Here is a 144,179-nt window from a genome sequence, read left to right on the forward strand (position 1 = left end):
TGGACGCCAGCGAAGGGGGGCGGGGGCCTGGCAAACTGGATTGCGTAACCGAGTCGAATGGTCCAGTGCTGACCGCGTGACAGGTTGGGCAGAGAAAGCCACGCCTCTAAACTCCATGCTAGGGGCACCAAGGGGACGAGTATTTTGGACGTACCCAGCCGGGATTCACAGCGGGGTGAAGCAGGTAGTGTGGCGTTGGGAGGCAAGGGTACGTCCTGAGGCTTTGGTGCTGAGAAAAAACTCAAACCCCGGCAGGGGGCGGATTCGTGACTGAGGAGGATGTCTGATGTTGGCGTCCTCTGGACTCGTCTGAACCGGCCAGCTGGGGAACAGTCGTGGGGCTGATGGCGGAGGTACCGCGTTCAGGAAGCCGGGACTGTTGAGATCTGGAAGCAAAGTGCCATAAGAACAGCATTTGTGGGCCAGGTGAGCCAGAGACAAAGAAAATAGCTCTATTTTTGAGAATGTGTGTACCGCAGCCCCCGCTAGGGAAAAAACACAGGATTCTCATCCCGGCCCCAAATTTAGCATTTTGATACACTACAGCACTAACTGATAAAAATTTTGCTTGTTTCTAGAGAAGCTATAATAAAATGAAAATTTTAATTGAAAAAGTTAATAGCATCGCTATTTGACTACTTAACTACTCCCTAGCACTGATCACAGTAAATGTTTAGCAAATAAACCAGTGAAGGTATTTGCTCCCTGTTATTCTCTGCTTTACCACAAAACTCCATGCTGATAAGTTTACAGTAGGCAAATTTCTAAATGTTTTGTTTGTATTTATTTTACAGCATGTTCAATGAGGAAAATCTGTCTCAGTGTCACAGACCCAACCCAACTCGCAATGCTGCAGCTGTATAAATTCCAAGGTCTCTTTTCCAGCTCTATGAATACAGAACTGACATGGCAATTTGCACATTATTTGATGTGATTGTGAATAATATGTGTTGGTCCCTTGCTGAGCTGTATTTTGTTGAGCGCCCAGCTCTTTGAGGCCAGGGTCATCCTGGAACATCTGCAGAGATTGCTCCTCGACCCAGGGGGCAGGCATTTTGGGCAACTGATGTTCCCTGCTCTATGAAGTCACAACATCCTTCTTCAAACAGAGACTGTGATTATAATGCTTATCTTCAGTCTCTTCATCTTTAGCAGAGAGTAATTAACAGCTAGCAAGAAGAGTCTGTCTTATGCTAAACTGTAATTACAAGTCCCATTACTCCAAAGGGGCGTTTAAAGTAATTAGCATTTCTCATACAGTGGTCTGAAAAGTAAGATGAGAGCATTTCATTCAATATGATGCCATTACATTCTCAAGATTTACACCAAGCACCAAGAATTTATGGAGGGATTTACTTGATGTTAACCAATTTTTATCCAAACTGAAATAAGTACCACTTCTAGATAAGAGAATGAGAAATAGAATTATACTCTTCTCATTAATATTGTGCATCACATCTTAAGTCTACTAAAAGGCTTTAACTTTTGGGTACCCATTTTGTCAGAGAGGATGCAACCAAACTACGGTACAAGAGCACAAAGGACAACACTTATTTTTGTAATGTCATTCAGTTTTTCAAAGCTTGGTAATCTTATGAAGGCACTGGCAATGCTTGCTAATTTGCTAAAATCTTGAAGGGGTATATGCTTTGGTTTGAAGGAAATCAAACCATCTTCAAAATGTTGGATAATGCATAAACCATCCAAGACATCCAGTAATGACCTTAATCTGCAATGATACAAACTGTGAAATTTCAGTGTCTGAAATTTCCCTTTGTAAGTGTTATGAAGGGGTTCATTAATGATTAATAAACTATTTACAAATGCATTATAAATCATTGATATGCAGTTATAACATCATGCATAACAGGGTGACTTTCATTCAATACCTGCCAAACAGTGAGCTATTTTACCTCATGTTATAAACGCTTAATAACACATATCAACACTTGTAAACTATGAAAATGTACCATAATGTAAAGCAGAAACATATGAGGAATTTATTAAAGAGTTAGAAACCTATGTACATACAGTTCTGTATGGTTTAATTGTCACCAGGTTTTATTCTCTGATATATACTGTTAATGAGCATGAAGACCTGAAAAGTGTTTTTGTTGAGGAATTTCTGTGGCAAGGAAAGTGGCAGCAGAAGTACTAGGCAGTACTTTAATGAATATAAACACAATGTGTAATGCAGCAAAATTACACAATCCCTTCTTTAATCTCACTATAATATTCTATTTTTGCTTCATTGTGACATACATTTTGAATTAAGGCATTTATGTTGCTGATTAATACAAGTATATATTAGTGTATTCATTGAGCATATCTAACATCTAAGTAATGCTTATTGTTTGGCATATATTGCATGAAATCCACCCTATTTATTCATGCCGTAATAACTGCATATCAATGATTTATTATGTATTTGTAAATTATTTAAGACATATTTTCTGAATATGTACTAATAAACAGAGTGTGTATTATTTGTTGTTTAAAAAAATCTTTAGTGGGCCCAGAGACTAAAAATAATAATTTTCCACACATAAATACCTAGATTTATACTCATTCACAAAACCGTTGATATTCGTATTCTGTAACTGAGGTACACTCATACCAGCCAGACCAAGGGCAAGACAATGCACTGACTTCACCACTAATGTATGATATGGTTCTCTCTGTTTACTTAGCTGTGGTATTATTTCCTTAATTTGTATTCTGCATGAGCCTATGTCCTTGCTTAAGTCATCATTTCACTCCCTTAATTGCATCTAAGTGCAATCACTTTTGAACGCAGATGGCAAACATCAGCATACAGCCGTGGTTCAGTCTGTATATTCCAATTGCTTCACGGTTGAAAGAGAGATCACATGGGACAGACTGATGTGCACATCTCTGTGCCATCTTCAGCTTGATGCTTTAAGACTGCGAATTGAAATAAGAAAATAAAATAAAATATAAAATCATGTGCCTATGCAAGCTGGGACACTCCTTTGACTGGCACATATCGAGGTATCTTTCAGCATTCTTGACGATGAGTTGCTACTGAATTGGCATTCTTTGTGAGCGCTTTTTGTTCCAGGCTTACTATGGCGAAAATGGTGGGTGTTTGCCATCTGTGTGGACAGAAACACCTGCTGTGCTATTTAGATTACAGAGGAACTTCTCCATTGCATTCATTTGTAAATGTCAGTTATGAATGAAATGTAGTTTAAGCTTTAATTTCTGCCTGTGATTGCCTTGTTCTCTTTGTTGGGAGAATCACAATGCACAATGGTTGTGGCAGGAAAACCTCATTCAATAAAAACATGCACAATATGTTTTAGTTCAGATATTTCTGAATAATAAAGAATTTATTAAAATACAGTATATGTTGATGAAATATTAAGGTAAGTGCACAAGCATGACACAAATGGGTAATGTAAGAACGAAGGTCGTTATTGAACACATGCTGAAAAAGTGTATAGGAAGGCAGAACACATTCATATGCTGTAGAAACACAATGATAAAAGCCTTGCATGATGATCTGTGCCGTTCTTCGTGATTCAGTACAATTCGTTCAGAGCGCTCGCTCACTGAATCATTTGGAGTGGTTTCTCACACAGTAAAATGGTATCAGGATATTTACGAACACAGATCAAACAGCACTGGATGAAGTGTAAATTTCCCTACAATGAACTGAAACAAAAGGCTGCCATTTTGAGAGGTAACATTGAGAAACTTCAGCTAATGTGTGTCATGTCATAAGGGGCTCGTGCATTTTCTCAATCATTTTCCATGTAAAAATTCACTAAATGGATGTCTTTTGACATCTGCACCACGTTTCACTGTATTTTTAGCATCTCTCATGTGAGCGCTGCATTTTTAGATATCGTGTCACCACAACGTTAGTCTACGTGTATATTTTCGTTAGGCTGCATGTATATTTTCCTTAAATGCTCCAACTCAGTGTGCCTAATGTTAATTTGATTGCTTGTGTGACGTGAGCAAATAAAAAGGTTTTTGTCTACCTGATGTAGATTCATTTGAATGTGGGTGCGGTTCGGATTGTGGTCTTTATGTTAAAGGAATATTCTGGGATCAATACAAGTTAAACTAGATGAATAGCTTAACTTAACGAACAACTAGTGACCTAACTCATAATGTGTACCTGAGCCTGGAAACCCCAGAGCTTAAATAACTAGTGACCAGGCATTTCCTTTGCCTTTTGGAGGCCCGTCTCATAAACCACTTGGAGGCCCCCTGTCCCATGTTGTTATGATGCGCTAAGCTATAGATGAAGTCTTTGGCTGTTGCACCTTTTGTTTTTTGTCGTTGTATTTTTTTGTTTTTTTGCAGCGCAACAGATGAATGTCAGTTTTAATTGAGAATCTAAAACAGGAAAAGTTTAACCCCTAATCTTTAACCCCCTTGAGTATATTTATAAGTAGAAAACAAGCATCATTGTATAAGGTGGTACTCGTGATCTACTGGTCACTGGTCTACTAATTTAAATAATATTTTGTTTCTAAGCAAATGTATAACACCTTTCCCACTTTTATACACAGTAATAGCATATTTCTCCTTATCTTCACCATTATTGCCATCCATATATGTCTTTGGTTTTGAAATAAGAAAAATTTCAAAAGAGAAGCAGAGACCTATGAGCTTGTGCCATATAGAGTTGTATGTCTGAACTGGTCATTTCAACATGAAAAAAGAATTTGGGCAATGATATGAGGGTACAGTTAATGTCCAACTGTTCTATTCTCTATTCTACCAATTGTCCATTCTGCGCTGCAAAAGTGAAACTCATTCACTGCACATTTTATCAAAAAGTTTTTTTTTTGTGTGTGTGTGTGGGGGTGGGGGGGTGGGAGGGGGTTCTCCATCCTTAATAGGGATCCTCCATCCTTAATCCAAACACATTAGAAACAGCACAATCACTATTTGAAATAGTAATTTTTAAAATCTAGACAGGCCCCATTTCCAGCAGCTATCACTCCAACACCTTATCCTTGAGTAATCATGCTAAATTGCTAATTTGGTATTAGAAAATCACTTACCATTATATCAAACACAGTTGAAAGCTATTTGGTTCATTAAATTAAGCTTAACATTGTCTTTGTGTTTGTTTTTGAGTTGCCACAGTTTGCAATTGACTGAAATGTCTTAAGGTCAATGTTAGGTCAAAAATGTCTAAAAAGAAACAACTTTCTCTAGAAACCTTTTTTGAGGAATGAAGGTTAATGCTTGAAATTGCCAAAAAACTGAAGATTTTATACAAAGGTGTACACTACAGTCTTCAAAGACAAATGACAACTGGCTCTAGCAAGGACAGAAAGAGATGTGGAAGGCCAGATGTACAACTAAACAAGAGGACAAGTACATCAGAGTCTCTAGTTTGAGAAATAGACGCCTCACATGTCCTCAGCTGGCAGCTTAATTGAATTCTACCCACTCAACACCAGTCTCATGTACAACAGTAAAGAGAAGACTCAGGGGTGCAGGCCTTATGGGAAGAATCCCAAAGAAAAAGCCACTTTTGAAACAGAAAAGCAAAAAGAAAAGGTTAGAGTGGGCAAAGAAACAGACATTGGACTACAGATAATTAGAAAAGAGAGTTATGGATCTGAACCCCATTGAGCTTAGGCAGTCACATCTATGGCAAGTGCTACAGGAAGCGTGGGGTGAAATGTCACCTGAGTATCTGGACAAACTGACATCTAGAATGTATCTGCAAAGTATCTGCAAAGAAGGATCTGCAAAGCTGTCATTTCTGCACGAGGAGGATTTTTTGATGAGAACTCTTTGAAGTAGTTTAAGTTTACATTTTTTTCAAATGTAATAGTAAATGTTCTTGTTATTAATGTCCTGACTATACATTGTGATCAGTTGAATGCCACTTTGGTGAAATAAAGTACCAATTTCTTTACCAAAGGGCAAAATCTGTACATTATTCAAAACTTTTGGCCGCCAGTGTATTTCTCACTGCTGAGTAAGACATGACAGATTAATGATATATGATAACCCAGTATTATACCCTGAGAGTGGTCATATGGCAAACCACCACTTTTACAATGTAAATGAACACAAAATGCACAGAGCATGTTTATTTAGAAGAAATAATTAGTAGATGTCATGATGCTCTGTTAGAGGTGTAATTCTTTATAGCATATCTATGCATTTATGTCTATTTTTATCCACTCTCCATGTGACATTTGCAAATGAGGAGCTAAACACATGTGCAACATAAAATATGCAAGAGGCCAAAATTACAGAGCTCCTTGAGCACTAAGTGTCCTGATACAAAACAGAGATGTATGCATCATGCAACAAAACAATTTCATATCTATATCTGTTCATGTGACAAAATGATCTGTATCTGTACAGAATTTAACCGGATGAGGCAGGTCTTAAATCGGAAGTTCTTCAAAACGAAATGAAATTTTTGAATGTTGCTCTTGCATTTATAGTTTCTATGAATAAACAATTTCGTATCTGTATCATAATAATAATTATTATTAATATACAACAATTATTAAATATTTTTTTATTTTATAATTTTTTTTCATACCAGATAAAGCTGAATTTGTAGGCTACATTAACTTTGGATTATGTTGTTAACTGTGGTTTCTCCTGGTATTTCAGATATTAATATCTGCATGAAACCGAATTTATTCATATAGAGGTGTCTAATGCTGACACAATGATGGCACTATCACCATGACTTTTCTCAGCCTGGATGAGATGGGCTTGTGATATTGGAATGAGTAATGGTGGTTTGTGGCCAGAACATTTGTCACCCATGCTTGTTCATCGTATACAGGTTGAGGCTTATATTACGCACTACATGTCATTAATCTCTGTGCAAACAACAATTGCATACTGCTGAGATTCTGGCAGCTGCTCCTTCCATTTACATTAATGTTGTGAGTCATAATGAATATCACTGAAAAACCCTGGACCTCCTATAATTAAATAATACATGTACCCATATATATGTGTGCTTAAATATATTTTAACATATATGTTGTACATATAGTCACATTATATGGGAATATGTATGAGCAATATATGTACACAATTCTGATGAAATATATACTGTAATATATATCCATAAATGTAAATATATATTCATATAGTCTATATTGTGTATACATACATTTGAACATATATGCACTATTTTAACATTACAATTTTTCATCAGAAGCACATCTATATATAATGAAGTCTATTATTTTACATTACAATATATATTGTCAAATATTTCCCAATATATGAAAAGCGGCAACTCCTTATGTATTACTCAGAATATTGTAATATATTATTAACACAATGTATTATTCCTTATAATTATGAATATACTGAAAATTATTTCATATGATATTTATAAATGTACATTTTTTTAGCTCATTGAGTGGGTGATTTTTCTGCTTTACAAAGAGAATAAAGTACTATGGGGAGCTTATGGGTGCTTTCCTACACATGCAACAGGTTCTCACTCCCAAGTAGTCAAATACTGATGCTCTTACAAGAGCACTGCGCATCACTATAGATGCCAAAAGCACCCTTTAACACCAGTATTGCGACATGGCTGGTAATCTCACTGCTTTCAATGAGAGACATTTCGCGTCAATAGACTGTTGTAAAGGGCATCCGAATTTTATCATCATTATATTATGGGGTTCAATATTGTCATTATGGCATGATATGTTGGGGTATAATTTTTATTACCCTTGAATTCCTCAACAGTGGTTAGTGTTTAATCAGCCAAAAAATAAAAAATCACAGTGGTTCATGTTCGATCCGTTGTTTTCTGTTTACATTGAGCACTGCTGACGTGATCTGTTTTGTTCCAGATGTATTCCATGTCTTCCCGGAGCTATACGATTTATTTGTGTGAAGTGCAGACTCTATTCTTAGTCCTCATTTAAAGATCATGGTTCCTGTCCACCGTAGCATATTCCACACTTATGTCAAAAAATGCTACCTCAATAAGTGTTATGACGTAGTTTGACGTCACTGTTGTAAAATGCCAATGTCTCATGACCGATTGTGACATGCTAAAGTTCTGAATTTCTTTTAAATATGATGTGACTGCTTTAACGGAGAGGGAGATTTTCAGCTATCAAAACCTTAAGTTTCACTTAATTCATCACACAAAGCTGTTGTATTGATTGGAATTCTATGGAATACTTTTTAAGAATTCTCATATTTGGAATAAATTATTGTATCTGTACTTTTAAATGCTTGTTTCAGCATTTATATTGTTGAGATATAACAATATATTTTTTTGTAACGTAACGTAAAATTATTATGACTGTACATGCATATGCCTGTTTTGTCTTTGATATAGTTGAAAAGTGGTTAGGTTTAAGGGGTTTTGGTTAGGTGATCTTAAATATCGATATGACAGTATAATATAACTGCAATACTTTGGTTTATTAGTGTTAAATACATTATGCGATAATATCTGAATATTGACAGTGACACCTATAAGACTGCCTTGGGCTTAGTGATGTGTATGTCTCTTGCACAAGTGGCAGTATCTGACGCTTGGGACTGAGAACATGTATCAATGCAATCAATGCTTTGTTTTCATTTTCTTTGTTAGAAGGCTATACCTTAATTGACTCTCTACAGTATTTTATCCATCTTTGATTTGCTGAGCAGAAATCTTTTTGAATATCTCTGTATGCCATTGTACAATGACCTGACAGGCCAAAAGCGAGCCTTTAAACAGTTCATCCAATTTGCTACATGACAGTCTAATGACAATCAATCGACAAGCCTGCTATTCACTTCAGTAGCTGACTTTTGATGGTCAAACAGTAACGAGTGAGTGCTGGTAGAACATGATTAGATGCTTGCAATGTGTCAGATGCTGCTAGAGATAATAGGAGAGGTCTGTCTCTCTTGTAAGTCTCATTACTGTCTTTAGTTACATCTCCTGGTAAGATTAGTTTTACTGCTAAAGCCGGACAGACACGGACATTAATTTTACTATCTTCCTGACATTGCTAACATTATAAAATCTTTAAACAAATTCCAGAAATCACATATTTTATTGTTTGCCTTTAGTGTTTTTACTATAATCTGAAATACATAAATAAAAAGCTACAAAATAGTCCTGCATAATACAGTATTTTTATCATGCATCTTATCGGTGATGTGGCTCAAATGCTGTCCAAGTTTGTGTAAAAGCCATGGAATTGGCATCAATTTCATTCACACTGGTAGAGAATTAGATCTGCCAGTGGCTTGGTGGGCTGTCCAAAAGAAAGAAAAAAAACAAACACAAAAAACAGTCTCTACATAACAGCCACTCGAGCAGGTCATGTCAAAAGAGCTCTTGCCAAAGAGGATTCTCAGAGCAAATGGATTCTTCAAATGCATACGGCTATTGTCATCTCATGACCTCTTTGACCCGTCACACTATCCCTCGGTTTTTGGCATTAATATGTGAACATCAACACTGCAAGCCAAGACACTCGGGCCTCGTTCCACTGTGGGCCCAATGGACATATGGAAGGGGCAGTTTTAGACAGTTTTGTCAACACTGGGGAGTGAGTGGCCTTCAGAACCATACGCTGCCATACTCAGGCAAAGATATCTGGGACAAGAGGTTTCACCGGTGCTTTCATTACTTTTGAGAGAGAAGTGTGTGTGTGAGAAGCTTCATGAAAGTAGAATATTAAAGTGATGTCTATTCATAGTTTTACTAAATGTAGAGACCTAGAAGAGATAGGATTTGTGTTAGTCTGAGACTTAGAAGGACCAGGATTTGCCATTGAGCCATGCCCCCTCTTTCCAAAACTCCACACTCAAATGACATGCACACACACACAGACCCACTAAAGCCTGTTGTGTTGGAGCATATGGAGGGCGATGGGTCCCCGCATTTCGGCGTCGGACCCTGAGTGTTTTGGAGGAGCAGGACACTGTATACCTACAAATTAAATTAGTAAAAATAGCTGCAAGAAGCAATACTAGGTTCAAGCCAATTATTGGCAGCATGAGCAGCGTAAGCAGCATCGTGACACATTTTAAGTTCTGATGAATGCTGTAGGAGTTAAAGATAAAACAACAAACATCTACAGCCACATTTCTCAAAATACACTACTGTTCTATTTGCATGTACTAGTTGCACATAAAAATCTCTATTATCGGGAGAACAAAAGTACTTGCTCTTTTTACGATTAGTACATTGATAAAGAGCATTTACTCAAGGTTGTACAGAGGGTGTTAAGTGCAACATTGCACACTATACATTGTTTTGTGTATCCTCAAGCACTTTGTAGTATTTTTTGGAAAGAATTGGAATAGTCAGTTTTTACATCCATAGAGTTATAAGCACTACATTTATAGACATCCATGCAATATTTAGTTTAATCCAATTTAAACAAATAAAATGTTGCAGAAGAAGAAAAAGAACACTAATAATTACAATAAGTAAAATTACAAATACAGTTGTAAAAATACAGTTGTGCATTGTTCATGTTAGTTCATAATACATGATTAACTCATGTTAACATATACAACTTTTAGTTTTATAAAATTTATTAATTTATGCTGAAATTAACATTAACCAAGATTATTATGTGCTGAATAATTATTTTTAATTGTTAGTTCATGTTAACTAATGCAGTAAACTAACATTAATTAATGAAAACCTATTGTTAAGTGTGACCTCTAAAAAAATACAAAATAAATTGTTTGTCTGTTTGTTTGTTTGTTTGTTTTTTGACAGAAATGTCCAGACTGAAGTCAATTACAGAACAATCAATCAATCAATCAATCCTCTTATAAAGGAGTAGTTAATGACATAAAATTGTTCAACTATCTTTGGTCCCAAAGATGATAAAACAGAGATTCAACAAAAGTTCAAATGTTTCAGTCAAATTTAAGTGCAAATACATTTTAAAACTGTCAGGCATAGGTTTTTTGACAGAAGCTTACAGTTGTTTATGATCCTTGGCTCATGAAATATTATCACTGAGGAGTGTAACAGCTAGTCGGCCATGGTGTTTGACAGCACTAATCTGACAGCTTCTTTTGAAGGTGGGTCAACAATGTGCCTACAAACTGTGCTACTGAAAAAGACTGACCAGGAGGCTCTCCTTAATACTTGATTATTTTCTCTTTTCCATTGGTTTGCAGAGGACAGAGAAAAATTAAATGACCCTTCAGAGAGTGCAATGTTGTCATTTGAAATGGATTTCACAATTGTGAAATTCTGCACTCGCATCACTCTGCATTTCAATGAAATATGTACCAGAGCAAAACAAATGCAAGACGATGCTCCGATGTAGGTGTCATGGTGATTCATAATCTGGTTATGAAAAACAGAGATTAGACATGTATCACTTTCCAGCCTGATAGGACCCTAAATCATTTGATGCATGTATAATATGCATCAAGCTTATTTTCTTTTGCTTTTGGGTGAAATATAAAAAAATTTAATCAATAAGACATTAATTCAATAGGACAAACATTGTATTTGTTGTGCAATGTTTATGTGTATTTATGGAGTACAGATATGCCACCTGTCCACTAAAGCTTCACAGAAGGGCACTAATATACATGATCTGTTTTCAGGCTTTTTTTACTTGTCTTAGTCAGCAGAACTTCCAGGTCACAAGATCATGAATAGCTCTAAAGTCTTCCACCATCAATAAAACTATGCTGTTTTGGAAGTGTTCGTGTGTTCACCACTGTCGCGGATTCGTCGTGTAATTTGAAAAGGCTACACCTTCAGTGACAAGATAGACAATTGTGTAATATGAACGGTACCACAATCCGACGTCTTTGAAAGTCGTGTAGTGTGTAGGAGCCATAAAATGACATTGTAAAGTCTTGTAAACAGTATTCAGTCAGATTTAATTCATTGAAATTATGCATTGCATATAGCGAAGCCAAAATACAACGTCTGCGTATGTGGACGCAGGGTCGAACAAGGATAATCATCACTTGAATAAACAACCCATGGAGTATCTGTAGTGTATACACATTAAATGTAATTTTACTCAAGAACTTTGAGATATGAGGACCCCTCCAACACAGATAAGCATGAAATTCCACATCAGTCAAAAATGCCAATCCCTTTAATATCTTTAGATGTCACACCCAAGAGCTATTTTTACAAGGTTGAATAAAATGAGATATTCAGTACTTGTCCAATAACTGCATGGTTGTGAGGAGGAAAACATGCCTTGAGTGTTAATGTAAATTGAGCAGTCGTGACACATACAAAGGTGATTACCTGACTTGCTTGAATGTTTAAGTGTGTTATGTGATTTGCGTTTTATTATTGTTTAACAAGTTAAACTTATATGGCTTTATTTGTAACATTATGATGATGACGACCACAAAAATGCAGTGTTTTTTTTTTTTGTAGATGGCTATGACAATAAATGTGCATTCAATTGTAAAGTACATTTATTTTATCACAAAAATTAATGTTTTATGTTGCCAGGTTTTATGTGCTGGGACTTCTAAGCAGCTATATTTCCTGATCTCAGTCTATTTACCATTGACAGAAAACAACTCATTACAAGACAAATAAATCCAGTTGATATAGACATGTAACTCGTGCTCCAATTAATACTAGAAAACTTCCTCCTAACTGTCACTGCCACAAGATGTCAAATTTGCTTAAGAAATGTCCATAAGAGTTTGTTCCTCTGTAACTACACAACGCTTTAGGTTTTACCAGCTACTGGGGAACAATTATGCTAAGTTTGAGGGACAAAATAACTTAGAAAATGGGATTTCAGCTATTTCTTTTTTCACCTTGGCAATTGCCCACTACACACCTCTTGTATGGCTCTCTCCTCCTTTTGTAAAAGCCCCAATTATTGAGCTGACTTTGCTCCCACCTGCTGCAAAATGTCCCTGAGTTTCTATTATCAGGCAGTAATAATGCTGACAGGCTCAAATTTGTGTGATGGCAGCTGATGCAAAAATGGAAGATGAAGCACGGCCACTTTGCATATTCTGCATACTTTAGCAAGCTTTCAAAATAAGTGCCCTTTATTTTATTTAATCCTGATCATGCTAATTTTGTTGCTAGCTGAGCACCTCAAGTTTATTGCTTGTGTTCAGTACTGTGCCAGTGAAGATGAGGGACTTCTTCCTCTGACAGAGAAAAGTCATTTGGAAATATTTGACAGTTTAATGGAATTGTGTGCAGTGTGCGCTGAGAGAGACACCAATCGTGCCCTGAGATAAGCAGAGAAAACCCAAGGGTATTACTGTAGCAGCCACTCCTCTGCCTGTTCCCTGCCTGATGCAACCTGAAGCTTAGGACTCAGACAGATCTTGACCATGCAAATAACAGAGATAGAAAATGCAGTTGAACTCATCTCAAACAGGCTGACATTTCATAAAGTTGGTGCAGAGTTCATTTTAAAGGTTTGGGTGAGAACAGAACCAATGACGTGAAGTAGTTTGAGTCATATTTTTGATAGGTAATAGCTGATGAGCTTTTCGAGAGTATTGGTACGAAAAGCAAACCAAGTAGAATAACTTTACAAACTACATTAATTTATGTGGCTGTGAGCTGCTTCGAAGGTGAAAGTGAAGGTAACATATTTGGAGGCACAACAGTGTCCTACAAGTAATCCTAGAGTGTGACAGGGCGGAGGGCGGGGCCGGGTCGTGATTATACACACCCGGTCCTTTCTCAGGCTAATTAAGCCTCCGAGAGGGATAAAGGCTGATTGCGGATGGTGGTGCGACGAGAGAGAGATCGTTTACAGACATGTCCGTCGTGTGTGTGTGTTTGTCTTTTGTTTAAGTTAATCATTAAAATATTGATAATATCGCCGGGCCAGTACTCGCCTCCTCTTTTCCATTAAACTGCTTTACACTGGTGCCAAAACCCGGGAAGGAGGAGGCGAGAACCGGGACCGTGTATAATCAGGACCCGGCCCTGCCCTCCGCCCTGTCACAAAGAGACACAAGCGAGGGAAGCCAAATATTCATCTGGTGAATGTCCGCTCATTCACAAACCTGGCTAAATGAATCCATCCCAGACAGCGTGTTACATCTGCCGGGCTTCCGGCTGTTCAGAGCGGATGCAGAATCCTTGGGGAAAACGTGAGGTGGTGGAACATGCATTTATGTCAACGAAAGTTCGTGTACAGATGTATCAGTATTGAAGAAGATGTGCTGTCCTAATTTGGAAGCGTTTTTCAACATTTATTCTGATGAGAGTATGCATCCCCCCACAAGCATGCGTGAACGCAGCATTGCAACAACTGGCTCATCACATCACAGACATGGAGCAACAACACCCAGACTCTCTTTTCATTATTCTGGGAGATTTTAATAAAGCTAACCTCACCCGTGAACTACCGAAATACAAACAACACATCACATCCCCCACCAGAGAAAGAAATGTACTGGACCCACTGCTACGCCACTTTAAGGGATGCATATCGCTCTGTCCTAAGTGCAGCTTTAGGACTCTGATCACTGTCTGGTTCAGCTTCTCCCGACATACAAGCAGAAACTAAAATCAGCTAAACCTGTAGTAAGGACTGTAAGGAGATGGACTATTGAAGCAAAGCTGGAAGTACAAGCCTGCGGAGACTGCACTGACAGGAGTGTTTTTGAAGCTGCAGCCACAGACCTGGACGAGCTTACATATACTGTGACATCATATATCAGATTCTGTGAGATTATGTGCATCTCTACTAGGATATTTTTATCATTTAATAATGATAAACCATGGTTTACAGGAAAACTCAGACAGCTTTGTCATGCCAAACAGGATGCTTACATAAGTGGGTATAAAATACTGTACAACCAGGCCAGAAACACACTGACTAAGGAAATCAGAGTGGCTAAAAGAAGCAACTGTGAAAAGCTAAAAGACCAGTTTTCAGACAATGATCCTGCATCTGTGTGGAAAGGCCTGAAAAACATTACCAAGTATAAGACACCTCCCCCTCGCTCTGTAGAGAATCAACAAATTGCTGATGAACTGAATGTGTTTTACTGCAGGTTTGAAAAATCCAGTCTCACACCCATACCCCGCTCTGATCTTCACTTCACACACACACCAACACCCCCTGAAACCCCCCTCCTCCTTCCCCTTCAGCTACTCAACCTGCACTTATTGTCTGCGAGGAGGATGTGTGCTGCGTCTTTCGGAAACAAAAGACTAGGAAAGCTTCAGGCCCAGACGGTGTCTCACCTGCCTGTCTGAAAGTCAGCGCTGACCTATTTGTGGACTTCAGATCACATTTATAATTACATTGATATAATTGGCTGCATGTTCTTTTTAACGCTAGTGGGCATATCTTAGGAAATAGTATTTGATGACTTGCCTCATTGTAAACATTATACCAAAATGAAAATAGTAATTCCATCCATCCATCCATCCATCGTCAACCGCTTATCCTGTGTACAGGGTCGCGGGGAAAATAGTAATTGTTAAATAAAAAAAAAAAACAGTAAATATTTGTTTAATTAAACTGTCATCTCATTAATACGTACATTCTGTTGATCCCAAACCCTGTGGCTTATAGTGACTTATAGTTGACTCACATTAATCATGGATAGGATCTAGGAAGAGTATTTAACAATAATAAGTATTTAAACAGAAATTATACACTTTAAGCAGGTTTTTGCAGGTTTATACACTTTTTTCCATTCCAATAAATTGACTGAGATGCTGTAAGCCTACAGTGTTTGAAAAAGGTTGCACATTACATTTCCAACACATGCATGAATTAGGAAATAGGAGAAATAGGAATAACCTTTTAAATAGCCTTTAAAGAGGACAGTTGATAAAGAGCCCATTTTTGAGTACAGTAAAGGGCAGAGGCATACAGAGACATTTAGCCAGTGAGACAAAAGAGGACGCACATCTTGAATTTAAGAAATCTGGACACAAACTACTGTCCACTTGTAATTATTTTCTTTCTTTTTTGTTTATTTTACAAATGCATCATATATTATCTAGCACTCGAATTACCCCTAAAATAATTTTTTGGTTTAACACACGGAACACTAATTATCAATGATGAGTGCAGAAACTGCACAAGTTTTATTATTATTTTAGAATGATAGAACAATTATTATTACACTGTTACTGTACATCATATTGTTCATATTAGTCTTATTGCTAAGTTTGTGAATTGTAGTTAATATGCAATATTGTGGCACGGGGAGAGAGAGGAGGGTTACGGGCAGCTGCCCAACACTGGCATGTGTTTGTCTTTTTGTTTAAATGTATTATTAATATATTATTTATATTGTTAAGCATGTTATCACCTCCTCCTTTCCATTGAACTGTGTTACACTGGTGCCGCAACCTGGGAAGGAGGATGTATGTGTCGTAGTATCCTTGCCACTACCATCCACCCCAACGGAGCAGCCACAGCCATCCTCCGGGGGACGGACAAGCCTGGCCGCCTGAAAGCAGAGGAATGGCTGCTGACCGCGAGTGGGGAGGGGCTCCTGGCCAACCGCCTGGAGCGGGAGGACCACTGCCAGGGGCGGGGAGACACCTTACGTCTACCGAAAATGCGGCGGGGCTTTCTGTCCACCAGGGGCCGGAGGACTGCCTCCAATCTACCCGGGCAGGCATGGCTGTCATCCACTAGACTAGAGGGTGGAGGAGTGGCCGAGGACAAGGCTACGGCATATTGGAGAACCGGCGAGTAAATCGTTTTTCTCTCTCTCTTTCTCTCTCTCTCCTGCTGCCGCTCCGAGTTGGCCTTTCCCTCTCTTTTTAAAAATGATTATTGTGTTTTGGTTGGTAGTATCACTGTTACAGTTTGTAAATACTGCGTTTTTTTTATTATTATTGTTGTTTTTTTCCCTCCCCTTGTCCCCTCCCAGATCCAGGAAGTTGGAGATGACCTGCCGGCAGATGTAAAGGTGAGAGGGGTTTACGTCATGCCAGGGGCTCCCTGGCCTGAGAGAACAAGGGAGGAATGTGGCAGGGCGGTGGGCAGGGTCGGGCCGTGATTCCGCACACCCGGCCCCTAACTAGGCTGATAAAGCCCGAGAAGGATAAAGGCAACCAGAGACAGCAGTGCAACAATGAGAGAGTTACGTGCAACTGCCCGACACCGGCATGTGTTTGTCTTTTTGTTTACGTTTATTATTAAAATAATATTTAATTGTTAAGCCAGTTCTCGCTGCCTCCTTTCCATTGAACTGTGTTACAAATATATCTAACATGAACTCATCCCAATGTCCTGCCCAGGCTGTAATACACAACTTCAGCTAGCCAAGTATCCATACAGGCAATAAGATGGACAGGAACTTCCCCTCTAGTGAGAAATTAGATATTTTAGGTGATACCATATGTCAAATGGGCAGTAGCGACTCGTCAGAGGTGGCAATGGAGGCTTAGCCTCCATATAAATGTATCCAAAATGAATGCTTGGCCATGGGTAAAATAAAAGCAATTCCTAGGTGTCCCTTATCTTTTTTGTTGTTGTCATGTATTGATGGTGTGGAGTAAATGATAATAAACTGTAATTGCAGTCTGACACCTAACTCAGCATATTAGTCTCTATTGAAACTTGGCTGAGGTGCAGCTTTCAGTCTAATTAAAACTTTGACCATTTGTTTTTTAATTACTTTAGCAAACAGAGACAAACATTTGGGATCAGTCCTGGATTTTAAATTATTTTGGGGTAAATTAACAAAACCCAACTATAAGCATAATCAACAAGAATTTGGTAGCAAAGTTTTCCTCTATGATTAATTATGCATTTCTTTCTCTAAATATTTCCCATCATGTCGGCTCATTAGTGGTGATACCACCCACAGAGTTTCCTCCCTATGTTGCTAGCACATTTATTTTAAATAAATTCATATTCACTCCTTAACACTGGGTTTTAATAGCTCAGCAAGATCGGTCAACCGCATTTAGAATTTAGAGCCCAAGGCAATGGCCTTGTCTGAACTGTGGGTGTTAAATTGTGCTGTCTTGTGAAATCACAAACATTATAGCCTTATGCTGAGAGGCAGAAGGGGTGATTTGGAAGACTAATGCTTGTGTCAAAAGAGCTTTTGTTATTGCCATTGCTCAGTATTATTATTGATGTACCCTGCACAACCTCCATTGGGTTCTAGAAAAAGGGTGCCGGTGGGCTGTCTAATGATTGCAGCTCTACATGGACAGTACTGCAGAGATAAAGATATGTGTGATACCAAGATAGGTGATGATTTCTGTGACCCAGTACCAATCAACCAAGGCACAGTGGTGACAATTTACAGCAACCAACACTTTCAAGTTCGTTGGCTATGTTCACACTGCATAGTGGAAACTGGAAAAAAAAATAATAATTTGGCCAACATGTGACAACGATCAGAATGTTTTTCTTAGCAGTTTCACCAACGTAAAAAATTCTGATCTTAGTATGTATAGTATGATTTGGGTCACTTTCTATGTGTTCATAGATCCAAAATAATGTACAGGCTGATCCAGGGGTGTAAAGTAATGAATTACAAATTCTCACGTTACTGTAATTAAGTATTGTCTTCCCAGGCATTGTACTTTTTATGTAGTTTTAAAATTGTATACAATTACTTTTTCTTGAGTACACAAGTGCTGTAACTACTTTTGCTGCGCTATTTTCCCACCGCCTGCATTCGCTACTTCCCTGTCCTGGTTTAATTTGTATCTATCAGCGTGATTGGCTAGGGAGAGTCTCGTGACTCCCGTCAAATCAAATCACACGTAAAAATAGCAGCTGTAGATCGCCGCTAACTGTTATGGATCTGGCGGATGCCTCAAACACATTTCAACAGCTGAACATCACGGCCGCACATGAAATGGATTTTTGCTGGGAAAAAGGCCAATTGCTTAACTGTGTCAAGTGAGTTTAACTTGCTCAAGCCAGATATCAGCATTAATCCTGCCTCTACTTTTAAGGAACATATTGAGGTAAATTTCATATTTTCATTTCGGTTTACTAGATTCTGTGTGTCTATAATGTAGCCTGTAATTTAACTATCTATCACTGAGATTATTGTGTTGATGTAAGAGATTAAGGCAATGTTATCAATAGGGTTGGGCAATTAAACAATCTTGATGTTTATCATGACTTCAGAATTGAAATATTAGGTGTGGGTGAGATAAAGATCAATATTTAAATCCATTTTTGCTAGAAATTCTTCTCCTTGCCCAAGAATCACCAAAAACAATAGAAGAAGAAAGTGAAAGTTAAAGTGGAGATTGACTGAGCAGAGAGGAGAATGTATAGTAACAATTGACTTAAATATTGATCTGTTTCTCACCCAACCTATCATATCTCTTCTGAAGACAAGGATTAAACCACTTGAGACACATGGATTAGGCTACTTTTATGCTGATTTATGGGGGGGGGGGTTGCATTCCTTGCATTTTTTTTTACATGTTTTATGCGCAACAATAACTCTCTCAGTCAGCATTAAGGAAAATGTAGACCCTACACATAAATTTATTTTAGTGTAATTGTTTCATACATTATGATATTGAAAATATCTTTTTCATCTTTTCATTTCTGTAATCACGTTGCCCTTTTATTAATTTTTTTTTTTAAATCAGATTCATGTAATGTTTACAGTATCATAGATATGTGATGTATTTTATTCACAAACACCTATAAAATACCTATATTGTTTATTCTTTCTGGCAAACAGTCATAAAAGGGAATGTATATTATGGTATGTGTACATTTTTAAGAAGTAACAGTACTTTTACTTGAGTATTATTTTTCCGTACTCTTTCCACCCCTGAGCTGATCTGATTCATGGCTGTGAACCAAGTTTTGATTTAAATGTGCTTCATCACTAAGCAAGGCCCGATTACTGATGAAATTATTATTTTTGTGGGTAACGGTTGGTACATTCATATATTTAGGCCTAAATGTGTGCATGCAGGTCTATTTTGGACAGTGATTTGATCTCACAAATGAAAGATACAGATCACTGAATTGGAAGTCAAAACAAAAATTGGAGCTGTAATGTACCCATTGTCTTACCTATGTCATAGATAATCAGAATGCATTTATATGCTATACTACAGCCTATGTTTATATGTGTTTGTTCATTATTTGGTTTGCTATATGGAAAATCAATTTAAATAATATAAACAATATGGTTTATAAGTAATTAATACTGCTAAATGAAGCTGCCTTTTTATTTGTTCTCTTTTTTAATGCCCTAATCTGTATCCTCCTTGTGTTTGTATCTGATCTCCTAACAATACTGAACTTGTTGCCATAGAAACATAATTTTCATCTCTCACACAGACCATGCAATATAACTTCACAAACTGCACCCACATTCAGTCTCACAATGACACAGGATATGAATTCATGTACCTAACAATTCTTACATAATGGTACTCTCACCTAACAGTGGTAAAGATTTACTACTCAGAGAGAGAGAGAGAGAGAGAGAGAGAGAGAGAGAGAGTGTGAGTGAGTGAGTGAGTGAGTGAGTGAGTGAGTGAGTGAGTGAGTGAGTGAGTGAGTGAGTGAGTGAGTGCGTGATTGAGTGAGTGAGAGAAAGCCCAACATTGTTTTTTTTTTTGTTTGTTCTTTTCTCCCATTTTCTCCCCAATTTGGAATGCCCGATTCCCAAACGCGCTCTAAGTCCTCTTGATCGCGTAGTGACTCGGAGGCGGAGGATGAATCTCAGTTGCCTCCGTGTCTGAGACTGTCAATCTGCACAACTTATCACGTGGCTTGTTGAGAGCGTTACAGAAGAGACCTAGCGCATGTGGAGGCTTCACACTATACGTGGGAGCACAACTCACCACACGACCCACCGAGTAGGGCTGTCAAATTAAAATTAGAATTTCTAATATTCGTTGAATGAAAAAAAAAATGCACATTCGAATGAAAAAACTGTGCATTAGAATTTTAGGTGTGTTAGGAGGCGTGCAAGACATGATGATGACACGGTTTGTTTTTGTTAGCCTATCCAGCTAAATCCATTAAATGCGGGCACGGCTGCGTTGATAATTTGAAAAATGCTAATAAAGAGAGTGAAGACTCGGGGTTGGAGAGGATCTTACTTACACCAAAACATCTTAAAAGTGCTGTGTGTCGCTTCTTCGGTTTCTGGAGTTGACAAAACCAGCATCATTTGTAAGTTGTGTAAGAAACCGCTGCTATATCACTCCACAACATCTAATTTGAGAACACACATGCAGTCTTCTCATCCCGAAGAGTTTTCTCAAGAATGTCATGATGAGGGGCCATTATTAAAACAGTCCAGGGTATTACTGGCACATCAGTCAGAGCTGAGCATGTGTTTTTGACAAACAATATGTAGCGACCACGAATAGGGTAACTCAACGTGACTACCCACCCTAGAAACCGGGCCAATTGGTTGCTAATGGAGCCTGACTGGAGACACTCAGCACATCATCAACAAACATCAACTAACTAGAAACCAGTCTGGATCGATCTATATCCCCTGGTCTCACTCTACATGACTCAGAAATCAAATACCTGCTGTACACAGATGGCCTGATACTGTTGGCTCCTATTGAACAGGGTCTACAACAGAACCTTGAACTGCTAGAGAAATACTGTCAGACCTGAGCTCTGACAATAAACCTCAATAAAACCTCAAAAAAATCATGACCTTCTAGAAAAGATCCAGATCCCAGGGAATGTAATGAATATTCACATTAGGAAATAACACACACTTATCACACTACAATTATCTCGGAGTAAAAATAATTTCCACTGGAAACCTTAACCCTTTAGTGAATGAACAGGGAGATAAAGCTTGCAGGTCCTTCTATGCCATAAAAATACAATATCCTATTAGAATTTGGTTGAAAACATTTGAATCAGTGACTGAGCCAATTGCCCTGTATGGCAGTGAGGTGTGGGGTCCACTGACAATTCAAAATCAAGAATTCACCAAATGGGAAAAACATCCAATTGAGACCCTGCATGCAGAATTCTGTTAAAATATTCTACAAGTGCACCGGAACATAACAAATAATGCATGCAGGGCAGAATTTGGCAAATATCCACTAATTCTAAAAATACTCAAATGGGCAATCGAATTCTGGAATCATCTAAAACTCAGTGACCCCCACTCATAACATTATAAAGCCCTGCAATACCAAGAGCTGAGCATAGAAACCAATCCCCCCTCTCAGCTGGTCCGGAGCTTCAGTCCTCATGCTTCACCAATATCTACTAACCCTCATCACACTGGAGACCTGGAGCAGAATAATGCTGCTAAACTAATCAGATACAGACAAATTACAGCACAAATAAAACATAATTATATCATACATAAACATATATAATTATTGGAAAGCTCAAACACAACAACAGAGTAAATGCATTGCTATCAGGCCCTAAAAAGTGAATTCACCATGGCGGACTATCTGTACACAGTGACAGATAAAAAAATCACTTTGTCACCTTGACAAGGGACAGACTCAGTGGACACAACCTCGCTATAGAAACAGGCAGACACAGGAAAACATGGCTGCCACAAGAAGAAAGGGTGTGTCCACACTGTGATCAAAACAAAATCAAGAAAGAGCTGCATTTTCTAACAGAATGCACAAAATACACAGCCATTCGGGAACTTTTTTACCACAAAATTATACATATTCACAGCACATTTGACCATTTAACAAACAATAAAAACCTGCCCATCTTATTAGGTGAATACAAGGACTGCTGTGTGATAGCAGCACAATAAGTCTGTCTGCCACAGAATGAGAGACAGTGAGTGAAATGAGCAGAGTCTGTATCTCCAATAATTTAGTAATATTTTACTAATAATAATAATTATTTAATAATTTACACTTTTAGGAGTTTATTTAGCGTGTTCCATGTGCAGCAGTAAATGGCCGTGCTTAATAAATAAGAGTGTAGTCACATGGGTGGGAAAAAAACAGTCACAACAACCCACTACTCAACAGACCAGCCCACTACCTGACTGGCCCAATGGGAAAAGTCCCAGTGCTCCGAATGGCCAGTCCCAGCCACACAATCAGAAATACAATGGCATCAGCACTAGAGTGCTGATGCATCTGAAATATTTTCGTTTTTTAAAGCTGGAAGCTTGAAGGAGATATATCGGTTTCGAGTTTCATTCTATTACTTTACATATTTCAGCTCCCTGATAAGCTCTCAATAATAGACAATCTTTAAGAAGAACTATAGAATTATTCACTATATGGCCAAAAGTATGTGGACAGCCCTTCTAATTAACATGTTTGGCTTTGCACTATATTTTTAGTGAAGACAAATCTTAGTGCTATGGCATACAATGACATTTTAGAGAATTCTGCACTTTCAGTTTTGTGGCAAAAGTTTGGACAGGCCACTTTGTTGTTCCAGCATGAAAATGTTCCTGTGCACAAAACGAGGTCAATAAAGAAATGATTTGCTGAGCCTTATCAAAGTCCTTTTCAAAGCAAGCCACTCAGCCATCATCTTTGGAACACTCCCGGGCAGCTATTATCTATGGATGCTAGAGGCATAAAAGTACAGCTCCTATCTACTTGAATGGGGAAAGACAGAAATCTCCAAAGCAGCTGTTCAAAATTTCATTTGAAGAACATATTTCAAATCAGCCCTATTATCTGAAAACAATATTCTCATAAATTGTGTTTATTCATTTGGGCTGCAACTAACGATATTTTTGATAATAATCTATTAATTTCTTAACAAACAATTATTTGTCTATCTCCCGTCCTCTGCCCTGCCACAATGACATTCACTGAATTAAAGGGGAAAAAATACTTTTCATTAAGTTTAATTCAGTAAAGAAACTCACTGTTATCAAGTGATTTTGTCTTGTTTTCCATTTAAAATTGTCTAAAAATCATAAAAAAAGATGCATTCACCTGAGAAGCAACATTGCTTTAAGAGAATGTATCTTAAATATACAGTAAGTGTATTTTGTATATAAGTGTATTTTTCATTTGGTTATACTTCTGCGAGTGCAGTAAAGACAAAATATAATTATATTCAAGACCTATTCTTTAAAAGCATATCAAAATATCTTATTTGCTGCTTCTCAGGTGAATGCATCTTAGATATTTTAAAATATTTGTATTTTTAATATAATATTCAACATTCTCAGATAACAATTTTTTCTTCTGCAGTATAGCTGCTAAAGAAAATGTATGTTGTTTTAAAGGAGTTTTAGATATTTATATTGGAAAACAAGCCAAAACAAATCATATAAAACATAGTTTGTTGCTGTGTATAATGGGGCAAAGACTACCCTCTCTCACCTTTCACAAAAAAAAAAAAAAACTCTCTCATATTAATAAAGCTGCATTTTGCCAATTTTCTAAGAAATGCACAGTGACATATATTATGATTCAATAAGTCGAGCATGTGCGCTCGAGGGACGAGCGTTACCGTGACAGAGTGTGCATCAGCCAGGTGCAGTTTCAATCTCTCCCCCTTAGATCGGGACATTCACGCAACTCATAGAAGAGACACTGACCACACAGAGAAATGTCAGTTTTAGAGTTTGTAGTTATTTGCATGATTTGCTTCCGTATTATTTGAACCTTTATAAAGCTTTAACTAATTAAATATAACTGCATTAAAGATGTAAAGCCAGGGGGTGTTTCCGGCTCTGCTTATTCCACAACGACAGTGCTTCTCTACTCTCTTGTGTGTGGTGTGGGTGTGATGTTTTGGTGTCCACATACTCTTGCCCACAAATACGTGAACATGTGTGCACTGCCCACAGTATATCAGGGTTTTGCACTATAAAGAAGTGAATAAAGAATGCCAATTCAATTTCTGAATTTTGACTGAATTTGAATTGAGGAAGCAAAAAGGATGTAGAATTGTAATTAGTATTTTTAATTTAAGGAAGTAGAATTAAAATTGAATGAAATTCAAAGATGTTTATAAGAGTGTTTTAAGTTCATTTTTTAATAATAAATTAGATTTTTCAGTAGAACGTGAAACATGTTATCATATTGTCATATGCATAACAAATTGAGTTTTTCCAGAAACATTCCACTGTAAAAAATAAAAAAATTCTGAGATCAATTAAGCAATGCTGAAAAACATTGAAGGATTTACTTGATTATTGTTGTTTTTTGGCTTAGCAACCTCAATAAATGCAAGTAATGCATCTTCTATCACAACATACTTATTAGAACTAACAAGCACAGCAGCAAGATTAATGCATTTATTTCAGTTCAGATTGGCCTATACACAACGTTTATGTGGTTCAGTCCCATTTAACCTATTCCCAGCATGCACTGGGGCATGAATAATAGTATGGTTGCATTGTTTGGCCATTTGCATTCTTTTCTTTACATTGCTGATGTTGATTTTGTTTTCATCATATGCAACTTGTTGTTTTGTGATGTCAGGATGACTTTGTTTTTCTAGTCAAATTTTCAATTTGTTGATTGTTAACTTTGTTGTGTTTTATGTGACAAGTGTTGAGGTCTGTTCATTTTAAAATTTAAAACAGCACCATTATAAATTAAAGCAGTTCTTGAATATCAAACTCCTCACAGCAACTTGTTGGGCAACTCAGTTAGAAAAACATTACATTCAATGCAGACTTGTTGGCCACCTTTTAATTAGAATAGCAGCATGGGGAAATTTGGTGCCCCGATCAGGTTTGCGAAGTTTACCGGTAATAACGAAGCATCGCAATACAAAAAAAATAGATAAAACTGTACAATATCATCTTGTTGCTAATTTTGGTACCATATTACAGTATGCAGTCATTAGCAAAATGATATGAGATGTGATCATTTTGAGATGACGTCAATGACAATTTGAATATACACCTCCGGATATGGCCATGTGATCATTAAACAGCAGAAGGATGTAATTTAATGAAATAATATACAGTCACATGCTACAGAATGAAAAAGAGGTGACGCTCTGCTCTATCATGGGATTCCCACACACACACAAACACACACTTGTTTTATATCATTGTGGGGACTATCCATAGATTTCCATGCATTTTATGGATTTTATACAGATCTCCTTAGCCTTACTCCTAAACCTAACCCTCACAGAAAACTTTTTGCATTTTTACATTTTTAAAAGAACATCGTTTTGTATGTTTAATAAGCCATTTCCCTCATGGGGACCGCTGGCTGGGCCCCACAAGGTAGGTGATCTCAGGTTTCACTCTCCTTGTGGGGACATTTGGTTGTTTAAAAATGTACACACATATACACACATCCACACACACACAGGAGCACGCATGCGCACACACTCACACAGACGAACCACACACTGCTGGTGCTTAATTTTCATGCAGTGTGTTTATAATATAAACAGCTGTTAACACTTAAATGAACTCCTCGAGAACAACTCAGAGATTTAAGCTCGAGAGTCGCAACAGGAGTATCCCAGCATTAATGGGAAGCTTGATATAACGAACCTGTCAAAAACAGGAAGCCCCATTGTTGCCAACTTAGCGACTTTATCGCTATTTTTAGCGACTTTTCAGACCCCTTTAGCGGCATTTTTCCAAAAAGCGACTAGCAACAAATCTAGCAACTTTTTGGACAAACCTTAGCAACTTTCCAAATTCCAAATATCGCCAGTACTGCAAGCGTGAGGTCTTACTTCCCCGCTGCGTCTGCTCTGTTCAGTGAGCGGTTGAGAGGAGCAGCACATTCCGTTGACTGCACGCCAGCGGACATAGACATGAATGAGCTGCGCATGTGCACGCTGTGTTAGCAGGAACCAATCAGTGATCACATAGCAGCTGCCTTCTCCTTTGTTTTAATTCAAAACGTTTAATTTGACCGTTTTTTCTTGGCATGCGCTTATATTCACTACTAATCAGAGTTTTAATTCATTCCGGTTCGGTTTCTGAACTCTCCGACTTCAGATCGTATATTTACAGACTCTATACATTTTACTTATCCAAACACAACAATAAACCTTCTTCAAACTCATAAACATGTAACGTTAGCTAAGTTCCGTTCCGTTCCGTTGTCTAACAGAAAATATGTAACTGAGAACCGTTTTACTGGACATTCGGCTATATACTTATATAAAAACAGTATGAGCACGGTTTAGGGGAGATAACCGTTATTATATACTGAAGTAGGCTACATTACCGACAAATTAGGCAGAATGCAAATACGACGCGATGACGTCATTAATATGCTAATGACGCATGACGTCATCTGGCGACATTTAGCTACTTTTCGAGCAGGCTTTAGCTACTTTCCATTGAAAATAGTTGGCAACACTGGGAAGCACTCAAAGTATGTCAAAATAAAAGTCACGCTAACATGAAAGCTCTTTTCAAATGGATGCATGAAATTAAAGACAGAAAAATATAACTACTGTATAAAAATTTAAAATTTAAAAAGTAGCAATAATACTCATAATAACAATTATGTAATTTTAAATGGCTGTATTATTATTACTGTTATTATTATTATTATTATTATTATTATAATTATCTGTAAGCAATATCACAAATGCAAGCAGCCTTGTGCCACAGGTAATCAGATTTTTTTTATTATTAATGTTTTCATTAATACTGTGAAACTCTGTTGTGCAGCATTTTATTTTACCAAAAATAAAATAGCAATTTTTGGTAATATATATATATATATATATATATATATATATATATATATATATATATATATATATATATATATATATATATATATATATTATTATTATTATTATTATTATTATTATTAAAACTGTATGCACAACATTTGATAATAACATTTAATTAAAACATTTAACATGGAATCGAGAAAAAATTAACCAGAAAAAGGAAAATTTATTTCTGTAAGACTTTATGCAGTTCTTTTAATCATAATTTTCTTTTTATGTGTTGATAATAGTATCAATTTAGTATCGATACCAGGTACCAGGGCTGGCATCATACCGAAGCTAAAGGTTTGGTATCGGAGCAACCCTTGCCCTGATAAGATGTTTCCAGACAAAAGCGAAAAGGCCTCTAAGTGATGTGGTCCTCTTCTCATGCATAGTAATGGATCTAAGCTCTGGCTCACTAGGCTTGATTTCTTTATCTGCCTGCCTAATTATCAAGGCATGAGAAAGGTCATTTTGCCACTAAATGATCTGCTATGCATTTGATTGCCTAGACTTTTTAGTGATTGAGCATTGGATAACCTTGGCATTCAGAAATACAGGCACGGATGCAGAAGGGGTGCCTCTTAATTCACACTTTTAATTCAAAGAATATCTTTTTTATATCTACAACTGCATATTCTTGCTTTGGTGCATCTTCTCAGTGTATTCCGGTGTATTTCTATAATACTGTATAACTGAGGCCTCAAAATTATGATCTCCCGCATATTATTTCCTGTTGTGTCAGACTAAAATCCTTATAGTCTCCATATCCTGGTCTCTATGACTCCAAGGTTACGTTGCAGATTGGATTGCGCCTGATATATATGTATATATATATATATATATATATATATATATATATATATATATTGGATTAGCCTGATTGGATTACGCCTGATATATATATATATATATATATATATATATATATATATATATATATATATATATATATATATATATACTGTTTTTTGAAACAAGTTACAGGTGAGTAACTGCTTGCTCTGTGCTGCTGTTTCCTATTTGTAAACAAGTGGAGGTCATTTCATAAGACACAAAATTGCTAGAATCAAGGCCCTGCAGTAAAATACGCTCAGATCTCCTCGCAATTCCAGTAAGTCTGAACGACAAAGGTTGGGACTGTTGATTAACAATTCAAATCAACCAAATTTCATGATGTCTGACAAGAGTTATCCTGTGCTAAAGGGCAAGATTAGAGCTGTCTGCATAAAGCAAACTAATCATGAATAATTTGACACCAAAAATGACTTTTACGTTTTTTTATTGCCATGCTGTCATATTTCTTCTCATGTCAGACATGCAAATGTTGCCCTGCTGTGGCTTAATTAGCTCCTCAGTCACACAATTGTTTGCTGATCACACGCTAGTGGAGTTTTCTGTGGAGAAAAAAAGACCCCAAAGGGGTTTAACAGATAATATGTGTTGATATCACTGTGGACATTAGCATCTATTTTTCATCACCCCAAATTATGCATAGAACCCAGTCCTTTCAATATTATATCAACATTCTTCTTGTGGTTTTAGGATAAAGAAGTGGTTGTTCATTGCCATTGCTTCACAATTCTTAGTCAGTGCTATTATCAAGCTCTTTAGTCACAGATTCTGGAATCCTAAAGTTTGATGAAACTCATCATATTCTTCACATTCTAAAATCAGACTTATGCTAGGACTGTTCTATTCTGCACCAAGGACAGATTCTCTAAGGTTATGAACAGTTTGTCACCACTCTTGCAACAAAACACATTGTCTGTTGATAACCGATTCAATAACACTGGCATCACCACACGGAGTCACGAAAATAATCACGTTTTCAAATGGATTCCAGAAAACTCCCCCTGTCTTCCATTGGTTGTACAAACTAGTTAAGCTTATGTTCCTGCATTGGGCTGGACAGGCCGTTCAAACAAACAAAGGAATATTTTGATAGCGCCACAGTGTTACTCTTTTAGATTAAATCAACCACACACTGCTTACTTAGTTGACGCTGTATTTTAAACTAAGAAAGGAGAATTTTTTAATCCCAAACTGTGGCAGGGCGGAGGGCTGGGCGGGGCCGGGTCGTGTCCGTAAACGATCTCTCTCTCCCACACGATACTCTGCAGTCGACCTTCAAATCTCATATGCTTGATTAGCCTAATACGGGACCGGGTGTGTATGATCACGACCCGGCCCCGCCCTCCGCCCTGCCACATTAACATATTACACACATCAGCTTTTACATATAAAAATAAATCAAATAACATCAACTGGGGGGCAACTGAACTTTTTTTATTTGAATTTGGATGACTTTATCAAGAACTTTGGACATTCACTCCAAATAAAATACACAAAATATGTCAATATGTATACTGTCAGAAAAACATACCAAATGATATCTTTAGGGGTACAAAAGCGTGTGACCCTCATAGGTACACCCAGTGTATCTTCATTACACCTTATGGTACCAATATGTACCATTTAGGGACAGATAAGACTTTTTAGGTACTTATACTGAATGTACCATTTGCACATTTGCATTTTTTTTCTGTTAGTGTATGTAATGAAATCATCATTATATACAGTAATGTGCAAAAGCACATTAGATTTTGGACAAAAAAAACAATTGTCTTAAGATTTTATATCTTCTGCTTTAGTGTGTGAATGGGAAATACCAATTTTCGATTTCCAAAACTTTCTTGTAAACAGAACAGAATAAAAGTAGAACAAGGAGCCCTGCATCAGATGGTATGACCCTCACAGAGCCTGGATCTCAACATCATTCAGTCATTCTGGGATTACATGAAGAGATAGAAGTGATTGAGTCTAAATACATAGATGTGGCAAGTTCTCCAAAATGCTTGAAACACCCTACGTCAATGCCAACAACCTTGAAAACTGTGCGCAAGTGTACAGATGAGATTTGGTGATGTTTTAAAGACACACTGTAGTCACACCAAATATTAATGATTAATATTAAAGGTGTTTGTAACCTGAACTTTGTTTAAAATTAATTGATAAATGTAAATTATTCATGGCATTGCTTTTTAGAACATCCTTTCAATACAAAATTTTTCACAACTTCCTAAAACTTTTGTACAGTTTTTTTTTTGTTTCAAGATATGCCTGTCCACTTTAAATGTAAAAGGTCTTTGTGCCTTTGATTGATTTACATTTTGCTTATTCCTATGGATATCCCAATACCGGTGTACCAACGATACCAATACCTTATGCTCGTAAAAATGCTGATATAAAAAATAAACATCATTTGACGTATGAACGTCATTCCGTCAGCATTCAGAGCACAGATTAAGATCTCATTATGTCCAAGAGTGATTATTAAACCTCACAGGCTGCGCTTTAATTAGATAAATACATAGTTTGAATGTGCTGCAAGCTATGAATGTTTGTAGCCGGTGTTGTGCTCATACCTCCTTGGCCCATTCACAGAAAACACCATTATGAGCAACGCTCTGTTTGTAGCAGATGATAGCGAGCATTGCGCTAATTCACTTTAGCATGAGGCACGACTACATATTTATTTAATTAAATAGCAGCTTTTTGCAGCTTATCAATCACTTTAGGTCATGTAGCCTCCTGCTTTACTGGAAGTGAGAAGCTATCACGAGAAACGGAAAGGGCTTCAATAAAAGCTCCATTTAAATGGAAAAAGTTTAAAACATCACTACTGCATAGTTTTGTACTATTCATTGGAATACTACAACTACTACTAATAATAATACATCAAAAGTAACTGTATTATATTCAAGCAATATCTCAGATCTTTTATGCTGTTATGCAGCACTTTACTTGACAAAAATAACTCCAATGTTTTATTTTGGATTGTGTAGTGAGGTTCTGTATTAGAGGGCATCTCATTTGAAAATTAATTGTTCTATTTACATTTGATAAAAGTTTTAATGAATTAATTTTGACAATAACATTTAAATAAACTGTTGATGTGAATTTTTTACAAAAAATTGTTATCGTTCTGGCTATTAATGAAAAGAATCAGTTCTCATATGGTGTCTGGACATCCCTACTTATTCCAGCAACCTCAAACTTTTGTCCTGAAGGGCAACCTGACACTGTATTTTTATCTGGTCTAAAGGTATTACACATGGTTCAAGAGCTGTGCTAATTCCCTAAATCAGGTGCATAAGGGGCATTCAGAATGGAACAAAAATGCTTTCTTAGAATATATTGAAGGGCAGAAATTGGGTGCCTTTTAATTAAAGAACTTAGAAAAGGGTAAATAAAAATTGAATATCTTGCGTTCAGATTCCCTGTCTTCTTGGAAATTAGATTTTCATTCTGTGTTTTTCAGGGTTTGTCTGAGAGAACACTTCATACCACTCTTTAATTTAGTCTTGTGTTTCAGGTGGTTTGAGTGAGAGGTGGCTGTAAATTGCATTTGCATTTATTAGTTTCATCCCTTGTCTCTGCATTTCCATTAAGTTAATATGAGTACGTGTGTGTGTATGTGTTTGTGAATTTCCTATTTTGGTGAAAATGGATTTGGGCTCCATTAGCTGATTAGCCGTAAAATTACATTATCTCTCAAAATGTGAACTTAATGCCTGTCGTTTGAAGATGGATTACCCTTTGCGGAGAGACCCTCTCCCCGTCAATCACTTCCATCAAGGCTTGTGGTCTAATATATATATAGTATATGAATGATTTATAAACTACAGATATACCACGTGTAACAACACCTACACAGGATCGGTACATCCGAATATCACACCTGCAGGACAGGTACAGGATGGTGACAACAACTGCTCGAGTTACACCAGGAATGCACAATCACTCCATCAGTGCTCAGACTGTCCGACAATAGGCTGAGAGAGGTTGGACTGAGGGCTTGTAGGCCTGTTGTTTGGCAGGTCCTTACAAGATATCACCAGCAACAATGTTGCCTATGGGCACAAACCCACCTTCACTGGACCAGACAGGACTGGAAAAAGTGCTCTTTGAGCATTACATCGAGGCCTGTACTCTGGAGCGGGATTGATTTGGAGGTGGAGGGTCCGTCATGGTCTGGGGCGGTGTGTCACAGCATCATCGGACTGAGCTTGTTGTCATTGCAGACAATGACTGTATGTTACATGGAAGACGTCCTCCTCCCTTATGTGGTACCCTTCCTGCAGGCTCATTCTGACATGACCCTCCAGCATGACAATGCCACCAGCTATACTGCTCATTCTTTGCGTGATTTCCTGCAAGACAGAAATGTCAGTGTTCTGCCATGTCTAACGAAGAGCCTGGATCTCAATCTCATTGAGCACGTCTGGGACCTGTTGGATCAGAGGGTGAGGGCTAGGGCCATTCCCCCCCAGATATGTCCGGGAACTTGCAAGTGCCTTGTGTGGGGTAACATCTCACAGCAAGAACTGGCAAATCTGGTGCAGTCCATGGTTGGTGGCTACATCAGATACAGACTGTCACTTTTGATTTTTCCTTTGTTCAGGGACACATTATTCCATTTCTGATAATCACATGTCTGTGAAACTTGTTCAGTTTATGTCTAAGTTGTTGAATCGTTTTATGTTCATACAAATATTTACATAAGATAAGTTTGCTGAAAATAAAAGCAGTTCAAAGTGAGAGGATGTTAATTTTTTTGCTGAGATTATTTATAATGTTCTTCCATTTTAGAGCAAAAATACTAAAGCTAGAATAGTGCAAGACATAATAACAATATAATGCACTCACCTATTGCAGTAAAGATGCAGTATTATGGATACTGAACTCCAAGAAACTGCCACATTTTTATAAATGTTTATGTATGACAGAGGCTAAATGCACCCTACTAGTAATCCTGAAAGTCATATTTCAAGGTTGTGCGAGCCATTCAACCATGATTCATTTGGTTGAAGTCTAGCTCTGATACTTGAGATAAGGGTGTTTTTATTTTTTAATACTAAATAAATTTGAAATTGATATCTGCATTTTATACAATGGTCTCAGCTAATGAACCATGTTAGGGAACAGTTTTTTTATAAAAATGCCTTTATTATGAATATATTATTTCACTTCATATTGTAACTTTCATCTTACTGTAATTTCCATCAGACAGTCTAAACAAGCTATTTTAATTTGATCCATCCAACAAGAATGTAAAGTCTTTAAACATCTAATTACAGTGTTCAGTAAAAGAATTAAGTGATAAAGTACATTCTATACATTTCTTTTTCTGTTTTTACACAAAACTAAACTAATTTTATGGAAAATATAATTTCAAGTTTACTTTATATGTTGTTTGATATTTTACAGATCCCAGATTACAAATAATATATATATATATATATATATATATATATATATATATATATATATATATATATGAATTTGTTGCCTTGTTAAGCATTTTGCTTGGCAGTTTAACATTGTGACCTTTTGCTGAGGACAGGTTAAGTTACATGTGCTTCTAATTATAGAGCATGCAGTTTACAAATTATTTTATATATATATATATATATATAAGTAATGAATGCCCCGAGTATACACATTTCCTTTAGATTTAACTTTTTATGTCCCTTATTTCATGAATCAGTACTAGATTATTTTAGCTCAATACTTCATGTGATTTGAGTCGAGGCCCAATCACAATGTTTATGTGTGTAGAAAATGTTTTTCCTCTGTAGATCTTTCCTCAGGTGTGTGAGAAAACTAATCACACAGAGGTGTTGTGATTTCATTATGCACAGTATAATGTGCCGGCTGGGAACCCTCTGGATAATCAATGAAAACCTGATGTAAAAAATGAGTTTGCCCTGTCGTGTTGATCTATTGTCATGTATAGAGGATCTGTAGGGAAAAGAAAGACAGAAAAAGAAAATGTCTCTGCAAGGTGTTGACATAAAAGAGAATGTCACATTTACATTTCACATTAGTAAAGTGGTTGGGGTAATTCTTTTCTCCAACTGTTTATCCCCAAAGATTACAAGTGGAATCGAAGAAACCTTGGATCAGTGTCACAACAATAGAATAAACAGCTGTCTGTAAACTGGAAAGGTGGTGCTTGTGTATTGCGCCATATTGTTTGTCTCGGTAATATTTCAAGGTCTGAATTTCAATGATTAATTGTTCATGGAATTTCTTTTTACCATTTATTCATATAAGGTTAGCATCATAAAACTAACCTGCACTGTGGCCTAACTTATGTAACACACACTGTAATCACTAAACCCACACATATTGTTTTTAAAATTTGACCCTTGACTTGTATTTTGGTTGACATGAAATGAAACCTGAATTCATCAGTAAGGGTATATTGCCTCTGCTAGTCCGTGAATTGTGATAAAAAAGTGCTTTGAAAATGTTTGTACTGGAAATTGTCCACACCTCCTTTTATTGAACCAAGGGTGTTGTGGCTTGGAGTCAGAAGAGTCTTAGTTTAAGGAAATTTTTCATGTGGCAGGGAGCAATCTGCTCACAGTCAAGTAGACATTAATTCCTTTCAATCTTGACACTCAATTTATTCTGAAATGTCCCTGCCGATATGCTTGGTCCTCAAAAATTGTGCCGGTGAATTACACAGTGAAGAAAGAATGGACGAAAGAAAAAAGGTAATCATACATGGCTGTGAGTGGGCAGTCTAGTATTATGAAAAGTGTTCCATCTACCCCAAGGATATTAGTCAATAAAGGGATGTAAGCCAATGGAATAAACCAATAAACACAAAAGAGCTAGAATAATTAGGTCTTTTAGATCTGCTTTGGATTTTGAAGACTGTTTTTTTCTATGCCTGCTTAAATGAATGGTGAAATTCATGAATTTCTTTAAAAAGAGCAAAACTGTCAAGTTTATCTAGTCTCCCCAGCCACATGCCTCAAACTGTCCTTAAATTGCTTAAGCCCATCATTCCATACACTCATTAATCAAATGTATTAGAATACATGTGTACACCCAAAAATGCTATGGTGAATGGAATACATTAATTGTAATGTTTATCAGCTCAATTGATGCACAAAAGTTTCATCATTAATTCTGGTGGGTGGGAAAATGAATGATGGGACTGACATTCGAGGAGAAGAAACCGAACTGAACCATTATAATGAAGATATTAACCTCTCCAACCACCCCAAAAGATGCAGGCATTGAATCTGATCTATCCATCAAAATTACATGCAAATTAGGCACCGTTGGGCCACATGTGACTTTACTTTGAGGTCAAAGGCTGGCACTGGTGTCACCATCATCAAAGTCTATCATAGTGCCCTTGTATAGACAGTCATTGCTGTATACTGAAGCTATTCAAGGGTTATTGTTTTGCATTGAGTAGCCTACAGTTCACCATATTAGGTGTAGTACCATTTTCAAGGGCTCAGGCTAGTGTGAAAGGTGCAAAGTGATAGACCTTGTGTGCAGACAAGGTCTGCAAGCTGCTGTCACATACTGTATCTTAGGCCCAGAGTTAAGTATTGCTGATGCTGAATGTCTACAAAAATATCTTTGTCTACTTGAGGGCTTGAGATGGTTTAAGAGGAATTATGATGTGGCAACAGAGACCCCTATTGGAGAAGAGAAATCCTCCATTCATGAGAGGACCTGCCAGAATGCTCATTCAATGGCTCAAACTAAATAATGATTAGCAACATTAGTGACCAATTTGCATTATGCCTGGCTTGTAAACAAATTGAAACAAGTGCAAATATATGCCTGCATAGAAAATTTCACAAAAAGTATTCATATCTGGTTGTTGATACATTGTAGTAAGGTACGGAGAGTTATGTAAAATAAATCAATAAATAAGTACATAAAATAGAGTCAAAGGTATATTCTGCCTAATCGTTTATCTTGTATGTCAATATGTAAAAAGTATTGTGACATTCTTGAAACGTTTTTGATGATAAAGACAACTGCCCTATTTGATTAGAAACAGGCATCAAAACAGAACAAGAGCAGCAATCATGAATAGCATTACTACTGTTTCTAGTTATTTAGCGGGCCAAAGTGACTGAAGCAAATTTTGACAACAGGTACAATCCCTCTGGAGCAGGTTACTTTGCTCAAGGCACAATGGTATTGGCTAACGTGTTGCCCTGTCTGGACAAACAACCTTTGGGCCTCCAAAGGATTTAAAGGCTCATGCATTGTGAAAGCCCTGATATTTAAACACAGAGCCATTTTCCGTCATCAAAAAACGTGTGGAAAATTACAGTGCACAAGCGTCATTTGACTGACCTGCCATAATCACACTTGAACAGCATGCAAAGCTGGTACATGTTTAGCCAAAAGAAGGCTATTTTATATCGTTTTTTATTACCAGTTCAATAAAGGGATTAAATAGCATTACTAAGGTTCTGAAAACAGATACTTATAATAAAACTTGGTTATTCAAAAGCATCAAGGAGTATAGTCAGTAAATCAACAGTCCAGAAACCAAAGTAATAAAAGTGAAGGTCCAGACTGGAAGATCACATTAAATCTGTCTTGGAAACATCAACTGTATATTTTTTTAAATGACAAGTGCCTTTAAGCATTTCCACCACAACAGTGTTCATCATTCAAAATCATTCAAAAGTTAATGCATTGATATGGAATTTGAGAGGTGTGTGATGGTAAGAAAATAAAGAATTATTAAGGTAAATAATCAATTTATGCTGCATTTCTAATCAAACTGCAATATTGTCAAATTGTGCAAAAACTGTCCAAATATTTATTTTTGTGTATTTAGAATACATAAAATTATAGCTATGAAATAAAACAAGTTCTTTTTTTCACTGCATTCCAAAAAATTTATTTTGAAAAATAATAAAACAAATTATATATATATATACACACACACACACACATACGTTTTATTATTAAACATTTTATTTTATTCCAAAAATGTCATTTCCATTTCCCTAATTTCCACCACAGCATGCTGTAAAGAACAATTCTTCATTTGAGTTTTGTGGTGGAAATGTGTTACAATCTGAAAAATAAAAATAAAATGGCATTATTCTTTCCACTGTTGGACATTGTTAGTATAAAAATTATATAACATTTTGAGATTATTTAGTGTTTTAAGAGGGTTTATTTAAAAATCCACATGACCAAAATGGCCATAGTTAAAGAAACACAGATAGACAAAATTAAACAATATAGAGAACAGTTATTTTCATATGCCTCTGTGGGAGAACAGTCTTAAAGTAAGATTTTGTCTTTGACAAAACCCAAATGATGTTAAAGATTAAAAAGTGCTCCACATGTTTTTGTTTGTTTGTTTTGTTTTTCACATATGAAAAAACATTCACACATAATAATTTTAACATTATCATGCTACACAATTACTGGTGCAGAAGAAATCAAAGCACAAAGTATTCATATATATATATATATATATTACAACTTCATTAATGGCAAATTATCCATCATTGTAGGTAAAAAAAAATTGGGTCAGTCAGTCTGGCTTTATTATAAAGCATCTACCCTGACTTTTCCCTTAAAATGGTCTCCATTCTACACTGAACTTCAGTCGCACAGTCCATCATGTTTCCAAGGTCCAAGCTGACCTGCATGCTAGCCTGGAGTCATTGACATCCCTGTGTGCATCTGCGCAGACTCTCAAACGATTGCAAGAAAGAGTGGTGTGCTTTGTCCTCCTCCACTGAAAATGGTCCTTCCTCGTCCACCTCCTCTGCAATCTTGCTGCAGCTGTACTGGGTCTTTTTCCGGAAGATGGATCGAGCCTTCTCATAGTCAAGGACCCTGGGTGACCCCACCAGCTTAGGGAATTCCTCCATAGCCAAAGCCATCCGGTGACTGGGAAAAGCATTCAAGTGGCTTATCTCCATTCCATGTGTGGTCATTCCAGAGAGGCTATAGGTTTGGTTGAGAGAGAAAAGATTCTTCAAATTTCAATAGTGAAAATTAATTCATGTAAAATCTTAGACGTTACTCGTCCTCGCGTACGTACACAAAGTTCTATGCCAAGAGAGTCAGTCCTCAACGCTTTGAAAGTCCAGACTGTGATGTAGATGTATCATGTAGATGTAGATAGTGGAGAGATGCTCTTCAGCCTGTTTGCTGCTCTTGTTCAGTATCTGCCTTGAGTGTTTTAAACCTACAGCCACTGTGAGGCCTTATATAGGCCTTTTCATCCCACTCACTCCTCTCACAGTGTCTGATTTCCACACGCCTCCTTCCTAACAGAACTGTCACACTTCCGACTTCCATTCTTATCCTCCGGAATCACCCCTACTACTGTCTGGAACCATCGCAAATGGAGTGTGCGGCAGGGAGGAGGGAGAGGGACAGCGCTAAGGATCTGGCAACAAAGATAGATCATGTGCATCTATCAGAGAAAATCTACAAAAAGACAAGAAGTATTCATTTCAACCAACTATCAAAGAATAGGTTTTTGGAAGCACTGGAATGCACAGTTACTAAAAAGGCTTACTGTATGTGTTGGTTGGGCATACACTGTTCCTGGCTGCAGGGTAAAAACAGAGGCAAGAGAGAGGGGCATGGGGAAGCTGATAAACAGATATGGATGTCTTAGATGTTTAGCCTAAGCTAAATTATGTTAATATCCAATGAGGTTTATAATAATAATAATAATAATAATAATAATAATAATAATAATAATAATATACTGTCAGAACCCTTCATTTTTTTTACATTTTATGTTGCAGGCTTATGTACAAATGCTTCAAATTATATATTTTTTTCACATCAATCTACACTCCATACCCCATGATGACAGAGTGGCCTCCATAATTCTTAAATGGAAGAAGTTTGGAACAACCAGGACTCTTCATAGAGCTGGCCGCCAAGCCAATCTGGTCAATCGGGGGAGAAGGGCATTGTAAGAGAGGTGACCAAGAAAACCAATGGTCACTCTAGTTGAGCTCCAGAGATCATGTGTGGAGTTGGGAGAAACTTGCAGAAGGAGAACCATCACTGCAACCCTCCAATGATCTGGGCTTTATGGCAGAGTGGCCAGACAGAAGCATCTCCTCAGTGCAAGACACATGAAAACCCGCTTGGAATAAAAAATTTACCTTTTTTTTTTTGTTGTTTTTTAAAGCACCTAAAGGACTCTCAGACTGTGAGAAACAAGAGTCTCTGTTATGATGAAACAAAGATTAAACTGTTTGGCCTCAATTCCATGCGTCATGTTTGGAGGAAACCAGGCACCGCTTGTCACATGTGCAATACCATCCCAAAGATGAAGCATGGTGGTGGTAGCATCATGATGTGGGGGGTGTTATTCAGAGGCAGGAACTGGGGGACAGGTCAGGGTTGAAGGAAAGTTGAACACAGCAAAATATAGAGATATCCTTAATGAAAACCTGGTCCAGAGTGCTCAGGACTTGGACTTGGCCGAAAGTCACCTTCCAACAGGACAACGACCTTAAGCACACAGCCAATCCAACGCAAGTGTAGCTTAGGGACAACTCTGTGAATGACCTTGAGTAGTCCATCCAGAACCCGGACTAGAACCCAATCGAACATCTCTGGAGAGAACTGAAAATGTTCACTGACAGTCCCCATCCAACCTGACAGAGCTTAAGAGGATCTGCAGAGAAGAATGGCAGAAAATCCCCAAATCCAGGTGTGCAAAGCTTGTCACATTATACCCAAAAAAGACTTGAGGCTGTAATCACCGCCAAAGGTGCTTCAACTAAGTACTGAGTTAAGGGTCTGAATACTTGCCTGATTTTTAATTTTTTAATTTACAACATTATTAACAATATGGTTTTTGCTTTGCCATTATGAGGTAGGTTGATGTATATAAAAAAAATAAAAAAATAAACTAATTTGAAGCATTGTAGCAAAAGGCTGCAACAACAAAATGTGAAAAAAATTAAGGTGTCTGAATGCACTTTATATATACAGTATGCACTACTGTCTTGTGTAAATCTTGTCTTATTGAGTTTTATTTATTGTTTAAAATGTACTTTTGTAGCTGTTCTAATTCAATGCCATGCAGATAGCTTATCCTATTATATGTTTGCTCAAATGTATGTTAAATGTTTTAGTCCAATGGCCTGCAATTCAAAATAAATGACAATAAACATGACTGAAATAATAAAAACAATGATCTATTGTTCAAAATGAAAAATAAACACTATTTGGACACTTTGGTTTTCAAACATTGTGGAACAGTTAATGTTAGTGATGAAAAGTTAATGTGACCTGTATTAAGTAATTGCAAAAAGTTAGTTCTTATCTAATCTAGCATAATTTGTTTGCAGATGGCACATGGATTGATTGTTATCTAATGCAATGATATTTATACAAAGTATTACTCTGCGTATTTTGCTGATAAGATACAATTTGCAACAAGCAAAAATGTAACAGCTTAAATTATCATCATTGCTGTGCACACTTACCAAATGTGTCCCACTAGAAAAAAGCTTGGCAAATCAAACCACATCACTGTTCAAAGAATGGGAGTCACTAATAACTAATTTGACTGCGGAGGATGGTGCGGGAGAGAGAGATCGTTTACGGACAGTGTCGTAAACGATCTCTCTCACCCGCACCATCCTCCGCAGTTGGCCTTTATCCCTCTCAGAGGCTTGATTAGCCTGATAAGGGACCAGGTGTGTAGAATCACGACCCGGCCCCGCCCTCCGCCCTGCCAGACTGGGTCATTAAGGTTTTACAGGAGACAGAAACTTTGCATTATAACAAAAAGGGCATGTGTTCCATGCAAACATTCTTTACCATGTACGTCCAATGAATAAAAATCATTGTGACTCTCAAACTTCAACTCTAAAAGTTCCCACTTCCATCACCATTTTACCAAAACACAATGTATTGAGCACAGCTATACATCAATGTATGTCAAAAATGCATTAAACATAAGAGGCAGAGAATTTTTTTTTTTTTATATAATTGGTTTTATTTGAAACGGATATGAAGATCCTCCTACATTACTGTACATACTCAAGTGCTGCTGTAGTTGCCTTTAGTCTGCTGTTGCTGGCTTTAGACTGGCATCTTGTAAAAGTTATTCACAGTGAAACCTGAAAATATGACACCATTATTTAGGAACACTAAGAATACTACAGTGTTGTTTTGGAGAAAATAGTGCATTATCACTGAACATAACACTGGAACTGCAGCCTAAGCTTTACATTTCAAATAAATTATTGTCTGATATAAGTTTGCTTTCCATCACCAACTGTACCAGCATTACAAAGTTAATGACTTTCCACAACAGTGTTAGTGCAATATCACCACATCCTTTTTAAAGATGCTTTACGGTTAGAATGTTGTGCCATATAAGAATTAGTTTTTAAACAACTCCACTGAAAGAAAATGAAAAACATGGACCAATATTATAAGTGTCCTATTTTGTAAATGACCATTTGCTAATTTTAATGATTGTACTGTAGGAATCCTCTACAATTTGAGAACATGTTTCACATTATTTGTGTTCATTTGGTGACTTTTGAAATGGAGCTATAAATTCATTTTCAAAATAACCAAAACACTGTATTTATCTACAGTTACAGTATGATACAAACAACAGAGATTTCGACGAATTCTGCAAATCTGCAGCAGTGCTTAGTTAACAGAGCTAATAAGAACTGTTTGTCAGCAAAGGCTGTTCAAGTAAATCATGTTTTGGTTAGCTACGACTCTTAAAAATTCAATACACCACTCTAGTGTGGAAAATGCAACCCTTTATTCAAACCATCTCATTGGAGAGATTGGCCCCTGACAACTAAAGGGAGTATTTATGATTTTTTTAATGTTGGTCCCTTGTTTCATTTTACACCACACCATCCCTCTGTCTGTCCATTAGTCTTCCTCTAACCTTGCTTCTGTTTCTTCAGATAGCGTGCACGCTGGGACAACCCCATGCTCATAACATACTTGTTGAGCAGTTTTGCAGGAAGCAGAGCAGTAGTCACCCAACCCTGCAGCAACAACATAATAATTACAGACTTGTTAGACTGTCAGAATCCAGAAGATAAAAACAACCTAAAAATCTGCTTTAGTACTATAGTTCTCCAACATGGTCCTTTTTAACCACAAATTTAGGACTAAATAGGTAGTAAGGGTGAGCACTGACATGGAGTTAGCCCTCCCTTTTCTGCTATAACAGCTTCCACTCTTGGTTTCCATTAGATATTGGAATACAGCTTTGCTACCATTGAGACACAACAGCACCAATGAAGTTAGCTACTGATGCTGGGCAATAAGGCATAGCTCACAGCTTTCAAATTTATCCCAATGTGTTCAAGTCTGGGCTTTGTGCAGGCCAGCCAAATTCCTCCACCTCACTTTGTGCACTAAGGGCTGTTTGTCTAAGGAGACTGCATGGCTGTACAGTCAGTTTTATGTACCTGTTAGAAATAGGTGTAGTGTACTTTAAGAGGTTCTCACCATGATGGCATGAGGGAGGTAACCGTTGGTCTGAGTCTGCAGCCCTACAGTGCTCAGCTGGGCTCTTACATAGCGTTCTGGAGTGGGAATGTCAAGAGAGGCCCTCTTGATCTTGCTCAGTTTGGTCATCACAAAAAATGGTAGCACACTCTACAAGATATAAAAGTAAGCATTTAAACCAGTATAAATCTGGTTTAACAGAATACATCATCAGCCTAAACCTGGAGCACTCAATTTTAAATGGATATGACTTTCAAATAATGTTTTGTATAATTAATGTCACTTCAGACAGCAACAATATAATACAGTGAGGCCTGAATCTTGTTTTGGCCCTCTAGAAGCATCCCGTTTTAAACTACTCTTTCTTTCACTCACCTGTGTGATAATCCCTTTGCTTTTGTACTCAGCATCAAGTCCACAAGAAAAGAAGTCCACAAATGCCTAGGGGAGTGAAAATAATCATGTAATGTGTTGCATTCAACATGCTGAAAGTAACACACCTGCATTAAAAAAAAGACTCTTCAAAAGACCCAAAACATCAGCATTAGAAAAGTTTAGTAATACAATTACTAAAGTAGTGCTGACTAACCTCAACTAATAAAGCTCAAAAATACTGCTAAATGCAATTAAGAAATTCCCTGAGGAAACATTCCGTAGCCAATATTATGGAAAAGAGAGGTGGAAAGAGATGCGACTTGCCTTTGTGGAAGAATAGAGGGTAAGGAGAGGAACTGGGTACATGCTACTAGCCGAAGCAATATTCAAGATCACTCCTTTAGACCTAGAAAGTGTTAAGTCAACATTTATGTTCAAACTGTTGTACTACAACAAGTAATCATGTCTAATAAAGACAATTTTGCTTAAAATGTCCCAGGTATTTGTTCCATTTACACTTTACTCATTTGACAGCCCAGAATTATCCCTTCTAACTCATGGGTACCTGTTAATGGATTCTTGCATGGCCCTGTTGCTATGGCAACTGGTGCCCATGACAGTACATACTGTTGCATTGTACTACTGTGCAGCAGACTCTAGTGGCATAAAGGGGACAAGCAACTGTCTGAACTAAAGGCACTTTCAGTATGGCTTTTTCCCCAAAATTAAGCAAATTCAAAACATTGATATTAATTAAGAAAATCTATTATTGTAAATCTTCCCTAAATGTTTTCCTTTAATTCTGTGATAAATCCTTCTGTGCATGTGAATTTTTGCTTGACACCGTCAGCCTCCGCAGCAAGAAATAATTAATCGCTTATCATCAATATGCAGTTCTAATTGCTAGGGTGATAGATCAAAGGAACAAAATATATAAAAGTTTAACATTTGTTCATGAGTACTAAAATTATTTCACAATACCTCATTCTGGTACATTTTGAACTTACCTATCTACCATCCTGGGCAATACCAGCCGTGTCATCTATGAAAAGAGATGATCTGGTAAGAGTGCGTATGTTTACACATGATCAGATCTGAGGAACAACTCAAATACTTTTGCAGCATTTATAGATAAATTAAGAACATGGGACTATGAAATTTAACATATTACAAAGATTTTTTTTACTAATGTTACAAATGCAAAACAGTGTACACTATAGAAGTTGGAAAAACCTGGTCCATGTCTTTTGCGCCAAAAGAATAACACACTTTGGATCCAGAGGGTGGCAGCATTAACTTAAACTTTCAGGCTGCATAGAGGCGCAGTGGCAGCAAGCTTCACACACATTTTGTGTACAAAGAAAGTGTTTATACTTGGGAAGAGTTTTATATATAATATATGTAAATGTATACGTGTTTCATATATTTATTTTAATTTGTTAAAAGGGTCATTTAATAAAAATGATAATTTCCCTTGATCTTTGAGAATTTATTGTACTATAAAATCCTACTCCAAAATTCTCCCCAGAGAAGAATTTACCATTTATTGAAAGCTAGCTGCAAAAATGCAGTGTTCTGAACTTCTGACATCAGATGAACATATTCGAACACATTACATTTACACATAAGCAATGCTTTGCAAAAAGGCTACTACTGAATGAGCAAATACAGTGACAAATCTGAATCCAATTTCACATGAGATGAGGGCATTTACTGTAAATAGGAGTCTTAAGGGCACAATACCAAAAAAGGCCCATTAAATTCTAAGCATTACAAACATCTTCACATTTCAGATAAAACTATGTGTGTAGGGTATATTTTGTTGACATTTGTGGTCTATGGCTGCTCATGATGATGGTGTACAGTATAGTCTGTATCATCTCTATGTACACTGTATATCAAATACACACGAAAACAACCAGACTTTAAAATTTGAGTAAAGAGCAGAAATACCACTGACCTGACAAACTGATGTAATATTGATGTTGATCATGTTGTTGATGAACTGCAATCACAAAATTCAAGAGATTAAAAACCAAAATTGACAATTGTGAAATGACACTTCTATCTTTACAGCATAACACACAGATCACAAAAGTAGTACACAAAGTAGTAAACAACGTAGTAAACAAACTCACACTGTCAACATTAGGAATATTGAGAAAGAACTCTGGGTAGGAATAAGACACTCCAACATTGTTAACTGCAGGTGAAAGACAAAAAAGAATAAAACAATTATTTAATAGGAAGTTCATTGAAAAAAATCAAAGCAAAGAGATCAAGAAACACAAGTACTTCTACTTCCCCACAGCTGCAAAACACCTAAAATACCTACAAATATTAATATACCTAAAACTCCTATTTCAAGGCCAGCCAGTCCAGACTCAATCTTAGGGTAGATGTCCAGGGATCCAAAGTCTGCAGAAATTGTTTTGGTCTCTATATTATACTTGCTTTCTGGGGGAAAAAAGGAAAAGAAAACATCCATTTACTAACTCACTCTACTAGACACTGTCATGCTTAACTGAAAGAAATGAGCAGGTGCAGATGTGCTGGTAAAGACATGATATAACTTGGCATATTGGAAAACACAAGGATTACTGTTAACTGTCACTTTTGCATTTTGTTTGCTTTCTGTATAAAATAAATGTAGTTTGTTGTATAGGGCTGTCAATTCATGAAACAAATGTAATCAAATTACTGACAGGATAGATATATTAATTAACTTAGAAGAAAAATCACAGAAAACAATATTTGGTAACACTATTGTGGCAGACAAGTAAAATACTGAACAGACATTACAGAAAGTGACTATAGAAATCAATTGTCACTGTTTGTTTTATTCATTGAACATAAGCCTGTCAGTCGCCTTCAGTCCTCGGAAATCCACTTTCCAATCAGGTTTGTCAAATCGGTCTCGGGTAGATAGAAGGGCTTTTAAAATTTTCAAAATCTTGCATTGTTATTATTTTATTATTATTGTTGCTCCATATACACATGCATCAGACAGAGATCTTTGGCTGTTGTACCATATCTACGTTTTCTCAGTATCTTCCGCCAAGAGTATAGCAGTTTTTATAACATATCTCGAGACTACTGCATTCAGTTTAATTTTTCTATGCTGTGTTTTTCTGTTTTGAGCACTCAAACGCTTACTGTGTGAACATCTCCTCAGGCCCGAAACATACTCAAACATTGCGTATGCAAGTACGTGAATGCTGGTGCTTCTAGCAATGAAAGCTTGACATTTTTGCCTTCCGAAATGCATCAGGCTGCAAATCACATTACAACGCAAGTACATGTTACATTCTCAGGGGTGCTACAGCATGCATTAGTGTTGTCTTCTAGTAATCTTGCTGAGCAAGTTAAAGCCGATATGTTAATAACAAGCTATGGTAGCTACCTGAATAACAACACATCTAGATTAATGGGACAAGCATTTGAAGTGAACTATATCACCCCCTTGACTACTGAGGTTTGTTAACACCAGAGCACACAAGAGCATGCATTATGTATGTTCACTGAGACCAATGCAATGTGTTGGCCAAAGATTTGCACCTGTATTTTCGATTGTATACTTGCGTGAAGTATGTTTCTGGCCTTAGCCTACTTGCTATTTGCTGCCTGCTCTCGGTTTGTGTGATTTAGCAAGACAGTGAACATGATAAATTTGTAAAAACAATTCTTGAATTATTATATTTAATAAATTTAAAAAAAAATGACCTTATTTAAAATAAACTAAACAGAGTCATATGTACAAAACACATTTGCCAAAATTCTCCAATTCCATCTGATGAAAAGTGCCAGTTTTCAGTTGAGGTTACTGGGCTGATTTCCTCCATTCACTGCTCACTCTCTCTCATGCCAGCCATAACATCTCCAGGATCCACCTACATCTGTGAAGTCGCGCTTTGCTGCAGCAGCAAGGCAGCTCAATTGGCAGAGTCCCTGCCTTTCAACACAGCACTAAAAATAACCCAGCTCATTAACATCCACATTAATTTAGCAGAGGGAGACACTCGCTGCCTCACTATTCATACACACGCACGCACGCCCGCACGCATGAATAGGTACCCCACAAGTCCTCTGCACAAGCACACACAAATGCACATTTGCCAGCACATGGGTGTACACATGTGCGTGCGTGCATGCTCTTAAACATGCCATACTCCTTAGATCATTAGTTAGCCAACCAAAAGACTGGGGGGAAAAAATGAATGAGTGCTGCTCCATTCATTCATTCAATGATGTTATACTTGCACAACCTGCCTTTGCTTTGCTTGTGCAGTGACAGTGGTACAATAGAACCCAATCACACATTCAACAGGGTTTATAAATATTTGTAAAATTAGATTTATGAAATGTAAGCGGTCTTTTAACAGCGTTAAAACATACATAAAACAACAGTTAATAATATTGTATATTTAAGCAATGGGAAAAGTGAGCGTATAGAAAAGAACAGATAAATATCAAGTAGGACAGTATTTTACCATTTTGATATGGCCTTATTGGCACTAGCAAATAATTATGGTAAAAGTGTGAGAGAGAAAAAAATATGAATAGTAAACATTTTGTGTTTTAGCGAACTTTTCCTTAACATTTGCAACAAATATTAATTACAAGCACTTCTGTTTACATCTCATATGCTGTAATTAAATTGTGTAATTTATATGTTAATTTAATATCGGCCATAGAAAAACCCATAACAGCCGGTCCATAGAGTGCATTGAAGGTGGAAGAGGAAACCTACCGATAGCTTTAGACACTTCATCCAGCTTTTCTTGAGTACGGCTAATGAGAACAATAGCGAAACCTTGTCGAGCAAGCTGTAAAGAATAAAAAATTTAAAAAATCAACATTTAAACTGAATTCACATGATCAGATCAAAACTACAATAAACTAGCCGTAACCCTCCAAGTATCCTTTCTATCTGTATTACTCTGCAAAGAAAAAGCTTAAGTATATTTAAAAGAATGGCATCATTACAGATTCTGATATAATTTTAACTCAAAATAGTATACAATATCAGCATTCATAAAGGCCATCAAACAGTAGCAATGAGAAGCAAAAGGATGGTAAATGCTTGCCAGTTTGTATGAGGCAAACATCTGAGAGCGGAGTCCTCCCTGAACTCTTACTGAGACCTCTACTTTGATGACTCATAGTGATTTCTGTGAAGAGAGGGGAAAAAAACACAAATAAAACCTGAGGAATCTTACCTCCTCCGCATAGGCTTTTCCGATTCCATCGGTGGCCCCAGTCACAACTACAGAGAAAAAGACAAGAGTCAGATGGAAGTTACTGAGGGAAGGACATAAATTACAAGCACATTGGTTATTGATTAACGTCTATTGTAATAGAATGTCTTTATGAAAATTTGGACCATGTTGTTCGTGGGTGGATGATCTCTGGGTCCCTGGAACTAATTGAAATTAAAGTGTTTAGATCTCTGGAAAAGCAACCACAAATGGACGCATGAACATCTGCAGTTAAGCAAAATGGCTAGATATATACGAACAACTGTAGCACACATCTTATCTCTGGTAGGTGACAAACATTTTTAGTAAGTTTGCCAACTAATAGTAAGTTTCATAGGTGGAGTTTAGCTGGCTTGTTAAGTCAGAGTATTTATTTACGGACTCTAAAAGTGACAATAGATTGCCCCTATTATAATGAATGGAGCTGTGCAAGTCATTTACATTTAGTCATTAAGCAGAAGCTTAAATCCAAAGCGACTTTCAAATGAGGAATATAGCCTAAGTATCTTCACTATCGCACTGCCAAGATCTCAGAGTAGCTGGAGTAGAAAAAAAGCTTGCACAGAAGGAAACACACAAATACATTTTTTTGCAAGTCAAGCGCTTACAGCAGGGGTGGGGAACGTCAGGCCTCAGGGCCATATAAGACCCATGAGACCGTTTTAACCAGCCCACGAGGCCATTTGAGAAATAATTTGAAAAGCAAAAGAATGGCCTTGATTCAATAAACTGCAAAAAAAAAACAAATAAATACTAAAATACTCAAATGGCCCTTAAATGGGAAAAAGTTTCCCCATCCCAGGCTTACAGCTTCATTGGTTATATTAGGAGAGATCCAATATTCCAGACCTTTCCGCTGACAAATAATTGTTAGCATCTCAACTATGATACACTTCCATCGCCTCTCTTGCATAGACGCTCAGTATCAGCAACACGTCTACTCTGGATAAATCACTTCAGATAAACGTTTGATGGTCTTTGAGAAAATTTGTTGACTCAAGTCTTATTAAAAGGATCTAGTAATGACACCTCATTGTTTATTTTTGTTGTTCTCTTTTACTGTAGCTAGACTCTAAAAGTCGCTAGTCATTTTATTTTGACAGTTCTGGCTTATAAAAATGCCTCTACTGGAAATGCTGCAGGGAAAGACATACGCAGTAGCATTCTAATTCCTTTATTATGGTTTACATCCTTGAAATGGTCTATATTGTTATCTTCATTTTTTTTTTTTTTAGAAAAAATATTTCAATTTGTCAAATACCTGAAAAAACACTTGCCCTCTTCATCTGGTACACCACTTCTACATTTAGTTATTTATAATTTTATTTTTTATTCATTTTGTTTTCTCAGGTCAAGCATTCGTGCAATTTGTCCAAAAAAATTCAGTAATTAATAATTTTAATAATTTCAACAACAGTCATCTGAACACCAGTCCAGTTGTCCTTTATTATTACAAATAATGTATAATGTTAAAAAAACGGAACTGAATTCAGAATTTGTATATTTTGTCAGAAAGTCAACATTTTTGAATAATAACCCTATTAATGCATAATGAAAATCACAATATTTAAAAGCAATACAACCCAGGTACTGTAAAAACCCCTCCTATCCTATTGGGGCATTTCACTGAGGGTGCCAATCAAAAGTACCATGACGACAAAAGACCAAAATGACGTTAAACCACCAAGTCATTTAATTTATCCCACCAACTGTACACAATAACCAGATACAGCATCCTAAATGTAACTGCACCTTCTCTCTCCCATCTCAATACCAACTGAGAGAACCAAAAAGAAAGGTTTTATGATCTGGAGAAGCATTTAGTGACTTTTTTGAATAAGATGTGCAAGGTGACAATTGTGAAGCACACCTTGGACATTTATTTTTAGTAACAGGCAGGCTGGCAGAAGGTAGTAGAAGTGTTATTCTTTTACCTTCCCAAGCTACATTTGAAAATATTAAATGCTGGAGTCTGGTCAACTGAGAAATTATCTTATAAGAGTGAAGATGCCCCCTCACAGCGCTCACTGATGCTGCTACCGCTAAATATTTAGAGGGCTAAAAAAAGAACAGGAGATTAAAAATACCAGGCAGGCACTGCATCCTCGTCTGGAACAGCTGCAGCACTTGAATACAAACGAGCATCAGCTTCCCCCGGCATCACATGCACTGCACTCCTCCTCCTCCTCTCTGGGCTAACAGGCCAGGTTGTACATGCAATCGTGCATCCACACAGAGCTCCATGCATCAGATGCAGCATTTACTGCAGCAGCATGTCACACAATACAGTTTAGTAAATTAATAAGGACAACTGGCAAGAATGAGGATGTGATAATGGTGGTAACACCATCTACAAAGCTTGCCACTTACAGCCTATAGATCTCTGTTGTTTATGTGTCGAATCAGATGCTCTTAGTGTAGGCAGAGTGTAAATAAAACTGCTATGTAGATGCATATTTAAATGATTCAAGTCAATTTTATTTTCGGACTTGTCTGGATTTCTCTGCCAACACTACAAGTTTCTCTTTCTCAAACCTAGTAAACTTTGAGAAAAACAAAAGTGCCATCCCTCACTGCCCTTGGATGTTCCCATGTTTGCTGTGTTATGTAATAGCACACTCCTCTCCGTCCGCATACCAGGATCCTCCCTCCTCATTGGATGCTGCAGTAGAGGATTCAAAGAGTCTCCTGGGCCCCCACTCCCAGTAACATGCTTCTATAAATAGCAGGGGAGCCACGTGCCTCTCTCGATGGCTTTATTTGCTTCACATCAGCAGCACTGTTCAAAAGGACGGTTTTAAAATCAGCTGCTCTAAAAATAGAGCTAGATGCATTTATTCTTCCCTGAGGCAAGATATTTTCAGAAAGGGGTAGAGAACTGTGAATACAATGAAGTCTATGAAGTGACGCCACTTTACACCAGTGTTTTTCACACATGTCTTTGCATCACAAATAATGTCTATGAGAGTACAAAGCAACAAGAAATATTTAAAAACTGTCCAAATTTGTGAAGAGATATTTAACAATTTCTTTTAACTAAATATTACCTTATCGTTTCAGAGTATCAGAGACCCCAGTTATTGATCTCTTTTAAATTCACCAAGAATCCGCTAAGACACATACATAAGATAAAACGAATCGGTTACCTAACGTAACCTCGGTTCTCTCTAGATGAGGGAACGAGTATTGCGTAAGCTAGCTTACGCTACGGGAAAGATTCATCTTTTCTGAGATATTGAAGCCAAAAAATTATCCTTAATTTTGTATCCATTGTCAACGCAGTGCAGCAGCTGCATACCTTGAGCGGGCTAGCTAGCGAGCTCATTGGTTGCTCTGCGGCAACTGCTGCAGCCTATAGACGAACTTGAGTGAACTCGCGTCCAATGAGAGGCGCCCGCGCCGTCACTGTATCAAAGCCCGCCAGAATGGGCGTGGCTAGAGTGCATATAAGCGTAAGTTCGTGAGGCTGGAACCCTGGAATTCTTTGAATGAAGCGAAAGTCGCCGTGGCGCGAAGCACGGCCGGCTACGCAATACTGTTCCTCATCTAGAGAGAACCGAGGTTACGTTAGGTAACCGATTCGTTCTCTTACGAGAGGTTCTCTCAGTATTGCGTAAGCTAGCTTACGCTTACGGGAACCCATTGTCAACGCCGTCGCGCTCAAGCATCCACTGCATGAGCCCGGGGAGCCCTTGTGAGTGGGGGAATAATATTTGGCCGGCAAGAGTGCGGGCCAGTGTGTGTGTAATACATAAGCACATAGTGGGAAGGGAAAGACAGAGCGGTGGTGCCGGTCTGTGTGGAATGTGTCCCGTCAGTGCAGCTCACCAGGGGAGCTGTAGCATATTAAACCGCTAGTAGTTTTGCCTCCAGGGCGGGCACTTGCAGATTGTAAAATCTGACAAAGGTGGAGGGGGAAGCCCAGCCCACTGCCACACATATGTCGTGAATGGAAATCCCGCTGGACCATCCCCACGAGGAGGCCATGCCTCTAGTGGAGTGAGCCCTAATGCCTAACGGGCATGGTAGGTCTTTGACGCCGCACGCGGCAGCAATAGCGTCCACTATCCATCTAGACAGTGTCTGTTTCGAGGCGCAAAACCTTTGGTGCGCCCTCGAGCAAACGAAAAGCTGCTCAGAGCGTCTGAAAGAGGCGGAGAGCGCAGTATACAATCTCAGTGCTCTGACTGGGCAAAGGAGATTGGCGTCGCGTTCGCTATCGGATGCTGGCAGCGCCGATAGGGAAATGATTTGTGCTCTGAAAGTACCACCGATCATCTTGGGGACATAGCCGTGTCAAGGCTTTAAAATGACCTTGGAGTCACTTGGTCCAAACTCAAGACACGCAGCGCTGACAGACAGCGCGTGAAGGTCTCCCACACGTTTAACTGATGACAGGGCAGTTAGAAAAACGGTTTTGAGTGAAAGGTATTTCAAATCCACGGATTGAAGCGGTTCGAAAGGGGGGGCTTTCATAGCTTCGAGAACTACAGAAAGATCCCAGATAGGAACCGATGGGGGCGGGGGGTTCATCCTTCTAGCTCCCCTGAGGAAGCGGATGACCAGCTCATTTTTTCCCAGTGACTGGCCGTGCAGGGGTTCAGCGAACGCCGCGACGGCCGCCACGTACACTTTGAGCATGGATGGGGATCTGCCCTTATCCAGCAGCTCTTGTAAAAACACGAGCAGCGACGACACCCCACATGTCCGTGGGTCCAGGTCTCTGTCGGTGCACCATTTTGAAAACACAGACCATTTGGACGCATAGAGTCTTCTCATGGTAGGGGCTCTAGCGTGTATGATAGTGTTTATTACTCCTTCTGGCAAAGCGACGGGTAGTCGTTGATCACCCACGCGTGCAGCGCCCAGCGCTCTGGGTGGGGATGCCAGATCGTGCCGCGAGCTTGAGAGAGGAGATCTGCTCTCACTGGAGTCAGATGGAAGAGGTTCCTGGATCTGACACCGCCCTGACGGTTTAGATAGGATACCACAGATCTGTTGTCCGAACGGACCAGGACGTGGTGACCCTGAATGACCGGGAGAAAGCGCGCAAGCGCGTACTCGACCGCTATCATTTCCAGACAATTTATGTGAAGGAGCTTTTCCTGAACTGACCATAGGCCAAAAACCGGAGAGCCCTCGCTGACCGCGCCACAACCCGTGTTGGACACGTCTGTCGAGATGACTTTTCGGCGAGATACAGCTCCCATCGTCACTCCCCGCTGATACCATTCGGCCACTGCCCAGGGCTGCAGAGCTGAGATACAGGTCTGAGTCACTCTGATCGGCTGGCGGCCCGTGGCCCAAGCCCGGCGAGACGCGCGGGTGTTTAGCCAATGCTGAAGCGGGCTCATGCACAGTAAACCCAGCTGAAATACTGCTGCGGCTGAGGCCATGTAACCTAGCAGTCTCTGAAATTTTTTCAGAGGCGTGAGGCTGTTCATCTGAAAGGACGCGGCTATTCGCTGAACACGGCGTCGTGGCTGTGTAGATAAGCGAGCCGTCATCGCCATGGAGTCTAGTTCTATTCCAAGGAAGGAAATTGCCTGACTAGGCTGTAGTGAGCTCTTGGTCCAATTGACTGCAGACCCAAACTGTTCAGATGACTGAGGAGAACTGTCCTGTGAGACAGAAGCTCCGTATGTGACTGTGCCAAAATCAGCCAATCGTCCAAATAGTTCAGAATTCGCAAGCCCTGACTCCGCAGGGAGTGCGGCGCCGCATCCATGCACTTCGTGAAAGTACGGGGTGCTAAAGACAGGCCGAACGGAAGGACGGTGTATTGATAAACCTGGCCGTCGAAGGGGAATCTCAAGAATGGCCTGTGAGGGGGATTTATCTGAATCTGAAAGTAGGCATCTTTCAGATCGAGAGAAATAAACCAGTCCCCCTGGCGCACATGCGCGAGGAGCTTCCTGATTGTAAGCATTTTGAGCGGTCTTTTTGCGAGCACCTTGTTCAAAACCCTGAGATCTAATATTGGTCTGAGGCCGCCGTCTTTCTTGGGGACAAGAAAATAACGGCTGTAAAATCCCGACTCGCTCAGAGAAGGTGGCACTCTCTCTATGGCCCTTTTGCACAGAAGGTTTGCTATTTCTGAACGAAGCATGCAGGCTGCTTCCGTGTTCACAGTATTTTCGAGCCGCGCTCTGAAGCGGGGAGGGCGGCGATCGAACTGTAGCAAATAGCCCTGTTTTATTGTGCTTAACACCCATTTGGATATCCCTGGGATAGCTTTCCACGCTTTGAAGCGTAACGCTAGAGGATGAATGGCCAAGTCGCCCTGATTGCCGCACACAGCGAGCTGAACAGAATGTGTGAGCGCGCTTACTGTGCTTATGCATGAATGCTCGCAGACAGCAGGGACAGGCTGTTCTGTGAGTGACTTCCGATTGAGGTGAATGGGGAAAGAGTCACATCTGTTAAGTGATGCGTGAGCATAGTCACGGGCATGGGACTTACATACAGAGAGGTGTTTGCTGGCCGTGTGACAGAGCGGGCAGAGAAGGGCGCGACGCACGGACTCGTGGGCGCGTTTATTGACTCTAACACTCGAGCTGGCTGTGCCCGCTTTATGTGAGCGGGCTCTGATAGGGACACGGGAAGTGTAATGCTTGTGTGGGGTGAACACTGGATTGTGGGCACATTTTCTACACATAAGGCATGTTTGCTTTTTACAAGATTTCTTTGGGTCGCCATGAAAACGGCATTTGAGTGCAGGCAAGCGGGCAGTATCACCGGCTTGTTGGCTGCTGAATCCACCACTGCAGTAGCCTGAGAGAAGGGGACTGACAGGGGGCGAAGCTTTGACGGTGGTCCGGCCGCGGCAGGACTGAGCCGTCGTTTCCTCAACAAAGCTAGGAGGACTTCGGTTGCTCAGGTTTCAGCGCAATCTGAGGCCGAGGCCCGCGGGGGGGCGGCAGTCTGCGGCGGCTGTCTGAGCGCGATCTAGGGCGGCCGCCCTGTCGACGCTGAGAAGTCTGGCTTTGCTGAGCTGGGCGCTGTGAAGAGGCTCGTGCAGGAGGCTGGTCACGTGGACGGACTGCAGAGGAGCTAGCGCGACGAGGCAGGAAGAGATTCATGGCTTGGGTGGCTTTCTGGACTTCCGAGAAACGGTCAACAATGCCACTCACCACGGAACCGAAGAGACCGGACGGAGACAGCGGCGCGTTGAGGAACGTGGAGCGTTCAGCTTCTCCCATGTCGGCTAGCATTAGCCCTAGGTGTCTCTCGGTCACAGTCAGCGTGGCCATGCACTTCCCTAGGGCTTGAGCTTGGTGGCGCGAAAGGCGAGATCCGTCGCGCTCCTTAGGTCGACGGCCTGTGTGAGGAAGCGCGTTAGTTCTTCTTCGACTCCGGCGCGGGTCCTGCTGGATTCCTGGGCCGAGGAGGAGGCTTGGGAGCCTGACCACTCCTCGCTGTCCGAAGCCATGATGGAACAGCAGCCCTTATCCTCCACCTCGTCATCCGAGATGGCAGCAGTCGCGGCCGCTCGGCGGCAACTCGCTGGCGTCCTGGGGCGGGGAGGGTGAAAGCGAGGCTCGAGGGAGAGGCTCCGGTGAGGTAGTCGCTTCTAACACCGGTTCCGGCAGCCTTTGGGAGCGGCGCTTCTTTCTGCGCGGCGAAACGAAAGGCGACGCGGCGGCTTCGGTCTTGAGTGCTTCGAGTCGAGCCCGCAGGGTCGACATCGGAAGCTCCTCGCAGAGGTCGCATCCGCCGTCAGCGAGGGCGAGCTCTGCATGTTCCAGTACCAGGCAGAGAGCGCAGATGAGGTGGCGGTCTCCGGCGCTGAGAGGGGCACGGCATCTTTAAAAAGACGCTCGTTGCTCTTTTTGTGAAGTTCGCTGAGGAACTAGCATGCTCTAAAAAGTATACATCGCCGGATGGCGTAGCTCGCAGGATGGCTGAAGGTGGCGAAGATGGCTGGCTTCTTCGAGCGCTGTCCAAGCTTGCTAGATGCCCCTCGAACGGCGACGCGGCTTCTGCAGTTCAGAGATGTGAAGAGCTTCGCTAAATAGATGAAAATCAGGGTTCCAGCCTACGAACTTACGCTTATATGCACTCTAGCCACGGCCATTCTGGAGGGCTTTGATACAGTGATGGCGCGGGCGCCTCTCATTGGACGCGAGTTCACTCAAGTTCGTCTATAGGCTGCAGCAGTTGCCGCAGAGCAACCAATGAGCTCGCTAGCTAGCCCGCTCAAGGTATGCAGCTGCTGCACTGCGTTGACAATGGATACAAAATTAAGGATAATTTTTTGGCTTCAATATCTCAAAAAAGATTAATCTTTCCCGTAGCGTAAGCTAGCTTACGCAATACGAGAGAACCTCTCATAAGAGAACAGATTTTTTTTCTCTCTCCCTCTCTCTTCCAAATACAAGTTGTACATTTTTACCTAAAACTTTTTTGCATGGCAAACTTTTAAAATCGCCCCTCTGTGATGCTTTCTGCAACGTTTGTCATGTGGAGGGCAACGCCCTCCGTAAAATGCACTTTACATGAAAATCTGAAAATCAAAATTGTTATTACAAGGCTAAATGTCATCTTTTCTGATAAACGTCATGCTCAGCTGTTTAAATCTGTAGTAAAATGATAGCCTACCATAGATCTGCTTTGTATTTATAATTCTTCAACATTCTACTGAAGTCAGTAGAATTGTAGTCATGCATGTTTTAATGAAGGAGAATGTTAGGATGTTATTGAAACTCACTATTATAATTAGACTATTATTGTTGTCTTTTTGGATGAAAAATCATGCTCATACTGAAGGAAAACTATAGATCTGCTTTGTTCTTTTAATGCTTAAACACTATAGTCTCTTGGTAGATTTTGGTTGCAAACCACTCAAAATGACTCATAGCACATAAGAATATCATTTGTCGCCACCTAGAAATATCCCAGAAGGGGTCACTGAACTAATTAGTTAAATGACATTTTAACACATTTGTGACACAGAAACAAGCCACACCAAAATACCCTTTATTTCTGCAGCCAATTCTGCACAAGTGTGAAGTTAATTTGCTATATTTTAATCACTAAAATTGGAGCTTATTCTTTAAAAAATATATATATATATATCCCCGGACGTTTTTTTTTTACCTCATTATACAGCATTACTACGTGACTTTTTTTGCATAGCTGAATTACAAACATTAGCTACAAGTAAACACGCTACCGAGATAGACAGGAAACATGCATTTTATTCAAAGCCTGTGAAGGACACGGTCCAAAAGGCTGTTTAATAAGTAAATATATAAAATGCACGTGCAGCTCCAGCGCGTTATTGAATGGCACTGCTCTGTTTACACACTCGCTTACACATATACATATATATATATATATATATTTTTTTTTTTTTATTATTATTTTTTTTTTCAGCGTGAGTGCTACTCACGAACAACATCTCAGATGTTCACTTATAATATGCATTTTGAATGGCACCCGTGGTGCATTTTTTACCAGAATCTGAATTACTGTGAACTTGCCTACAAACAGACACATACAGGACTTCAGAGTGTCAAAATAAAAGTGTGAGGGTTTAAAAGTTAAAGGTGTCACGGAGAAAGAGATATGAACTCATTAGCAGGGTTTATTGAACAGATGATTGAAACAGTGATGTAAACATTGTGAGTAAATCCAGTTGAGCAGAGTGGCAAACCTGTCTGGATGAGTAATATCCAGACAGGGTATAGAGACGATGAACAGATGAAATAGATAACTCACAACAGTTTTATAATACTTGCAGGCAATAATGAAGACACAGGTATGCTTGACATAGTAGAAAGACAAAGAACAGACAAAGTATGTGTTAAAGCAGGGTATAAATGTAGTCCTTGATTACCCACTAATGATATACAGAGTCAGTTATTGCTGACGGCAGTGAGTAAGAGAGAGAGAGAGAGAGAGAGAGAGAGAGAGAGAGAGAGAGAGACTGAGACTGGTGGATCTGTGATGCACGATTGAGATATATTACTATATATTTCTATTATCATTTGTTTACAAATTATAATAATATTTAAGCTGAATGATTCCAATAATAACTGTGTGAATGAAAAGTGAGCTGATTTCTTACAACTAAATTGAACAAAAAAAAAGAGATCTGAATCCTTTAAATTCCAGATACAAGATGGGGGAAAAAAACGGCTTCTTTTCTACTAATGACTTAGACTGGAATTACTGTAAATTTTGCTGCTACATTACCCAGTATACTAGTAAACAAAGTATTTCTTAATAAGCTATACATCTATATTGAAAGTGTAGTTAGAGGTTTGTGTTTCTTTCTTAAAACATATTAAAGAGTACTCCCAATTAGTTCCACACAATAATGTAATGAGCTTCTAAACTGATTATGCAAAAAACAACAACACTGGTATCGGATCGGGATCAGTCAATACTAAGATTTCCGATATCAGAAGAGAAAAAGTGGTATCGGTGCATCCCTAAGGAAAAATACAGAGGATGGTTATGTCACCATCTAAGCTCATTTTAACCAGTCACAGTTGGTTATACAAAAAGAAACGTTTTCACCTGCTAAAAGGAAACATTAAGCAGCCGACTTCACAGGCATCGGAGAAGGATCACACTCAGGCAGGTGTCATGAAATGTAGACGAGAATTAGAAATCCTGACTAAATAAGAAAAAATTACTCCCTAACAAAGGTTCAGGTTACACAGTAGGTCATAGGCTCTCTTCTCTTGCTAATCTTTTTACTTGAAAAGCAGAGCAGGAAAAAAAAAAAAAATCAATCTAGAACAAAAACTCAACAAAACAACGTCCAAAATATCAATACACATTCTATCCAGCAAATTCTAATCTGGTCAATATGTTGCAATTAATGTTGTAATTTGAAGTACAGTACAGTGCAATTGATGATTTGATGGTAGCATTTTAAATATTTTCTGTTATACAGTGCATTCAGAAAGTATTCAGACCCCTTCATTTTTTTCACATTTAGTTACATTCCAACCTTATGCTAAAATGCATAAAAACAAAAATTCACATCAATCTACACTCCACACCCCATAATGACAAAGCAATATCCAGATTTTTGATAACCTTGTAAATTTATTAAAAAGAAAAAAAAAAACACTGAAAGATCACATTCAGGCCCTTTGCTATAACACTTGAAATTTTGCAGGTCCATCCCATTTCTCTGGATCATCTTTGAGATGTTTCTACACTTTGACTTGAGTCCACCTGTGGCAAATTTAATTGATTGGACATAATTTGGAAAGGCTCACACCTGTCTATATAAGGTCTCACAGCTGAAAATGCATATCAGAGCAAAACCCAAGCCATGAGGTCAAAGGAACCACCTGCACAGCTCAGAGACAAGATTGTGTTGAGGCACAGATCTGGAGAAGGCTACAAAAACAATTTGTCCATAATTCTTAAACGGTAGAAGTTTGGAACAACCAGGATTCTTCCTAGAGCTGGCCGCCTGGCCAAACTGTGCAATCGGGGGGAGAAGGGCCTTGTTAAGACTGGTGACCAAGAACCCGATGTTCACTCTGGTTGAGCTCCAGAGATCATGTGTGGAGATGGGAGAAACTTGCAGAAGGACAACCATCACTGCAACACTCCACCGACCTGGGCTTTCTGGCAGAGTGGCCAGATGGAAGCCTCTACTCAAGGCAAGACACATGAAAGCCTGCTTGCAACATGTCATTGATGATAGCATAAAACATTGTGTATCCAACGTGATCAAGAGAATTCTTCTGAATAATTTCTACGTAAAGTTTGGTTCTAGCAAACGTACATTTGCTTACATTTGCATAGACACAGAGACGTATAGTTGCAATCAAAATTATTCAACCCCCATTGCAAATCAGGTTTCTTGTCAATTTACAGACTTTCTGAACAAATCAAGCAAAAGTAATTGAAATAGCTCAACACAATGAATGCTTCAAGTGGTTTCCCCAAATTCAACTGAAAATGCAACTTACAATGACTTCTCCAGTCTCAAACTTATTCAACCCCTTCATGGCAAGCATAATTAGTACTTAGTAGAGCAACCTTTTGCTGTTATGACCTGCTGCAAACGAGATGCATAGCCAGAAACCAGTTCTGGCAGCTTTCCTGAGGAATCTTAGCCCATTCATGAGCAATAAGCATGAGGCCTCCAGTTCAGTAATATTCTTGGGTTTGCATGCTGCAACCACCTTCTTCAAATCCCACCAGAGATTTTATATGGGGTTCAAGTCAGGTGACTGTGATGGCCACTGTAGCATCTTCCAGGACCTTCTGCAACCAAGCCTAGGTGGAATTTGAGGAATGCTTGGGATCATTGTCCTGTTGGAAGGTCCAATGACACCCAAGCTTCAGCTTCATCACAGACGCATGACGTTTTCTCCTAGGATTTCCTACATCTTGCCTTCCATATGCTGCAGGTTTCCAGTGCCAGAGGATGCAAAGCAGCCCCAGAGCATCACCGAGCCACCACCATGCGTGACTGTGGGCAGAGTGTTTTTTTCAGCATATGCTTCATTCCTCTTCCTCCAGACACACCACGAATCCATCGTGCCGAAAAGTTCCAGTTTTGTTTCATAGCTCCACAGAACAGAATCCCAAAACTTATGTGGCTTATTTATATGATTTTGAGCATATTGGAGCCAACTTTTGGGTCAGTAGTGGTGTATGATTTGGGGTTCTGGCATGGAAACCTTCTGCGTTTAGTACGTGCCTAACTGTGCTCACTGAAACCTCAGTGTCTGTTGCCACAAAGTCTTGCTGCAGGTCTTTTGAGGGTTTTCCACAACCTGCCTTCTCAGAAATCTGGTTGCAGCCATAGATAGCTTCCTTTTTCTGCCCCATCCAGGTAGTGTAACCACTGTTCCCTTAACTTTGAACTTGTGAACTATAATTCCAACGGTGTCTCTAGTAACATTAAGAACCTTCGCTATCTTTTTGTATCCTGTTCCTTGTTTGTGAAGGGCGATGATCTTCTTTTTTGGACCATTCTTTTGACTTTTTTTGCCATATTTCTAACATGCAGTCAAACGTGACACTCAACAAATCCCTAGCCAGTTCAGATTTTTCATGTGTTCCAGCTTAAGCACACAATTAATGAAGCCCTTGATTATTTGCATCAGGTGTGCTTGAGACAATACCTGTTTTTCATATTTGTGCTGTTGTGGGGGATTCTATTCTGGGGGTTGAATTATTTTGAGACTGGAGAGGTTACATAAGTTGCATTTTCAGTTGAATTTGGGGAAACCATTTGAAGCATTCATTGTGTTGAGCTATTTCAATTGGTTTTGTTTGATTTGTTCATTGCAAACAGCTGAAAGTCTGTACATTTTGAAAATAAACATGATTTGCAATAGGGGTTGAATAATTTTGATCGCAACGGTACAATATTGACAGCATCTTAAATGCAATAATTTTTCCATATTAACACCTTTAGAAATACACAAATGTTCACATACTGTATACCCGATGTGAAGTATGAAAGGATGAACCGTGATTTCCGGCAGGGCCGGTGAACCAATTAGGCAACATAGACAAGTGCCTAGGGTGGCATCGCTTCAGTGGCGCCGATCTACAAAGCCCATTTTTTGCAAGTGTCCAATCTGTGTCAAACAAAATGTACCTTGTGTGTTCCTATAACACATTGCCAAAGGTGCCAAATGGGGTAGGACCAGCACTGATTTCCGGTGCCGTATTCAACTCGTTTCAAATGATTATATCACTTTAACTAACTTAATAATGTTAAAATTAATACAAATTCTGCAAATGTTGAAACATTAAGCAATTTATTTTTATTTAGTTTGCCATGGGACAAAGTTTTCAGAATACACTCACCTAAAGGATTATTAGGAACACCATACTAATACTGTGTTTGACCCCCTTTCGCCTTCAGAACTGCCTTAATTCTACGTGGCATTGATTCAACAAGGTGCTGAAAGCATTCTTTAGAAATGTTGGCCCATATTGACAGGATAGCATCTTGCAGTTGATGGAGATTTGTGGGATGCACATCCAGGGGATGAAGCTCCCGTTCCACCACATCCCAAAGATGCTCTATTGGGTTGAGATCTGGTGACTGTGGGGGCCATTTTAGTACAGTGAACTCATTGTCATGTTCAAGAAACCAATTTGAAATGATTCGAGCTTTGTGACATGGTGCATTATCCTGCTGGAAGTAGCCATCAGAGGATGGGTACATGGTGGCCATAAAGGGATGGACATGGTCAGAAACAATGCTCAGGTAGGCCGTGGCATTTAAACAATGCCCAATTGGCACTAAGGGGCCTAAAGTGAGCCAAGAAATCATCTCCCACACCATTACACCACCACCAGCAGCCTGCACAGTAGTAACAAGGCATGATGGATCCATGTTCTCATTCTGTTTACGCCAAATTCTGACTCTACCATCTGAATGTCTCAACAGAAATCGAGACTCATCAGACCAGGCAACATTTTTCCAGTCTTCAACTGTCCAATTTTGGTGAGCTCTTGCAAATTGTAGCCTCTTTTTCCTATTTGTAGTGGAGATGAGTGGTACCCGGTGGGGTCTTCTGCTGTTGTAGCCCATCCGCCTCAAGGTTGTGCGTGTTGTGGCTTCACAAATGCTTTGCTGCATACCTCGGTTGTAACGAGTTGTTATTTCAGTCAAAGTTGCTCTTCTATCAGCTTGAATCAGTTGGCCCATTCTCCTCTGACCTCTAGCATCAACAAGGCATTTTCGCCCACAGGACTGCCGCATACTGGATGTTTTTCCCTTTTCACACCATTCATTGTAAACCCTAGAAATGGTTGTGTGTGAAAATCCCAGTAACTGAGCAGATTGTGAAATACTCAGACCGGCCCGTCTGGCACCAACAACCATGCCACGCTCAAAATTGCTTAAATCACCTTTCTTTCCCATTCTGACATTCAGTTTGGAGTTCAGGAGATTGTCTTGACCAGGACCACACCCCTAAATGCATTGAAGCAACTGCCATGTGATTGGTTGATTAGATAATTGCATTAATGAGAAATTGAACAGGTGTTCCTAATAATCCTTTAGGTAAGTGTATATTATATATAAACAATCAAAAAAAATTGAATACATTTTATTTGTTTGTTATAATCCAAGACTTCAGGTAGCTCTGTGAGGAATAGACCCAAATTCAAGACTTTTATTCAAATATCTCAATTTCCATCTGCCATAGCGCCCGCAAAATCCTCAACCTGCTTTTCATAATTCAAAAATTGCCACCTGAAGCAACAGTGATTTTGAATGCTAATTGGCTCTCACGTGTCTCGTGAACAATGGTGACATGCTGTGATCAGTTATGTATTCATTTGAATGAGATATTACAGCACAGTTACGGAGTGCATCAGGAGAGTTTCAGTACTTAACTTAAATTCCACTCTCAACCTCACACCAAGCTACTGTACTGTATGCTGTCAGGGAGCACATATCATTCAGCACATTGTCGTTTGGACTATTCTACTTAATTTTGCAATTTTTCTGTATCAATTTTGTGAGTAAATGTACCTGCCTGTTATGTTTTTTTATATGATTAAGAAATGGTTATGGTTATGTTTAGGGGTAAACAAACTTATTTCACATTGTCATTATGGGGTATCGTTTGTAGAATTTTGAAGAAAATAATGAATTTAATCCATTTTGGAATAAGGCTGTAACATAACAAAATATGGAAAAAGTGAAGCCCTGTGAATACTTTCCGGATGCACTGAATAAATATAAATATATATATATACACACACCAGCTTTTGATACTTAGGACCATTGAGGGACTCATCCACAACAATTACACAAGGTGCAAACATTCACTGATGCTCAAGAAGGCAAAAAACTACTATAAGCATATTATACTTTATGTAGATTCTTAAGGGCAGTACTTAATAAAAAAAATATTTGTATACATTTTGAAAGGGGTGTGAAAACATATGAGACAAAACGGGAATGGAAATGTGTGCATTCAACTATACAGTGTATATATATATTAAAGACCTAATTAATGAGCTATCAGTTGTCTTTTCTTTGGCTTTCTATCTTGCTTTTGAACAACACAAATCAAATCAACAATTCTGTGATGTGGCAACTAAAACAGCCATTTGGCTCCTAAATGTTTCAGTTAAGGAACCAACGGCTCCCTAGTCATTTTGTTAGTCTGTATCCCTGCCCCACCACACACACACAATCACAGTGACGTTACCGTATAGCAGTCCAATGTGAGTGTGTCCTGTAGCGTAGAAGCAGGATACCCACAGGGTAAATTTATTTTTTATTGAAATTTATTTTTATTGATTCATACAGATAACAAAGTAAAGCAAAACATACTGTTTATACACAGAATCAACATTTAACACCCACTATTACCCCTCCCCAATCCCCAACCCCATATTGAACCTCAACAAACATCCCTATGGTCACATATTAAAAAATATATATAATAATTATATATATATAATTATATATATATATATATATATATATAAAACAAATGACACACATTTAAAACTATGTTTCTCTCTCCACTGCTGGGAGACCCCAAAAAAAGCCAAATAGCTGCCCAATTTCCTACTGAATGAATCCCAGATCCACAGCATTCTACATGACACCTCCTCGAAAGCCACCACCCTCCCCATCTTCGTGCACAACTCCCGAAACGAGGACACTGCAGCCAACTTCCATTCCCTTAAAACAATCGGTCTGCAGATGATAACACTGGTAAGGACACAATTTTTTATGCCTTTATCCCCTATATTAATGACCGCGCCCATCGCCTAAAACACAAAGTATGGGGCAAAATGAAATATTAGAGGCCAAATGAACCATCAACCATAATTCTTGGATCTTAACATACCACCAAAAAACATGGGTTGTGTCTCCATCTTCTGATTGGCCTTGCCAGCAGGTGGGTGTGTCTTTAAAACCAAGCCTATACAATCTAGAGGGGGTCCAGCAGAATCAATGTAAAATCTTGAATTGCACAAGGCACACCCTTGCATTTCTAGATACAGACTTTTTTTATTTTTTTAGAATCCTAGCCCACACAACCTCCAATACCAAGTTTAAATCTTTCTCACATAATCTCTTGATAAAAGTTAAAGCTCCGTCTCCCGGACTCTGAATTAGTGGGGGGGTAATACGCTGATGCCTTAGGACCTTTTCCAAAAGCAGTAATCACCACTCCCAGAGTATCTGCCGCTTTAGGGGGGTGTATGCTACTACCAAAAATAGTACAGAGCAGGCGGCACAGCTGTAAATACCTAAAGAATTGAGATCTAGGAATCCCAAAATGTTCAAAGATCTCAACATTCCACTCTCATATAGGTCACAGAGTGTATTAACCTCCCTCACAATCCACTCTGAACAGCATAAAGGGGATTTATTAATACATCATTTATGGTTCAGCCATATGCTAGAGGCAACATTTAAATACATGTCTGAATTAAACACTCTGGACACTTTTGTCCATACAGAGTGCAAATGTGAGATGTAAATGCTGGTAGTGTTGTCAAGGTACCAAAATTTCAGTAGTCGGTACCAATACCATTGAAATTCCACGGTACTCGATACCATTTTCGGTACCAAAGCAAAAACAGGTTACTAAACAACACTCTTTTAATAACAGTTTTAGTTAACAAAACATTAGCAGCAGAACTCAGAAATATGTCGTTGAGCAACACTTTAATTTAAATATATTATTTTTGAATTATAATAAAACTGTACAATGTATGCTTAAAGTATTTTTGAACACTTATATAAGATTTGCTTCAACTTTTGCAACTTTTACTTAAAAGTTTTTACCAAGTACAAAAAACAAAACTAAAACAAGCATACAATAGAATAAAAAACAATTTCCAAACCAATGTGCAAAGTGCTCTCATATGAATAAAGCTGCATATTGCCATTTTTCTTCACGATAAGAAATGCACAGTGACATATATTATGATTAAATAAGTCGCGAGCAATCGCGCTCTAATCAAGCTGCATTAAGCATCCGCGCTCTAGGGATGAGCGTCCCTCTCTCAGCCGGGTGCAGTTTCAATCTCTCCCCCTTAGATTGGGACATTCACGCAACTCATAGAAGAGGCACTGACCACACAGAGAAATACCAGTTCCTGAGTTTAAAGTTATTAACATGACCTGCTTAAATTTGAATAAAGCTATGACACATAAAATATAACTGCTTTTGTAACGCTGGGATGTTTCCTTTAAAGAGCTCTGGCTCCGCTTATTCCACAACGAGAGTGCTTCTGAATGTACTTTTTTTTTTTTTTTTTATAATTCGCTAATACTTTGGGATCTACATAAAATTAAGCTATGAAAGTTTAGAGTGCATCTGGACTGTGATCTGTGTAATTCTCCTCGGTCAGGCGTGAACTGCAATGCTGCTCTCGTGTGTCATTAGTTTAATATGATTTCATTTTACGTTAAATGAAATCAAACGACTATTCAACAATGAACATTTTTCTCATCATTTGTTTTATTTTCGACGTTGTCGATAATGTCGGCTAATCATTTCAGCCCTAATGCAAATGATAATATGCTTTTAAACTAATCTGCTTTGGTTGCTTGAATTAATCCGTGTGTCTTGTCTTTCAGGTGCTTTATTAAGTTTGATGTGTTTCCTCATTTTGTCAGAAAACAGAGAAAGCAGCGTTTACAAATAGGTTTTTGCTGATCTATGATGTTTCCCTTTTCATCAGCCTCAAATACAAAGAATTTCCAAACCTGGCTTTTTCCACTTTTCTTTTAGACAAGATTCAGTTGAGACTCCGCAGCAGCTTTGCTTGTCGCCATATTTTGCTTGTTGTGAGAGTTCAAAAGTTCCCGAAACTGCATGAGTACCGGGTAGACCCAGTACCGACTTGGTAGCGGAGTACCGGTATTTTTACAACACTAAATGCGGGTGTAACGTTACTTCTCCGATTAGTTTGATAGTAAGGCTTTGCAGAAGCGATCAAAGAGCCAAATGTCTGAGAAAGAATGCATAATAATGAAACAAATTCTTGGGTAGGCCTAGCCCACCTTTGTCAATTGGCCTATGCAATTTACTGAAATGTAATCTGGGACGTTTACCATTCCAAATGAAGGATTGCTCTATGTTATTAAATTTCTTGAAATAAGAGAGTGGGGCATCTATAGGGACAGACTGTAGCAGGTAGTTGAATTTTGGAATACAATTCATTAATAACATTAACCTTCTCATAGTTAAATGTAATTAATCCCATCTGCCCACATAACTCTAAAACTTTTTATTAAAGGGTCAAAATTAACTAATCACTCAAATTTGCTTGGAAAAAAATACCCAAATACTTAATGCCCTGTTTGGGCCAATGGAAGACGGATTGAAAAGCCATTACCGGGCAGTACGCAGTCAGAGCCAAAGCTTCGGATTTAGACCAATTAACTCTGTATCTCGAGAACTTAGAAGAGGAATTAATAATTCTGTGGAGACAAGGCATAGATCTAGTAAAGCCGGAGAAAAATAATAAAATATATTCTGCATCAAGCAAAAGCTTATGCACCAGACCTCTTGCAACCTCCCCTGGAAAATCATCCTCCTTTCTTATCATGACTGCTAAAGGTTGCCGGGTGCCCCTATCCAGAGTCAAATAATTTTAAATTAATCAATTTGTTTGTACCGCCACTACCGGGTGTCAATAAAGTAACTTAATCCAACTAATAAAAGTATTCCCAAACCCGTACATTTCCAAATTCCATTCTACCATATCAAACGCATTTAAGGTGTCAAGTGAGATGGCAGCGACCGGAGTCTGATCATTTCGCCACTGACCACATGATATTGATGTATCATGTGGTCAATGAACAGTCATGATATGACTGTTATCAGAAGAGCCATGGCCCTGAATAAACCCCACCTGATCTAAATGTATAAGAGAAGTCATAACTTTACTTAATCAGTTAGCCAACATTTTTTACAATATTTTTATTTTCTCCCCAATTTGGAATTCCCAATGCGCTCTAAGTCCTCGTGGTGACGTAGTGACTCGCCTCAATCCGGGTGGCGGAGGATGAATCTCAGTTGCATTTTCAAAGTATTTTTTCAACAATAAATGACCATTTTAATGGAACTGGTGAGTATTGACTTGTACTCTTAAAGTGATAGTAATTCTACAATCACCTGCAAACGTTTATGATTTTCTTTCTACCATGAACCTCAAAAGGAGATGTTATAGGGATAATGTATGGGTAAACAATTAGTGACAGTGCATGGTGACTGGAAATAACATTCTGCCTAACATCTTTAGTGTTCCACCGAATAGAGAAATTCAGGAAGGCTTGGGGTGAGTAATGACAGAAATAAAATTTTTGGGTGAACTGCCCTTCAACTACCTGTTAAAGTCTTTGTTAAAGGTATCTGCCAAGAACAACAACATAAATGTAAGTCAGCACATGAGTGCATCACGTCTTGCTGAGAAAGTGACTAGAGCAGAAGACCATAATTAGGCTTTATAACTTAAAAATAATTCCAACTGAATAAAACTAGTGTTAAGAATTTAACTCTATTTAAATTCATCCCCATGAGATTTAGGTAAGCTTGTTGTAAAGGTTCAGATGTTTTAGTAATTGTTTCTGCCAGAGCCCTTCTAAAGCCCCCATTATACACACACACACACACACGAAAGACGAACATGAATAACCCATCAATAATGATTCTAAGGTCGTTGTAAGCTATTCTTCCACCAATGTGCATAAATATGGGTCCGGCGTTGCAGGTTCATGGATGCACAAAAACAGCACCTCTGCTGAAAAAAATCCTAGGGGAAACACTGAAACCCATGAGTTTTTTTCCCATAAAACACAAAAGAAAAGGCCTCGGCACACCTCAAAGGAGCCTGCAAGACGACTCAATTATTTAAAATAAGTTATATTAAAAGTAATCAAACTTAATTAGAATGCAACAAAAAGCTAAACACTTCTGGAACTGTTAAATTAATTGTGATTTAATATTTTTATCTATTGACACTCCTAGTTTCCAGGGGGAGGGAGCCTTTAGATTTTTTTCTTGGACAGTTGGGCACCTTGAAGTCAAAATGGTTGAACATGACTATTATACATGTTTGGAACAACACGAGCAAGGAAAATTCTGACAGAATTGTTTTTGTGTGTGTGAATTATTCCTTTAATTAGAACAAATCACTTTCAAAAGCATGTCATTTTTTATTAAATTTATTTCTGGATGCCTTTAAAACACACATTCTCTTATTTTCATAAATTATTTATGAATATTAATAAAGCTTTATAAAAACATGCATAAAGTGCATAATTTCATTCATAATCAACTTATTGAGTTGACATTTAATATATGGCCATGGTCTGGAAGCAAAACTAGACAGCTAGTTACCTACGCTGTTCCATTATAACTATTTCTCCTCCATTGCACTCTGAAGTACTAGTTACAAATAGACAAAAAAAAAAAAAGTTTTCAGACGACTCTTAAAGGGATAGTTCACCCAAGAATGAACATTTATTCACTCATTTACTCAACTTCATGCCATATCAGATGTGTTTGACTTTCTTTCTTCAGCAGAACACAAACAAAGAACTTTTAGAAAAATATTTTAGCTCTGTTGGTCCATTCTATGCAAGTGGATGGTGACCAAAACTTTGAAGGTCCAAAATGGAAATAAAGGCAGCATAAAAGTAATCAATAAGACTCCATAAATTGAAATTATATCTTCAAAGTGATATGATTGGTGTGGGTTAGAAACAAATCAATATTTAAGTCCTTTTCTTTACTGTAAATCTGAGTAAATCTGTAAATTTTCATTTTTGGGTTAACTATTCCTTTAATCTATTATATACATTATCTAACACCATCTATGATTTACTGTATATGGAGGATAACTAATCCTGCCATTTAACATTTGTGTAACTTTTTAACTTACAACTTGCAAGAATGAAGCCATTTGATTAGATATCAGCTGAGATCAAAATCAGAGCAATGCATGTTGTTAAGAGGCGACAGTATGATGAACTTTTGAAACTCCACGTATGATAAGCCAATGATCAAACGTCTGCACATGTCTACACTAAAGCAAAAAATATTGGGTGTGAAGGCACTGAGCCCATTGGATAAGATACCTCCAGATCACCATGAATTTCATCCTTTTGTCTAACTGAACATGTCAATCATGACATCCTAAACCTTCTGAATATACCCAGAGCATTTTCTTTTACTCCACAGTGACCCAATGACCCTCTGACAGTTTTTGCAAATGTTAGTGAACACCACATTAAGTGCTGCTCACTTTACAGATTGCATGTTGTTCTGTAATCCTGTGCTGCCATTAAACTATTAGACCACCACTAAAACGAATAGCCAGTAATCTCACCTGATGGAATGAGGTGGCCTAGCAAGTTCATTCATTAGTCATACTCGACTCTACAGTGTTGTATTAAAGCTTTGTCATGGTTTAAAATTGTCATATAGCATTTGTTTGTCTTTAAGAAAAGGGTGGTTCGAGCTTAGCTCAATGTTTATTTATTTATTTATTTTTAAACTCGTGACTTCCACTGATAAGAGTAATGAATGGAGCACAATCCTTTGAACTGTTACAATGATAGCTGGCTGCTGGATTGTCTTGTCTGCATGATGAAGGTGTTCAATACAGTTCTGGGAGCATCTGTCAATTTAGTGTATACCTACCGGCCCATTTCCCGAGTTTGGATGCCCTGATCAAATTCCCATTGCCCAGAATCCACACACGAATCCTATTGAGCAGACCGAACAGCGTGCACACAGACACCCAGGCCACAGTGACAGCACCTATCCAGTACAGCAGCTCGTGCAACGACTCCATGATAATATGAGCAATGCCCCAAAGTGTCTTAAGCACGTAACTTTTGTTTGACAGCTTCAAAGAAATATTTGATACAGTACACCTAGCAACCCGCGGTGCAACACGCTGTCAGTTGATTACCGTGAAAAATTCAAGCGCATCCTCTTCCGCATTAGTGACGTACTGCTACGACTGTGTGCAGAATACGCGTCCTGATTGGATAGAAGTTATGTTCGTTAAAATCGGGTCATGGCGCGTTCCCGCCCACATTCTCGTGCGCCTCCATAATCGAGAATCAGAAAAGAAATAAAGAAGATTCAAGTTGTAAGTCAACTATTGTTGAGGTACCGGAGTATTTACAGACATGTGGACGGCTACAATGTTTTGCTTTAAGATTGGGATACGAAATGTATTTATATTAAACTGGATATATAGGTAGGCTATGCAAAGGGTCGGTTTAAATGCTGTACGTGAATTCCCGTGAAGACAAATTTAACGTGTCAGGAAGTCAGTTATTGTTTTTCAGGAACATGTATACAAATAAATAAGTGAAAGACACAACTTAATCTATGCAATTATGAAGCATCAATACAAAAGTTTTTTTTTTAGCTTAAAATGCTGTCATGACATTTTTATAAATAGCATTTTATTTATGTATTATTGTATCCTAAAATCCACAAAAAAATATCAGTGTCTTTTAATTAATATTATGCTGCAGCTGCAAACATCTGAGGGGAATCTTGTCCTGCACTGGTGGATGTCAAGCTATCTTCTGTTGTCTACTAAAGCTGCAATATCACACCATATTATATTTAAATATAGTTATGAATACATGTCATACACCATTGATCGCTCACAAACATAAACATCATTAAACCACCAACACACACATTTAAACAGATGATTGAGTACAACACCAAGTTAAGAAAGAGACTGAAGAAAAAAACAGGCTGTCATAACAAAAAGAAACAAGGTAAAACTTGCATGATTTTGCAGTGGCAAAAAAAACAAACATAAATAATAAGTTCTCATAAGTTTAAGTTTCAAACCGCATTAAATAGGTGCTCAAAATGAATGGTTAATGAAAAAACCCAAAACAGTTCATATGTTTTACAGCTGATGTATGATAGCATGAAACTGATGACATTTTTCATGCAAATATTATATCTAAACTATATAAAATAATATCTTTTGAAACTCTCAACAATTCTTTATCATTTTGTGATGCTCCAGCTCAAACAATATGATAATATGATATGCACTGGAATCTTGTTCATTGAAAGCAATTGTGTTCAATAGCAACATATATTTGATCAAATGTAACACACATACCTTACTGTTACTTAACTGCTTGTGATTTGTCATGTTTCTTTTTTGCCTTGTTTTTTTCTTCATGTTGTTTTTATTTGCTCAAACGTATTATCTAAATTAATATGTTTTATCTTTTGTTTTGTTTTTACAGAATGCCTCATACAAAACAGATTCAATGTAAGTTCAAAGTATACACTATTTTCAATACATCCACCATCGCAATAAGATGTATTCTTCATTTGTCCAATTAGTTTGTGGGCTAGCCTACAGTATTACTCATTAATCAGCACATTAAAGTGTATAATATAAAGAGCAAAAATATGCTTATTTAGAAAACTATGATGAGTGAGCAGGTTATGGTTGAATGTGAAAAATTATAAATCTATAATTTAGATGTTGGGACCAGCAAGAGACATGGAAATAGTCAGACTTTTTATACATAAAGAAAACATAATTTAATTGTGCATCCTTTAAAGTCAACACACACACACACACACACACATTGATCTCTTAATGGGGGCATACCATAGACTTCTATTGTTTTTAAACCCAATTATTACAAACTAACCCAAATATTTAATTATTATTGTGTATTTAATTTTTTTTGCATATTTAGAAAAACGTTGTTTACTTAATTTCTAAACACGTTAACCTTTTTTTTTTGGTAACCCACAAATATGTTTTGTCAGATTAATTTCTCTTAGGGATATTTTCCTGCATTTGTATGATTTGGTTAGAAACACATCTTTTTACAGACATAAAGACATATCTTTAAATCTGATAAGATTCTTTATATTGAGAACACAACAAATATGTTTCAGTAGTCTGAATATTTATAACTATTATATTGTATTTTATTTATCTTTTGGACAGTTTTATGTCCATCATATTGTTGTTGTTTCTGACACATTCTTGACAAGATTTTAACTATGTAAATTCATTTGGTAGACCACCAATTTAACCTTCAAGTCAAATAAAATTATATCTCTTTTCTAAACATGATGTTATTAGCAACTGACAGAATCTAATTTCAATCAAGGCATGTTTCCACATTTTTATACATTTTAGAATTGCTTGATTAAACTGGTTTTAGTAGCCTATATGAACAGGATTTTTTAAATTGTTTGAACTTCAAACCAGCATGCACTTTAAAATGGGGTAACATGCAATTGATGTTTTTGCCATAACCTATTATTGTATAGTCAGGTTGCTTTAGTCACTTTAAATAATCATTTTGACTTGAATCAAACCATATATTTTAGATGTTACCACACAAAGCACAAGTTTTAGGTTACCTGCCAAAACATGTGTTACTGTGAGGCGAGGAAAGATGATTTGGTTAGATAATGTTTTACTGATCATTTTAGATCATTAGTTGTAGATAGATCTCTTTTGAAAAGAAGATATATTGGTAAAATGCCATTTCAAAAAGCTCATGTCACTTCACTATACAACAATTGACAAAGACCTGTATTATTTGTACTCTGGTAACAAACATGAAATCTATTAAATGGGAGACAGAAATGACTGGTGTGTGTGCTCACCCCCTTGCTCCTTTTTATTTTTGTTTTTTTTTGTTTGTTTTTTGTCATCGTAGTTTTTAAATTATCAAATCATAAATGGTATGATATGCAATAGGTTAATGTAGTATATTCTTCTAGATTTTTTTTATAATGTCTATGAAAGTAAGGGTCAGATTTAGGAGTTGGAGACAGCTTACCTGGGCACAATTGAATTGACATATCTAAAGCAGAAACATTTTGTAATTGAACAAAAATATGATGTAATAATATGTAATTTAAGACATATTTTAACCCACTATTCTGTTTCACATTTAGGATATTTCAAAAAAAATAAATAATGTGGCACTTGAGAAACAACGCAGGCAGTAGTGGCCACATCTCAGCCGTGAGTATTATTTTTGGCAGTTGTGTTCCAGACTCATTATTCAGAAATGTTTTTATTCTTGAAAATACATAATTTAAAGACGCTTGACTTATTGTAATGTAAAGTTATAATATCTCAATGTACCACGATGTCTAATATGGACATGTCAGAACAAAGAAAAAAATTTATTGCATAAGGACATAACTTTAAATAAGAAACTCGCCTCATATCACGTCTTCCCCTAAAAGAGTAACAAAATGTGCATCCAAGAAATTTCATTTTGTGGATTCATATCTTTATAAATAAATCTGTAACAATGCAATCTGAATAAATCTTAAGCACTTTAAGGCAAATTAATATTTTATAAATGTGTTGCACTGTGTGTTTTTCTAATCCACAAGAAAACTAGTAAACAAAACAATTGGCATGCACAGTATGTGTTCTTCATTGTGTGTAAAAAAAGGTTATCCCTTATTTGGCTATCAAAGATATGAACACATTTTATGACATTTTATCATTTTTAAGAAAATATGGTTTGAGTAAATCATGCAGTGAGTATTGTTCTTAAAAGTAATTCTATTGGTTTTCACTTTAATGATTAATTTAGGTGATGTAGACTGCTGAAACAATTTGTTCAATAAATTGTTATCAAAATAATAATTTGTTTAAATAATTAAATAAATTAGGTTATACCAACCAACTTGATTGTAAGGGTTAGATCAAGAAGAAATAGATCCTTAAGGGAAAATAGCATATTACCACTTTTTACAGTGTACAACCACAGTAACATTTGTGCCACAACACAACGTTACTTCATAAGTAATGAAACTACAAAGTTAAACAATTTATTAAGCATTGCAACATGTTAGAGACTTTCTTGGCTGACTATAAGTTACATCAACCTAAGGCTATAACAATGTTTGAGTGCAAGTACGTTCTACATGCATAGACTAAAATCAATAACAGCTGGAAATGAAATTAATCATTAAAATCAATACATAACAGTAAAAACTGCACCTAGAAAATGTTCATGTAATTTTTGCAACAAAAAGTCAGGTTTAATTGAAACTGATTTGCATCCACTTTCCTTCTGAAGAGAATCTGAAAATGAATAGACCGCAGTTTAAATGCAACTTTCATCTAATAAATGAATTAGTCAAATTAATTATAAATCAGAAGAAAAAAATCACAAATAAAACCATTCTTTAAGGTATAATGTGTATATTTGTAAAATGTGCTGCTAAAGACAGTAAATATGTACATGCCAAGACATCCATCAATGCTTCCTATACATGTTCAATTAATATATACACAGTATAAAGTATATCTTAGTTTGTGGCATGATTGAAAAATGTACTTTGCAGATTTTATAATCATATTTTAATGATCTAACAGTATAGTCAATGACAGTAGGCATGGGTACATAGACATCTGAGTTTTAAATTGAAATAATTTAAAATAATTACAAAATAATCATTCAAAATACTTTTTTATTTATTATAAAATACTTTTTAAATGTATAACTTTATGAGAAATAAGGTTTGCTCTGCTCAGTATTACAACCAGAGTTTCATCTTGAGACCTAACATGGTGTGTTCACCAAAACAAAGTCAGTTTCACCGCAGTGATTTTTCACCATATTGCAGAATTAAAGAGAACGATAACACTTACTTGTCATTGAAAACGTTTATTTTCTAATTGATGGGTTAATACAAATTGAAAACCACTGTTTATACACATACTTTAGAGCGGTTTTTAAATTAGAGTATAAACTCATAATTAATAGAGTCAGGGGAAAGGAATAAATATCAAGTTTTGGCATAAACATAAAAAATGACAAGTAAGATCAGTACAGATCAGTAAATCTGAAATAAAAAAATATTTGCAATCAGCGCATCTAATTACAATCTACAGTAAGATAAGAAAAGAAGAAAAAAGGAATCCAGAATGCGTCCAGTATATAAAACATCAGTTACATGATAATAAGCATTTCCAAAAATAAAAATGTCATTCACGTGCATGGCATCTGTCATATTTTCTCCTGATTCTCTCGGATTCCCATTCCTCTTTCTCTGTCTGCTTTCTCTCTGCACTTTGTATTAGCTCAGACCCAGTGGCTGGAATAACCTGCACACAAATCAACATGTTGTTATGCGTTAATTAACTTAAATTCTAAAAGACAAAAATTATTTACTTTACCTAGACAACTCAAATTACTTTAATGTGTTATATCTGCTTGATTAGTGACTGAAATGGAACAAGAATGTGAAAAGACCTAAACATAAGATGACAGCAAACTAGACTGGAAAAACTAAAATAATTGATTTGTTTGGGAATTGATGCTGACTGATAAAAATTAAGTGTAGTTAAAACATTGTCAACACCAACACATACAAATACACACTTATGACTCACGCACTTATGAAGTTGTGTTTATGAATTTTTTCCTCAAACCATATAATATTGACATGTGCAGAAAAATAGTCTCTTAAACAATTATTGTTTTGTAATTGTATAGCTAAATGACTAAATTAGCCACCATCTTCAATACTTCACTAAACTTATAGTCACTGTTTACAGTAAATGATAGGGCAAGCATTACATAGCATGTTTTAAAACAAATAAATATTTTGTCTCACAAACAGGATCACACTCTTTGCAAAACGCAGATCTCAAGGCAAAGTGTTGGAGAGCACGTATCACTATAAACTTAAAAAGTAGCCTGTCCATGAGAGTCAAGCAAACTGTATAATGTTGAGCAAAAGTTCTAATATAACAGTTAAACTTATTGTTGTTGTTAGCTGTTGTTTCACTTATGCATATACATGCTTTTAGGACCGCTGCACCTATATTGTTTTACGCCATAACAAATTATCTTTATATCTTTATGCTTTATACCATATCATGACTAAAATTAATCACTTATCATTTTTCTTAAGTTAGTGTGTGTGTGTGTGTGTGTGTGTGTGTGTGTGTGTGTGTGTGTGTGTGTGTGTGTGTGTGTGTGTGTGTGTGTGTGTGTGTGAGTGTGAGTGTGAGTGTGTGTGTAAAGATTATTTAGCCTATATGAAGAATCCCTTCACTAATCAACATGGTTTGTTTACCTCAAATGTTGTTGTGTGCTAATAATCTATTTTGTATGTGTAAAGGTAAATGGGCAGGTAAATTGTGCCATGTCCGAACAAAATGACTATGGCCCCAGGATTTTTTTCTTTTCTCTTTTATTTTTTATAATGTTAAACACAGGTACACTATAACATTGTATTCCAAGCAAACATTTAACAGTTTGTACAGATGTTCCTTGTGATCGCGTGTTTAATTGAATTACAGAAGGCATAATTTTATGGTAGACAGTCTGTGCATACAACGGTTGCTGAAGCCTCGCTGTTGGATATGCCCATTTAAACACGTGCAACTATAAATTGTATAGTAATACTTTAACTCCGCAAACAGACTTGATGTTCCACGAGCTGTGTGCAACAGCAGCACCTGCGCGCGCGTCAGCTGCATCTTTGCAAAACTCCAAATAAGATGTCACGATCCAAATGTAACATAATTTTTTATTGCATTTGTCCTTTAATTCGGTTGTTTATTCACATGGCATTCAAACTGTCAAGCCACGTATTATTTATATTAGTTGTAACAATGCAGCGCCCAACCCTTCCTCGTAAATTTCGGAATTAAATCACACGTTAAATTGATAAGGCGCGGTTGGAGCCACTTGATACTGAATGGGTGCGCCAGACTTAGAGTAAAAAAAAGACTGAGGGGCGTATTTTTTTCTCCCAGCAAAAATGCAACATAATATCTTAATAGAGTTGCAGTGTGTGCCATTCTGACAATGAGTATGATGATAGTCCAAGAGGAGCAGAAGTAAGAGAGAGCATTCTTCTATTTTTCGCTGTGTGTGCCCTCCGCAAATGCTTTTTGGGGTAAGGGCTTCCCATTGATAGTTATGAACAGCAAGCCCAGACCGCAAAAAGATTCGTGAAAGACTTTTGACAGTCCATACGCTTTGGATGTGCCATCTGAGTTGCGGGTTTTGTCCATAATTCTTGGCAGTCCGTGTTGTAGCCAATGGCTAGACTGCGTTTTCTATCATCCAAGACTCCAATTCTATCATCATTCACAGAGAAATGCACAGAGTCCGCTCTGGTGTGTGACTCCTTTCTTATCCGAGCTTTCGCTTCGTCATTTGATCCGTGCTCTAATGCTGTTCTTCTGGTCATACTGTACATATTCTCCTGTTCGTGACGTGGTTAAGTAAAAAGCTGATCTACTCCTGTCAGTCGATAGATCTGTTGAAGGAGGGGAATTACTGCGCTCCAGCTCACAGTAAATAGAGAGCAGTGAAGGATTTCATTGGAGCGTACTAAAATCGTCATTCGACCAATCGGTGCTCTTCACACACAGGGACCCCCCTTTTTGAAAAAAGGAAAAATACAGCGAACCAATTCTCCACCGGTGTGCGAAATGCATTTAATAAATGTGCTCCATTGTTGGGTTTGCAACGCATATTTTCTTAATCCTTAAACTAACAGTTGTTTTTCATATATAAAGCACTGTAAGGATCCCTTAAAATCTCAAATTCATCTGTCCGTTCAAACAACCAGCACGACCGCCAATGTATTGCAAAATTATCCAGGTGAACACTTACCACAACAGGTTTCTCGAGATCCTTCTGTAGGCTGTGAAAAGCCTGTATACTAGGTAGGTTATGCAGTCACCAGCAAAGCTGCCTCCTTTCCTTTTCTCATAAATTAATGAACATCGTTCCCTGAGTCTGGCTATATTTGGATACCCCACACATCTCGCGCGCACACATAAACACACACACACACAAACACACACACACACAACCATAAAATAACTCCATCCCTAAGGAAGCACACAAGCCTACGCACAAAAACGATGTCTAGCTCGCGCCCTTTCTCTTGTGCGCGCGCGTGCGTGTGTAAACTCTCCAACCAGAGAGCTCCATAGCCTACTTCAAGCCGCTTTTCTCAGAATGTGTAGAATTGCCTCCGGATTCCAATGTCAGGACTGAGAGTGACAGTGGAGAACAACGAGACCTTAAAATTTAAGTCTAATCTTCGCAGATAGCTCTCTTATGGAGACATGGTGCGATTTTGGTTTCATTTTGAAGTCTCCAGTCAGTCACGATTCCCTCCATCTGTCTCCGGCACTCAGCGCTTTGCCCCTACTGACGCAGCCGACGCGCATTACTCACTTTAGCAGTCACGACTCGCAAATCAGTGCTGTTTCCGATGAAACCGCACGCCAAAAATGAATTACCATGGAGCACTGAGCTTTTACCCACTTAGTAGCCTACGTTTTGCAAAGAAGAATTGATTGGTTTTTATGTATGAACATAAACGATAGGCTCTATGGATAAAACATTAGAGCTGCGTGTTTAGACAGACAAATAGATTGTTTACAAAAAGCGTTTAGATGCAAGGCTTCTTGGTTAATACACTTATCATTGAGGTTTTTTTTTTATCCCTCAGATAATCTAAAGACATCTCGTGTCACCATTGACGTGATCTTGGTATGCCGTTGTTTCAAAGAGGTTCTTGTTAAAGGGGTTATGGCATGTTACCATTATTTTAGGATCCCCTTGTAGGGAATTAATTATTAAACATGTGATTCGCTGAATTATTGAGGAAATGGTCAGGTGCACAAAAGCAGTCTTCAGCGTAGTGAAAGTCCTACTAATTTCAGCACCATTCATGGTGGACAGCTCCATTGAAGTATAGAGGCTGTATGATAGGTCCCTGTTTTTATGTTATTCATATTTCATTACGGACGAGGGCTTTTGTTTTCATATGTGTGATTTTCAGATATTAAAACTAGTTTGGGTAAAATGCTCAACAGCGCCGACATGCCAATGAGATCCCCCCTCCATCTTCATTCACTGAATGCAGACAGGGTGATTCCCTGACAGCGAGGAGACGACGATTTGACTACGGCATGATGAATGCGATAATTAAATGTTTGCGTGTTGAATGAAGTGACTATGCAGAAGCGTTCAGAAAAGCATCTTTTAAGTGAGGTCACGAGGAGAGCGACAGGTCTCGCGAACGCTTACCGGTGGAGGGAGCCCTCGGTGAGAGAAATACATGTGTTACTGAATGAAACGGTGCATTCAATAACAAAAGGAAATATCTCAAGGACACAATGAGAGTACATAACGTGCTGTCTTGGTGTGCTTTTATGCCACAAAACGAAGGCTGGATATAAGGGTGATACCCATGTCTATTTCTGGAACAAGCTGTTACTATTTTTAGAGCACTTGCAGGGGAAAAAGGCACTCACAAATGCTCCTCAGAGGAATTGTACGTGATCGCCGTGACATGCGCGTTCACGTCTACTCTCTCTCCAACGCGGTTTGCATAAAGGATCGTGACGCTCGGGTACGGAGATCTGGCATAATCGTGCAATCAGACAACTGTTTTTTTCTTCTTATTCTTATTCGAACAAATGCATATTTTCTCCGCTTTTTCATATAGGCTATAATGAGCTCAACTGAAATTTGAACCACTACTGCGCCCCAATTAGTAAACTGCATCAAAATGCACCATAACGAATGCATCATGCATTCATGCACACAAACAAAACAAAAATAAAATCATATATGTATATGGGAAATAAGTATGTTTTCTCCTTTTTTCAACTGCGTCAGTTATTAAGCATTGACGTCACGATCAGATTCTCCTCCTTTTGCTGATGCCTTAGTGTAAGACATCACTACTTTGGTGGCTGTTTTACCTAAAAAAGTGATACTATGTTAAATGCTCATGGCAAAGAATAGGCGAAATGTAAACATCATTTATACGAGGGACGCACACAAAAGCGGCAATTAGGCTACTCGACACTGCTGGCCTATAAAATTTCAATTAAGAACATAGCTAACATTGAGTACCATAAAAGCTAGACAATTATTATTAATTATAATAAGGAAAGCCCATGAAGATAGGTAAAGATACGTATGGCTATATAGAAAACATCTGACTAAACATTCATAGAAAAGGGTATGTAGCAGATTCTGCAACCATTCTGGTGATGTACTTACTACGAGTGCATCAATGCACAACAATCAGTTATTCAAGTTTTAAAAAACTGGATGGTGTTTTGTCAAATTAAAACATGAAGAATGGAATTATTGTTCTGCATTGAAAGTCCCGGCCTGCCCTACTTTTTAAATTCTAGAGGGAAAACATTTGAGGCCGTGGCCCAGAGTTTGCTGAAAAACCCTGAAATGTTAAGCACCCAACCAAGCAAACTGAAGGTATAAAATGAAGGATTATAACAAATGATTACGGCAATAAAGCCGTGATCACTGGATACAGAAATCTAATAAACACATATTGAGATATGTATCCCATTGTGTACATGCATTCATGTTGTTAATGCATCAATAGATTTCTCATTTCTACATTGAGTCCGACGCACGCGCACGAAGACCACTCTGTCTGGTAGTGACGTTGCTGTCCATGGTACTGAAAATGCCGTCCCTTTATTTCAAATGAGGATGCAGATTTTTGCTGGGTATAGCCTGACAAAGTTAACCAGTCCCAAGGAAAAAACTAGTTTGCTTTTTCAGTGTCTTTGCTTCAGTGTATATAGTTTGGTTCGGAGGTTCCTCATCTGCTAGCTCAAGTAAAGCTGTTTTTAAACACGACACAACTTCATAAAGCATATGCTTGTTTCATTATCCGTCTTATTTAAACATATGAGTATGACAGGTTCTAAAATTGTATTAGAAATGTCAGTGCGATTCACAAATTTTACAACAGCGCGAATCGTGACCACCGGCAACAATGAGAACAACACGCGTCATCGTGAGAACATAGCAGTAGTGAATTAAAAGTTTTTTACACTGCTATGATTATTACCGCCACACTTTTCCTAGTATCAGCCATCAATAAGTGAAAAAATTAATAGAAATGTAAACCAAGTGTCATTATAAAGCGCAAGCACAAATTAATCATATACAGTATGCGCTACTTGGTAATGATAAACACACAGAAAAAGAGTAATAGGCTATCTTTTGCACAAGTTGTTCTGGGCGCTGTATCTATAGGCAAATCTACCTGCATGCACAAGCAATCTAAGTAGATGTATTATCATTTTCCAACCCTGAACACTTTGCAACTGATCCGAAGTCTAAAAGCCTCGCTAAAATGCATTCAGATTTGAAAAGAAATGAATAACAAATCACTCACCTTTTACATGTTTTCTTCGAGTAGCAGGTGAAAAGCTATGTTGGTATAGTGTTCTGTTAGAAATGTAGACAAGACGGAGTACACAGACGCATGCATTTGGACCATTGAGCGGTGCGTGAATGAGCTCACTTGTTTTTTTGAATGAAGAGAGAAATACAAAGAAAAAGTATCAGCGGCCCCGATGTATTTGGGGTATGTTGTGGTGGGTGGGGTACGTACTAGTGGATGAGCTTGATCACTGTGCGTAAGAAGTTGATGGAGGGGTACCATCCCACAAACTTGTTTTGCGTAGACTGATAAGTGGGCACGATGTTCTGCACAGAAGAAAAGCGTTCAACGAAAGTTCTGCACATTCACATAGCTGTGCAGATAAATGGCATCAAACGACACAATGTCTTGCTTTACCTTGAGTTAATAATAAGGGCCATTGCCATTCATACCGCACACGTTCTTGCGCTGAAACGCAATACGTTTGCAAATGACAAACAGCGCGGACGGGCTCAAACGCGCATTCATTGTGAACGGCCCCTGAGGATTTAAACAGTGTTGTGACTGCATTCGTTTTAATCCTCATTTGTCTTTATTATGTTACTACATTGTCTTTGTATGTTATTAAAATATTCATCTTTATTTTATACATACATATCTCCGTTACCTCGAATTAAATGCACACTAGGGCTTCTTAGATACAGTGTCGTTTCTCCTGGTGGAGAACACAGCTTTCCCCGCCACCAGCCTATCGCTGTGCTTTTGACCCACATTGACGTCATTGCGTCATTAGGTTTCCCTGGGAAACGCAGAAATTCAAAAATAGTACCAAATTAATTCAGCTGACAAAAATAGTGGGCGGAGCCTTGATGTGGGTGGGGCTCTCCTGCACTGAATTAGACTGCTGTTACTACTTCAGTGTCAAAGCAAATCTATTTAGAGGTATTTTTGATAAAGTACCCACTTCGAAAAGAGGATCAGTGTAGTGGTGGCGGTATATTTCTTGATAGCAAACTAAATGCGACTGTATTATTTTGCTTTTGTCAAGTTTGTACCGTTTTAAAACCACTAAATTGCATTGGCCTCTAGATGATCTAGTAAAATCCTATCCAGCCAAACTAAATTTGTCATTGTTTCATGATTGCTCTTTCTTTGGCCATTCCTTTAAAATAATTAGTCTAAGCAGGTGGCAGCTTTAATTAAAACTACTGCTACTTAATAATTGACATCTACTTTTACTATAGTTAAATCTAATATGAATTATTGTTTTAGTGTTGACAGTGTATTTATGTAGGAGTCAACAACAAATTCCACTCCATGTCAGAAAGGTTGGCGACCCCTGCCTTAAAGGATCAGAACAAGCTGTACGGCATGTTTTCAGTTAAATAAATGTTATGAAGCTTCACAGACACCTAGTGGTCAAACTAAAGATAGCAAAAAACTCCATCTATCTTTAGAACCAATATAAATGACTTAAATAATGCTTTTTAGAGCAATGCAAACAAGCCTGTTGATGATTTCTGTTTCCCACCATTCTTAAACTGCAAAACATTTACAACATGTTCATCCTCCATCACAGTTTTATTCATAAAGTATGTTGGTTGACCAAGTCAAAGATTTCTTGAAGTGACTCGTTCACACTGTTGAGTAAAAAATAACCAATGTTGTCTTTAACACTTTACATTTGTGATTCAAGTTAAATTTGGGAAAATAATTTTCTTTCTTTCAACACCTCATGTCCACTTTAATTTCTGAGGAACTTGTATGTTTGTAAATAGACTATGGACACCAAAAATGTTCCTAAGTATTACAAATAGAACAATACAGAACAGATCTTAGATCTTGATATTTTAAGTCAACAGTTCAGCTGTGAAAAGTAAAGCAAATGGAACAGTGTTTCGCTTCAAGCAACATTATGCATTTTCTCTTCATTAAAAATCTGATTTCAAATATGAAAAAGAAGGGAAAAAAATCAAGTTAACACAATTCAAAACACATTTTGATGATCGTTTGTTCAATTTAAATACTTGCAATGTCCCTGTCTACAGCCTGTATGTTTAGGATTTATTTGAAGTTAGCAATAGCAACTATGTTTTTAAAGTACAATACACCATGATTGGAAACTGTCCCCCATACATGTTTGCAGTATTTGATATTTTTAGCTAACAAAAAGCAACAGGAGGAAGGATAATATGCTGGAGCCTGCTTTGATTGCAGATACAAAGAAATCATCAGAGCATAAGAGTGTAAGTGATAGCCAACTATAATTAATTATTACCATTAGTATGAGAATGTATGTGTAAAGCAGTAGGGTTTCTTTTAACAGTTTGTGTTCTCAATGATACAATCCTGAGACACTCATTATGCATAGACCTAGCAGCTATTGCTGAAAAAGCAAAAGGTTCAATCTGATACATTCAATGTCAGCCACACTGAAATCACATGCAGAATTTAACTGACCCTTTTTGAATTACCAGCCATAATATTCCTTAAAATATCAAGATGTTTTCTAAAAAAATAAATAAATTAAAAAAAAACATCCCTTAAGCCATAAAACATCATCATAAAATTCTCTTCATGATCGGGAAAAAAGGGTAACCGTATTTCATAGATCAACTGAAACCCAACATTATAGACATTAATGACATAGTTTATATTTATGAAATTAAGACAACAAACAGACAAACACCTTGTTCCTTACTGATAGCTAAGCTTAAGGAGCATTTCCATGTCATGTTTGTGTGTCCTCAGGGAACTCGCCGGTCCCTCTTGGAGAGGAGGTAGCACTGGATGGTGAGCAGACGGTCTTTGGCTGGTCCAAACTCTGGCTGGAGTTTTAGAGTTGACTCGTACCACTGCATGGCTCTCTCAAACTCCTCCTATGAAAAGATCATTTAAATGTATACTTAACATTTCATGTCAATAAAATCCTTTAAAACATTATTATGAGTGTCTTAATACCACTGACCATGGCTATGTAGACATTTGCCAGAGTAAAATGGTTGACCACAAAGTGAGGAGCAATTTCCACTGCCATGCTCGCCACTGTCAGGGCATCCTCCCATAGCCGTGCATTTTGGAAGATATTGGCAAGACTGATGAGGGGCACATCCTAACAGAACATGGGAAAGTATCATTATTCACATCATGCAATACATGCTTATGCACAAACCAGCCAAAAAAAAATTATTTAAAGGCATAGTTCACCAAAAAGCAAAAAGTTTGTGATCTGTTTTCCAAACAACTAAAGTAGATGGTAATTAAAAAAGGATTTAAAAAAGCACCATAAAAGTATTCTATGACTCACACACTGCATTCAAAGTCTTCTGGAGCCATATTATATCTTTGTGTTAGGAATGAACCAAAACTTAAGTCGTTATCACAAATCTCAAGGCCTGTTCACACATGCAGCGATTTCTAGCGAAAAAGTGAAGAGTTTAATTCAAAACATTGATAGATTGTTCAACTTGTTAAAGGAATATTCTGAGTTCAATACAAGTTAAGCTCAATCAACAGCATTTGTGGCATAATATTTATTACCAAAAAAAATTTTTTACTTGCAAAAATCTGGGTTACATTGAGACTATTTTGTACATTGATAGATCATTCATCAGGTTAATGATTTAATGCACCGAGCACTGCCGCAGGATATATAAAACACTCTCTCCGGCAAAATGTTCCTTTTTAGTGACAAGGAAACTAATTCCTTGTAAAATTAGAATGAAATCTTAGTTGTACCAGCAATTTCTCTCATCTGTGGTCAGATTTTCTTAAGATATGGCCAGATGTGCAATCCACCAATAACGTTAGAGAGATAGCAGTAGGAACGTCACTAGCGACTTCACAGTAGAGACACGAGTCCTCATTCGATAAAGTTGCTGCATGTGTGAAAGGGCATTTGTTCGTGCCATTGAAGTGGCCGATCGTGATACTGAAAATGTGATGGCAAATCAGATTTAATACAGTCTCCACTTTGTGTTTAACAGAAGAAAATTACAAAAAGTTTGCAACAATAATTTAGGTGAACAAATGTTAATGATTGGCTGAACTATTACTTAAAGATAGTTGTAAGAGTGGGAGAATGAGGAAAAACCTTCATGTGGTGAGGAGCGTAGTTTAGAGCCTGACGGAGGCAGTCGATGGCTCTCTTTCCCTGCCCTTTAACCCTCCAGTACAACGCTGCCATACTAGACAGAACCCAGGAGGTCTGATTCTAATGGATAAATACAAACACCCAAAACATAAAATGTAAGAAAGACTATCAGACGTTTTCCAAGTAATACCCAACACTGATAAGTAGTCCAGGTAATCACAAAACTTAAAATGTAGCAGTCATAATAACATTACCACAGCAGACAACAATCAATGTAATACCTTTTCCAACACCTTTGCAATACGTGTTCCCACTTGCTCAAAAGACTGTGTTGTAAATTTATCTTTTCCCAGATTCTGCAAAACCTGTGACAGAAGAATAAGGATGAGACAAGACAGCAATCCACAAAAATCAGAGCCTCTCAGAAAAGAGTGAAAGCACCTCTCTCAGCTGACTCTCTCCGGTGTAATGGATGCCTCCGCGGTTGGCCACTCCACTCAGATGGTCTAGAGTGTGCATACTTGCAGGGAGGTTTGCATTACAGACTGGTTCCACCGCAGGCTCTTGAAGTGGAGTAGAAAAGTCTATATGCTCTGTAATACTGTGAGGAGAGCAGGTTTGTGATGTGTTAGTGGATAAAAAAATAAATCAATGGCAGTATTAAAAAAATATCCTAATTGTGCTTTAAAGGAATAGTGCACCCAAAAATAAGAAATCTGCCATTATGTACACACACTCATATCACTCTAAACCTAAATGACTTTCTGGCATGGAACACAATAGGAAAAATAAAATCTTTTGGCCATACAATGAAAGTGAATCATGTCTCTGGGCTGTCAAGCTCCAAAAAGGAGAAATAGGATGACTATGACACAGGTTGGATGTCAAAACCATCAATCCATATTTGTTCTTGCATGCCTCACGACTAACTGACAAGCTTGTGCCATATTCCCCATATTTGTTTGGGCACTATAAACTGGAGTGATTTGCTATACTGTTTAATAGCAGCAATCAATGATTTGATTAGGGCTGTCGATTTAACACAATACTTCTGAGCAATTAATTATATAAAAAAATTATGTGTTAAACAAATAAACACAATTAATCTTGTCCCCGGACCGTATTAAGGAATATTCCTACTATTGGAGCAATTCAAGCTTGAAGTACCACCTGTTTTCAGCAGGGAGCAGTAAGCGAAACTCCAGCTGCACGGGCAATGCGCACCTATTCAGAAAGAGAGCAAACCACACTCAGGTTTGCTTGACACTCACGACAGCACAAGATTAGGATCTGTTCTTGCATTCAAACACATCCGAACAGAGTGCGATGTTGAATGCAGGGATCACGAGAATACTCACCGTCGTGCCACCCCAGAAGTGACTTCTGCTGAACAGAAACAAAGACTTTTAGAAGAATACCTAAGCTCTTTAGGTCCATAAATTGCAAGTCAACAGGGTCCAAAACAATGAAGCTCAAGAAAGCTCATAAAGGCAGCATAAAAGTAATCCATACAACTCCAGTGGGTAAATCAATGTCTTCAGAAGTGACATGATAGGTGTTGGTAAGATCAATATTTAAGTCCTTTTTTACTATAAATTCTCCTCTCTGCCCAGTAGGTGGCGATGTGCATGAAGAATGCGAAGAGCACTTAGGAAGGCTGTTTAAATGTGGAGATTTATAGTTAAAAAAGAACTTGAATATTTAGCCGTTTCTCACCCACACCTATCATATCGCTTCTGATTACATAGATTTAACCACTGGAGTTAACCACACTTTTTTGCTGCCTTTGTTCTTTTTTTAACCTTCAAAGTTTTGGACCCTGTTGACCTGTATAGACCTACAGAGCTGAAATATTTTCTAAAAATCTTTGTTTGTTTTCCACATCTAGTATGGCATGAGGGTGAGTAAATAATGACTGTTTTCATTTTAGGGTAAACTATTCCTTTAACTTGACACAGCAACCCTTAAAAACACTGTGTATATGACACAACACAACCAAATTGAGATGCTCCAAAAGTGTCCGTCTGATGCATGTTTACCTTGATGCATCCTTAGAAAAGCTCAGTCTCACAGACTGACAAATTTAATTGCTAAATGGACTACTGTGGACTGAAGACCAATTAAAGGCTTATGTTCAATAATATGTTGCCTTCTTAAACCTCTTTTGTATTAATTAGTAATCTGAATTATTTATAATATATATTACATTTATAATTACTTAAATATAACCATTTAATCATTATATATTGAATTATTGTTATTTGAGTGCCTTTCTCAGCAAATATTTAAGAAACAAAAATTGGCAACACAATGATCCTACTCTATGTTCTTGGCTGACACAGCGAGCCAGGTACTGGCCACAGTAGTGAGGTCTACACGACGTGTGCGTTGACATTCTTCGGGACCAGGCCAACCAAGACTGCTGTAATCCTTCCATCTCTCTATAAAAACAAAACAGCATGTCAGTATGAATGCCAACCTGTACGTAATTTGCGTAGCGGGTATGCATTTTGACCTCAAAGTACGCTGGTATGATTTGTCACTAAACTACACAAAAGTCTGGTGTGCACGCGCAATACTCAAATCAGTCAACAGCAAAAGAAGAGTTTGACCAATCATAGAGCTGGGTTCATTCCCCAAATAGCAATCGGGTGTGATTGACAAATCATTAAAAAGAGACTGAAAATTGACAGCAACACAAAATCCCGCTCGATCCTCCTTCCAGTCCCGCCGTCTTACTGATTTCTTAAGTGAGAACAATACAGTAGTCACTGTACTTCTAGCTCCTTAAGGTAAACGGGTTGGGGTGGTTGTGGAAAGTCGAAATATTGAATTGAGTTAACTTAATCCTCTGGAGTCGACGAACACGTGGGCGTGATCGCATGGATTAATTTAAAAATACTCCATCATTCATGGTCACTCAGATAAGAGGAAGACAAAATTCAGCTATGCAAATTATAAAATGCTCAAGTTATGCTGAACAATAAATTCAGGCACGTGATCTGTGCTCACACACACTGTGTTTTTTCGTCTCAGAGCGGCTCATTTTACTGCTGCTCCACACAAACTAATTTGGTGTGAGTTTGTGCCACTTATAACGTGCACTTGACTGCAAGATGCACAAAATTTCCACTGATTTGTAATGAGAATTGTTTATAAATCAGCGCTTACAAAGTGTTTTTTTGTTTTTTTTGCAGAATGAAGACATTAAAAGACAGACATACAGTAAATATAATTACTGTCCTAGTTTTGGTTAGATTATGACCAATGTTTAATCTAAAATACTGCCTTAACAGGAATAGCACAAATGTGTGTGTGACTGAGTGCAGACCTGCTAACCTTTGGAAAATATTTAACATTAATAATGTTATCCAAACGGTACATAATTTGCAAGATAGCTTGCTTGTTCACCTGGGGCTGGTTACACCAGCTTTGCGTTAGTTACAACTTAGCCTAGTTGCGGCGTAAATGGGCATTAAGTCACAATTAACGCACTACTAAATATTTCAGCGTTGCACCATTAAACTTAGGTAGAACGTAACGTATAAACTAAATATTTATGGAGGCCTCCGTCCAGGAGTAACTGATGGAATATAAAAGCAGACTAATATTTCATGACATCAATGAACTCATGTTTTGACATTAGCCATCAAGGAGCTTCAGGTAATAATATAGCCATCTAGGAAGGCCTTCATTTCTTTAATTGAATAGGCTACATTTTTCATTTGGCCTATTTCAGGATGTGTGACTATATGAGCTGATTTAGTTTTTAAACAAAATGGAAATCCTGAACTCAAACTTGGGTTTTACTCATATCTCATTGACAGTGTTTTACATCACAACATAATTATTCTTAATTATTATTATGATTTTTTTACGTATGTAAATTAGGAATGTCCGAGGCTAGTCGACTAAATGGTACAGCTGCTGCTAGTCGGCATTGGAAAGTCCGTTAAGACTAGTCTGTTAATATTGAATTCACATAAAACATTTGATTTACACTTTGCGTTATATTGTTTTTATCATTACTTAAATTATTATTAACACAATTATTTAATACGCGTTTATCTGGAAGATGATTTCAAGCTTCTCTCTTTCACTCCCGGTGCGCACAAAACAATGTCCTGATAAGCAAAACATGCTATGTTATCAAACCCCTTGCCCCGTCACACTGATGGTGCTAAAAAAAAAAAAAAAACATTCCAAGGTTGGCAGGTCTGTCAATGCCTTATGCATCTAGAGCACTAGCAGTATCATCTCTTTGCTAATAGAGAAGGCACATCCTTAGCATAGCTGTAGGAGAGCAGTTAATTCTCAGCACCTGAGGGTCCAGGAGAGGGGATTGTGGGCCCACTGATCTCCAAGATAGAGTTGCTTGCAGATGGTTCACCCTGCCGAACATCTTTTCCCACCCAGCTCTCGGAGGTATCAGTTTTGGGCTTTTTCAGTCGTTTCACCTGGAATGTGATCTGAACAAATGAAGAGAACATTGACAGCTAAAGCCACTTAGATTATTCAAGAATGACAAAGTTCCAGAACTCTTCACAGACAGACACAAAAAAAATGCATGCATACAGTAGAGAATATAGATAGTCACAGAAGTTAATCCAGACATACCCATTCAGCTCCCTCATCATCCTCACAGTTGCCGAAGCAGGGTCCTCCACTTTTCGCCCCCATGACCCTATCGTTTTTCAGCACGCGAATGCCCCGCAGGTCCCCTGTCTTTCCATTCATGTCTAGAGCCCCCTCGAATGCGCCAATCAGCTCCTCTCTCAGCTGCCAGTCCTGCTCCTCTACCTCCACCCCCTCTGTCTTCTGATCTCTGCCTCTCTCCTGCCAACCTGCCTCCCCAGAGCCGTTGCTGTCCACCACCACCTCTACAGAAGACAAGAAAAAATTATTGGCAAGGGGAAGGAGGAGGAATACATACAGCTGTGAGTGCTGCTAGTTAAGAAATTAGTAAGACGTTCTTCAAGAACAGTTTATTCAATATGCACTTAATTTATTAATAAATATGAATGTAATTCCTTCATTCATTCATGTAGATTGAAACCAGCCATTTAATAGTGGAAATGTTCAAAATGGGCAGAAGAGCATAATATACACTGTCCTGTCTACTAGTTTTTATACAGAAATATTTAGAAATGTTTTATACAGAAGCATACCAAATCGCAGGAACGTAATCTAAACACATTGAATGTTTAATTTAGCTTTTCACCTCGTAAAAAAATATTTCACTTTTTTAACTGAATCATGTGTAAAATGACTTAAATAACTTTTGGAAGTACAATCAAATTCAAGACAGAAATGTTAAAGGTGTACTCAGTAATCTTTTTTCCTCATTTAAAAAGTTTTACCTCTAAAGAAATTAATAGTAACTGAAAATTGCATTTGTATGAAATCATGACCACTCATGTGAGATGAAGAGTTCAGTCATATCAGTAACCTTATAAAAGTTTAAAATATATATTATTCTACATGGGGTATTCGGAAGACATGGATTAAACCACTCAATTCGTATTGATTACCTTTTGTACTTCCTTTGTGTTTTTTTTTGTTGCTTGAAAGTTTTGGACCCCATTGACTTGCATTGTATGGAAAAAAAAAATATCGCAATCAAAATATCTTCATATGTGATCCATAGAAGAATGTTTTTGAGACAGCACAAGGGTGAGAAAATGATGAGATATTAAAAATGGAATTCTTACTCTCAAAAAGGAGTGAGTCTTCTAAAGCAGACACAGGCATGGCATCACTGTCCCAGGCCTCCTGCTTGTTACTGTTCCCCAAGTCCCAGTCCTCCAGCTCAGAGTCTTCCTCTGCCTCACAGCCAGAGCCAGCTACACACCCACACACACAAATATATTTGAGCTCATATATTTCTTAACTTACATTCACCAAATAAATGTATAAAACTAAAATAAATTGCCTCCTTGTTCAAGAAAAGAGATGGGCAGACACAGGAGGGAAAACAAAGGCCACTTGGACACAAACACATTTGTACGGTTGCCTATGTGAGAATGTTAGTTCGAAGTTAGTTGCCACATAAATCCCTAAATCAATACCTCAGAGTTACCCTAAATGAGAAGGGGACAATGTGTTCATTTTTGTCTGCAGAGTGCAGAGGCATCTAAATAAAGCCTGTGCTATTTTCAGTGCCCTGAATTATTGAGGACACGATTTTGCTATTTCAAAGTCTCTCTCGCTCAAAAGAGTGCCTGGGTAGAGAGAGCAGAGCTAGAGAAGGGGAGCAACACAGGATGCTGAGGAGAGGAAGAGCAGCAAAACCAGAATAGAAGATGCAATGGTAAATAATCTAAAATAAGCTCAAAGATTACAGTGGGCTGGGCTATAAAAAAAAAGTGCCGAGTACTCCACACTGAGGTTGCAACACGAGGGAGAGGGAAGGAGTGAGGGTGAGTCTGGAGGGAAAACTCTCTTTTCAGCTGAAGAAGCTACTCACACAGGCAGGCCTGGTGCTGGAGATTGTAGAGGAAGGGATAGAACTGGATGCAGCGCATTAGTGGCAGGCTGGCACGACACTGGGGACAGCGAACTGTGAGGGTCAGGGCATGACGAAACACAGTCAGGGCACCAGACAGGTTTCCCTGAGAGATGTGAACACTGACCAAACTTAACAAAGTGTGAGGCTGTTTTGAAATAAAGACAGAGCGAGAGAGAGAGAGAGAGAGAGATAGAGTTAATCATTCACAAAATTACTTGCTTATTGAAATGTGCTTTACGTTATTAAATTTTTTTTCCTAACTGCTAAACATTTAAAGGAATAGTTCACCCAAAAATGAAAATTCTCTCATTATTCACTTACCCTGATGCCATCCCAGATGTTTATGACTGTCTTTCTTCAGCAGAACACAAATGAAGATTTTTAGAAGACAGAGCTCTGTCAGGTCCTTATAATGCAAGAAAACAGGTGCCAGAACTTTGACGGTCAAAAAGTCACATTTATGCAGCAGAAAAGTAGTCTATGTGACTCCAGTCGATCAATGAATGTGTTCTGAAGCGAATCAATAGGTTTATGTAAGAAACAAGTCGACAATTAAAATTCTTTTAACATTAAATCTGTGCTTCTGTCCAGGGCTCTGATACTGTTTGAAATGGCCGAACTTTCACATGATGTTCGTTCCTCTTGTGAATAAGTGCCGTTTCCAAATTCTCGCGTGAACTCTCAGATGCACTTAAGTCACGCAACGGTAACTTGCTGCGTCAACTGCTGGCAGAAAGCGATTTTTAAAAGTTAATAAGGTTTTAATTATCTATTTATTTTTTACACAAACATATCGATTTGCTACAGAGCACATTCATTGATCAACTGAAGTCACATGGACTACTTTTATGCTGCCTAAATGTGTTTTTGACCATCAAAGTGCTGGCACCTGTTTACTTGCATTATAAGGACCTGACAGAGCTGTCTTCTAGAAATCTTAATTTCTGTTCTACTGAAGACAGTCATACACATCAGGGATGGCATCAGGGTAAGTGAATAATGACAGAATGTTGATTTTTGGGTGGACTATTCCTTTAAGTTAAACAGAAAACAAATGTATACTATTTTTTGTAATCTTTTTTTTTTTTTTTTTAAACGATGTAAACATGAGAAAAGGACTAGTCATATCAGTCTTAAAGAAAAATCTGCTTTATTTTTCATATGGTGATGGAATGGACATTAGTGGGCACCACCACATTTAGATCTCATGACTGATAGTACTTTATTTAAATAAAATCCCTTGTAATTGGATGCGATTATTTGAAAAATATTTCATAGTGATGATGTTTTCAAAATTAATGCCATGAATCATTTTATCAATTAATTTTATTCAAAGTCCAGTAAACATAAAACAAGCTAAATCAATATTGCTGTGACCACACTTTGCCTTTAAAATGGCAAAAATTCCCCTTGATACACTTGCACACAGTTTTTAAATGTTGTCAGCAGATATGTTGTTCCAAGCATCTAGGAGAACTTGCCAAAGTTCTATGTATTTAGACTGTCTCAATTGCTTCTGTCTCTTCATGTAAAGCAGAAAAGAAAAAAAAACATCTTAAGAAATACATATATATAGTTGAAGTCAGAAGTTTACATACACCTTAGCCAAATACATTTAAACTCTTTTTTTTTTCACAATTCCTGACATTTATCGTAGAAATCTTTTCCTGTCTGAGGTCAGTTAGGATCACTACTTTATTTTAAGAATGTGAAATGTCAGAATAATAGTAGAAAGAATGATTCTTCCATCACATTCAGAAGTTTACATACAATTTGTTTGTATTTGGTACCATTGCCTTTAAATTGTTTAACTTGGGTCAAACGTATTGGGTCAAGCCTTCAACAAGCTTTTTGCAATAAGTTGCTGGAATTTTGGCCCATTCCTCCAGAAAGAACTGGTGTAAGTGAGTCAGGTTTGTAGGCCTCATTGCTCGCACACACTTTTTCAGTTCTACATACAAATTTCCTATCGGATTGAGGTCAGGGCTTTGTGATGTCCACTCCAATACCTTGACTTTGTTGCACTTAAGCCATTTTGCCACAACTTTGGAGGTATGTTTAGGGTCATTGTCCATTTGGAAAACCCATTTACGACAGAGCTTTAAAATCCAGGCTGATGTCTTGAGATGTTGCTTCAATATATCCACATAATCTTCCTTCCTCATGATGCCATCTAATTGCCTTTCTATCAGCCTTTCAGGTTATGTCGATATAAGGCACGTTTTACTGTGGATATAGATACTTGTCAACCGGTTTCCTCCAGCATCCTCACAAAGTTCTTTGTTCAACGTTTTATTTGTAAAATGGTTTAATGTCTAAAGGCTAGACATCTTTTCTGGAATTTTCCAAGCTACTTAAAGGCACAGTTAACAGTGTATTTAAACTTCTGACCCACTGGAATTGTGATATAGTCAAAAGTGACACAAATATATATATATATATATACATATACATACACACACACAGACACACATATACATATATAGTGGATATAAAAAGTCTACACACCCCTGTTAAAATGCCAGGTTTTTGTGATGTAAAAGAATGAGAAAGATAAATCATGTCTGAACTTTTTCCACTTTTAATGTGACCTATAATGTGAACAATTCAATTGAAAAACAAACTGAAATCTTTGTGGGGGTAAAATTAAAATGAAAAACCTTACAATAACCTGGTTGCATGTGTGCACACACCCTCTTATAACTGGGGATGTGGCCGTGTTCAGAATTATCCAATCACATTCAAACTAATGTTAAATAGAAGTCATTACACACCTGCCATCATTTAAAGTGTCTCCGATTAATCACAAATAAAGTTCAGCTGTTCTAGTAGGATTTTCCTGACATTTTCTTAGTTGCATCTCAGAGCAAAAGCCATGGTCCGCAGAGAGTTTCTAAAGCATCAGAGGGATCTCATTGTTGAAAGATATCAGTCAGAAGGGTACAAAAGAATTTCCAAAGCATTAGATATACCATGGAACACAGTGAAGACAGCCATCATCAAGTGGAGAAAATATGACACAACAGAGACATTACCAAGAACTGGATGTTCCTCCAAAATTGATGAAAAGACGAGAAGAAAACTGGTCAGGGAGGCTTCCAAGAGGCCTACAGCAACATTAAAGGAACTGCAGGAATTTCTGGCAAGTACTGGCTGTGTGCTAAATGTGAAAAATATCTCCTGTATTCTTCATATAAATGGGCTATGGGTGGTAAGACGGAATCCTTTTCTTACAAAGAAAAACATCCAAGCCTGGCTGAAGTTTGCAAACAAACATAAAATCAAATCTCCCAAAAGCACCATCCAAAAGTATGTTCTGATGAAACCAAGGTTGAACTTTTTGGCCATAATTCCAAAAGGTATGTTTGGCGCAAAAACAACAATGCACATCACCCAAAGAACACCATACCCACAGTGAAGCATGGTGGTGGCAGCATCATGCTTTGGGGCTGTTTTTCTTCAGCTGGAACCGGGGCCTTAGTCAGGGTGGAGGGAATTATGAAAAGTTCCAAATACCAGTCAATTTTGGCACAAAAACTTCAGGCGTCCGTTAGAAAGCTGAAGAGGAAGTTCACCTTTCAGCACGACAACGACCCAAAACACACTTCCAAATCCACAAAAGCATGGCTTCACCAGAAGAAGATTAACGTTTTGGAATAGCCCAGTCAGAGCCCAGGCCTGAATCCAATTGAACATCTGTAAGGTGATCTGAAGAGGGCTGTGCACAGGAGATGTCCTCGCAATCTGACAGATTTGGAGCACTTTTGCAAAGAAGAGTGGGCAAATATTGCCACGTCAAGATGTGCCATGCTAATAGACTCCTACCCAAAAAGACTGAGTGCTGTAAAAAAAAAAAAAAAAGATGCCTCAACAAAGTATTAGTTTAAGGGTGTGCACACTTATGCAACCAGGTTATTGTGAGGTTTTTTTTCCTCTCAAAGATTTCAGTTTGTTTTTCAATTGAATTGTTCACGTTATAGGTCACATTTAACGTGGAAAAAGTTCTGACATGATTTATCGTTATCTCATTCTTTTACATCACAAGAACCTGGCATTTTAACAGGGGTGTGTAGTCTTTTTATATCCACTGTATGTATGCATGTATATATATATATATATATATATATATATTAGGGCTGTCTTTTTAATGCGTTAATTCAGTGTGATTAATTTTACAACAAATGTGTTCAAAAAATTCAAGCAATTAATCATGCCCCCGGACCAAAAGGAAGATTCCTGAGAAATTCAAGCTTTAAGTACAACCTGTTTGCTCCAGGGTGCAGAAAGCAAAAATTCTACAAAATTAAAATGGGCAAAGCACTTTACAGAGAACAAAACAACCCTTCAGTACACTACAAGGATACGTTCATGCATTCAAAACACAGCTTGGTGCGCAAATCCGAACCAAGTGATCTCCAGACGTGTTCTTCTAAGTATTAAACTACGTTTAACTTGACACATTGACCTAAAAATGTTTATGTTTATGACCCAATGCAACCAATGTGAAATGCTCCAATAGCATCTGTCGAATGCAGATGTACACTGACGGTCCCTCATAATAAATCTCTGAATGATTGACAAATTAAATAGCAAAATGAATTGCTGTGACCTATATGCTAATGATTGGCTTATGTTCAATAATATGCAAATAAGCAATACATTGTATTCTAAAGCCGATTTTTGTATTGCCTATTTATATATATATAATTTATTTATTTTTAGTAAAATATTCATACATACATATATCGATGAGAAACTTTAACAGAATTTCCCATTTCAGATATTTCAAATGCATTAGCAAATGGCTCAAAGGAACTTGACCCCAGTCTAAATGTTTGAATTCTAGCTTGCTCTTTAAAAGCGGTGGTGTTCAACAGTCCCTATTAGTCAGTGTCAGTAAATACCTCAGAGTGGTTGATCTGCAGGGCCTGTTGCAGCAGCTCATAGGCCTCATCATGCAGGCCGTAGTGCAGCAGCAGGTTAGCGGTGTTGACCAGCGGCATGTCTCTGTGCTGGGGAGGAGCAGAATGCAGCGCCTGACGCAGGCACACAAAAGCTTGTGTTCCATTTCCTTTGGCACGCCAGAAAAGACCTGCCTCATTCTGCATCAACCACTGTGGGCCACTCATCTGAGAGAGAGTTAAATGTAAGCTAAAATGTTGCTACTGGTTTTAACAAGCCTTGGACACTTCCATCCAACTCGTGTTATTTTGTATTATTATTTCTTTGTTTGAACATACCATTGTATCTTCTCTACCCTTCCAATTTTAACTGTCAGACACAATTTGAATCTTATTTTTTGGCATCCAAACCAAGGCAGATAACAACATTAAACATTTCAAGATGTTTAAGTTGGTGTTGTCAAATAGTGACAGTCCAATATATGGGCCAGGCCAATTAACTGTCCAATATTTGGTCTTTTTAGATCATTGGCATTAGCCCATTATATGTGTCAGTTCCAAAATATACGGACAGCTTTGACAAAGGATGGTGCACATTTTCTGTTTTCAAGTAATTTTAGTCAATTAAGACATTTGGGGGATTTTTAAATATTAGGTGAACCAAGTAGTCCATTTGATTTGATCAGTTCTGTGTTTGTTTCATTTGCTATTATATAATGGGCAGCCACCCTGCTCACAAGATGTCACCATCTATATCAGCAATTAAACCCTTTGTAGTCAACCACTAGTATCAAAGTTGATTTCCCCATTACTTTAGAAACTTCTCAATTTTGATACTTCCGATCCCATCTGTACTTTCCACATCTTCAAATTTCCCCATTTGGGGAATGAGCCATGTTACTGAAACAATCTTTTACCTTGTCCAGAGCCTGAGCGATCAGTGCTCCAGTTTGCTCCAAACTCTTTCCACCACTGCGTTTCAGCAGCACCTGCTCCAAACACACATTCACACATAACCCATGTGAGCCTTGAGTAGAATGACTCACCTGTGGAAACACAAAACTCCTACATACCTCCCCTTGCTCTATCTACCTGCACTAATAGCTCTGGCAAGCTAAGGGTGCGGTATTTTTCAAAGAAAGAACTAATTTAGACTGACAGCGTTGACTAGCCAGTCTCATACCTCTGAAGCATGTGGATCAGGCAGCTCCTTTTCTAAAGCCCAGACCACAGAGGCCAGAGGGTCTTCAGCAGTGCCATGAGTCTTAAAGCTGCAGTCCAGAGTTTTTGCTGGTGGTGGGGGACTTTTGTTGTCCAAGAGGATATTCAAAGCCCTGGAAACATGACATGAATAAAAAGCATTTGGATTAACACAGTATAATTACAAGAAAGTTGAGAAGAATAAAAACAACACGTATGTACAGGTTTCATACTTTGACCAATTAAATTCCATCACTATTCCATGGCCTTTCCAGGAGAGGTAGACACACAGTACAAAGTTTCTGACAACCTCATATAAATGTGGGAGTGAATCCCTAACATTTTCATTCCAAGCGTGTATGGAATACAGGACTGACTCCCGCTTTTGCGACGATTGACAAGTGATCACATAGCAATACTGCAGCATCTCGCGCCTGTGAAACATGAATGCCACCAGTTTAACCCATTTTGAGTTTGCTGTTTTTTGAGCAAAGAGATTATCCACCAGAGATGTATTATCATCCGACAATGTTTCATTAGCTGTCGTCAACAGAATCAGAAACAGGTATAAGCACTAAAAGGTGAACTGACAACCGAATTTAGCTGCAGTGTGCACGTAGCTATAATTGACTGATACTGATAACCAAGGTGGTGGAAAAGGCTGATAACCAATTAATTGGCCGATATGGGCTATTAATACTCTATGAGCAGTAATTCATTAACAATAGTTCATCATTCAATATTAGATCATCAGTGAATGCTTGTCAAGTGTTCATTTTTTTTGCCATTATAAAAAAAAAAAATCCTTTTCTCTAGCGACACAGTCCATATTTAAAGGTTATAAAAATAAAAAAGTTTAATAATGTCTATGCTTCATGTGTTTTTTTTAATAACTTTCTTATATGAATAATTGTAATTTAGTCCATAATAATCTTTGCGACAGAGACTTGGCTCTATTTCAATCCTCTATATGTAAATATTTAAATGTAAATTTTTTTAGCCTGTTATATTATACCATACAAAGGTTTTTGGCCACAGAGCAAGATGGAGGAATAAAAAACAATCTGCGTTGATTTTTGCCAATAACCGATATTTCCAAAAAGAAACGATCGGCAAAGATTAATAGTAAAATCGATATATTGGTTGATCTCTGCTTTCCAGTAATGTGCAATTAATTGATATGGATTTGTTAACGTTAATTTTGAATCAGACTATTTTGCTCATCATTCGTTCACCATTTTGACCTATTCATTTATTCAAAAGAATGATTCGCTCACAAATAGAAACCACTATGGTTTGTGACATATTTTTTGCACAGAGGAAAACTAGAAAAACTATTATTCACTACAGTATTTTTTCTATGGCTTTTTAGATTTTATCCATTTCCATGACTTCCCTCTGGCTTTTCATTTTAAATTCACTGATAAGTTTTTCATGACCATGGGAAGCCTGTATGTTGTATTTTGGAAATATAAACTAAACAGTACAATACTGCAATTTTTTATTCCCTTAAATTCAACAAAAATCATTATCTAGTACAGTGAGAGAAACATGTTGAAGGGTTAAGCATTGTCAAGTGTGTGGTATTGTGGTTTCTATTGCTGGAACATGATATGTAGAGTTTAAGTTACATGTCTTACTTAAAGTTGCGGGACTCAGGAGACAGGTAATAGGTGGGCAGTAGGTGAGCAGGGGGAACCGTTGAGAATTGCTGTGCACAGTCTGACCTCTTTGGCCACAGCACTCTCTGACTCTCCTATTCACACACAGAATGCAATCTTTACTGTAAGACATACAAGACCAATACAGAAAATGTGCTCTAACTTACATGCATGCATGTAAACAGAACCTTTATGCTTTCAGTTCCCAATAAGAAGTAGCAATCTGTCATACATGCATTTCTGCTCAACACATTTTGATGATATTTAAAAACATTCCACAAATAAGATTCCGCTGGGCCTGCTGATGACCTGCAGTGTACAAATTTATGTCAAACTACACCCACCCACACACACACACACACACACACACACACACACACACACACACACACACTGAAGCTCTTACATCAGAGGAGGTGGTCTCCTTGTCCCAGTGGGCTGCAGGTTCACGTCCTAAGGACATGGTGTAGGACTGCAGAGGACTGTGACTATCATTCACACTCAATTCAGACACAAGAGCAACACTGCTGGCTATGGAAACCTCCTCGCCAAACTACACAAAAAACATTTCCGAGAGAGGGAGAGATCATCAACATTTAAGCAATATCACACAAGCAAAAATACTGAAAACTGTTCTGAATCCAGTACAACAGCATCAAGAAGTTAATATCAAGTAACTGACATTGAACAATAAAAGCCAATGCAGGATCAAGTGGGCAAGCAGAGTGATACAAGAGCAAATAAATCCAGTGCTGTTATAAAAAATATCAGCACTCCTCGAACACCCTTTGGTTATCCAATCAAATTGGTGGCTGGAACAAACTGTTGTATACATAAAATACATTCTTTTAGACAGATGCACAATAGCAATATTTAAGAGTCTATATTGCTTCAGTATTCAATCTCATTACTAAAATAATGCATTCAAAATATAATAATTTATCACTGTGACACAGTGAAGAGATACAGTAACAGTTTGTTTTCTATCTAACCTGAATGTAGTGGACATTTTCAAACAGTTCTCCACGGTGATATCGTACAGGCAAGTCAAAAGGGCAGTGCAGGGTGGACTTCTGCTGGCCCATGTGACACATTTGGTGGTTTCCTGAAACATTGCATGAAAACATAACAGGTTATTAATATTTGTGTGGGCAACAGGGGAACAAAACCAATGTGGCACCAACAACATAAGATCAGGCAGGCTTGCGCAACCATGAAACTTGTTTATCTTCTTTAAGTCCAGTCTTATTTCCGTGACAGAATCTGTTTGACAGGAATAGAAAGGTGTTGAAATGCAGTCTAACCTAGTTGTGCTTCTTTAGCCATCTGGGTTTCGTGAATGATGTTTCGTAGGATCTGCTCCTCTTGAATGAGTTTGTGTTTGTCCAGCATCTCCTGCTGTCGCAGGTAATTATCATGTTGCTTCTGGTACTCCTTCAGTTCATTCAGAGTACGCTGCAAAGACCTGCACAAAAAGACAGAAGCTGCTTATGTCGGTTGTCCCACACTTGTTGTTCCGAACTACAGTACGGTTACAAAAATACTATCAATATGAGAACCACCAGATGCTGTTTTTCAACCTTTCCTAGGGAACAAAAGTTGAAAAATAAAAGTTAGAAATGGAGAACTATGCTCCTTTGGTTTTGATTTTGTTTATTTGGCCGCTCCCAAATAGAGCTGGTGATTGACAAAGATTTCCCGATTCAATTCCGATTCACAAGATCTCGATTTAAATAGATTCCGATTCAATAACGATTCATATGGGTATATTTCGTTTACAATGTCCATTTTGCTTACATATGAAAGTCATTCTCTGTAAGCTAATGTTGCTAAATATAAAGAGACTTTCTAGCCTTATACGTAACCCTTTTAGTACAATTCGAAAATACAAATTTAGCAAATTATCCTATTTAATCTGTAGAACACATGCTAAATCATTACGGTCTCTTTAAAACTACCAGTATCAGCCAGTGAGTGAGTGGAGTCGCAAAGTTTCTTTAACGCATCCTTGCAATGTGCAATTAGAATTACATTTTTCTTTCAACTGACTGTAAAGAACAGAATAGGTTTTAAAAGAAACATTATTCAATGACAAATGGATTACATGGATCTCGTCTTTGGACACAGATTAAAACCACATTTTCACTCTCAACAAAATCACAATAAAAGTATCTCTGTGCCAAATTTACTGACTACTATACTACTAAAATACTGGTGAGTGAAATCTGAAAGTTTACAAGCCAGTGGCTAATCACTGATATTTTTGGTCATATAGCAAATAATTGTCAATATGGTATTGATTTGATCACTTTGTAGAGGGTTGCCACAGAGTAAAGGATCGTTCTTCGTATTTAAGAATCAATATCAAGATCATTCAAATGAAGATTGCAATGCATCAGAAAATCTATATTTTTACCAAGTCCTATCAATGGCAACACAACAGTTTCACAACAATGCAAAATAAACATATTCAATAGTACAATACTTTCATGTTGCATTCATATAAATCAAACCTGAGCCTTTCCAAATGGACTTGTGTACTTTTTTAATATCTTGATAAAAGTGGAAGTGTCTTAAGCATATTAGACACATTTGATTAAAATGGTTATTTTATATATTTTGTTTTAGTGTCAATAGGAAATATCAACTTTAGATTTCCCAAACATCTTTTGAAAACAGAATAAAATAGAAGTAGAGCAAGGAGTCCTACAACAGATGGTATGACCAGTAAAGAGCCCAGATCTCAACATCGAGTCAGTCTGGGTTTACATGAGGAGACAGAAGCAACTGAAATGGCCTTTATACATAAAACAGTGCAAGTTCTCCAAGATGCTTAGAACAACCTTGGAACTGGTGCTGTTTTAAAGGCACAGGGTGGTCACATCAAATATTTATTTAGTTTTTTTATTAGTTTACTTTTAATGCCATGGCATTATTTTTTAAAACATATGCTTTATAATTTTTTTTACAACTGCCTAAAACTTTTGCACAGAACTGTATGTGATAAAACACTTCAATAACTGGGTTATTGGTCCATGTTTTGCTGAGCAAATACAGATGAAAAGGAAAGCTTTAAGCAGAAATATGCCATTGATGAAAAAACATGTAACACTCAATGCCATGTTAACAATGCCTCAGGCAGTTCTTCAAGAGACATGGATAAATCACACTGAAAAAGACAGTCAAAATCATGAGTCAACAGATCATCTCTTGTCTGTTACCGGTGTTGAGCCTCAAGCCGCTGCTCCAGCTTCTGCTGACAGAGGACAGCATGTTTCCTCCTTAGGGCTTGCTCAAAGCCTGGCTGAGCCTGCAGGGCCTGTTCATAGCACAGCACTGAGTGATTATACTCCCCCAACATCTACCAGAGAGACAAGTGGACAGGAAAAAATTAAACAGTATGCGAAGTTAATTTGATATGAATAGGGTAAACAGATACTAAAGCAAAGCTGTAATTTCCTTCCGTTTCCAGTAGCCTATGCATGATCACAGAGGATTGTGAGGAAGTCAGAAAAAGTCTGAAAGCATTTTCAGAAACCACTCTCTTTCTTTCTCATGCTGCACTCACAGCGTAAATGTTGCCCAGGGTATAATGGCTGGTTAGCAGATCTGCGGTGAGATCCAGAGCAGCATGCGCAAGGATAGCAGCGTCAGCTGAGAAGTGTGCTCTGTGAAGTATGTTTGCCATATTGACAAAAGCAATGTCTTTGTACTGTCTGCAAACAGGAAAAAAAAAATTTTTTGCAAATGAATGCAAAACAAGCCAACTCTCTGGTGATATTAACAATACAGCTCATTGTGCAGGAGGCAAAAAGAAAATGATTTCACTTTCAATATGTTGTTACTCTGGTTTCAAGCACTGATTCCAAAGTACTGTTGTGCCCCATTATACATTTGCCCTTTGTCCACGTGTTATTTTCCTTTACCTTGGAGAAAAATGGAGGGCGCGGACCACACAGTCCACAGCTTGCCTCGGTTCATTCTTCACCCGCCAGTAAAATGATGCCAGGTTGTAAAGCACCCATGAAGAGGAGTTCTTTACATATTGAAGGAAGTGAGGAAGAAAACCCAGTTATCATTAATCTTCAAGGGAGACATCTTCAGAATGTTATCTTGGAATATTGGGAACCACAGGAAATCAAGAGTCATCGGGGTCCCACACCTTCTGACCAATAATACATTTAAATTATTTTTCAGCTGTTAATGATTACTGTACAAGGATTTTTTTAAATCAATTTAAAGAGATTTCATTACATATAATCATTAGTGAAAAATGTCTTTAATTAGACACAAAACATTCAGATTTGATGTGGCTCTAAAGGGGATATAAGATTCAACTCTTTATGCCCGCATGTACCCTCTGAAGATGACAACTTTGTTCCCTAATAGGAAACGGTTACCCTCATGCTGGATTTCTTACAAACACACTACAAAAAACGATTTCCTTTATTAGTATTTTTGTCTTGTTTTCCAGTAAAAATATCGAAACATTCTTAAAACAAGATGCATTGGGGGCCTGGGTAGCTCAGCATGTATTGACGCTTACTACCACCCCTGGAGTCACAAGTTCGAATCCAGGGTGTGCTGAGTGACTCCAACCAGGTCTCCTAAGCAACCAAATTGGCCCGGTTGCTAGGTAGGGTAGAGTCATATGGGGTAACCTCCTCGTGGTCACGATTAGTGATTCTCGCTCTCAATGGGGCACATGGTAAGTTGTGATTAGATCGCAGAGAGTAGCATTAGCCTCCACATGCTGTGAGTCTCTGCGGTGTCATGCACAACGAGCCACGTGATAAAATGTGTGGATTGACTGTCTCACAAGCTGAGGCAACTGAGATTTGTCCTCCACCACCCAGATTGAGATGAGTAAACCCCCCCACCACGAGGACCTACTAAGTTGTGGGAATTGGGCATTCCAAATTGGGGGAAAAGGGAATAAAAAATTCAAATAATAAAAAATACAAAAAATCCAAGATGCATTTACTTGACAAGCAAAATGGCAAAGATATTTTGACTTATTTTCAAAAGAACTAAATTTAATTATGTTTATGCTTAAAACAAGAAAAAAATAAGGTTAGGAAAATAAACGTATTTCTATGGGAAAACAAATATTTTTTTCTTGTTTTAAGTAAACAAAAAAATAAAACAATTAAAACAATTATATGAGAACAAGACTAAATATCTTATTCAGTTTTGCTTGTCACATAAATATATCTTGTTTTAAGAATATTGAGATATTTTACTTGAAAATAACAGAAAAAGACAATTAATAAAGAGTTTTTGAACCACAAAGGGCAGTATTTAGCCAATAAAATATATTCGATCAAAGCACTCACTATAGAACGTTACATTACCTTTCCAGGCAAAGAAATTTAAATTTTAAAATGTATGGTTTTTCAGGTTTTACATGACTGTGAAAACCTTCACATTAATAAATCAAAAAGCATATAAACTTACTCTCATCAAGGCCTGATGTATCCGATGCCCAACCTCGTCCAAGCTCTGACCCAGTTTAAGAGACAGAGAGGTGAAGATTGGGTCATCCTTTGAAAGCAAGGGTGATGTGAGGTTTACCTTCTCTTGTACACCCTGAGAGGAAGAACAAGAGATTCAAAGACATCACGCACGCATAAGTGAAAGGAGAAATGGACAGACAATTATGATGGTAGCGTAAAGCACTCATTACACTTACCCTGAGGTGCTGAAATGCATGAATGCTGTAAGGAAGGTCTGTAATTTTTGCACAGTCAGGTTTTTCCAGGTCTGGAGGAAGAGGTGACATTTGATCCAAATAATCCACTGGACTTTAACACAGAAAAAAAAATTATCCCAAACTGAGACCTAAAATGACCATTGCTTAACCATGAGATAAGGATTTACATGCCCGTAATAGGCAAAGCAAACTACACTGACTTTATATCTTTGCTCTCCAGGGATATAAAAGTGCCATCATAGAGGTCCAAGTCTCCAAGTGGAACTTTAGCTGTGACACAGTCAGCATCTTCTTTATAGTGCCGCTGCTCTAAACCAGTATCCCGGTCTTCGTTCTCTTCTATGTGGATTTTCTGAGCAACTAGCTGCTTCTGTAAAGAGAACAAAAGCACACTGTCAGAGAATAGAGCTTTTAATCAAAGTTTAGGGAAAATACATTGAATTACATGAAGTTCTCCCAAAAATGAAAATTCTCTCATCATTTACTCAACCTCTTGCATATCCCAGATGTGTGACTTACTTTCTTCTGCAGAACACAAATTAAGATTTTTAGAAGAATATTTCAGCTCTGTAAGTCCATACAATGCAAGCGAATGGCGACCAAAACTTCGCAAATCCAAAAAGGACATAAAAGTAATCAACAACACTCCAATGATTTGTCCATGTCTTAAGCGATCCAATCGGTTCTGGGTAAGAACAGACTTTCATTGTACATCTTGCAAATTGCAGTCTCTAGGCATGATCATGATTTGAAGCTTGATTACACTTCCTAGTGATTGATGCATGCGCAGAACTCCAAATGGTGCTAGGATGTGTAATCAAGCTTCACATCATGTTCGCCAAGGAGACTGCCGATGTCAAGATTTATAGTGAAAAAAAAAAAAAAAGAGTTATACTTTGGTCTGTTCTCATCCAAAATAGAGTAGATCACTTCTAAAGACATGGATTAAACAACTGGAGTCGCAAGGATTACTTTTATGCTGACGTTGTGCTTTTTTGGTGCTTTAAAGTTTTGGTCACCATTTACTTGCATAGAATGGACCTGTAGAGTTGAGATATTCCTCTAAAAATCTTAATTTGAGTTCTGCAGAAAAAAATAAGTCATGGAATGGCATGAAGGTGAGTAAATGAGAAAATTTTTGGGTAAACCACTGGAGTCTTATGGATTATTTTATGCTGCCTTTATGTACTTTTTGGAGCTTTCAAGTTTTCACAAGGAATTCACAGAGATCAAAGACATAGGCCTAGTAAATGTGTGTGTGTGTGTGTGTATATATATATATATATATATATATATATATATATATATATATATATATATATATATATATAGTGTGTGTGTGTGTGTGTGTGTATGTATGTGTAATAGTTTTGATGAATGTGAGCATAAAAACATCTACCTCTAACTTCTTGAGGTAGTTCACACGAGTCTCTTGCTGCATGAAAAGAACTAAATGATGGGGGTGTTTCAAGTTTAGAGGGGAGTCCACCTGAAAATGAAAGAGTAGACGAAAGGCGAAGGCAAAATCAATGCACACACAGAATTAGTCAAAAACACAGATCTGTTAGATATCAGGTCAGCGAGGACGGAGGATGGTCTGAGTTACAAGATCGAGAACCACAAGCCGCATATCTAGAAGCCAAAATAAGGTTTTGACAGCATTACTTAATCACTACATATGAGAGCAGATCTCTATCCAAAGCCCAGTGATTTCATGGCAATTAATTAGTAAGCAGCAGTAAACATCGGTCATCACATTAGTTACACTGAGCTCAACGCAGACAGTCCAATAAAGCTGTGTTAGTGAATAATAATCAGATCTGACGGTGATTATTGAAGCTCTCAGCTAACTATTCTAATGTAAATATGAGCGTCAGAGAGAATAAACATGACACACTCGCGTACCTGCTGTTGAATTTTGCCGTCCTCCGTCACCACCCAGTGGGTGGTGGCTCGTCCGGGCTCGGCTAACAGGACCCAGATAAAAATGAACACTGGTCCTCGAACGGACAGGCACCAGAAACGATTATTAGATGAACGAGTGCCAAGGCATTTGCTCTTGCCACCCGCCATCTTTCTACGGTCTGTCATTCGACTCACGTCATTCACCAACATCTGCTTCCGGGTAACAGAGTGAAGCCACCTCCCCCACACACCGTTCAATAATATTTTTTTTTGGATGCGTTACTAAAGTTGCAAAAGAAACCCTTCTAACACAAATTATTACTTTATAACACGTGTTTAGTGTTTTCTTTTCTAAAAGGATACCATATAATTCAACTTAACTTATTAAATGTGAGAAATTTGGTTGGCAAAGTGGCCGTTTTTTGCTCATGTATACCGTATTTACCCATTAAAAATCCTGTTAACAATACAAAACATCTTTACATTGCAAAAAAAAAAAGAGAAAGAGAAATTCTTACCACACATTTTTATTTTTCCCCTCAATAAAATTTTCCAAATTCATTCGATGTTTTTTTTTTTTTGTTTTCTTTTCAATTCACATGATTCAAACGAGTATAACAGTCAATGTAACTCTTTCCAAGATATATTTAGCCAGTTAAATCATATGTAACTTTTTAAAATGCTTATTTTACTTTGTTATAATTTTGTAATGTGCTTTGATCTCTTCAACTACACATTTTTTTCTCTAGATATTAAAGCAAACACTTTAGACATTTTGATGTACAGAAGGTTGATTGTCAAAATTATTTAACTGACATAAGACCACCAGAACGTTTAAAGGTAAACTTTTATGTACTGTAGTGAAATGTTTAATTCTACAAAGAATACAATAAAGACTTTTTTACAATAAATTGTGCAAAACATTAAAAGGCATTTAATAAAACACACTGTGCTTTGTAATGTAGCCAATACTGAGAAACAGTTCTTAAAATATATTTTTAAGCTTTAAAATGTTTGGTACAGCTGACCAGTAGCATTAAAATGTACATTGACATTTGTTAAATTACAGGCTACATAAAACAGTGCTTTTCCAAGTGTTAAAGTGAACATACATGAATCCATTAGAAACATTTAAATATAAATTACCTTCATTTACATACAAAATGCATAGCTAAAGCTATAAAGAACAAGAACCCAAAAGCCATCATTTAGCAGTTTCCAGTCCTAATAGCAAGTGTTGTCTGCAGCAGAGTTACATTTGAATGATGGTTGAGTTCAGAATTTCAGGCATGTGTTTTGATTTAGATGACTTGGAGAGGTCTCGCTGTGAAAATAAATAACGGATTACAATACATTTTTGACCTCTAAATATAACTGAACAGCCCTATTTAAAACATTCTAGACTACAATCTGAAAACATTCATGTGGCAAAATGGAGACAGAGGGACAGATAATGTCAGTTAGGTATTACATTAATATGTTGATTACAAAATAAGATAGTCTGGGTTAGAAGTGTGAATTAAGAGTTGAAGAATACATGTGAAGAATGAACGTCCAGTTCAAAGAGATGGCAAGAGAATGTCCAAGATTAAATGATCATCAGCAAGTACACATGCACCCCAATTATGTGCATTTAGTGTGCATGAAAGGGTAACATTTCATTGTAAATGGTCTGCACTTATATAGCGCTTATTAACCTAATGGTATTCAAAACGTTTCACTGTGACTCATTTACACACACTCACACACTCTCTCTCATTAATATATTACAGAAAGTCTGTTTGGGGTGTGAAACAGCACTCATAAGCTCAAACTATATTCAGGTTTGCTGATTTTGTTTAGGATTATACCAGCATAGGAACTGATACAAAAATAAGTGGTCCAGTATTATGCTTTCTACAAACGGTGTTAATCTCATACAGTTTAAGCCTTCAAACTTCTTTCAAAGAGGTGAGCTCGTCGCAATAAAGCATTTAAATAGTGTTGTCCAAATCGTGGGTGTTTACCTTGTGTGTTTAACCATGCAGTTACAAAGGGAACATTTTATCTATGCACTGTATGGAAATGTATCTCAAACAAACCTTAATTTTATGGATTCAGGCTTGACAACATCCTTGAGAAACAAGTTTTTTTTATTAGCATAATATTATGTCAGTATCACCAATCATTAAACAGCCATTTACACAAATCTTATCTTCAAAACCATTGTAAACTCAAGCTGTTGCTCTCTTTGAATGGACGGAGTTAGTGATAGAGATACGAGGGAGGAGACAACAAATTTACCTGAAATTCTGAATAGGTGCTCGCAACAGAGTTAATGCTGAAGTTACGCTGTGGACTTGCTGGGACCTTCATAACCCCACCTACACCACCAGTAAGATGACAGATATTCTCCTTATTGCGCTCTAGCATACCCGGATGAGGAGGTTTACCATGGACTGGAGTCCTCATTGCATTACCCTGCTTTGAAAGAAGACACATAAGGGCAGAAGAAAAGTGACACATTGCCTTTGTTAATCAGTAACAGATGGTGTACATTATTTGAATAAAAGCTTGAGATCAATAGTTCTGTTATAGTCGTGCACTGACCTTGCTTGCTGAAATCTGAGGGCGCGATATAGGAGAGTGACAGACAGTACCACCAAAGACAGTTCGAATAGTGCTGTTAGAGGTGCCAGTACTGGAAGTAGCGTTTAGCTGAGGAAAAGCCAGTGTTAATACTGCAAGAGCCATGCCGTAATTTATAATGTATTGTTTATGAAGGTGTGGGATGAGAACAGGAATATTATATTAAAAGGAATGGTTCACCCAAAAATGAAAATTCTCATTTTATTTACTCACCCTTCTGCTATCCCAGACATATATGACTTTCTTCTGCAGAACACAAGATGAAGACTTTTAGAAAAATATCTCAGCTCTGTAAGTCCATACAATGCAAGTGAATGGTGACCAAAACTTGAAAGCTCCAAAAAGTAAATAAAAGGCAGCAAAAAAGTAATCCATACCACTCCAGTGGTTTAATCCATTTCTCCCAAAGCGATCCAATCAGTTTTAGGTGAGAGGAGACAAAAATTAAACCTTTTTCAAAGATTCAAAGTTTTGGTCACTATTAATTTGCATTGTATGGACCTACAGATCTGAGACATCTTTATAAAAATCATCAGCTGTGTTCAGCAGAACAAAGAAAGTCATTCACATCTGAGATGGCATGAGGGTGAGTAACTGATGAGAGAATTTAAATTTTTGGGTGAACTATTCCTTTAATCTTCAAATGTATTAAATCTGCTGGCTTCACCACTAAGTGAAATCTTACTATACTTACTTTTCGTGCTTTACAAGGCGTTGTGCTGCCCAGAAATCTTCGTTTAGTCGGAGTCCGCACCACAGTGCCATAGACCATGTCCGACTCTGTCTGCTTGGTCTTCTTTAGTTGCTGAACAAAGCAAGAGGGTGCCTGCATTATTATAACATCTACCAATATAAAATTGCATCAAATGCAACTCTGGGATACATACTTCTTCATACACCTATTAAAGTGATGTACACACCCGTTCCTGTTTTTCCCGCTCCTTCTCCAGCCGGTATGACTCCCACTGATCAGCAACAAACTGCATAAACTTCTGACCATTCACCAGGAATTCTCTGTTTTGTTCCTGCTCCCACTGCTCAATCTCAGCCTTCAGCTTCTTTTCAAGCTAAATGAGACAGACTGGATTACAGCAGTCTTAGTTTCCTAAAGGTCAATTTTATAATGTAATATGGATAAGAGTCATGATTACCTTTGGGAGGCCTTTGACCAGGTCAGCGCGTTGTTTCTCCTCCTTTAGAAGGTTTCCCCCTCTGTTGGTAAATCTAGATGGGTCTTTGGCCTTTTCCTACCAAACAAAAACAACAACAAAAACCTATCCATTTTAGATTACGCAAAAAAACATCTAATGAACATTTTCAGCATGACATTGCACTTAGTTTAACTTACTTCAAGCTCTAAGAACAGTTTCCAACTCTCTTCCCAATTGTGAACACCTTCAAAGAGTTCTTTATGATCCACATAATATTGTTTGAGATGCACAGTTTCTGCATCATGTAAGCTCAGAAGCTCTTCGCTGAAATCATCTGAGAAAAATAAAATAAGACATCCAGGTCATTATATAATTACAAAGACAGGCAAAATTTTAAGTGTCTTTTAGAAAACTACAACCCACCATCATAATAGGGCACAAAAGCTTGCCGTTGGTCAGCACTAAAAAAGCACATATCCCAGAACACTGCAATCTCCTTCCGAATGGCCTCAATAACAGTTTGGATATTTTTAAGCTTCAGTTCCTCAAGACGTTTGATCTCAGATTGTAGCTGACAAAAGAGAGCATATTTTCATCTTATGTGTTCAATACATTGGATATCTTTAACTACTTCAATGACACCTTAAACAGTTTATCCAAAAATGAAAACTGTCATTGTTTGCTCACCCTCATATCTTTCCAAACCTACTTTTCTTCATTTTTCCGTGGAAGAAAAAAGAAGCGGTTACTCAAAATGATAGTATCAGTCACCATTCACTTTCATTATATATTTTCGCGCTGATAGGTTTGCATGAATACGTCCCTTCCGGTCGGGTGGTCACATACGGTCAAGTCGGATGAGTTGAAATATTGTAACGCAGCCAAGGCTCAAATCGGATCCGAAAATGTCGCATCCGGAGACGGTCGGAACCTCACGCAGGCCCCATATGACGTTGGAAATGAATGACTTCCAGTCTATCGTCTGTCATTTTTTAGATGCAGTGAAAAGGTGGATTTACATCTCCTTTTGTGTTCCACAGAAGAGAGAAAGTCCTACAGGTTTGGAACATGAGGGTGAGTAAATCAAGACAGAATTTTCATTTTTGAAAGAACCAATCTTTTAAAGTAGTGTTGTATAAAGAAGGAAAGTCAGCTTTAAGGATCAACCCACAATATTGTGTGAAATATATTTGGTATACAGTAGAAGCTACAAGCCCAAAGGTTACTAACAGCTTCCATATTTCTTTTGTTTGACAGGGTCATGTATTCAGAAATGGCATCACGCTCATCCTGTGGAATCTGCAACCTTTCCCAAAGTTCCTGGATCTTCTCTCGATAAGAGCCACAAATGCACTCATTCTCTGCCTTCCTGCTCTCCAACTTAAAAAATACAAATAATAAAAAAAGATATATTATTATGTGTGTGTGTGTATATATATATATATATATATATAATAAAAACTATTATACATTTGTTAATTAATAAGTTCAGTATTTCAGAATGAACTTCTGTTTTACCTGGTGAAGGAGGATTTTGAGTGAATCAATGTTTTCTTTGGACAAACAAAAATTCTCTTCATCTTCACATACTACATCCTTTTCAAAACTAGTCTCAGGCAATTGTTCTAGATCGTCCATGCAAAGTATGATCTGCTTTTTCAGTTGGACAAATTCGGTATGTCTCCATTCCTTAAAAAATAAATAAAATTGTACATCAAACTGAACACAATACTTTAATATATAACTTAATAAAAAGCATAGGAACATGAGCCAGTGTTTAAAACAAGCACTTAATTTAATGTTTTACTTTCTCAGCAGTGAGGCTGGAGATGTGTTGACGAAAGGTCTCCAGCTGTTCTATAGATGGGACAGAACTGGCAGAAATTGAAAATGGTTTGGAGCAGAGAATGTCACAGAGATCCTGATCCTGTTCTGTAAAGGCTTTGAGGGCTTGCATTCTCTGGTTTTTCTCTTTTAACATCAGTTCAACATGGCTCCGGAGGTCTTTTTCCTGCTGGAGCATTGTATTACATCTCTCCTCCTAAAATGATTAGAAACCACAAGAAAAGTGTGACATTTTTTGTTTCTTCCTTCTTTAATGTTAAAGAAATCATTCACCCAAGATGAAAAATTTCTCTTCATTTATTCACCCCTCATGCCATCCCAGACTTGCACTACTTTTAGCAGTACACATAACAAAGATTTTTGGTGGAATATCTCAGCTCTGTAGGTCCATATAATGCAAGTGAATGGTAATCAGACCTTTGAAGCTCCAAAAATCACATTAAGGATTAGAAGTTATCCATAATATTCCAGTGGTTAAATCCATGTCTCCTGAAGCGATCCAATTTTAGATGAGAACAGACCAAAATATAACTCCTTTTTCACTATAAATCTTGACATCTGCACTCTCCTTGGAAATCATTATTTCTAGTTTGATTACACTTCCAAGCACCATCTCGCACACTGCACATTCGTCCATCCCTAGGAAATGAAATAGAGCTTGAAATCATGATCGTGCCTAGAGACTGCAATGGCAAGATGTAGTGAAAAAGTAACATTTTGTTACATTTGACAAGCATGATGGTACTCTGTCCATCAGGTGTCAATGATTGACAGCCTTAGACTTCTTTGTCAGTTGTCTCTCACAGAAAATGGTAAGTGTAATTTACTCTTGTAAACAATTTCCATTGCTCGGGGTGATGTTACATTTTGGTTAGTTTTCACCTAAAACTGATTAGATTTCTTAAGACATGGATTAAACCACTGAAGTAATTTGGATCACTTTGATGTGGCTTTTATGTGCTTTTTATGTGTTTTGGAGCTTCAAAGATTTGGTCACCATTTACTTGCATTGTAAGGACCAACAGAGGTGAGATATTCTTTTAAAAATCATTATTTGTCTTCTACATGAAAAAAAAAGAAATTCATACACATCTGGAATGACATGAGTGTAAGTAAATGATGAAATAATTTTTATTTTTGGGTGAACTATTCCTTTAACATTGGGGGCATCTGAAGTTTTAATTCAGAGTAAATACTTGCCTGTAATGGGGAAAGCTGCAATTCAGAGCACAGTTTACTCAACTCTTTGCGACATGTCTCAATACTAGTCATCAGACGTCTCCGCAGACTCTCCTCCTCTGCAATCATCATGTCCAGAAGACCCTAAGTGCATATGTTGTGTTAGTTTATCACTGAAGCATCTTTAAAAGAGCACAGCAGTTGGGTTCCAGAAGTATAAATCCCATTGATTTTCTACAAAAATGTAAAACATATAACCCTTCAAGACAGAGCAAGCATAAGGTTGAGGTAGTTAAGCAAGGATATATGCTTCTGTAGAAGACACACAGTATGTTAGTATGATTCCAAATTATGTATTTGAAATAGTCTTTTCAGATTTTTTGGGGGGGTCTAAAGGATTTATCCACTAAATGATGCTTCAGTGCACTCACTCACTTTGACATGATTCCTAACCACATTTGTTCTCTCTAATCGCTGATCTTCTGGAATGCCGATCTCCTCCCAGATGTCCTTTAGATGGCAAAGCGCTTTATTCAGACATGCCACTGATTCTGCAGCAATCACCTCACTAAAATCATTGAGACAAACAACAGGTCACAATATGACCCAAGACATGACAGATAATATACATTGTTGATAGACATATTTTAAAGTAACATCTATAAACATCAAATGGAATTAATTTACAGATTTGTAATTTAGATCCACAGGTAACACTTTATAACATTTAAATAACAAATACATTAAATCAACAACATTAAAATAAGGTTACATTTGTTAACAACATTATGGAACATAAACTAACAATGAACAATAGTTTTACAACATTTATTAATCTTGGTTAATGTTAATTTCAACATACAGGAATACATTTACAAATCAAACGTTGTACTTGCTTGCAAACATTAGTTAATGCACTATGGAATAACGTGAACTAATAAATTAACAAATGTATTTATATTAACTTGCATTAACAAATATTAATAAATACTATTAAAAAAAAATATATAGGTTGTCCATTGTAGTTTATGATATCTAATGCATTTACAATTGTTAACAAAAGTAACTTTAATAAAAAGCGATCCTATTATATCAAATAATCCTAAACAGATCTTTATATAATGTAAATTAAGATATAGACATGTCATTACATTTTGATTCAAATATATGTTTTCATATTTTAATGTAGGCCTACGTTAACTACATGTTAAACACCGACCCACCCATGCTCAGATCACATAGGCAGTAAAAATGCCAGCATGTTCTCTAATAATCGTTGGCCAATTGGACTAAAACTATACCAGTACAAACCTGTCAATCCGTTAGTAGCACTACATGCATGCACCTACGAAATCCATCGCCATTTAATGATCGTGTGTGAAACTAAAAGCTTCAGCAATGCCATTTTCAAAACAAACTGTCAATAAGTGTTCCCTCCGTACATTTAGTTCTTAAATAAACAAAATGATCAACCCACCATATTATGAAACACATGTAAATATACTAACCTCTTCCTCATCGTCGAATACCAAGACGAGGCTTTCAATTGTTTATTTGTGTTTTATAAGAGAATATTTGACTGTACAGTCTTCGCGTTCGCACTTGTGCGCGCAACCGTTTCTGTCCGATTCAAAATGTGCATGAGAATAGCGCCGCACATCTGATTGGCTGGTTAGCGCTCCACTGCGCATGCGTGAGAATGTGTCAAACAGACGGATTGTTCTCATAAACAAAATAAAATAACCACTCCTGTTTTTACATTTATGTAAACAAAATAACCACTGCTGTTTTTCCCCCCATGAAGTTTAGCTCAGAAAAAGTGTTCAGAAAGAACACTTCTATTTTACCGTTTATGTAGAAATATCGTTTGTAATAATAATGTTTTATCTGTACATACATATATTTATGGCTTTGAATTGTTCCTTTCCCCTGCATTAACTTTTCTCTATAACCTTTTAGCTTAATTTTGTGCTTTCTGTTTCCATTTTTTTTAGGAGACTGCATGGCTAATGCATCTTAAGGTTTATAATATACTGTTGTGCATTTAAAGGAATAGTTCACCAAAAAATTTAATTCTCTCGTCATTTATTCACCTTCATTTCATCCCAGATGTGTATGTCTTCCTTTTTGAAGAATATCTCAGCTCTGATGGTCCTCACACAAGTGAATGGTGGCCAGAGCTTTGAAGGATAAAAAAGCAAATAAAGGCAACATAAAAGCAATCCATAGACTCTGGAGGTTTAATTAATGTCGTCTGAAGAAATATATAATATAGGTGTGGGTGAGAAACAGATCAATATTTAAGTCCTTTTTTACTATAAATCTATATTCACAATGCCCTTCTATGCACATTCATGAAAGATCATCTTGGTTTTTTTTTTTATGTTTTTTTTTTGTCATATCAGACTCTTCGTGCATATCGCCACCAACTGTGCTGTTGTGCAAATATGATATATTTATTATTTGCTTTTTAATATCAGTTACACTGGGGTGTTGTGTTATATTTGATGTAATTTAGTTAATGTTTACTGCATTATTTAAATCTCACATGTGTTACACTGATGGTGTTTAGTTTTTGTGTGAATGAGCACTGTCTCTATAAGTGTACTGGTCATTGCTCCTGGAAAAGCCACTACTGATGAACTTCATGTCATCATGCGCACTTCTGTAGTTACTACGGTGATTAACATATATCTGTTAAGATTAACATTTGTTGTTGATTTGTAATTTTGTGACTGTAACTGCTGTCCATTCTTGGCCAGGACACTCCTGTGAAAGAGATTTCTAATCTCAGCGAGATTATCCTGGTTAAATAAAGGTCAAATAAAAAACTAAAAAAATTAAAAAAAATATCTCATAAAGTAAACAACAGATTTTTCAGAAGGCATGTTAATGAATTTTTTTTACTGTAAATTTAACATAATATATTATTATTTTTTACAGTGCCAGCATGTAAATAACAACCATTTTAAACTGTAAAATGTACAGGTTGTTCTGTAAAGTGGTTTACATTTTAACTGTATTTTTTACAGAATTATTCTGGCAACCACAGAACAATGTTTTTTACAGTGTAGCTTCAGAAGACATGGATTTATCCACTTGAGTCATATGGATAACTTTTATGCTGACTTAATGTAGTTTTTAAAGCTTCACAATTTTGGTAACCATTCACTTGCACTGAATGGACCAACAGAGCTGCACTATTCTTCAAAAAGGCTTTGTGTTCAGCAGAAGAAAGAAGTCATCTATATCTGGGATGGCAAGGGGATGAGTAAATGATGAGGGAACTTTGAGTTCTAGTCACTTTTCACATGCATTGTGAGGACCTGTCAGAGCTGAGATTTTCTTTTGTGTTTTCTTTTGTGTTTGTGTTCTGGAAAAGGAAGAAAGTCATACACATCTTGGATGGCATGAGGCAGAGTAAATTATGAGAGAATTTTCATTTTTGGGTGAACTAATCCTTTAAGTATTTAATTAGGGGTGCATCTAGCATCTATTTCCTAGTGCAAATAACATCTGCCTTATCTATAATCAGTAACAACAAATAGGGCCAACCTGAAATCCACTTTACAGTTTGTATCTGTGGTCGTATCAGGAAACACAGCTTTAAAAAAAAGAAAATATACATTTCAAAGAAGGTATGAAAATGACCACAACGTCTTATCACTTGCAATAAAGGGAGGCTCGCTCACTCACTGATCTGAATTGCTGACAACTGGCTTGAGCTCAACATTGTACAGTTTATCAACTTCATGTTGCTACAAGGTAAAATCAGATAGTAGTCTAGATTGCCTGAGGAAAAGTGTAAAAACATACAGTTTTTAACCACTCCACAGATTTCTTATCAGCAAACTATCATTTTGTCAAGTCGTTTAGGACATCTACTTTGTGCAAGCCACAAGTAATCTTTCCAACAATTGTTTACAGACAGATTGTTTCACTTTTAATTGACTATATCACAATTCCAGTTGGTCAGAAATGTACATACACTAAGTTAACTGTGACTTTAAGCAGCTTGGAAAATTCCAGATAATGATGTCAAGCCTTTAGGCAATTAGCTTCTGATAGGAGGTGTACTGAATCGGAGGTGTATCTGTGGATGTATTTTAAGGCCTACCTTCAAACTAAGTGTATCTTTGCTTGAGATCATGGTAAAATCAAAAGAAATCAGCCAAGACCTCAGAAAAAAAGTATGGACCTCCACAAGACTGGTTCATCCTTTGGAGCAATTTCCAAACACCTGAATGTACCACGTTCATCTGTACAAACAACAGTATGCAAGTATAAACAACATGGGACCATGCAGCCATCATACCACTCAGGAAGGAGACGCATTCTGTCTACTGGAGATGAACGTAGTTTGGTGCAAAAAAATCCAAATCAATCCCAGAACAACATCAAAGGACCTTGTGAAGATGCTGGAGGAAACGGGTAGAAAAGTATCTATCCACAGTAAAACAAGTCCTATATCGACATAACCTGAAAGGCTGATCAGTGTGGCAGGGCAAGTGGTAACTCCACCTACCCTCCCTGTTGATTAATCAGTCTGGCATTGTTTGATCACAATGGCTTATTAGGTTGGAAAAAAAAGAGTATATATAGATCGCATTCTTCCACCAGGAATTGTTCTTGAGAAACAGCCCCTTTTCCGGTGTCACATGTCATTGTCAGAGGGGTAAGATTCAGCTACGTGCTTAATGAAAGTTTGTGTTTGGTGTGTTGACTAACTGTCAACTGTTAGTCTGCTTGTTTTGTAGTGAGGTTTGGAGAGCCTTTGTTTTCTGGCCATTGGCAGATTTGATCGTTGCCCATCTACAGGTAGGAAGATCATTTTGATTCCGCATTAATGCCCTCAAACTCCCCTTTCTGGGGGTAGGTTTATATATGACAAATGGTATGTTTGCCTTCCATCTACAGTGCGTATTTCTGACTTGTTCGGTGTTGATCTGTGTTTGAGGTTTCCTTGTGCTCCTGGTATAACCCTTCTCATATGATTGTTCTAGAATTAATATTTATTATAATCATAAATATGTTTGTTCTAGGTGACCTGAGTGCATTCTCTCTCTAAGAGGGTCCTGTTGCAGGGGACTCTTTTGCTTTACTCCGTTTCATTTTGCATTGTTTTGTTAACTTGGAACACTTTTTGACTGCAAATCGAGCTGCTGCTCGCTGTCTCTGTATGATTTCGGGTCTTTCAGTTATTGCGGCCTGTGTGTGAACTAAATGCCAGCTTTGTGACCAGTTTGGACTTGTTGGAAGTCACAGTTTGGTTCCTCTGAGCTAAGCTACAGTTTCAGCCCATGTGGCTTGAATTAGTGTTTTAAGTTGTACCCCTTGCATATGGCAATAAATGTTTTAGACTCTTGTGTAATAAATAAAACATAATTTTGTACACCTGCATCTCCTGCCCTGTTAATGGAACTGGGACTTGCGTGGACTTATTATTGATCTTCACAGTGAGAATTCCCAGGGCGGAAGTCCCTGGGTGGTGTAGTCGTTTAGTTTAACCTTGGAGTGTGAATTCCTTGTACCCTCATTCACCACATCAGCAAGGAAGAAGCCACTGCTCCAAAACCACCATAAAAAAGCCAGAATAAAGTTTGCAAGTGCACATGGAGACAAAGATCTTTTTGGAGAAATATCCTCTGGTCTGATGAAACAAAAATGTAACCATTTGGCCATAATTACCATCGTTATGCTTTGAGTAAAAAGGGTGAGGCTTTCAAGCTGAAGAACACCATCCCAACAGTGAATTATGGGGGTGCCAGCATCATGTTGTGGGGGTGGTTTGCTCCAGGTCTGGTGCACTTCACAAAATAGATGGCATCATGAGGAAGGAAAATTATGTGGATATATTGAAGCAACATCTCAAGACATCAGCCAGGAATCAGCCTCCAAACAAGTTGTGGCAAAATGGTTTAAGGACAACAAATTAAAGGTATTGGAGTGGCCATCACAAAGCCCTAACCTCAATCCGATAGTACATTTTTGGGCAGAACTGAAAAAGTATATAAGAGCAAGGAGGACCACAAACCTGATTCAGTTACACATGTTCTGTCTGGAGGAATGGGCCAAAATTCCCGCAACTTATTGTGAGAAGCTTGTGGAAGGCTACATAAAATGTTTGACTCAAGTTAAATAATTTAAAGGCAATGCAACCAAATACTAACAAGGTTTATGTAAACTTCAGACCCATTGGGAATGTGATGTATGAAACAAAAGCTGAAAGAAATCATTCTCTCTACTATTATTCTGTCATTTGTAAAAAGTAGTGATCCTAACTGACCTAAGACAGGAAACGTGTTATACAATCTAAATGTCAGGAATTGTGAAAAACTGAGTTTAAATGTACTTGGCTAAGGTGTATGTCAACTTCTGACTTCAACTATATATTTGTCCATCAAAAATATTTCAAGAACATACTAAATTGCTAGTTAAACAGTGAAACAGTATTGTGACAATATATCCTTTCCTGACAACTGGAGATGCAAAGCATTTACACTTAAAATACAAATATAAAATGTACAATTTTTGTTCATTTGATGAAACAGTGGGTGGCAATAGACATATTCCAGCAGGAAGATGAGTTGGTCTCTGGCCAGTATCTTGAGCAAAGAGAAATTAGGCAGCTCAGGAGCATCTCTCCTCCATCTCTTAGTCTGTGCCATCTGGAGAGCTACCACATTGCTGGCACCTGTGAAATATTACTGTTTAATATTAATGATTGTGTAAACTGCATATAGCAGTGGCCAAAAGTATTGGCAGAGACATAAATTGTGTGTTTTGTAAAGTTTCCTGCTTCAGTATTTGTAGATAATTTTTTTTCACATGTTTCTATGGTATACTGGAAAACAATGATAAGCATTTCATTAGTTTTAAAGGCATTTATTGCAAAAACATTCAACATATGCAAAGAGTCAATATTTACAGTGTTGACCCTTGTTCTTCATAACCTCTGCAATTCGCTCTGGCATGCTGGATATCAGCTTCTGGGCCAAATCCTGACTGATGGCGATCCATGCTTACCTTATTAGTGCTCGGAGTTGATCACAATTTGTGGGCTTCTGCTTGTCCACTCACCTTTTGAGGATTGACCACAGGAGTGGATACAATGACACACGGGACAGAATGACCAAAGAATTACTAAACAGCAAATTACGAGTGGGATGGCCAGACTTTGGTCCATAGTGGCCATGGCCACCCCCTAGCTCTGCCACTGCTGCAAAGCACTTATGTTTTGTTTGAGTTATGTTCTGTCATTAAAGTTTACATTGCTGTTCAGCCGATTTCCGCCTCCTTGACCATGCTGTGAAACTCGTTACAATTTTAAAGATTGTATTAGTCATACTGGTCAAGTTAAATTACTTAAATTCAGATGTACATCCATGGGCAGCATCAGGGTGGAAATTCAATGGATAAATGAGCCACTATATGGTCTGTGATTGATATCTAGCAAACATATTTGTAAACTAATTTTGATTTGATTTTTGTTATAATAAATGCTATATATTGAAGTTTTAAATTACATTAATTTACCAAATATCTTCCCAATGTTATGCTTGATAACATATGACTAACACCACAAAATAAAAGACAACATAAATAAAACCAAAAAGTTACAAACTTCAAATAACTCTCAAATCTTCCCTATTATGGTTTCGGGGGCAGTGCGAATAATTGCGTTAATTATTTTAACGTGTTATTTCTTGTCAAATTAATCGCATTGAATTAACATGTTAAATCGACAGCCCTAAAATATATATATATATATATATATATATACACACACACACACACACACACACACACACACAAAAGAACAATATACAAATTTATTATAAGGATACACAACTCCTGCTGAAGAACTGCAGGGAATCAGGATGCTGAAATGGCCCGTTCACCAGTAAAGCGACGAGGCGGAGTGATGTTTGCCGGAAACACTGCAGGGGAGTGGAGAGTATTTTCGTTGCCATCAAGATCCTGCCCGCTGACTCATGTAGTCGACGGCAAAACAGTAAATCGCTTCTAGAGGAATCGCTGTCTTGAAGGAAGAAAATTCTGAGGAATGGAGTTTGCGGAACTGCCATTTTTCTTTCTTTATCTTCTCCCCTTTTTCTCCCCAATTTGGAATTCCCAATGCGCTCGAAGTCCTTGTGGTAGCGTAGTGACTCATGAATCTCAGTTGCCTCCGCTTCGGAGACAGTCAATCCATGCATCATATCAAGTGGCTTGTTGAGTGCGTTACCACGGAGACATTGCGTGAGTGGAGGCTTCAAGCTATTCTCCGCGGCATCCATGCACAACTCACAACGTGCCCCACAGAGCGCGAGAACCACATTATAGTGACAACAAGAAGGTTACCCCATGTGACTCTACCCTCCCTAGCAACCGGGCCAATTTGCTTGCTTCGGAGACCTGGCTGGAGTCACTCAGTACCCCCTGGATTCGAACTCATGACTCCAGGGGTGGTAGTCATCATCTTTACTCGCCGAGCTACCCAGGCCCTGTGCACCTGCTTTTATAGCAAACAGCTTCACAACTAAAAGGGCGGCATTCAAACACCATAGCCAATATTACAATATTGGCATTATTGTAGAGAGGTTTCAATTAGGTTGTGTGGAAGGACACTCCCCATATGCGTTAGCAAACACAATGTCATGTGTACTGAGTCGTGAGGAAACAGCTGATATCTCACATAACTCACACGAAAGGTGTGTGTATTAATTTCACTGGATTTGTGAAACATTATTAACAGTTTGGGTGTGTCGTTTATGGATTTCATACATAACACATTTTTTCCCTCAATTAGGGGACGATTCCTTGTTTTACGGGACGTTTAGCAACATATATTTTGCTAATTAATTGTACCTGATACAGATTCAGTGTAAGGGTGTCTCTCTCTCTCTCTCTCCATAGATATCTATTTATGTCTCTCTTTCTCTCTCTGTCCACTCACTGACAGCAGTGACAACGGTTATCATGTGCAGGGAATGTTAAATTGTAAGTGATAAAGCACCAACTACAAGAAAGAATCGCCAGTTTCAAAAAATGCCTCTGGTTACACATGTAACCTTGGATCTCTGAGATTAAGGGAACAAGATATTATAGTGAACGCTTGGGGGACATTGTTTTTCCACAACCTTGTTGAAGGCCTTGTATCATAATGCCGATCTTATGATTGATAATGGTGTTTGAGCCCTGCCCTTTTAGGCGCATTTGCCCTATATAAGCGTAAGCTCACACACCATTTCATCAGAATTTTCTTACTTAAAGAAAAAAACGCATCATTCGCACCTAAAATCTCCGAAGTAGAAGTGCGGCCAAGTTTGCAATGTCTCTTATCCTTCATCTAAGGGAAGTGAGATTAAATATGTAACCGGAGACGTTCCCTATTGATTCAGTTCAACAGACATTGCAGTGAACACTTTGGGGTCCCATCACGCAGCAGTACGTAACGCCATACCCTGAAATGCATCAAGGTGGAAACACTTAGTGTTAAATAAAAAAAATAATATATTACACTCACCTAAAGGATTATTAGGAACACCATACTAATACTGTGTTTGACCCCCTTTCCCCTTCAGAACTGCCTTAATTCTACGTGGCATTGATTCAACAAGGTGCTGAAAGCATTCTTTAGAAATGTTGGCCCATATTGATAGGATAGCATCTTGCAGTTGATGGAGATTTGTGGGATGCACACCCAGGGCACGAAGCTCCCGTTCCACCACATCCCAAAGATGCTCTATTGGGTTGAGATCTGGTGACTGTGGGGGCCATTTTAGTACAGTGAACTCATTGTCATGTTCAAGAAACCAATTTGAAATGATTCGAGCTTTGTGACATGGTGCATTATCCTGCTGGAATAGCCATCAGAGGATGGGTACATGGTGGCCATAAAGGGATGGACATGGTCAGAAACAATGCTCAGGTAGGCCGTGGCATTTAAACGATGCCCAATTGGCACTAAGGGGCCTAAAGTGTGCCAAGAAAACATCCCCCACACCATTATACCACCACCACCAGCCTGCACAGTGGTAATAAGGCATGATGGATCCATGTTCTCATTCTGTTTATGCCAAATTCTGACTCTACCATCTGAATGTCTCAACAGAAATCGAGACTCATCAGACCAGGCAACATTTTTCCAGTCTTCAACTGTCCAATTTTGGTGAGCTCTTGCAAATTGTAACCTCTTTTTCCTATTTGTAGTGGAGATGAGTGGTACCCGGTGGGGTCTTCTGCTGTTGTAGCCCATCCGCCTCAAGGTTGTGCGTGTTGTGGCTTCACAAATGCTTAGCTGCATACCTCGGTTGTAACGAGTGTTTATTTCAGGCAAAGTTGCTCTTCTATCAGCTTGAATCAGTCGGCCCATTCTCCTCTGACCTCTAGCATCAACAAGGCATTTTCGCCCACAGGACTGCTGCATACTGAATGTTTTTCCCTTTTCACACCATTCTTTGTAAACCCTAGAAATGGTTGTGCGTGAAAATCCCAGTAACTGAGCAGATTGTGAAATAATCAGACCGGCCCGTCTGGCACCAACAACCATGCCACGCTCCAAATTGCTTAAATCACCTTTCTTTCCCATTCTGACATACAGTTTGGAGTTCAGGAGATTGTCTTGACCAGGACCACACCCCTAAATGCATTGAAGCAACTGCCATGTGATTGGTTGATTAGATAATTGCATTAATGAGAAATTGAACAGGTGTTCCTAATAATCCTTTAGGTGAGAGTGTGTGTGTGTGTGTGTGTGTGTGTGTATATATATATATATATATATATATATATATATATATATATATAGTATGTATATATGTGAAAGTATTCAGACCCCCTTACATTTTTCACTCTTTGTTATATTGCAGCCATTTCCTAAAATCATTTAAGTTCATTTTTTTGCCTCATTATTGTACACCCAGCACCCCATATTGACAGAAAAACACAGAATTGTTGACATTTTTGCACATTTATTAAAAAAGAAAAACTGAAAAATCACATGGTCCTAAGTATTCAGACCCTTTGCTGTGACACTCATATATTTAACTCAGGTGCTGTCCATTTCTTCTGATCATCCTTGAGATGGTTCTACACCTTCAATTGAGTCCAGCTGTGTTTGATTATACTGATTTGACTTGATTAGGAAAGCCACACACCTGTCTATATAAGACCTTACAGCTCACAGTGCATGTCAGAGCAAATGAGAATCATGAGGTCAAAGGAACTGCCTGAAGAGCTCAGAGACAGAATTGTGGCAAGGCAAAGATCTGGCCAAGGTTACAAAAAAATTTCTGCTGCCCTTAAGGTTCATAAGAGCACAGTGGCCTCCATAATCCTTAAATGGAAGACGTTTGGGACGACCAGAACCCTTCCTAGAGCTGGCCGTCCGGCCAAACTGAGCTATCGGGGGAGAAGAGCCTTGGTGAGAGAGGTAAAGAAGAACCCAAAGATCACTGTGGCTGAGCTCCAGAGATGCAGTCGGGAGATGGGAGAAAGTTGTAGTAAGTCAACCATCACTGCAGCCATCCACAAGTCGGGGCTTTATGGCAGAGTGGCCCGACGGAAGCCTCTCCTCAGTGCAAGACACATGAAAACCTGCATGGAGTTTGCTAAAAAAAACACCTGAAGGACTCCAAGATGGTGATAAATAAGATTCTCTGGTCTGAGTCCAAGATAGAGCTTTTTGGCCTTAATTCTAAGCGGTATGTGTGGAGAAAACCAGGCACTGCTCATCACCTGTCCAATACAGTCTCAACAGTGAAGCATGGTGGTGGCAGCATCATGCTGTGGGGGTGTTTTTCAGCTGCAGGGACAGGACGACCGGTTGCAATCGAGGGAAAGATGAATGCAGCCAAGTACAGGGATATCCTGGACAAAAACCTTCTCCAGAGTGCTCTGGACCTCAGACTGGACCGAAGGTTCACCTTCCAACAAGACAATGACCCTAAGCATTACCGCTAAAATAATGAAGGAGTGGCTTCACAACAACTCCGTGACTGTTCTTGAATGGCCCAGCCAGAGCCCTGACTTAAACCCAATTGAGCATCTCTGGAGAGACCTGAAAATGGCTGTCCACCAACGTTTACCATCCAACCTGACAGAACTGGAGAGGATCTGCAAGGAGGAATGGCAGAGGATACCCAAATCCATATGTGAAAAACTTGTTGCATCTTTCCCAAAAAGACTCATGGCTGTATTAGATCAAAAGGGTGCTTCTACTAAATACTGAACAAAGGGTCTGAATACTTAGGACCATGTGATATTTCAGTTTTTCTTTTTTAATAAATGTGCAAAAATGTCAACAATTCTGTGTTTTTCTGTCAATATGGGGTGCTGTGTGTACAATAATGAGGAAAAAAATTGAATTTAAATGATTTTAGCAAATAGCTGCAATATAACAAAGAGTGAAAAATGTAAGGGGGTCTGAATACTTTCCGTACCCACTGTATATATATATATATATAGAGGTCATAGGCCCATTGGCGGTGACTTATTAATATGACTTCAATATGTAATAAAAATGAGTAACCCAACATGATGAAAACCAGATGGGAAATGTATCGTAGTCGGAGTATGTATATGAATCATATAATACACACAGTATAATTAATCCCTAACAGCGCCTGTATATCACCAACCCGTTTGACTGAGGTCTGACCGCCATATATCTCCATAATTTCCGGAAACCATGGCTGGTTGGGCTATTTTGGCACAACCAATATAACCGTTTCCTTGTCCTCTCGGACTTTGCTGATGACAGAGTGGAGGAGGCATACCGGGAGAAATGCATATTTATGTTTCATCAGCCATTTGTGGGCTAAGGTGTCTACTCCCAGTGAGGCTTGGGACATGGAGTACCAAAGAGGGCAGTGGGCTGTCTCTGCAGAGGAAAATCGACTTCTGCTTCTCCGAACATTCCCAAATGCTCAGAACCATTTGAGGATGAAGTCTCCATTCCCCTGCTATCAGTCCCTGGTGCGACAGCATGTGCGCTCCGCAGTTCAGATTGCCCGGAACACATGTTGTGTGCAGGGAGAGGAGATGGCGCGTGCTCCACATTGGTAGTAATTGAGTGCCACAATGGCGAATTATGAATGCCACCATTGACATATTGTCTGACCGAATAAGAACGTGATGATTCACTATGTCGAAATTAAAAGCTTTCACCGCTAAGAATACGGCTAACATTTCCAAAGAAATTGATGTGTCAAGCCAAAAGTCAAGCGTCCATTCCACAGCACACCCAACCCATGTTGGACACATCTGTGGTCACTACTTATATCTGAAAACATGACCCAGCATCACACCCTGCTGATGCTGCCGCCATAAAGCACGGCATTTTCTGAAAAGACTTCGGTGGAAATGCTTTCCCCAGTTTGAACTGAGACAGACACTGGCAAATGGTCTGGATGTGCTCACTGGAGATGTACGCGCATACTGATCGAGTCAAATCAAACCCCCAAAAATGAGATTTGCTGGCTGGGAAAAAGTGTGCTTTTCGCCCAGTTGACATTGAGACCCAGGCTGTTTAAATGGTGAAGTATTATGTCCCTGTGCTCACATAGCAGAGCCTCTGATCGGAACAGTAATAGCCAGTTGCTGAGGTAATTCAGAATGCGTACCCCATTCAGGGGCTGAGTGGCACATCGACACATTTTGTGAACGTCCGAGAGCTCATGTGGTCCTTCAAGACTTAACACAGAGGAAGCAGTCAGGAGGGTGCAGAAGGCAGAATCATCCCTCAGAATGAGGGCAACCAAAGGGCGGAGTGTCTTGAGACTCATGTCCTTGCAGTGAGGGTAGTCTGTCTCCATGAGACCTGTATCGGCGTGGGTGCGGCCCAGGCAATGAACGCAGCTCTCATGTTGGTCGAGCCGAGCCAGTACTAATTGTGACCTCAAAATCATGCAGATCACTGATTGGTCAGGGAGAATCATCACTACCAGAGTCACTGGATTTCCGACACGCGACATCAACCCGCTAGTTTTAAAGTTAGCAACAGTGATACCAGAATCATTTGTTCACGCGACTTCGAATTGTGAAAAAATAAATGGCTGTGCACAAAACCACACTGTGGTCAATAAACGAGGTGCACACGGCTACAAACAGTGTGAATAAATTATTTAATCAATTAAAGTAATGACAACTGTGAATGTAAACCTTTTCTTTTTTTACACTGTGCTTGTGCATTGTAAGATTTAAATTTATCCAAGTGGCTCAAGAGTTTTGACTATGTTCACCTAAATTATTTCAGATCCATTTAATGATTCAGTGACCATTTCTAGTGGTAACAAATGAATGTCTTGTTGAGTTAGTCACTAAATCAATGATCAAAAGAACAATTTAATACTCTAAAATGTGTATGTGTACAGACCTACAAAGAGATTTTAGTAGAAGTTTTATGCATTACAAGAACAAAGCAAATCTATAATTTCTATGATGAACATGACTTTTATCAAAAGACAACAATAATAGTCTTATAATAATTGTAATGAGTTTCAATAACGTTTGTACGTTGTCATGTATAAAAAAAAAAGTGTCTACATCTATTCACTTCAGTAAAATGCCTAAGTGTTCTAAGAACACAGCAGATCTCTACACCTACAAAAAAGCAGGAGCTGATATTAAAAATAGCTTGACATATTTAACACAGATCTAGTGACCTGATTAAATTGACAAAAACAAACTATTCAAAACTATTCAAACTGATCAAACTATTACCTCACAAACATAATGCAAAAAGCATAACTTAAAGAACACTCATGCGCTGATATAAACTCCACAATGTGTGTATAAAAGAAGGATTGTCCTTTGTTTTTGTTTTTCTGCAGTGCATTTCATGTAATGCTGCCAATCAAGAACGATATGCCGATATCTCTCATGTAGCATCTCTAGATTATTCGTTTAGAGCTACATCAATGCCGATAAAAAAAAATATGGATGAATGAGTATTGTTTAAAGCAGCTTTGTAGAAATGAACGGAGCCACATTAATCGGAGTGTCTAACTGACGGCCTATTACGTAAAGGGTTGTTTCTGCTCATGAAACTCACCTGTTATTGGCTGGATGGTCACTCAATCAGCCCAAAGTAACAAAACGTGATGAATACTGTATACAAATCCACCATTTGGACAGTAACAGGTATGGGTTTAGCTTGGAACAGTGTGGCGGATAAAAATCACCTTTTTAAAGAGTGCGGTGGACGTGTCTCCCACGTCCCTCGCGGCTGGTACGCCCTTGAGCAAAACAATGGATATACTGACAACACCACATTGAAGCAGGTTTACATCAGCAGCCCGAACTGTCATTTACAACTGAATCATTCAGGCACCTGATCGGGACAATTAATCATTTAAACACGGTCATTTAGTTATCCGCATTCATTTAAATATGACGTGAATTAGAGACGAACTGAATTCATATAGTACCTCCTCTTCTTTTCCCGGAAGTGGTTTTGAAGCCGCACTGAAGCTTGTTTTACTACGGACACCTTAGATCAGCGGGGAAAAACACATGTATATTTTATAGAAAGTGTATTAAGTAAAATTAGCCTTGACTTTCATATTCGGGTTAATTTAATATTCAGGGTGACTTGTACACGTAACAGTCTGAATATTTCATTAATTATTAGACTCAGGTAGTCTTTTATGAATGTAATTATGAGCTCGGCGTCTACTGCAGTGCTGCTGGAAACGATCAACTTTGCCGCAGAGAAACATCGTAATCAGCGCCGTAAAGATCCCGATGCCACACCATACATTAATCACCCCATAGGTACAAGGTATTAGTAGTTATGAGGTGGCTAAATAATATCTAATCTGTTGTCACGACCGTGTGGTTTTATGCAACGTACAGTTAACAAAACCCCTCATTTTCACAGGGGTGGCAAGGATTTTAAGCCATGAGGGTGGAATCACAGATATCGAAGTTTTGCAAGTGAGTTTTTGTTGTTTGTGGGTTGAGTGTGGTGTGCTCTTAAAGGTGCACTCAGTATTATTTGTCCTTAGTGAACAAGTTTTACTCGTAAAGAAATTAATTGAAACTTTTGAACCTGTAAAAAATCAGGACTTCTCTCAAGGGATGAACAGTCCATTAATATCAGTAACCATTAAATAGCTGTTTCGTCTACACAGAGAGGGTCCCCTCATTGGGGCTGCCATTTTGGTATCACATAACTTTACCTTTTTCACAGAAGGCGCGTTTCTGCCTTAGCAGCGTAAATCTTGCAATTTTTTTATATTATAATTTTATTTAAATATTGAGTGTAAATTGTTAACATTGTGCTTTATTATTATTATTATTATTATTATTGTATTACCCTGGAATTAGTAAAAAAAAAAACTGTTTACCACAGCTGGGGGGTTCGATTACAGCTGCTGAGAGAGTGACCGTAAATTTGGCATCTTCTCCCTTCGGAGTCAGATGATCAGGTGGTCTTAATCCACCGCTCTTAATTTTTTTCCTCTTCTGGAAAGTCATTAAAATGCAATAGTGAATTTTTCTTTTGATCTTGGAGCAAATAGTTTAGTGAAAATAATATTTGCTGTGATCTCCCATTTACCACTGTCGAAGTTTACCTTGCAAATGTTTACTTCCGTGTTCCAAAACCCGGCGTGTGAAAAATGTCTATATTACTCTCTTAAGATGCCTTCATGTGCTTTCAGAATTAAAGTTAATACGAGATTGTTGCACATGTTTAACCCCAACTAGGAAACTTTGAGGTCATTTTGTTACCTGTATTTCATGGGCGGAAATCATGGGGGGGTCGGGGGTCATTTTGATATAATTTTCGCCCCTGCTGTATTTTCAAGTTGAGAGGAGATGTAAAATTTCAACTTGGCAGAAGATAGTATGGTTTCTGTAGTAAATGGTAGGTTGTATTAATTTCCCTAAATGCAGCAACCTTGTTATAACTTCTTGCTTTGGTCATATACATTTATGTGAATCAGTAACCATTTGATGTATGTTGTAAAATTTACATAGAGAAAATGCCATGTATTTGACCAAAATTCCACCGTCGTGAGCAAGCTTGTATTCTTGTATACATGAGTTTCCCAAGAAGAATGCAAAAATGAACCTGATGTTGTCCATATTTCGAACAGCAAAGCACTTCAATGTGACATACTCATAATTACAACTTCGGAAGAAGGATGATTCTGATTGACACAAACCCATAATCACATAAAAAAAATAAAAAATAAATGCAGAATCACATTAACAAAAATTACTTGATGCACCTTTAAAGGCAATTATCAGTTGTAAGCTTTGTTTTGTTAAAAAAGGAAACAGTCTTTATTTGGTTAGTTATGGTTATGAAAATAGTTTTTTTTTCAAGAATTTGCTCAGTTGTGATTTATTTCAAAAGCCAATGGTATTTTTTTTAAAGCATCTCTGTTATTTAAGCTTGAGACTGACCTTATGCACTTGTAACACAGGCAGCATTGCTTCATGACACTGTAGAAGACACTGACACAACCGTTGAGGAGCTGGAGTCTGTGTTTGGACCAACAGTGGCGAGAATTGTCCAGGAGGTGACCGATGACAAGACACTCCCAAAAGAAGAGAGAAAACGCCTACAAGTGGAACATGCACCACACCGCAGCCAACAGGCCAAGCTGGTTAAACTAGCTGATAAGTTGTATAATTTACGGGACCTCAATCGTTGCACCCCCATAGGTGAGATAGTCCTACTGCTCAAGAGATTTGTGTGACCATGAATACATATCCAATCTGTAATTTTACTACTTGTGTAAAGATGCCGTCTTCTATCTTTCTTGACAGGTTGGACAACAGAAAGAGTTCACAAATACTTTGTATGGGCATCTCAAGTGGTAAAAGGGCTTCGTGGCACCAACACAGCGCTTGAGGAAAAACTGCAGCAGCTATTTTTGGAGAGAGGAGTGCAGTTGTAATGGTGCTTTTATAATGCATTTGATCATCATTCATGGAATGCTCCTAGCCATAAAAAAGATTTTGAAATGTTTTTCTGAAATTTAAATATTCTGTGTGTGTGAGTGTGTATTTCACCCTTTCTTTGTTATATAATAATAATGGACAAAGGCATGCACTGTTATGAACTGCAATTAAAGTTTTGGAGAAGGTTAACAAAAAGTTATGTATTATTATTCCTAAACTGATTAATAGGAATAATAATGATCTAAAAAGTACTGCTGCTTCTCCCTGATAAAGATTTTCCAATGGTGACGACAGATAAAATACCACATGAATTGTTTCTAAATACACTGTGAAAGCTTGATATTAGCCACCAGTGTCGTGTGATTCCAGAAAATATATTTAAATAAAATTACAAATATTCTGAGTCTTAAATTTGTACTAGTCCGTAGATTATTTATTTTTTGTGAAATCATAATGAATATGCAATTACAATAAAACAACAAAATTTAGATAATATGAAGACACAACAAATTAATCTTTAAAAAAAAAACATTGTTTTCAACTAAGTTATATGTTTGCTGACTAATACGTTTCCAAGTCAAGGTAGTAGAAATTATCATTGGGAAATTAACCATGTATCTTTTCCCATACACACAAAATATGTTAATACTAGATAATAAATACCCACCATCAGAGTTTCTTAAACATAGACTTAATAATAATTGCACTTTTTGTGATGTCAAAATTAAATCAACCCATCATTTGTTTTTCTATTGTGTATTCTGGAACACATGTAGAACTGGCTTAAACTTAATAAATTCATTAACTGAATTTGATAATAATTATATAACTTTTATAATAACAGAAGATGATCCCGTTTTTATTTTATTTTACATTATTTTGGGGAAATGCAATATCCATAAATTAAAGTGCTTTAAAACAACCATTAGGCCTATTATCTGTATTTCAAAAACAATTCCAGATTTATTGTAGGTCCTTAAAATATGTAAAAAGACAAATTGCTTTTTTATGTTCTTTTTTATTTTATGGTTGTTGTGAAAGGTGCTATACAAATAAAAATTACTTGACTTTATTGTTGGAATGCCTTATATTAATTGTGGTTTTGAATGAAATAATAATAACACATCCCTGATCTCTGCCTGCATCACATCAGTTTATTGATGGACTACACTCTGGAATATATAGACTAACAATTGCCAACAAAAGCCTTCATCAGCCAATTAACAAGGACAATTGCACCTATGTGAACTTCTGCAGTAAACCCAGGATGGACTTCAAAGGCATTGGTCATTAATCTTACAGTTCAAACAAAATTGATGTTTAAACACTGACCCTTGACACTTACTTAGTTTAATAATTTTAAACCATGAATTTAACTATACATAAGTAATATTTACATTATATTCATGATGTTAGTCAGAGGGGAACTGGCTCCCACAGTGAGTCTGTTTTCTCCCAAGGTTATTTTTTTCCATTAATCTACATCTCAATGGAGTTGAGACAGTCGCCTTCAGCTTGCTCACTGGGGTTATTATTACAATTATTAATTACTTATTTTTAAACACGATAAACAGTCGTATTTTATCTAATTACGCAATGATGATTCATCGACATTATAGACATTACAGTTTTATCGTCTGTTAATGCTGATCTTCTGTAAAGCTGCTTTGATGTGTGTTGTGAAAGGCGCTAATAAAATTGACTTGAATTGTCTTAATAATAATAACATACGTGACTTTCAGAAATAATATGCAGCTGATAACCCTATAGGCTATAGCCAAAGGTAATGTCAGGGCAATGTATTGAAAAATAAAGTCGCAATTGAAGGTAGGAACCGGAGATATCAGGAACTATTAGATAAGGCAGTGTTTCTGGGAGATAATTTAAACGGTAATCCACTGGCGTAAGATTTCCGGGTCGTTCATGATAGTTGCAAAGGGACTGTAAATAGTTTTTTAACGGAGGTTTCCATCGATTGTTGTTTTTTTATAGTGTAAAGGGATCAGTGTGAGCTGTCCAAAATGTCTGGACCAAACGCATTAAATGCCAAGCAGCCGCCGATTCAGTCGACGGCAGGAGCCGTGCCGATTCGAAATGAAAAAGGTAAATAAGACAAGCACTTAGCTTTCATTATTAGCATGAGTATTGACAACATGATCCGCTTGATGATGAAAACACTGATATAAATGAGTAGAGCCGCTGGCACATTGCTAAACGTTCCAGTAATGTTCAGTTTATTGACAAAGTCTATACGTTTAGCAGTGTGCCAGCGTCTCTACTCATTTCTATGAACTTCATCTTGTAGCTGTGCACCTGCATTCCTTTTAGATGTGCACTGATATCTAAACACTGATATAAGACATAGCAACAATCTGTAATGACACTGGATCATATTAGTTGACTAGACTGCTGCAGGATGCTGATGTCATATTCTTCCACAGTGTGTTTGTTTATTTGTTGTGGTGGTTTTATTGGGAACAATTGTTAGTCTTGATGTTTCTTAAAATGTGTATTTACAAGTTGTATTTTTGTTTGTACTTTTTGATTTGTGAATTATTCCCACATACATTAATTGAAACTACTTGTGTTTGAAATAACAAATCCCAAATAGCAATTTATTTTTTTTAAAGAGATGTTTCACCAAATAATAATAATTATTTCATCATTTACTCACCCTTATGTAATTCCAGATGTGTTTGACTTTCTTTCTTCTCCAGAACATACAATAGAACAGTTTATATTTTAGAAGAATATCTCCGCTCTGTTGGTCCATACAGTGCAAGTGAATGTTTGCCAGAAATTACTAAAAGCTCATAAAGGCAGCATAAAAGTTATTCATACAAATCTATGTCTTCTGAAGCTATATGATAGGTGTGGATGAGAAACAGATACATATTTATTATTATTTACTATCAATCTCCACTTTCACATTCTTTTTTTTTTTTTGGTTTTGGCAACTTGCATTCTTCGTGCAAATCGCCGCCTACAGGACAGAGCGTAATTCTCACACTCATACCATCCCAGGTGTGCATGACTTACTTTCTTCTGCTGAACACAAAGATTTTTAAAAGAGGAATATCTCAGCTTTTTAGGTCCACACAATGCAAGTGAATGGTGACCAGAACTTTGAAGCTCCAAAAAAAAGCACATAAAAGGCAGCACAAAAGTTATCTATAAGACTCAAGTGGTTAAATGAATGTCTTAAAGTGATTTGATAGGTGAGGGTGAGAGTAAATTATGAGATAATTTTCATTTTTGGGTGAATTGTCCCTTTGCCATTGTTTGAGAGAGTTTCTGTGCAACTTATGAAACCAAAAAGATCATGAAAGTATAATGTTTTTTTTTTCCTTATCAAACTTCAGGTGAAATTTCTATGGAGAAGGTGAAAGTGAAGCGATATGTGTCTGGTAAACGTCCAGACTACGCTCCCATGGAGTCCTCGGATGAAGAGGAGGAAGATTTCCAGTTTGTTAAGAAGGGTAAAGAGGCTGAACAAGAGATGGAAATGGAAGAGGAGGAAAAATCAGATCCTCGTCTTCGACGTCTCCAGAATCGAGCTTCTGAGGATGTTGAAGAAAGGTATAGCTAATCCATCTGTGTAGTACTCTCTTATTATAAATACATATTGTTTAACCATGTACAAGGGATCTGTTGATGCCAGTGTGTAATGCATTTTTATTTCTCCCATAGACTTGCGAGACACCGGCAGATAGCTGAGCCAGAGCTCATTGTTCAAAGCAGTGAGGACTCCGATGAGGGAACCTGGCACCCTGAGCGAGAGGAGAGCAGTGAAGATGAAGAGGAGGAGGAAGTTGATGATGAAGTGGGTTACTTCAACTAAATATTTCTTGTCTATGTATTTAGTAGATGAGTTTACAAAACAATGGTATTATGTCTTATGCATAGGAAATTGAGAGAAGACGAGCAATGATGCGGCAACGAGCACAAGAGAGGAAGAACGAGGAAATGGAGATTATGGAGGTGGAGGAGGAGGGGAAATCTGGTGCCGAGTCTGAATCCGAGTCCGAGTATGAAGAATACACAGATAGTGAGGATGAAACTGAGCCTCGTTTAAAACCTGTGTTCATCCGCAAGTAAGTGTCAAGTCTGTTTATACAGCAAACAGAGATCTTTTACACTACATTGTTTGCAAAGGCAGTAAACGTTAGCAGTCCTTTTATAGGTGTTTAGTGGTGGGTAAATTTGGAATTAGTGTAGCAGCCAGCCAATCAGATTGAAATTGGCAATATTTTCCAGCTCTTGCAGTTTTATTATGCAAAATGCATCAGCCGATTTGAGAATTATCTGTGGCTGTGCTGACTAAGACTGAATTTAGCTTGCTTTGTAGAGCTAGACAATGGATTTGCATCACAAATGTGACAAGGTTCTCTGACTCTTGTGATCTGATGTGATTTTTTTTCTTCTCCATTTCAATGTGATTTATCAGGAAGGACAGAGTTACAGTCGCGGAACGAGAAGCAGAGGAGCAGAGACAAAAAGAGCTGGAAGTAGAGGCTAAAAAACAAGCTGAAGAAAGGCGACGCTACACACTGAAGATTGTAGAGGAAGAGGCAAAGAAAGAGTTTGAGGAGAACAAACGTTCACTGGCCGCTCTTGATGCTCTGGATACGGATGGAGAAAATGAGGAGGAAGAGTATGAGGCCTGGAAAGTGAGAGAACTGAAGCGTATTAAGAGGGACAGAGAAGCCAGAGAAGTGTGAGTTGTCATACTTTGAACCAAGAACCGTTTAGATGCGCATGGCCTTTGATTAGAAAAGAAGTTGTGTATGATTTACAGTGGCATTTCTTTTTTTTTAACAGAATAGAGAAAGAGAAGGCAGAAATCGAGAGATTTCACAATCTTACAGAGGAGGAACGCAGAGCTGAACTGCGCAACAGTGGGAAAGTCATCACCAACAAAGCAACAAAGGGCAAATACAAGTTTCTGCAGAAGTACTACCACAGAGGAGCGTTCTTCATGGTGAGTTATGGCATATGATCAGTTGAAGACATGATTGTTATTTATTCTTCATGTCTGATAAATGTTGCATCTTGTTCTGCAGAATGATGAGCAAGACGTCTTCAGGAGAGACTTCAGTGCTCCAACTCTTGAGGACCATTTCAACAAAACAATCTTGCCCAAAGTCATGCAGGTAAGTGCCATGTGTTCAAACACATTATGTTGATGGTCTCTTCATAAACTCCATTCTATAGCCTAGATGTTTATTTAAATTAAGGTCAGTATATTTTTTTTGTATTTGTTTCATGTTTGTTTTTTATTTATTTATTTTTTAGGGGAGCAATGTGAAAGTGTATGGCCTGATCTGGTTTGTTATGGGGCAGAAACCCCAAACAGATCTTCCTAGTGATTACAATGTATTGACTAGTTTAGTGCAGTCGTAGCTGCCTAATGACACAACCTTAAAATCAATCCCTGGATCAAATCCAGCATTTCAGTAACCTAGTAGTTGGGCATCCATGTTTAAGACTAATATAACAACTAATTATTCCATGTGCTCTACAATTTGCAGGTCAAAAACTTTGGACGTTCTGGACGTACAAAATACACACATCTGGTGGATCAGGACACCACTTCATTTGATTCTGCCTGGGCTCAGGAGAGTGCTCAGAACAGCAAGTTCTTCAAACAGAAGGCAGGGGGAGTGAGAGATGTGTTTGATCGTCCAACAGTGCATAAGAGAAAGACATGAACATATCTTAATCCTAAAAGAGCAAACTGAGCTCAAACATGGACTGATTTAAACTTAGTTTTGTCTGTCACCCATTATTTACCAATGACTTGTGCTAATGTTGGGAAAAAACATTAAGACAACAATTCTTTATTGCATTTTAATTAATTGTGTGCATCTAATGTTTCGGTTATTGTACAGAATTTTGAGTATTTAGTTTTTAGTATCTATTTGTAAAAAAAAAAAAAAAACTTTGTATTCCACTCGCAACACTGTAAACCTTAATGCTCAAGTAATTGTATCAAATAGGGAACATTTTAATTAAACAAATTGTTTGGGTGGCGCCTGGGTAGCTCAGCGAGTAAAGACCACTACCATCCCTGTAGTCGGAAGTTTGAATCCAAGGCGTGCTGAATGACTCCAGCCAGGTCTCCTAAGCAACCAAATTGGCCTGGTTGCAAGGGAGGGTAGAGTCACATGGGGTAACCTCCTCGTGGTCACTATAATGTGTGGTTCTTGGTGGAGTGCATGGTAAGTTGTGCATGGATGCTGCGGAGAATAGCGTGAAGCCTCCACACGTGCTAGGTCTCCACGGTAACACGCTCAACATGCCATGTGATAAAATGCGCAGATTGACTGTCTGAAACGTGGAGGCAACTGAGATTCGTGAGTCACTACGCTACCATGAGGACTTTGAGCGCATTGGGAATTCCAAATTGGGGAGAAAATAAAACCATATACACAATAATTATACATGAGTATTTAGAATTTTCTATATTTTGAGTTGAAGGAACTGACACCTTATAATTAACATGAATTATTTTGAGTTTATTTAACAGACTTTAAGCCTCTTTAAATTTACAGAAATGTAACTCCCCAATTGAACTTCAAGATGTCCAGTATCCACTCAATCTACACCACCAATGTTGCAATGGAAGCATGTTTTTGTCATGCAGCTTTGTTGCATTGAACAGAGTAGCTGAAACTACAAATTTATCCAAAAAGCTTTTTTTTTTTTTTTTTTAAAGCTATTATTAAAAAAGATTTGTTTGTTTTGTTAACTGAATTGGGGGATTTCTAATTGATGCTTTACGTGGCACACAAGGAAAATAAATGTTAAAATGTATCTTAATGCATCTTTGTGATAGATGAATGTAAAGGTGGAAGGCATGTTTAATATTGTTATTTAGAAGATTTTCTGTTATATTGGAGTTTTATGTTACAATTATGGTGAATAGTGGAGCTTGAGATTAGGTTGAAGACAGGTACAATTCATGCATGTTCAATATTGCTTTACTCATTGAGCAATAAGTATGCTAAACAAAGTGTTGATACAATCGAGTTTATAAAGGAAAGAGATTAATTCAAATAAAGTTTTTTAGAGGAATTTGTCAGCTCTGTAGGTCCTCACTGAAAGTGAATGTGTGCCAAAATGTTTAATCTTAAAATCCACAAAGGGAGCATAAAATGTAATCCACTTGACTCCAGTGGTTAAATCCATGTTCAGACATAATGGTGCGTGTGGGTATCATATCGCTTCTGAACATATGGATATAACCAGAGTCGTCTGGAGTAATTTTATGTTGCGTAATATGGATTTTGGAGCTTCAACATTTTGGCACCCATTCACTTGCAGTGAGGACCTACAGAGCTGAGAAATTCTTCTAAAAATTATTTGTGTTCTGCAGAAGAAAGTCATACACATCATGAGAGAATTGTCATACTTTTTGGCGAACTATCCCTTTAATTTAACATGTCTAATTTAATTATTACAATTAGGTTCCCTCTTCTTGAAATATTTAAGTTCTGCTAACTTATTAGGGTTTAAAGTGAATGCATCACCAAAATAAATTGAGCTACTGCTAAATGAAACAAGCAAACTACTGTTAAAAAAAAGTTCCTTTATTACAGACTAAATACAGTGTGAAAGCCAAAGAAAAGCTTTTGATAGGCGGGAAAGCAGTCCAATCAACTCAGTTGGTCAATGCAATCAATGCCTCAACAACATTGCCCATGTGTTCTCTCAGACTGCGCTCTGCCAATGCTCTAGGAATCTCCATCTCTCCCATCTGTTAAAGACATTAGCAAATTCATTTACATAAACATGATCAAATACTCTCCTGAAACTAACATAAAAGCTGTAAGCCTATATACTTACAATGAGCTCCACATCTTCCTTCTTTATTGTTACTTTAGCCAATTCTTTTTCTCTGTAAAGGTGATAAAAAGGGAATTGTCATGGTTATTTCTTAATGATAAAATATTCAGCCATGGATCAGTGGTTATATCAAAATAATCAGGGATCAAATTGTCTTACCTTTCCTGTTTCGCCTTCTGTTCTCTGGACCTTCTGTCTCCGATCACGGACATGGCCTTTAAAGATACATGTATATCAATAATTAGACATGAAGACTCATAACAGGTATGATGAGAAATTATTTATCTATACAACTTGTTGAAAATAAAACCATATGCTACAGTATGTCACTTTAACATTCTCACTTGTTTATTGAGACAATACAGTGCTGTGAAAAAGTATTTGCCCCTTTCTGATTTCTTATATTTCGGTGTAGTTTTCATACTAAATTGTTTTAGATCTTAACAAGATGTAACAAAACAAAAACCAGAGTAAACACAAAATACAGTTTTCAAATATATATATATTTATATTGTTTTGAAGCAAAAAAGTCACCAAACACCTATACCACCCATGTGAAAAATGAACTGCCCCTTTAAACTTAATAGCTGGTTGTACCACCTTCAGCAGCCACAAGCAAACACTTCTGATAACTGGAGATCAGTCTTTCAAAACGCTGTGGTGGAATTTTGCCCACACTTCTTTGCAGAACTGCTTTAGTTAAGCCACACTGTTTTTTTTTTGTTTTTTTTAGCATGAACTGCCCATTTAAGGTCCTGCCTCAGCATCTCAATCAGATTCAAGTCAAGACTTTGACTAGGCCACTCCAAAACTTTAATTTAGCTTCTTTTGAGCCATTCAGAGGTGGACTTACTCAAATGCTTTGGATAATTGTCTTGCTGCATAATCCAGTTGCGCTTGAGCTTCAAATCATGGCCTGATGACCGGACGCTCTCCTTTAGGATTTTCTGGTAGAGAGCAGAGTTCATGTTTCCCTCAATTATTGCAAGTCACCCTGATCCTGAAGCAGAAAAGCATCCCCACACCATCACACTACCACCACTATGCTTGACCGTAGGTATAATGTTCATTTTGTGGAATTCTGTGTTTAATTTACGCCAGACCCGTCTTCCAAACAATTCCACTTTCGACTCATCAGTCCACAGAACATTCTCCCAAAAGGTGTGATTTGGCAAAATTCAGACGAGCCTTAATGTTCTTCTGGGTTAGCAGTGGTTTTTCGCCTCACCACTCTTCCATAGATGGCATTTTTGGCCAGTGTCTTTCTAGTGGAGTCATGATCAGTGACCTTTATTGATGCGAGAGAGCCCTGCAGTTCCTTGGATGCTGTCCTTGGCTTTTTTTGTGACTTACTGGATAAGTCATCGCTGAGCTCTTTGGAGGAATGTTGGAAGGTCAGCCACTACTGGGAAGGTACTGTGCCAAGTTTTCTCCATTTGGAGTTAATGGCTCTCACTGTGGTACTTTGGAGTCCAAGAGCCTTTGAAACAGCTTTGTACCCCTTCCCAGACTGATGTATTTCAACCACATTTTTCCTCATTATTTCGACCTCGGCATAGTGTGCTACTGGGTGAGACCTTTTAGCCAACCTCATGCTGCTGAAAAAGTTATATTTATATGTTAATTTGAAAGAACATGACTGGCAGTAATCCGGCCTGGGGGTGTCTAGTCCAGCTGAACCCCGCGATGAATGCGGTTTCATTGATTTTGGGATTTAGTAACTAAGGGGGCAAATATTTTTTCACCCACGCCCAGTTAGTATTGGATTATTTTGCTTCAATATATAACATTATTATTTAAAAACCGTATTTTTTTTGACAGTCTCACTCTATAATGAGATCACTTGTTAGCTAACTGGCTAGCCGACTGCTCAATATGTTTAACGTTATCATAAATGTGTGATTAAAGAAGGCATGTCATTATCATGCAAGTATTATTACAGAAGACATCTGCTGTCCATTTCTGCCCCACATATGCACATGGTTACTGAGCTAAGCAGACTAGCTTCTGATGCAACTCTGAACTTACCGTTTCCAAATTCGAACTGGATATTTCTTTTTCCTCCGCATAGTCGGTAACTCTTTCCAGATCAGCAGCTCCACTATCATGTTTGCGAGGCTTTTCTGTGGGTTTTCCAGTGCAGTTTTCCTCAGCCTCTAAATCCAAATCCACATCTCCCTCAGCCGCCATGTTTGCCTCTTCGCACCCGGAACGCAAAAGAACGACCAAGAAAACACCCGAAATGAGATTAATGCAACACACAAAAGTGGTCACGTGCTTTTAAATTAATCAATATGGAACACGTTTTTTAATACACATATATATATATGTATTTTAGGCTCAAAATCACTGTGAATATAAAGAATCCAGGGGTTTAAACAAAACAGAGACATCATTTAAGAAAAATCGTTCAAGCTGTGTATAAAGTAGTAGGCTATTTATCCTAACATTATCAATGTACTGCTATGCTTGTTTCCAGTTTTGTAGACCTGCTATGGTATTTGGTCATTTTTTCCTCATTTAATAAAATTGGGTTCCTTTATCTGAGCAGTACAAGATTTTGTGACTTTTCCTCCATTTGCTATCTGAACATAAAAGAAGAAAAAATTGTATTGTTCATCAACCAAAAAAAAACGGGATTTGTGATCAAAATTGACAGACCATTGAAAATTAATGGGAAAGACCAAAAAAAAAAAAAAAGCATTTAAAAAAATAAAAATAATCTGTCAATTACAATCAATAAATCAGTCACAAAAAACAGACAGAAATTACAGGGTGAGACTCTAAAACATCCTCAGTGCATACATATGCACCCACTCACACGCAAACTTACTTATGCACAAACAAAAATGAACTGGTGAAACTATACCACAGAGCGTTATTTTTTTACATTTGTGAAAAAAAAAAATCTCACAATGCTC

General features: G+C 37.8%; 6 protein-coding genes and 1 long non-coding RNA gene across 10 annotated transcripts; 3 read left to right on the forward strand and 4 right to left on the reverse strand.

Annotated features, from left to right (window-relative positions):
- Window positions 1-41,401: 41,401 nt before the first annotated feature.
- On the reverse strand, window positions 41,402-71,451 carry LOC127648956 (very-long-chain 3-oxoacyl-CoA reductase-B-like). Its single transcript, XM_052133816.1, has 12 exons — window positions 71,164-71,451; window positions 48,488-48,534; window positions 48,019-48,094; window positions 45,618-45,725; window positions 45,407-45,471; window positions 45,229-45,273; window positions 44,276-44,310; window positions 43,593-43,674; window positions 43,269-43,334; window positions 42,894-43,043; window positions 42,322-42,424; window positions 41,402-41,524 (listed from the first exon to the last, which is right to left on the reverse strand). Exons 1-12 carry the CDS (start codon window positions 71,315-71,317, stop codon window positions 41,487-41,489), a joined length of 969 nt encoding a protein of 322 aa, XP_051989776.1. The 5' UTR covers window positions 71,318-71,451; the 3' UTR covers window positions 41,402-41,486.
- Window positions 71,452-71,546: 95 nt separating this feature from the next.
- Window positions 71,547-85,597, forward strand: LOC127648993 (uncharacterized). Of its 2 annotated transcripts, none has more exons than XR_007971249.1 (4): window positions 71,547-71,620; window positions 72,759-72,784; window positions 74,446-74,515; window positions 85,459-85,597. It is a non-coding gene; the product is annotated as an uncharacterized LOC127648993 (long non-coding RNA). The 2 variants fall into 2 exon arrangements; XR_007971251.1 differs by having other exon boundaries at window positions 71,556-71,640.
- Window positions 84,279-108,877, reverse strand: LOC127648982 (tetratricopeptide repeat protein 17-like). 2 transcript variants are annotated; one of them, XM_052133850.1, is made up of 25 exons: window positions 108,689-108,877; window positions 108,183-108,272; window positions 106,984-107,153; window positions 106,763-106,874; window positions 106,528-106,659; window positions 104,997-105,106; window positions 104,639-104,786; window positions 104,292-104,431; window positions 102,375-102,535; window positions 102,063-102,175; window positions 101,477-101,623; window positions 101,050-101,165; window positions 99,393-99,543; window positions 99,127-99,198; window positions 98,213-98,437; window positions 93,267-93,453; window positions 92,512-92,643; window positions 91,418-91,680; window positions 91,122-91,269; window positions 89,121-89,241; window positions 87,242-87,401; window positions 87,082-87,165; window positions 86,801-86,920; window positions 85,676-85,819; window positions 84,279-85,586 (listed from the first exon to the last, which is right to left on the reverse strand). In XM_052133850.1, the coding sequence occupies exons 1-25, from the start codon at window positions 108,872-108,874 to the stop codon at window positions 85,455-85,457; spliced, it is 3,564 nt and encodes a 1,187-aa protein (XP_051989810.1). In that variant the 5' UTR covers window positions 108,875-108,877; the 3' UTR covers window positions 84,279-85,454. The 2 variants fall into 2 exon arrangements, with proteins under 2 accessions (XP_051989810.1, XP_051989819.1); XM_052133859.1 differs by lacking the exon at window positions 98,213-98,437.
- Window positions 108,878-109,226: 349 nt separating this feature from the next.
- On the reverse strand, window positions 109,227-117,119 carry LOC127649429 (protein regulator of cytokinesis 1-like). Of its 2 annotated transcripts, none has more exons than XM_052134520.1 (14): window positions 117,000-117,119; window positions 115,927-116,059; window positions 115,513-115,635; window positions 114,275-114,508; window positions 113,986-114,156; window positions 113,698-113,847; window positions 112,891-113,038; window positions 112,665-112,801; window positions 112,468-112,563; window positions 112,237-112,383; window positions 112,011-112,121; window positions 111,278-111,385; window positions 110,972-111,148; window positions 109,227-110,012 (listed from the first exon to the last, which is right to left on the reverse strand). In XM_052134520.1, the coding sequence occupies exons 1-14, from the start codon at window positions 117,008-117,010 to the stop codon at window positions 109,941-109,943; spliced, it is 1,818 nt and encodes a 605-aa protein (XP_051990480.1). In that variant the 5' UTR covers window positions 117,011-117,119; the 3' UTR covers window positions 109,227-109,940. The 2 variants fall into 2 exon arrangements, with proteins under 2 accessions (XP_051990480.1, XP_051990472.1); XM_052134512.1 differs by having other exon boundaries at window positions 110,972-111,151.
- Window positions 117,120-130,954: 13,835 nt separating this feature from the next.
- hddc3 (HD domain containing 3) lies at window positions 130,955-134,467 on the forward strand. The gene is made up of 4 exons (XM_052135113.1): window positions 130,955-131,268; window positions 131,375-131,430; window positions 132,930-133,170; window positions 133,276-134,467. The coding sequence occupies exons 1-4, from the start codon at window positions 131,142-131,144 to the stop codon at window positions 133,404-133,406; spliced, it is 555 nt and encodes a 184-aa protein (XP_051991073.1). The 5' UTR covers window positions 130,955-131,141; the 3' UTR covers window positions 133,407-134,467.
- An 844-nt stretch (window positions 134,468-135,311) lies between these two features.
- LOC127646220 (microfibrillar-associated protein 1-like) lies at window positions 135,312-140,454 on the forward strand. Its single transcript, XM_052129724.1, has 8 exons — window positions 135,312-135,513; window positions 136,773-136,989; window positions 137,101-137,233; window positions 137,317-137,504; window positions 137,858-138,127; window positions 138,232-138,391; window positions 138,474-138,563; window positions 138,942-140,454. Exons 1-8 carry the CDS (start codon window positions 135,432-135,434, stop codon window positions 139,119-139,121), a joined length of 1,320 nt encoding a protein of 439 aa, XP_051985684.1. The 5' UTR covers window positions 135,312-135,431; the 3' UTR covers window positions 139,122-140,454.
- Window positions 140,455-140,937: 483 nt separating this feature from the next.
- Window positions 140,938-143,465, reverse strand: LOC127646231 (huntingtin-interacting protein K). The gene is made up of 4 exons (XM_052129732.1): window positions 143,287-143,465; window positions 141,418-141,473; window positions 141,259-141,310; window positions 140,938-141,169 (listed from the first exon to the last, which is right to left on the reverse strand). Exons 1-4 carry the CDS (start codon window positions 143,446-143,448, stop codon window positions 141,074-141,076), a joined length of 366 nt encoding a protein of 121 aa, XP_051985692.1. The 5' UTR covers window positions 143,449-143,465; the 3' UTR covers window positions 140,938-141,073.
- Window positions 143,466-144,179: the final 714 nt, after the last annotated feature.

This window comes from Xyrauchen texanus, chromosome 1 (assembly GCF_025860055.1).
Source record: "Xyrauchen texanus isolate HMW12.3.18 chromosome 1, RBS_HiC_50CHRs, whole genome shotgun sequence".
Classification (NCBI taxonomy): Eukaryota; Metazoa; Chordata; class Actinopteri; order Cypriniformes; family Catostomidae; genus Xyrauchen; species Xyrauchen texanus.

Coding starts and splice junctions, on each gene's coding strand:
- LOC127648956 (XM_052133816.1), bottom strand. CDS start 71,317: ATGGAGTCGTTGCACGAGCTGCTGTACTGGATAGGTGCTGTCACTGTG. Junction 43,335..43,592: donor CCCTCTATTCTTCCACAAAG/GCAAGTCGCATC, acceptor TCACTCCCCTAG/GCATTTGTGGACTTCTTTTC. Junction 43,044..43,268: donor GCAAAGGGATTATCACACAG/GTGAGTGAAAGA, acceptor TATATCTTGTAG/AGTGTGCTACCATTTTTTGT.
- LOC127648982 (XM_052133850.1), bottom strand. CDS start 108,874: ATGACAGACCGTAGAAAGATGGCGGGTGGCAAGAGCAAATGCCTTGGC. Junction 102,176..102,374: donor GGCTAAAGAAGCACAACTAG/GTTAGACTGCAT, acceptor GCAATGTTTCAG/GAAACCACCAAATGTGTCAC. Junction 87,166..87,241: donor GAGAGAGTCAGCTGAGAGAG/GTGCTTTCACTC, acceptor CTTCTGTCACAG/GTTTTGCAGAATCTGGGAAA.
- LOC127649429 (XM_052134512.1), bottom strand. Junction 115,636..115,926: donor TGGTTAGGAATCATGTCAAA/GTGAGTGAGTGC, acceptor ATATGCACTTAG/GGTCTTCTGGACATGATGAT. Junction 112,384..112,467: donor TGGTCAAAGGCCTCCCAAAG/GTAATCATGACT, acceptor TGTCTCATTTAG/CTTGAAAAGAAGCTGAAGGC.
- hddc3 (XM_052135113.1), top strand. CDS start 131,142: ATGAATGTAATTATGAGCTCGGCGTCTACTGCAGTGCTGCTGGAAACG. Junction 131,431..132,929: donor CAGATATCGAAGTTTTGCAA/GTGAGTTTTTGT, acceptor CTTGTAACACAG/GCAGCATTGCTTCATGACAC. Junction 133,171..133,275: donor CAATCGTTGCACCCCCATAG/GTGAGATAGTCC, acceptor CTTTCTTGACAG/GTTGGACAACAGAAAGAGTT.
- LOC127646220 (XM_052129724.1), top strand. CDS start 135,432: ATGTCTGGACCAAACGCATTAAATGCCAAGCAGCCGCCGATTCAGTCG. Junction 137,505..137,857: donor AAACCTGTGTTCATCCGCAA/GTAAGTGTCAAG, acceptor GTGATTTATCAG/GAAGGACAGAGTTACAGTCG. Junction 138,564..138,941: donor TCTTGCCCAAAGTCATGCAG/GTAAGTGCCATG, acceptor TACAATTTGCAG/GTCAAAAACTTTGGACGTTC.
- LOC127646231 (XM_052129732.1), bottom strand. CDS start 143,448: ATGGCGGCTGAGGGAGATGTGGATTTGGATTTAGAGGCTGAGGAAAAC. Junction 141,474..143,286: donor CCAGTTCGAATTTGGAAACG/GTAAGTTCAGAG, acceptor GTATCTTTAAAG/GCCATGTCCGTGATCGGAGA. Junction 141,170..141,258: donor AGGAAGATGTGGAGCTCATT/GTAAGTATATAG, acceptor TGTCTTTAACAG/ATGGGAGAGATGGAGATTCC.